The 127,909-nt window shown below is 30.9% G+C and overlaps 12 protein-coding genes and 1 long non-coding RNA gene across 26 annotated transcripts; 5 read left to right on the plus strand and 8 right to left on the minus strand.

The window, feature by feature from the left end:
* Positions 1–8,647: 8,647 nt before the first annotated feature.
* On the minus strand, positions 8,648–12,072 carry LOC113864439 (malate dehydrogenase, mitochondrial). Its single transcript, XM_027498140.1, has 7 exons — positions 11,674–12,072; positions 10,736–10,909; positions 10,108–10,276; positions 9,739–9,800; positions 9,512–9,633; positions 9,241–9,358; positions 8,648–9,059 (listed from the first exon to the last, which is right to left on the minus strand). Exons 1-7 carry the CDS (start codon positions 11,926–11,928, stop codon positions 8,922–8,924), a joined length of 1,038 nt encoding a protein of 345 aa, XP_027353941.1. The 5' UTR covers positions 11,929–12,072; the 3' UTR covers positions 8,648–8,921.
* Positions 12,073–14,545: 2,473 nt separating this feature from the next.
* Positions 14,546–17,693, plus strand: LOC113865134 (protein trichome birefringence-like 31). The gene is made up of 5 exons (XM_027499513.1): positions 14,546–14,928; positions 15,473–15,644; positions 15,957–16,156; positions 16,252–16,398; positions 17,042–17,693. Exons 1-5 carry the CDS (start codon positions 14,546–14,548, stop codon positions 17,394–17,396), a joined length of 1,257 nt encoding a protein of 418 aa, XP_027355314.1. The 3' UTR covers positions 17,397–17,693.
* LOC113865409 lies at positions 17,658–22,112 on the minus strand. 2 transcript variants are annotated; one of them, XM_027499927.1, is made up of 5 exons: positions 21,922–22,112; positions 20,890–21,061; positions 19,412–20,435; positions 18,332–18,477; positions 17,658–18,010 (listed from the first exon to the last, which is right to left on the minus strand). In XM_027499927.1, exons 2-5 carry the CDS (start codon positions 20,980–20,982, stop codon positions 17,810–17,812), a joined length of 1,464 nt encoding a protein of 487 aa, XP_027355728.1. In that variant the 5' UTR covers positions 20,983–21,061; positions 21,922–22,112; the 3' UTR covers positions 17,658–17,809. The 2 variants fall into 2 exon arrangements, with proteins under 2 accessions (XP_027355728.1, XP_027355727.1); XM_027499926.1 differs by having other exon boundaries at positions 21,859–22,112.
* A 4,527-nt stretch (positions 22,113–26,639) lies between these two features.
* LOC113865359 (UBP1-associated protein 2C-like) lies at positions 26,640–31,878 on the minus strand. Of its 2 annotated transcripts, XR_003504983.1 has the most exons (3): positions 30,425–31,878; positions 28,398–28,482; positions 26,640–27,370 (listed from the first exon to the last, which is right to left on the minus strand). XR_003504983.1 is itself a non-coding variant. In XM_027499846.1 (2 exons), the coding sequence occupies exon 1, from the start codon at positions 31,757–31,759 to the stop codon at positions 30,428–30,430; it is 1,332 nt and encodes a 443-aa protein (XP_027355647.1). In that variant the 5' UTR covers positions 31,760–31,878; the 3' UTR covers positions 26,640–27,370; positions 30,425–30,427. The 2 variants fall into 2 exon arrangements, 1 of the variants encoding a protein (XP_027355647.1); XM_027499846.1 differs by lacking the exon at positions 28,398–28,482.
* A 4,054-nt stretch (positions 31,879–35,932) lies between these two features.
* On the plus strand, positions 35,933–40,452 carry LOC113865286. The gene is made up of 6 exons (XM_027499743.1): positions 35,933–36,086; positions 36,166–36,497; positions 36,998–37,050; positions 37,299–37,336; positions 38,308–38,917; positions 39,990–40,452. The coding sequence occupies exons 1-6, from the start codon at positions 36,010–36,012 to the stop codon at positions 40,167–40,169; spliced, it is 1,290 nt and encodes a 429-aa protein (XP_027355544.1). The 5' UTR covers positions 35,933–36,009; the 3' UTR covers positions 40,170–40,452.
* Positions 40,453–41,873: 1,421 nt separating this feature from the next.
* On the minus strand, positions 41,874–43,575 carry LOC113865136 (cytochrome P450 703A2). Its single transcript, XM_027499516.1, has 2 exons — positions 42,646–43,575; positions 41,874–42,518 (listed from the first exon to the last, which is right to left on the minus strand). Exons 1-2 carry the CDS (start codon positions 43,573–43,575, stop codon positions 41,874–41,876), a joined length of 1,575 nt encoding a protein of 524 aa, XP_027355317.1.
* Positions 43,576–44,512: 937 nt separating this feature from the next.
* LOC113864890 (cold-responsive protein kinase 1-like) lies at positions 44,513–47,471 on the minus strand. Of its 2 annotated transcripts, none has more exons than XM_027499102.1 (8): positions 47,324–47,471; positions 47,067–47,145; positions 46,838–46,948; positions 46,412–46,527; positions 46,104–46,314; positions 45,801–46,038; positions 45,523–45,673; positions 44,513–45,245 (listed from the first exon to the last, which is right to left on the minus strand). In XM_027499102.1, the coding sequence occupies exons 3-8, from the start codon at positions 46,908–46,910 to the stop codon at positions 44,862–44,864; spliced, it is 1,173 nt and encodes a 390-aa protein (XP_027354903.1). In that variant the 5' UTR covers positions 46,911–46,948; positions 47,067–47,145; positions 47,324–47,471; the 3' UTR covers positions 44,513–44,861. The 2 variants fall into 2 exon arrangements, with proteins under 2 accessions (XP_027354903.1, XP_027354904.1); XM_027499103.1 differs by having other exon boundaries at positions 47,067–47,142; positions 47,324–47,462.
* A 907-nt stretch (positions 47,472–48,378) lies between these two features.
* Positions 48,379–51,878, plus strand: LOC113864891 (probable beta-1,3-galactosyltransferase 14). 2 transcript variants are annotated; one of them, XR_003504930.1, is made up of 8 exons: positions 48,438–48,842; positions 49,309–49,461; positions 49,537–49,619; positions 49,737–49,836; positions 50,155–50,268; positions 50,766–50,908; positions 51,404–51,556; positions 51,704–51,878. XR_003504930.1 is itself a non-coding variant. In XM_027499104.1 (7 exons), the coding sequence occupies exons 1-7, from the start codon at positions 48,517–48,519 to the stop codon at positions 51,490–51,492; spliced, it is 1,008 nt and encodes a 335-aa protein (XP_027354905.1). In that variant the 5' UTR covers positions 48,379–48,516; the 3' UTR covers positions 51,493–51,878. The 2 variants fall into 2 exon arrangements, 1 of the variants encoding a protein (XP_027354905.1); XM_027499104.1 differs by having other exon boundaries at positions 48,379–48,842; positions 51,404–51,878.
* A 3,857-nt stretch (positions 51,879–55,735) lies between these two features.
* LOC113864892 lies at positions 55,736–59,100 on the minus strand. Its single transcript, XR_003504931.1, has 4 exons — positions 58,966–59,100; positions 58,689–58,730; positions 58,213–58,343; positions 55,736–55,821 (listed from the first exon to the last, which is right to left on the minus strand). It is a non-coding gene; the product is annotated as an uncharacterized LOC113864892 (long non-coding RNA).
* Positions 59,101–68,318: 9,218 nt separating this feature from the next.
* Positions 68,319–72,081, plus strand: LOC113864309 (TPR repeat-containing thioredoxin TTL1-like). Its single transcript, XM_027497891.1, has 7 exons — positions 68,319–69,523; positions 69,795–69,990; positions 70,098–70,282; positions 70,373–70,706; positions 70,789–70,993; positions 71,084–71,190; positions 71,304–72,081. The coding sequence occupies exons 1-7, from the start codon at positions 68,691–68,693 to the stop codon at positions 71,454–71,456; spliced, it is 2,013 nt and encodes a 670-aa protein (XP_027353692.1). The 5' UTR covers positions 68,319–68,690; the 3' UTR covers positions 71,457–72,081.
* On the minus strand, positions 70,021–81,668 carry LOC113864310 (ubiquitin-conjugating enzyme E2 35). 4 transcript variants are annotated; one of them, XM_027497896.1, is made up of 8 exons: positions 81,465–81,668; positions 81,050–81,077; positions 80,689–80,775; positions 78,283–78,341; positions 76,067–76,108; positions 75,911–75,984; positions 75,343–75,440; positions 70,021–71,582 (listed from the first exon to the last, which is right to left on the minus strand). In XM_027497896.1, exons 1-8 carry the CDS (start codon positions 81,498–81,500, stop codon positions 71,563–71,565), a joined length of 444 nt encoding a protein of 147 aa, XP_027353697.1. In that variant the 5' UTR covers positions 81,501–81,668; the 3' UTR covers positions 70,021–71,562. The 4 variants fall into 4 exon arrangements, with proteins under 4 accessions (XP_027353697.1, XP_027353695.1, XP_027353694.1 ...); XM_027497894.1 differs by lacking the exon at positions 70,021–71,582 and adding an exon at positions 74,234–75,240 and having other exon boundaries at positions 81,465–81,667; XM_027497893.1 differs by lacking the exon at positions 70,021–71,582 and adding an exon at positions 74,793–75,240 and having other exon boundaries at positions 80,689–80,789; positions 81,037–81,077.
* Positions 81,669–82,683: 1,015 nt separating this feature from the next.
* LOC113865560 (phosphoenolpyruvate carboxylase, housekeeping isozyme) lies at positions 82,684–90,609 on the minus strand. Of its 7 annotated transcripts, none has more exons than XM_027500208.1 (11): positions 89,499–89,750; positions 88,998–89,193; positions 87,869–88,260; positions 87,686–87,770; positions 86,949–87,171; positions 86,057–86,160; positions 85,879–85,972; positions 85,578–85,732; positions 84,155–85,153; positions 83,599–83,985; positions 82,684–83,290 (listed from the first exon to the last, which is right to left on the minus strand). In XM_027500208.1, the coding sequence occupies exons 2-11, from the start codon at positions 89,163–89,165 to the stop codon at positions 82,994–82,996; spliced, it is 2,904 nt and encodes a 967-aa protein (XP_027356009.1). In that variant the 5' UTR covers positions 89,166–89,193; positions 89,499–89,750; the 3' UTR covers positions 82,684–82,993. The 7 variants fall into 7 exon arrangements, with proteins under 7 accessions (XP_027356009.1, XP_027356013.1, XP_027356010.1 ...); XM_027500212.1 differs by lacking the exon at positions 89,499–89,750 and adding an exon at positions 90,499–90,609 and having other exon boundaries at positions 82,784–83,290; XM_027500209.1 differs by having other exon boundaries at positions 82,784–83,290; positions 89,729–89,821.
* A 16,902-nt stretch (positions 90,610–107,511) lies between these two features.
* LOC113865657 (protein LIGHT-DEPENDENT SHORT HYPOCOTYLS 7-like) lies at positions 107,512–108,075 on the plus strand. Its single transcript, XM_027500363.1, has one exon. It carries the CDS (start codon positions 107,512–107,514, stop codon positions 108,073–108,075), a length of 564 nt encoding a protein of 187 aa, XP_027356164.1.
* Positions 108,076–127,909: the final 19,834 nt, after the last annotated feature.

A 127,909-nucleotide genomic window follows, 5' to 3' on the forward strand; every position in this document is an offset into this window, starting at 1 on the left:
ACTTTCATTCTCTCCGGGCAGAATTTGGTCTAGCCATCGTCCAGCAAAATCTCAGTCATTGCATTGATTATTGTACGACAATTGAAAAGGACAGAGAATGTAATGAATGGTCAAGATTTGGGTTGTAGAGAGCACCTTGCTAGAGAGGATTTAATTTCATATAAGTGACTCAGTTGTAAGAGAAAGAGAAAGAGCTTATGTATATATATACTACATCAACATTCGATAAAGCTATATTCTTAGAAGGATATATTCATATGATATGCAATTTAATTATTCAAATTATTATAGTTTTTTGAATCTTTGTATAGATTATACTTAATTCTTACACGAAATTCCTACTTATATGAATAAATAAGAGTCAATGTAGTTATAAATGTTTTCTATGTAATGTATTTTTCTTTAACATCTTGTTATGTTTTCTTCTTCCTTTCCAATAATGCATTTCTTTTCGTATAGTTATAGAAATGATACTGTACTGCATATGTATATTTTGATCAACTAGTGAAATTAAATTTTATCTAACAAGTAATTATTTATCCATATTTGACAATCGTTGGAGAAGTAATATCTCTGAACTCGTATTCGAAGAACAATGAGGGGAGAACTCAAGTTACATGGTTTTAGTCTTTAAGAACAGGACTGCCACAAGCCAATATTCCTAACAATACATGCTGATCACATTCGTCCATTTCTAATTTGAAACATTGTGGACAAAAATGATGTGATAAATAGAGAAAAGAGAAATAATAGAGATGCCTTATTCACTATTTACAGAACCTCTTGCTACGTTATGAATTACTTTAAAATGCTCAATGATAATAAATCAACATTAGTTTAGGAGGAATATGAGTGACACATTTTTTTCTTAACATACTGATTAAATTTTATAAAAAATCATGAAATTATTATTAAAATTCGTTAAATAAAGAGTGAGATGGCATGATTTTATAATTACATAAATTTTAGTTAATTATGAAGAGTGTCTAGTAATGCATTGCTAGTATTTTTCATAATTTATAAAAGACTTGCTTTATTAGTTTAAAGTTAAAATTCATAATAAAAAATATAAAATATATATTACAAATAAACAAATACATAGACGAGTAATCTAGTACGACAAAGACGAAATGGGTGATATTATTGTGGAGAAAGCATAAAAGCTTTTTCATGGGATACTACATTTGTATGATACAAAAAATGGCTTTTAAATGGTGGAGTAAAAGTCTAAAGGATCCTTTGTCGTTACAAACTTTTCCCAATCGATCTTAGAACAAGACAATCTAAGATGAATAGGATAAGTTGGCATATATGACAAGAATAAGCACCCAAAATTGCATTATCCAATTAGGACTATATCGTTCCACATTTGGAATATAAAACAACAATTAGACCTTCATACATAGGACACAACAAACCCAATAAGATATATGACAGGGATTAATTGCGTGGATGCTAGTTATCTGCTTACAAGAACTTCCAATAAAATGCAACTCCTCAAATTCTTCATCGCCTCTATGTGTGTGTATATATATAGGTTGCCCTTGTTATCCTCTGAGCAACTTCAACAATAATAAGCATTTTAGCTATAGCTTCTTGCTTTAATTTTCTTGTCACTTGTGTTCTTGTATTAAGACTATGGCTACTTCAATTAAGTCCAGACAATTTGTTATCTTCCTAATTGTTCTGACATTTCTTGTTGTGAGCTCAGCTGAGGCAAGACTTATCCCTCAGTTCTCAACAATGGACAAAGGGATTAATAGTAAATTTGGGTTACGTGAACTAATCAACAGTATAAGGAAGAGATCAATGCTTGGTGGAAGGGTGCAGAGAGTGTCACCTGCCGGGCCTGATCCTCAGCATCACTAGCCATCTCAGTCAAATCAGTGTTTGTTTGAAGGCATATATATCACTGTTTCACTACTAAACAATATCAATAAAACAATGAGTCAATGCAGTGATAGAAGTTTTGCTTATGAAATGATTAGACCTTAATGTATTTTTAATTTCTCTTCACTTAATAATAATGTTGTTGTTACCTTGAAATGCAAGTCTCAGTGATGGTTATAGTTATACACCATTTTATTAGAAACCAACTATCCACGTAAGACTTGATGAGTTTCAGTAACTAGTACTTTCACGAGTCAAACTATACTGAGCAATATCAATCAAAAGAAAACATATCCTAGTCAATAAATCAGGATTGAAGGGTTATCTTTATTACTAACCGCATAATGCAGCATCCGAGAGGTCCATTATTCTAATCCATAGTAACAGAATTGATATTATAATGCATATATTTTTTTATCCATCCATATAATTTGATTTGATTTCATAAGTAATCATTTTGCCCATGTTTGACAACCATGAAAAGGTCTTGCCTCTGAGCTCATTACAAGTAGTCATAGAACACGTATGTGAGAACTATTCACTGCATTTATTTGGTCCTTGAGATCAGTGCTGAGGAATAGCATAGCATAGAGAACTTGAGAAATATATAAGTGACAAAAACCTGATCTACAATCTCAAAGTTGAGTTAGACGTGATATGTAGTCTCTTCGTATAATTATGGTGCTAATATGAACAGAGGTGGACTATCAATACAGAGAGGCAAGCTCTGTAGCAGCAGATCAGATATCAAATGTGGCAATCCCCTTAAGCAGTTTGTTTGGACGAAACTACAATCTCAAAAACTTGTATGTTTATTTGTTGCATTTGATATGCGTAAGTTTTAAATCTCTTTATGTTGATATGAAATTCAACGCTCCACTTAGGGGGACGAAAAAATTACCACAGTGACTTGATCAGGCCAAACTATAGACAGAGTATCCATATATACATGCAAAGTTAGACACGATCAGAATATCATTAAAAGAATATAATCTTTTTAAGAATTTTACTTTGACCAAATTTAATAGCTTCATGTGATCCATGATTTAAGAACTTATTCACTTGGTATTTGTTTTCCCACTATACTCCACTGAAATTTAAGTTAAATTAGCTATTTTTCTAACTACAATTAACTTACCTATTTGAATGTAGCCGATAATAGCGGTACCCGCAAATTGATGTGTATTTGAATCCTAGGAGCTAGTAATAGCCAATATACTTATATTGATGACATTGTTGTTGTAATCAAGGAAGTAGTACCAAATATGACCTTAGAAAGATCATAACTGACATTAAAACTTCTATTGTTTAGCAGGATGAAATTAGTCTAACTCAAACTTAGGAATGACAATGAATAGAGTATGGGTAGGGTACTATAGTACCATTTTCATACCTGCGTTTTAAAAAAATACCCGTATCTAACTCTATACTCACGTGGGTATGAACATTAATCCTCATATTCGTACCTTCTGACTACCAGCATAATCATCTTGTACCCATTACCTACGTTTGTTTGAGAAAAAAATATTTATAAAAAAAAATATTTATATAACTTCACATCAGTAACATAATAATACAAAAATTTAATATATAATTGTCGTACAAATATAGATAAAAAAATAAATATTCAAAGATCACAAGTGCTAAATATATCTTAATGTAATAATTTTCTAAACTAAAATTCTTAGAAATAAAAAGCGTAACTAAACACACAAGTTATTTGTCCGCGATGACCCTATCTTGTGTGAGATTCAATTAATTGACAACATTAGAGCGACAACGAAATAGATTTACACAATGAGTGGCCCTTCCGATGAGATCACCTATTATGGTGGCATTGACAATTAACTCTAATGAATAATATTTTATAATTGTTAGATTTTAATGAGACAAACATTGATAATGAGAGTAGAGTTAAGACAAAGAAGTTCGATAACAACGAAAAATGAATACATAAAATATTTTTTTTAATTTTTAAATTTGAAATTATAAGAAAAATAATAAATTTAATTAAAATAATATAATATATATATATATATATATATATATATATATAAAAGAAAGAATTTGAATAAAAGATAAATGGCCACAATAAAATTTTATAATCAAGAAATATGTGTATGTCAAAAAATTATACTTTTTTATCTGAAAAAATTATCAAATAAGAATGAACAATATTATTTTATATTTTATATCTTTTCAAAAAATTTTCTAAACGTAAATAAATAGTAATAATAATAATATTTAAATTCAACAGATTATAATTGTGCTTATAATGCATATGTTGCATAAAAAAATATTATTTTAAATTGAAATATAAAAAATAAAATTTAAATATTATCAATAAATAATAAGCGTATAGTAATATTAGATAATTATAAAATTTATGAAATATTTATAATATTTTTATTATTTATCATTCACTTTATGATTTAAATATCAATATAATTTTATTAATAAAAATATTTGTGTGAAAAATATTTTATATATGTGTCATATGTAAATAATATTTTTTTAAAAAATCAATCTCATATCAACTATGTAATAATTAAATTGTATTAGTATAATTAAATGATATAAATTAGTAAATAAATTTTTTATTAAAAATATAAATTAAAATAAATTATTTGGCTTACTTTATTATTAAATATGTTTTTATATTAATTTTATATAACTTCACATAAGTAGTATAATACAAAAAATGAATACATAATTATAGAACAAAGTTCAAGCTATATATATATATAGATGCGGGTATGGGGTGGGGTGGGTACTTAAAGACTCATACACGAATTCATCCTCATTAAAATTTACAGGTATTTTTACCCATATCCATACTCATATTCATATAGTGAGTAAATATCCTATCTATTATAAATAAATTTTGCGGGTGTTCATTAAGTATTCTATTTGTCGTCATCCCTACTTAAACTCTGTGAAAACCATGATAACTGCATATCATTACCGTTGTTCTGCGTGCATGATTGCATGATAATGACTTTAGAAACATTTTACAATAGTCCGTGAAGCTCAAATATAAGTTTTTAAAACAGCTAATTTGATGTTATAAATATTTGAATAATCAAATTGGACGTCACTTTCAGAACGAGTTTTTAATTTAAAAGAAAAAGTAGTTATTGATGAAAAATTCAACTGTTGATATACATTACCTAATATGTATAATAAATTATGAATTGATTTATCAAAATTTATCTTCAATTTGTTAAATAACGGTTGAGATGTTTTATCTTTAAAGTGAATTGCTCATTTAAAGAAGATAAATCTAAACTAATTAACGTTAATCAATATTTGTATTCTTTTTTGTCCTAATGTTAATTGTATTTTAGGGGTCGACAAAATAGTAGTTTAGTAAAAGGTCAATTTCCTAGCTTTATCGTTGTAGGCGTCAACCAAAGGTTTCTGGAGCAACCTTTTATAAATCAAACACTTAGAAATGAGGCAAGCAACTACATATCCTATGCATTCCAAAAATGCAAAGACGGCATGCATTTACGCCAAATAGACATCGCATATGATATGGAGAAAGCACAAAAGCTTTTCGTGGCATATATGCATTGATATGATATAATACAAAGGCGTTATCAAAAGGTGTCCTAAAGTGTCTTTTGTCGTTATTGCTTTCTTAGTCAATCTTTTCAGCAGGGTGAACAAGACAATCAAAGGTGAATAATATGTTTAGTCAGCTTGGAGATTATTCATAAATTAATGAGAGGAAGAACCTGCAAAAGTTGCAAAATCCATAAAGTACCATAACATTCCACTGTGTTTTGTAGCAACAAGTTGAAATTCATATATAGAGTAAAAGGAAGACCCAAAAGAGACATAAGACAAGGGTTGCTTGGATGGTAGTTACATTCTTACACAACATTCCAGTAGGACTCTTGTAATGTAACTCCTCAAGATCTTCCCCTTTTATTGCTTCCAAGAATTGGGGTGTGTATATAAGTTTCCCTTCTTAACAACTTCTTACTCTCACCTACTTTGATATTTCCCTACATACAAGTATTTGAGCTGGCTACTTGTTTTTCTTTTCTATTTTTTAAGGATCATGCCTGGTTCAATGAAGTCAATACAATTTGTTACCCTCCTAATTGTTCTGACATTACTTGTAGTGAGTTCAGAGGCAAGATTTTTCCCTGAATTCTCAACAACGGAAAAAAGGGTGGATAGTAAACTTGGTATACATGAGTTAATCAACAATGTAGGGAATATCAAGTGGCATCAAAAGAGGTCAATGCTAGGTGGAAAGTTCGAGAGAGTGTCACCTGAAGGGCCAGATCCTCAGCATCACTAGCGTCAAATTGAAAGACATATTGCTGTTTTACTACCAGATGATCAATATCCTAACAAAATCAGTAAAACAATGTGTTGCTCCTTTTGTAATGAATAAGTTAAACTCGTTTTGACATGCTCTGCTTTTGAGTTGCTCTAAGGATATGTCTAAAAGAAGTAAGAATCTCATGGTCAATCTTGTACTCTATTTTCATGTCTAAAACCACATTTCTGGTTTTGATGCTTAGAAATCTGAATAAATTACTGTTATTGGGGTTTAGCTTATATGATTATATTAAACCGTATGCATTTTAATTTCCTTACTAAAACTTTCTTATTTTTCTCTTCCTCATTCTTAATAATATTGAAATCGGACTTTTCACTAACAAAATGAAGTATACAAATAAAACTGACATTATAGTGTCAATGATTGAGAAGTGTTAACACTTACCCATTCTGGCATAGTCATCTCTATTGACTAAAAATGGAGAGGAATGGTCTGATGCAGTTTGCTTATAATTAAGTTGTTCTCATTTTCACCCTGCACCATTTTCATCACTACAAGATACATTCTGATTGTTAATTATATTATCAGTGAATATATTGATCAAAATTATTTTTTGATGCAATGATTAGACCTTAATATAGTTTAATTTCTATTCCCTTATCATGATATGTTTTATCCTTCTGCTATCTAATAATAGTGTTTGCCAGATATCAATCTTGGGATGCACATTTACTTGTGATGACCTAATAAGTTAGTCAACCAGCACAGCACTAGCATGAATAAAATGTAGAAAGTAATAAACAAGAACTCAGATTGTTAGAATTGACTCTTTCTTCATATTTTTGAAAGTCAAATCAATTCGATATGCTATTTTTATACTTTCTGGTTTGGAACTTGTTTAGTCATGTTGAACGGAAAAAATTGAGTGATAACTCGTGTTTTAAGAAGTGGGTCTACAGAATCAATGATACCCATTCTACTTTACTTGAAATGTTGTATTTGTTTTCTTATAAGAGGACTATTTATGTATGCAGCAAAAAGCTGAATGTGAATGACAATCCATATCCACCACTCAAAAGTTGTGTGGTATCAATAGCTTCATGAGTTTGAGGGAAAAAAACCAACATGAAAACCAATTCACAAAAAAATACACGTCAGAATGGCATCCAGCAGCAGCTTCTTGTCTCCACCTCCAGAATTTACAAGAGAAAACTATTATTTGTGGTCTGCAAAAATGAAAACTTATTTGAGGGCTCAAAATTGTGAGATATGGTGCAATAAGGTTAGTTGCTTAAGCTTTGAATCTTATTCTAACTAGTTAGATAGAGTGAAAATTTTAAAATAATACTTGATTAAATTTTTAAATCTGCATGGCATAAAACTACAATTTTATTGTATAATATAAAATTCAAACTATAATCTTTGAATGTAATAAATTACTTTTCCATGAAAGACCACATCACCTTGCATGACACCAACCTAAGTTATTATATCCACTTAATTTCCTAAAACTATAATCAAAACACATCAAATCTTATATTTTCTTCACGGTACAATCTAAATTTATATCAAATCAAGTGTGAAAAATAATTTTAAGCAAAAAGTCATAAAAAATGAACCCATGACAAGAAATTTATGAAATTTAGACAAAATAAGAGGCTCGAATATCTTGTATTAAAAATTAAGTATTTGATTAAGCATAATATTTCAACATACACAAATTTTTATACTTACGGATTATTAGTTCAATAAAATATCCCTTGAAAAAATGATTATAGTTTAAAAAAAATATATTAACAAAAAGGCACGTATTATTCTTTAGGTAGTCTTTAAATGTTATTTTAACAAAATATTTTTATTTAATGTTGTTATCTTTGGTTAATAAAATAAAACTCAAATTATGAATGGTAAAAAATACTTAAGAACTTCACTTAAGTTTTGTTTAAAAAAAAAAAAAAGAATACACAATCATAAGCTTGCAATCAAAAGCTGTGACTTTTCGTGAACTTAGGTGTACTAATACACCTCAGATAAATTATTATAGCAAGTGTCTCCAGTTGCATATTTATAATTATATTTTAGTTCTTCAATTAATTTTGTTTTTTCGTAAAACTGGATGATAGTCTTTTTCGTTCTTGAAATCCTCTATTTGTGTTAGGTGATTTTTGTCCTTTTATCAAGGGTCCTGCACGGTGATTGACGACGTCCTGAACCTCGCATTTGGTCCAAACGAGAAGTATAACACATGTAAGTCTAATTTATCTAACTTAAAAAATTTCTTTAGCCTCACTATTGCCTCATTTTAGAAGATAAACTAAAATCGTGTGAAGAAAAATTTTAGCCTCATCCCATTTCTTCTTCCAAAATGTTAAACCAAACATGAAATATAATATAAAACTCCCTCAACCTTTCGTAAGGTTAACAAAAAACCAGGGTAACCAGCGAGGAAAAAAGGTTAAACAGCCAGCAATTGCATTAAGTGAAACCATAGAATTAAAAGGGAGCATTATTAAAACTGGTTTGAAGATCAATGAATCCTTTGGGCAACAAACTGCTCAACAGACGAATTATTATTAAATGATGGCGTATACCTAATCTAATAATTAAAACAACAAAGCCGCCACCACTGCCGAAAAACAATACAATAATGGTTCTGAGATTGCAAAATTTGATTTGGTTCTTAATGGGAATGGAATACCCACTAACATGTATCTGTGACGTATTTGTTCAATTACTGGTTGGCAAATTTGATACCCTTCTCAATAGAGGATTTCAGTTCAGCCTTGAGGCTTTCAAGGCCTTGTTTCTCAAAATCTGAGAGAGGCCCCAAGCCCAAAACTTCCTCCACACCATTCTTCCCAAGCCTCACCTGCATAACATTTCACCATTAAGTCAATACCAAGTATAGATCAACATCAATCACCACATAAACAAGGGTTCAACCATAAAGGCCTATGCATGGATAAATGAAGAGAGAGCAAAACGTGAGCATTGTGAGGTGAGAGCGGTGAAATTAGAAACACAAGATGAAACTTTTCCAGTTCAATGACCTTGGAAGCAAAGAAGGGAAGTTCAGTCACAGTGGATTGCACAAATGAGCACTCAACAACATCTGGGACGCCATTGAGGCCCTTGAGGCAAGCATCAGCAAAAAGGGCTCCAGCATAACTGCAACAAACATGAGAATGTATGATTCAATTTTACATCAAATAATTTGCAGAACTTCATCAATGAACCACTATACTTCATTAGGATAAATAACTTGTCATCAAACAAATTATGTCTATCGAGAATAACATATTCAATTAATCCCAGACTTACGCCATTGACAAAGTTGCAGAGCCCTTTCCAGCCTTGGCTTCAACAACTTCTGTTCCTCCATCTTGCGTCCTCTTTGTAAGAGCCTTAATTTCATCATCACCCAGATTGGCTTTTGGAATGGCCTATATAAGTGAACAGTTAAGAAACATAGTACATACATATCAAACCAAGCTACCAAACTACACATCAAAGGGTGTAAAATGTTGAGTTAAAGAGCAGAAAGGTACTTGAGAAAATAAGGGCAGAATAGTAATGCCTGCATGGCCACCTACAACAGGTACATTGACCTCTGCAGAAACATGCACAATTCCAAATCAAATGTTATGTAACACTGGAAACAAATAGAAGAAATGCAGAATCATGAATCATTTTCAACCCTTCCCAAGTCACCAAAAAATTTTCCTCACACTTAAGGGGGTAAAAAAGTTAAGAATTTGATTTTTGAAATTGGTTGGACTTTCATTGCATTCACTTGACACTTAAATCTGACCCCCAAACACACATCCCCATTTGTTCCATCTTTATGTCACAAAATAAACAACAGTTACACACCAAGCAAGACTAGAGTAATTGTAAGTTTGTCAAACTTCACATACCAGCGACTGGAACTTTGGCTTTCCCAGCATAGAAAGTTTTGGCCCTAACAACATCAAGGGTGGTAACACCAAACAATCTCTTCTCATCATATGTCCCAGCCTTCTTGAAAACCTCAGAAGCAATAGGAACAGTAGAGTTCACAGGATTGCTTATCATGTTAACAAGAGCCTGATTCCACAGATAAAAGTATTCAGTATCAAATATAAATCATAGAATCATAGAAAAGCTCACCACACAATATATGGACCAGGACATGAACACAGTTACATGTTCAGATTTGTTAAACACTCTTTGGTTTCCAGATTTCCAACTTACAACAACAACAATAAAGCCTTTATCCCACTTGGTAAGATCAGCTGGCTACATGGATCATACGATCCCACCCACATTTCCATCTTATTAACCTCACATCCTATACTTTCGAACCATCAAACCACACTCTTAAAAATCCAAACAATCCTGTATTATTTTGATTTATACAATCTAAACAATCAGACTTGAAAATGTGTTCAGAGTAGCTAAAAGAAAATGAATTGATCACCCAAAACTAATAACAATGAAATTCTCATTTCATCCATGGCCAAGAACCATGACTGCATCAAGCAACTCAAGGAAACAGACACTCACATGGGGACAATACTTAGCGATAGCAGTACACAGTGTCTTGACAATGCCAGCATTAATATTAAAAAGATCATCACGAGTCATTCCAGGCTTTCTGGGCACACCAGCAGGAATTATAACAACATCTGCACCCTCCAAAGCTTTTCCAAGCTGTTCTTCACCTTGATATCCAACTACCTGCAATCCCATTAAACCAAGAGCAGTTCAATCAATCGAACAACAACTTTAAAATACAGTAAAACTTGCACATCACTGCCAAAGAATAATTTAGTTACCCTCAGCAGAAGAGTTCATTAACATCAAACTAACAATAAAGCTTGCATCGTTGCAAAAAAACAAAAAAACTAACAAAAAACTAGATTAATGCATCTCACACAGAAAACAGTTCAATTCATTGTGCTACGTTAAACTACAGTAAAAATTAACTAAATTCACTGTGCATCATCACACGACAGTAAACACTGCATCATTTCAAACACCCCACCCCAAAAAAAAAGGTAGATTGGGACACCTCAGCAAAACAGATCAATAATCTATATCACCAAAACATTAAACTATAATAAAGTCATTACCTTGGCAAATAAAACACTTCGGAAAAAACTAGATCACTATATGCCACAGAAAAGAAACAGAGATCCTCAACGGTTGTAAAAAGCCGGCACACAAAAAAGACATTTCATTACATGATAAAAGAAAAAATTATAAACAAAAATTTAGTAAAAACACACGGCGTCCCCTCTGTAAACAAACAAAACCCCGATCTCTCACAAAAATGGTATAAAAATACAGTAAACCTAATACATTCATAAAACCCCAAACAAAAATGGTAGATTAGTTTACATCAAACAACAAAGTTTCAATTTTTACAAGACGATACTTGAAAAAAAATACACATTTGAAGAAAAAAAAAATTTGGGGTTAAGGGGGTGGAAAAGGGGTACCTCAGATCTGGTGTTGATGTGGCTAACATCAGCAGCGACACCGGGGGTGCCGGCGATATCGTAAAGGGAGAGGCTTGAAACGAGGGGGTTGAGCTTCATTAGGAGGGAGAGGGGTTGGCCGATCCCGCCGGCGGCGCCGAGAACAGCGACTTTGCGCTCCGGCACTGGCTCAGTGGCGTAGCCGCGGCGAGAGAGGTGAGAGGAGCCGCGGCTAACTGCTGAGTGCAGGGATCTGAGCATCGATGGCTTCATCATTTTTGGTTTCTTTTTTTTTTTGGAAGTCTGAGAACTTTCGAGAATTACGAGAGAGAAAGGGAATAATGAAAGGCTTTGGCGGAGTGAGCAGCGTCACAATTTATGCTGAGACTGTAGATCAGTGAGTGAACCCACACCACCAACACCAACATGGCTCCACCCGAAAATTATTTAAATCCATAGATCTTCAAAGTAAATTTTTAATAAAGTTATTCTCTTTAATAGTTATTTTTAAAATCAAAATTGATTTATAAACTACACTTTCTTTTATTATTTTAATTTTTATTAATTTTATCATTTAAATTTTATAATATTACATACAATTTTAAATTTTTATAAATATTACATTTATAAAAAATTATTATCTTATATTTTGTGATTTAAAATTACATTAAAGTAAATTTTATAAAAAATATTTTTAAAAACAATTTTATTGTATATATAAATATATAATCATTTAAAAAATTATAAATTTTTATTTTTTAATCATTAAAATTATATTTGTTTTAAAATAAAATATCCAAGAAAAAAATTTGAAGTGAAAAAGACTCGAAGTTGTGTATAAAGTTGCCAAAAATTTATATCATGCCAACATTAGATAAGTCGAGCTTCACTGTATTTAGTAAATCTTCAAAAGTTGCACTAATTTGGTGAAGTACCTTTACTCTTATCACGTTGTCACTTTGATATACTTATCATCCCCTTTTCTCATAGAGCAAATGCATAACAAACTAAATAAATATTATTTAATCCCTCGTTGTTTAGTTTTTTTTTCTAATTATTTAATCCCTCATTGTTTACTTCAAATTAATTATTTAATAATGTTTTATTTTAAAAGCAATTATTTAATTCTCTCTAGTGTATAAAAATACTCCATACATATTTTACTATATTAATATATGAACAATGCTTCGTGCGTATCAAGAGCGTTTTAAAAAATTATTTTATATTACTGTTTTTATCAAATATAAATAATAGCATTGTATTAATATCATTACATTTTGTGAATAAATAAAAACACAATTTGGTAATTTACAAGTTATCAACTGGTTTATTTGACCAAAAATAAGTTATTATAGGCATTATGTCAGAGACTTTTTTAAAATACTACAAACTTAAAATCTCATATTTGAAAAGTTTCTTTTTTTTAAGGCCCGATTTGACAAGTTAATAGAAGTAGTTCATAGCTTATAAACAAGAAAATGCATATGTATATATTCTTTTATTTTGTTGTTATTAATTTTAAAAAACAACTTCTAACTCTTCCTTAATTAACACCCTTAATAATAATTAGTTAGATATATGTGCATACATAGTTATATTCTTAACATTTTATGAAATATATTTTGTTGAATAACAATTATTATAATAAACTCCCTTATTGTTGAAGATTCTAGTGTCTTTGTGATTCTAGGTATAACCTGGAATTGTGATTTCTTGTAATGAGTATGTATACAAATACTCAGAGTATGTGATGGTGGTAGGCCTAATTAAGTTATGTAGATTATATATAACAAAATGAATTTAGGTATTGATATAATTGATTGTCCAAGCACGTAAACCCATTAGTAGCTTCGGCCTTTTGTTTAAAATAGCAGCAGAACACCCTCTTTAAAAAATAAAGTCACTTTGAATGATTTTTATATTTATATTTTGATCAAAAGCCAGTATTACAATGCTTTCACATTAAAAGTTTAGATTTGAAATTGAAGATAGTGCTTCTTAATCTGTTCGTCACCTCCATTAGATCTCTTCCTTTTTAATAACACAAATCAATCGCCTTTGTTTAACCCATTTTCACTATCCTATGTTTAGATCAGTGGTTTCTTTTTTGTAATATATAAATAAATACAATTTTTTTTTTGAGATAACAAATAAAAAGTAACGGAGTAAAATTTCGTTAGAGATCCATTACGTGTTAATCTGTATGGACAAGAAAAGTATCACGAGCTTTCAGATTATCATTCGATGGCATTGTTGCATCACTATTCAAAGGCATCAAATCATTGCAGAACATGGTTTAGTTTTTATTCTGAAACAGAAAATAGTTGATTTCTTAATCTTGATAAGTGAAACTGAAACCAAAAAATTTACCATTGAAACTTCCTTACAAAAGAAGCATCTAATTGAATTAATCACTAAATTGAACTATGCAATATTATTAATAAAATGTAATAGACAAACTAAAACTTTCTAATTGACCCTCTAGATCACAATTCCCAGAAGCGAATGCTAACATGAAGAAAAGGAAATCACATCTAAATACCGGATCCACTTTTATCTTCCAATTGATGAGTTGGTGAAAGAAAATAATAACGAAATAAAAATTTCTGTAATTTTATTATATGGGTGATTACAATTAGAACTCAATTATTCTCACTGATTCTCTGAAAATTTACGTTTTTTAATAGGAAATGGACCTTCTTTGACAGAGATTTGACATTTGAAAATGCCTAGGTATGTTTCTTCAATCTTAAACTTTGGTCCTACCAACCGTTTGTTGCAAAGGGTGTTTTATAAAATGCTTTAAACCAAAGCAAGCTACAAAACCATGCACTGGAAAATGTCTATAACAAAAATTAGAAGACTAACATTTTTCAATTTCTTCAACCAACCCATGTCAATGCAGGTTTTCAAGTCTTTGATTGATCGCAGGATCCAATCCCTCTTCCCAATTGTGTTGTATTCAATTCTAATCTTAGGAAGTGCAAGGTTAGTCCTAGACAGTTTGAAAATCAACCATAGCTGTGTTTCCAGGCTCTATAGCAGGCCACATGGTGGAAGGAATGGATTGCCTATTGTAGTTTTGCCAAAGGATCGAATTGAGGAAGATTGCAATGTATTTGAAGGGACATGGTTGTGGGACAATATGTCATATCCCCTTTATGAAGAAGAGAGTTGCCCTTACCTGGTAAAGCAAACCACTTGCAAGAAAAATGGGAGACCTGATTCTTTCTACAAGAATTGGAGGTGGCAGCCTAATGGATGCAACCTTCCAAGGTAATCAATCCTTTTATATAACTTAATTTTCTACACGTTTTTTTCAACACTTTCTAAACTTGCTTAAGGACATTGAAATTCAAAGTTCAAGCACTTTCAAGTTAGTTTAGTTTTAGAAAATAAAAGATTTTCTGTATTTAATTTTTGTTTTCCTACATAAATACAAAAATATCACCTCTTTTCTTATTTATTTTTTTTAAAGGTTTGTCTAAAAAAAGTAGAGCAATGAGACGTTGTTGTAATTACTTGTGAAAATATTAAAAAAAAATAAAAAAATCTCAAATCAAACAAACCAACAAGTTTTATTTGGGCAGCATTTTTTCAAATTAGTTTTCTTTTCCCCTAGCTATTCAAAGCATAAAGATAAAAGCTAGTGCATCTGTGCATGTTTCTGGTGTAATCAAATAAGCAGTGCATTTTCAATGTTAAAATATTTTCATTCATTTAGTTGGAATCTTCATGGACTTGAAATCTTTCCTTGACAAGTGACAAATATTTGGAATTGTGTGAGCATCACAAGATTGTTCTGTGCTTCTGACATCAGCTTTGACGCTTTGAAGTTGTTGCACATGTTGAGGGACAAGAGAATGATGTTTATTGGAGACTCATTACAAAGAGGTCAATTTGAGTCTATGGTCTGTTTGGTACAATCCATAATTCCTGAAGGAAAGAAATCCCTCCATAGAATTCCACCAATGAAGATCTTCAAACTTGAGGTATATCACTACGTGCCTCTCAGCTATCTAAACTTTCCAAGCTTATGCATGCTGCTTTTATCACAGGGAAAAATATATTGACCTCTTTCAAAGCTATTGTTTATTATATTTATACTTTTATTACATTTTAACTAACTTCATTGTTCGTTTAACGTATTTTTTTAACAAGTGTTTAATAAGAAATATATAAATAATAAATTTTATTAAAATTTATAACATTTACTTATATCAATATATTAAATTTTATATTTTAACGATAAAATAGTCAATAAACCCGACTTTCTAAGATTTTGTGTAGCTTTATTTTCATAGGAATTCAATGCATCGATTGAGTACTATTGGGCTCCATTCATTGTGGAATCCATTTCAGATCATGCCACAAACCATACAGTACACAAACGAATGGTGAGGCTAGACTCCATTGCTAATCATGGCAAACATTGGCAAGGAGTGGACATTTTGGTGTTTGAGAGTTATGTTTGGTGGATGCACAAGCCTTTGATCAATGCTACGTGAGTATCTAACCATCATGTAGTTCATTGTTCATAACACTAATTTCTTTCTTCCTTTTCGTTGAATTTGTTTGGTACATTTTCTTTTATTTCAGATATGGATCACCAGATGATGTCAAAGAATATAATGTCACCACAGCATACAAGTTGACTTTGGAAACATGGGCAAATTGGTTAGAATCTAACATCAATCCACTGACACAAAAGGTTTTCTTCATGAGTATGTCTCCAACACATTTGTGGTGAGTTGTTACGTTTTTTCTCTGCATAATTTATCACTAAATCCATTTCTGATATTTTTAGTACCAAACCCAGTCTTTGTTCTTGTTTTTTTTTTTGGTCTAGTTTGTTCTTGTGCTTCAAACAATGGAAAAAGACTTGCAACTCTACAAGTCTAGTCATGATTGGCATAAAGAAAGTTATCTGACTTAAATATTTTTTAATCATTATATTTTTATAAAATTTTTATTTTAATCCTAAAAAAGAAACAATTGATTTTGGTTTCAATTTTTTTTATAAATTCAACATATTTAATCTCTCTCACCAATGTGACACAGTGAAAAAAGTTAACATATCACAACTTCTTTATTAGTCACAAGCAACCAAAAGCGTTGAATCTAAAAACAAAAAGGTTAAGGGACTAAAATTAAAATCTTACAAAAATATAACAACAAAAAGCATACCTGATTTTTGTTTTCATTTCTTATTTTTACAAGTAATTTATTAAACAAAGAATTTCACAATATTTTTGGTCAAACTAAATAGCCCTTAAAGGTTTTTTTCGGAATGAAAAATTGAACAGCAAATATAGTTAGCTCAAGCTCAGTTTCCTTTAATTGTTGTATGTAGATCACTCCCAAAATGAAAACTGTTTTCATTCTTCAGGAGCTGGGAATGGAAGCCAGGAAGTAATGAAAACTGCTTCAAGGAGTCATACCCAATCCAAGGTCCATATTGGGGCACTGGCTCAAATCTTGAGATCATGAAGATAATACATGATGCACTACAAGTACTGAAAATAGATGTCACCCTCTTGAACATTACCCAATTATCAGAGTACAGAAAAGATGCTCACACGTCAGTTTATGGGGAGAGAAAGGGCAAGCTCTTGACCAAAGAACAAAGAGCCAACCCAAAAGATTTTGCTGATTGCATTCACTGGTGCTTACCTGGAGTCCCTGACGCATGGAATGAAATCCTATATGCATATCTGTTGAAGAATTATGAAAACTTTTCTTGACAAAGATACCATTAGAGAAGGCACAAGCATCTCTCAAATGAGGGGCACACTCAAAAGTTTTCATTAATTCATCATTCTATTTCTCATTTACAAAGTTCAGCAAAATTTGGAGCTCAAATAGAAATAGATTAATTAGCTGTTAATATGAAGTCGATATCTATATATACCAAGGAAAACACTTTCTATGTATGCAATTTGAGAAATAAAAATTAGAACAAAAAACAGCTTTGCATAGAACCAATGCAGCATTGAAAATTGTGACCACAAATAATTTATTATTTATTAGCATATTCGTCATGGAAACCTAAACAATGTTATTTTCAGCAAGTACTGCCACCTTCAACATGTACATTTTCAAAATAAGAGCGCCAAAGTAATTGGTCCATCATTATTGACGTGCAACCTAATTACATTTACAGCAGCTCCCAGTCACCTTCAGAAGCATGCTGCACTTGCAAATCCTTAGAGTTCGCATTTGTTCTGGAGCAAAATGGCAAGAGATTTTGTGAAGAACCTTGACCAGGATCAATATCGGCATCTCCATACCATATCGCTAGCTGTTCATACTCCTTTGCTAACCTCTTCTTCGAAGTAAATGCATCCTGGATTCTTTTCTGTCTCAAGAAAGAAGATAATAATGGTACATATAATATTTCTTGATTTTCCTAAAAGCATAACTCATTTCATAAAATAAACTTCATTTCCTCCTACCCATTTTATTTATAAAAGAAGGAATAAGGGAAATATATCAAAGCCACTGCATTTTCTTTTATAGCACAAAATAACTCGCTTTTACAGAGTAGTTAATAGTGGTGTTAGTTGGCAAGTTCCAAAATTGCTCTATACATAAAACTCATAAAAATACAATATATAGATATACTTCTGTAAATACTTTACCCATTGAAACACATTATTCAAGAGGACAAGGAGAGTACCTTGTATGATCTAAGCTTTTGAGCTCTGCATGAGACTGCATAGAGTTCACTATCATCCACAAATACACAGCTTTCCTCAAGCTTTGGATCATCATTCAATTGAATGTCTACCAAGCTGGATTCAGTAGAACTGACTAGTGGTTCGTCTAATCAAGCAAAAGCCATATTAGATAGGTGATAATACAGTCAAATGAAGCAAGTAAATGTCATCAATTATAAGATTCCTCATTAAAATTTCTGTTCCGATTGTTATTTTTCTTTCATCTTGTACAGGATCGATTTCTTACCTTACCTTCAATAAAATATTGACAAAATTCTAGAATGAGACAGTGAAGAACAAAAAACAAGTGTTGATACACATGATGTACTTAGGATAGACATGATCCCCAAAGTACAAAAAGGGAAAGACCGTTGAAAAAACATCAGGGAGAAAAAACCAACTTCAATTTCAAGTAAACATACTCTTGAAAACATTTCACTTATCAAAAAGTAAGAGTCAATAACCTCCCATTTCATAAAGTGATTTTGTGTCTGCATTGCAGAAATACCATACTTAGTAATGCAAATGTTGGCAATTGACAAACACAAACCTTTGAACCTAAAACCAAACCAACATTACTCATGAGAATCCAAATGTGAGAAAATCAACTCCAAAAAAATATGGGTCACTGGACATTAACAAAACACAATTATATGTTTCTCTGTTCTCCACCATCAGACTTGCTAAAACAGGAAGTTCCCACAGTTGATACAGCACATTTGGCTTTGACTGTGGATACTAAAAATCAAAACAACCATATAGCGAAGTAAGATATTTCAATATTGTTATTTTAATATTTTATCAAGAGTTAAATTTCTTTTAATAAATATAATATTTTACATGCTCATTTGATTTAACTATATCTGAAAAGGATAGCCCTGTCTCGAACAGAACATATCTGCTATGCCTTATTCTAGATTAATTATCCAAAGACATTATTTTTCATCAACCTTGGAAGTATCATCTTATTAAACCCAGTTACAGTTTATAAGATGAGTGAAAGAAAAAGTTCTCATAAATGAAAATTTGAGGATACCAACCATTGGATTCCATCAATTGACAGCAGCCACAGAAAACAAGTCCATCCCGTGATTCCATGATCTGACCAGTTATAAGGGCACATGATTCACAACATACTCGTACCATGGAACAATCTGAAATACGCCAGGCAGCATCACCTGAATTGATTTTGCAAGATTCAATTTCAAAGGAGTAGCTCCCCCGTGATTTTGAACATGGACTGACAGAAGATAAAGAACTTTTGAGGCATATAGGTTCCATCTTTGTGATGGGCCATTCGCAGGACACAGCAGAATCTGTAAGTGAAACTTCAGCTAGTATACCATGTGTATCCTCATCAATAACATCAGACGATTGATTGAACAAGAAGACTTTAATTGATTCTTCCTCATCTAGAGATGGGGAATTCAACACTTGTGAGGGCGACGAGTTCATAGCATTTTCTTTAACAACCAAACACAAGTTCTGTTCTACATTCTCATCTGTATTATCCTTTGTTCTGATCAAAACCCCACATCCGCTGTGGGAAGAACCAGAATAGGATTCACTATGTATTGAGAATTCAAGGGATTCGTCCTCTTTAGGCACAGACTCAATGGCAATTTCTTCAAAGCTTTTGTGCAAGTTTTCTTTCTTAGACCCAGAAGTTTCTCTCGAGTCATCAGCAACCTCATCCTGAGTTATGTAAGAATCTTCCACCTCAAGGGAATCTGAGCAAGTTTCATCATATACTTGATTTACAAGATTGTGTTGGATAGGAGCACCAGCTTCCTGATTATTATCAATATCAGTTCCAATAGAATCGTGCAATGACTCAACAAAATTATTGATCAGACTTTCCTCATCCTGTTTTTTATTATCTTTATTATCAACAACTGACCCAACTGAAGAGCCCATGTTATTTGTTAAAGCTACTGAATGAGCTTCATATTGTGAATCAACCGAGGTAGGAAAAGGAAGTAGCTCATGCACGACTCCAGAATAGAACTTTTTCACACTGTCTCCAACATTCTGGACCTGATTCTCAAGATATTTAACTGCATCCTGAATACAACCAATAAAGAAAAAATAACAATGGAACTTAAAGATTGTAATGTAACCAACCTCAAACATGCAACATACTAGCAAAAGAAACAGAGCAAAGATCAAAGTAACAAGTGGAATACTGGAATGAAAAGTTCCAGTAAATGGAGGTTCTTTCTTTAAACTACCCCTGGTTTGGAATGATTTAATTATAGAATGATTGAAAAGAAATCATTTGAAAACTTATCAGAATTGAGATATTATTATGTTTTACAAATCCTCAATATGACCACAAAATTATTTGTAAATGAATTGAATTATTAAACTAATATTGTTCCAAATAAGGTTTATAAAAGAACAGGGTGAATGAAATTAAACAATTAATTCTATTTTTGAGATTCCAAATACAAAGAAATGAAAAAGTGAGAAGGGAAGCAAAATAAAATAAAATGAAAAAGAAATAATGAAATAGCACCTGGCCTACTATATCATCCACCTCCTGGCACACTGCTTCAAACTTCTGGTAAATGTTCCCCACCCAGTTTAGATGCTTAACCTTCAAATCCATTACGGGCTTGTAAAACTCTGCAGGACTAGAACTCTGAATCCTCAAGTTTACAATAATGGCATTTTAATCTTAGAAAAAGCTGCAACAAGCCAACAACAGTGAAAGGAGGATATCATACTTAATACAGTCATACACAACAAATGTATATGCCAAACAGAACTGTCTTCCACTCTTCATGAGATAATATATCTACCAGATGGTATGCCTTAAATTTTAATACAATCATAAAAAATGTAATCAATCTCACACTTCTGAAATTCAGTGATGATAAGTTCATAACTGGTAAGTTTATCCTAAAAATTCAATTCCCTCGGCTTACATCGTAGTTCTTCTAAAAGCCAATTAAGCATGTGCAAACCCAATTCATCCCACTTTCAAATTTTCATACAAATTTTACAGCCTATTCTATCATTTAGACATATCATATCGCTTGAATAAAGCTTAAAAATTTGATTTTGAAGTCACTAATTGACTACAATCCTCATTACTTCTATCCACACACCTTCCTCAGATTCCACTATACATCATTTAATTTAACGATAGAAAAACAAGACTGGTTACAATGGCATAATACAAAATACATAATTTAACACTAGCATTTGTCTTTCTTCTCCATGGTATTTACAACAACAATAAATCATGCAATTCAGGAAAATACCCAATTCCCTCTATTTCTCTATGGTGATGATGCCACCAGAGCCAACATAATTTATATATATAAAAAAAAAAGTTATAGAATCTTCAGAACATGCATGATGCATATATTATCATACAGCACAAACCACAAAGGTGACCAAAATATGCATATGTGAGTGCAGAACTTTCAGTGTCAATAAAAACGAAAAGGGTAAGTAAAAGATGAAAATTTTGACGCACCCAGGAATCGCGTGATCAATATTACTGAGAAACCATATATGGGTGGTGATCATAGAAGCATACCCAGAATCCAACTGAGGTGAATTATGGGATAAGGAGCAAACAAAGGGATAACAAAGAAGCGGTGATCGGAGACGGCAACGTAACTAACCGGTGAACGGCCAAGCACAGCTGAGTTGAGAGACAGAGGAAAGTGAGAGGGTTTTGAATTTGAGGCTGAGGAGAGCAGAATCACAGGGTTTTAACAAATAAACAAAGGCTTATGAAGTTACGATGGCAATTATGATAATAATAATAATAATAATTTACCTGGTTTTTATATGAGCACGTATTGTTTAGAGTTTACTAGTTATGATATTAATTAGATTGATATTATTTAAGTTGTTATATATTTAAAAAACTATGTATTATAATTTTTTAATAAATGGATTATAATTTTATCTAAAAAACAATGATTTTAACACATTTTATTCTGTTTTGAATTCGTTAATATTTTGCTCTTGAAGGATATTTTATTAAGTAATACGAGAGTATTTCAGCAAAAAAATAAAAAATACGAGTATCGATTTTTGTTATTATTTTTAAAAATTATAATTATTTTATTCAAGTATTAATAATTAATATTTAAATTATTAAGTATTTATATAATATTAAATTAGCTGAAAATAAAATAATAATAACACTTCTGTGTAATAATTTTCTAATAAAAAGAATTATAAATTTTTCATATGAAAAAATTTAAAAGATTTTAAATCTTAGCTGCGTAAATATTAAAATAATTAGAAATAAATTGTGTGAATAAAGTATTTCATCGTATTGTAGTAAAAAAAATTAATTTATAATTATAAGATAATTTATAATATCATGTTATTATAATTATTTTCTGACGGTTTGCTTTCAAACAAATTTTATTAATAATTATATGAATAGAATGAGGCATAACTTATAACATTTTAATCAATTAGTTCAATTAATAAAATAACAACTAAACCAAAAATTAAATGAAAACTCATTGATGTATAACTACTTTATTTTCATACAGGACTCACAAGAATATAATAAAAGCAAATCGTTAATGTTGAGTAATTTCTCGGATATATTACATTCATTATTTTTTATTCTTTTTTAAACAACTGTTAAGTTTTATCCATCTCTTTATTTCTATCTCATTATTCATTAAATTTATTATTTTCCTTTGCATCATATTTTAAATATTATTAAATTTATTATCTTCATTATATTTATTAATTTTTTCCTCTCAAGATCCTTTATACTTTTAAAGTAGTTATTAAATTATGTTTTCATTACATATGTATTTCAAATATATGAAAAAATATTTTTAAAAAAAATTCATTTAGAGTTAAATTGTTTCAAAAATTCATGATTGATAATTATTCATATAAGTCAAATAAAAATTTCTAAAAAATAATTAAATAAAAAATATATGCACATTTGGAAAATGTTAAAATAATACAATAATATTTTATTAATTAATATAATTTTTTATTGTAATACAATAACTTTTAAGTTTTATCATCTTGATCTTTTATATATACAGTAAGGCATATAAATGAGTAAATGAACGTAATTTGCGACTATTTACCTACGGTCAAACCTAACCTATTTAACAGTATTTATTCTATCCACAGGTATTTAGTGTGAATATTTAATGGGTATGAAAGAATTGTCATCCTTAATATAATATTACTTTGTCTTAGTAAAAATATATATGCAAAATTTCCAAGAAAATATATAAATGACACTAGTGTAGGGTATGGATAAGATACTATAGTACCTATCTCCGTATTTGTATTTTAAAAAAATACATGTACCCAATTCTATATTTGCATGGGTATAAACATTAATTCTTGTACCCGTACTCTTTGTATACCTGCATACCCATCTTTTTGTCATTATCCGCACTTGTTTGAGAAAGAAATATTTATAAAAAAAATATGTTTATATAATTTCACATAAGTAAAATAATAATATAAAAATTCAATAAATAGTTGCCGAACAAGGTACGAACATAAATAAAAAATAAATATTCAAATATCACAAGTACTAAATGTATCTTAATATAGTAAATTTTTAAACTAAAATTCTTAGAAATAATAAACAAAACTAAACACACAAGTTATTTGTCGGCGATAATCCTATCTTGTGTAAGATTCAATCGAGCAACAATATTAGAACGACAATAAAAAAGATCTACACAATGAGTGGTCCTTAGTGTGGAATCACTTGGTGACCTTTTATGACGGCATTGACAACTAACTCTAATAAATAACGTTTCATAGTTGTTAGATTTTAATGAGACAGACATTGAAATGAAAATAGAATTAAAGTAGAAAAGTTCAAATACTAATAACAAAAAGTAGATAAATAAAATATTTTTTTAACTTTTGAATTTGAAATTGTAAAAAAAAATTATTATAATAATATATATATATATATATATATATATAAATACTAATATTTTTAACTTATATACAATACGAAAGTATTTTGTCAAAAATATAAATTTTTAAAAAATTATTTCAATGAATTAAATATTTATAATGTATATAAATTTTAAAAGAAAGAATTTGAATAAAAAATAAATAATCACAATAAAATTTTATAATAAAGAAATATATGTGTATATAAAAAATTATACTTTTTTATCTGAAGAAAAAATTTACAAATAAAAATTGACAATAATTTTTTATATTTTATATCTTTTTTAAAATTTATTTAAACGTAAATAAATAGTAAAAATAATATTATTTAGATTCAATACATTATAATTTTACATAAAAAATAAAATTTACATATTATTAATAAATAATAAGTTTACGGTAATAGTAGGTGATTGTAAAATTTATAAAATATTTACAATATATTTATTATTTATCATTTACTTTATAATTTAAATATTAATATAATTTTATTAACAAAAATATGTATTTAAAAAATATTTTATATATGTCATATATAAATAATATTTTAAAAAAAAATCAATCTGATATCAACTATGCAATAATTAAATTATATTAGTTTAATTAAATGATATAAAATAGTAAATAATTTTTTTTATTAAAAATATAAAAAAATAAATTTTTTGATTTATTTTATTATTAAATATATTTTTATATTAATCTTATATAACTTCACATATATAATGTATAGTTGTAGAATAAAGTTTAAGCGTCCACGCGCGCATGCACACACACATACCTATATATATATATATATATATATATGCAATTATAAGATGAGACAAATACTTAAATATTCATACAAATATTCATACCCGCACTCATTTCTATTAAAGTTTGCAAGTTTTTATCCATTGTGAATAAATTTTGCAAGCACACATTAAATACTTTACTCTTTATCATCACTCTCAATTTATAATTTTCTTATAATTTTATAAATTTCAATATATTTGAACTTATAATTAAAAATGTTAAAAAAAACATATTTCCAACGCTCCTCTTACAATAATAATATATATAGTTCATACAATATTTTCTAATAATGCTTTCTTTAACGCTACATTTTCTATATCTCAATCATATAACTCATCTTGTGACACGCTTTTCTATGAACATGTATTTAATTCACCTCAATATGTTATATCACTCAACTTTTCCCTTCAAATCGTTTGAATGTTATCGAATAAAGGAAACATGAAGTCCTAGTCATCTATGATATTCATTTTCTTAATACCTCTAAAAAAAACAATATCTTAACATAAATAACTTTCTCATGTACTAAAAAAACAAAAAAAAAACCTATTTCAAGAGGATGCAAAATTAGTCATTTAAAAATTAATGAATGTCACTAGGAGTCCGCATTTTACCATTTAAAGCCCTCCCATACTTTCTGAAGTGTTGTTTGTTTTCGATTTCCGATATCAAATTGCCGTCAATAAGTTATCAAACCAAATTAACAAAGCAGCTATAACCAAACCCATCTAAGATGAAAGCATTCATTTTATTTTATTATTTGGTCAAGAAGAATTCAGTTTTCTCAACTTAATCACAATTGACTGAACAGTTACAAGTGAACACAATCATAGGCATCAAATGACCCCTACAGAGAATAAATTTACGACGCACGTCCCGGGCATCAGGTCCGTCATGTTTTGAAGAACCACAAGTCAACACTCATTTCATGAATGATGTACCACTCAGCTACCAACCAACTGTTTCTTACTTCAACCGAAGTCCTGCTTCAGCACATCTTTGGGCTCACGTTCAATTATTGATGAACACGACCAACACGGAGTGTAGGAACATTTTACCAGAAATACAGCCAATGACAGTGATTAGGATAATACCACTTCCCGATTTAGGTTTGGTCTGAATTAATAAGATAATATAGTCTATTGCTAAATTAAACTAAAACAAAATCTGCATTAATCATGGGAGGATTAAGACGGTACTGAGACCTTAGTCGATTCAACCTCAACAAAGATGTTTTGCGATAAGGGTATTGCAGAAAACCATGCATCAGTACCCTTGCTTAACATGCATATACTTGAAAATCTCATGGCGCACAAGTTACAACAAACATGGTTTTTCAAATACATTCAACCGAATGGCAGTCAGCAACTACCTAGGGCAAAGAAACTACAGAGAACATGAAATTTGACCAAAGTAAACCCTGGTTGTTATTAACATGGTCAATAATATTCTCAGGCAGGATTAACAAATAGTTCAATTTCAGATAAAGTATCAGTCTCAGAAGCACAACGAACACAAGAAGATCCGATGAAGTGTAACATCACCCAACAGGGTGAAATATCTGGAGTAGACCATCAAAGTCCTACTAGAATACACCCATAATTAAAAATAATAGATAAAGCAGTTATCAAACACATTCCACAAGCATGTAATTGTGCTACAGATGGGAGATGGAAGGGAAAAGAAGCGGACAGATAACAGAAAGCCAGGTAATAAATTGTGGGGCCATTCCAGGTTTAGCTACAGAGAATACAAGCACAAAGACCGAATAATTGAGATCCAAGATCAAACTGCTACTATAAAATTGTGTAAATATCATTTCCTAGATTTAGAAGGAAAACCTCGGCACAATATTAGAGTTCCTTGTGACTAGGAGATTAAAGGTTCAACTCATGAAATAAGCCTCTCTCAAATGCAAGGCAAGGCTGCCTAAAATAGACCCCATAATGAATTGAATCTGTCCCTTCCTTACACCCCCTTACACCCCCACCATGTTGAGAGCTTTGTAGCACCAGGTTGCCCTTAATCGTCTCATCAGAATTCAGAATGTATTATTTTCTAAACACTACAAAGGATTTGGATGCAAAAAGAAATGGAACAAAAAGGAAGCAAAACATTCTTCAATCTACAAGCGCTTTTATCAATATAAACAGAATGCCTGCCATATGTAACACACGGTATGTTTCTCAACCAGTCTCCACGTTAACAATCAACAATATCATGCCAAAACACCAAAGATGCAAAGGCCTCCGTCATCAACCAGCAAAACAAACTAAATCCTATCATATGGGAAAAAATGGCATCAATTCATTGAAATTTACGATTTCATAGCTCTCTCTCTCACAAAAAACAGCCCTACATCCAGATGTTTACCATGAGGATAATATCATACAAGATAGTTTGACAGTCATACTCAATGTGGTACAGTAAAAAAGGCAATATTGCAGTGCTCAAAGAGCAGAAGATAGTTCAAGAGTATGAACAATCTATGCCAGTGAATACCCATCTAGTGCAACAACTTGCCACCCAGAGTGTTGAAAATAAATTCATATAACACATGCTGATACAATTAAGCAAAGGTACAAGTCAATGGAGGCAGCTCGTGAATGAGAGAAACAGAAAGTAGGAATCAATCCAAGGTCTAATTAAGTAATTTTAAAAAAAGCTGTATGTGATTTTAAAGAATAACAGATGAACAGGCATCACCAATTCCCAACATCAGAAATCTTTTGCGTAGAGATCTGATGACTTATCCAAAGCAAAGTTAAATAGTACAATGGCCAAATCAATAAATTACTTTCATGATATTTACAACATGCCACAATACAAATGATATCAATCCCCAACGTAAAAAATCATTGTTAAGTTAGAATGCTCGTTGGATGAGAAAAAGTTAACTTGCCACTAGAAATGGTTGGACCCCCCCCTCCCAAAAAAAAATTATAGTTTCATCACTACTTACATTGTACAAAGGAAATTATTAGATAGTCACAACACCAAACCAACAGGCTACTAACACCACATTAGAAAATATTGATACAGTAAACAAAATGAGACAACCGCAACATCGAACAGCTTTAATCGAAACTAAGTAAAAGAAAATGTAACTAAATACAAGCTCAGCTAATAAAAATCACCAGGATCCATAACTATATAATTAAAACAGAGGTTGTAACAGCCCAGATGATCCAACTAAAAGTACAAAACTAGTCTATCTCAGTGGCTTAAACTAACAGCATTCATAAGAATCAAGGCTTAAAAAGGGAGCAGATGAAGTCAAGAGGCTGTAAAAGGACAGGCTAACACATTCATTAGACCAGAGCACATAGTCTGCAATCACGCAATCACCAGAAGCACACAAAGCATCTGCGCCCAATAAGCGATGATACACCTGAATCAAACATCCATTCAACTCAATTCATCATTTCACAACCATCATTCAAAGAACATTATATTGTAAAAACACAGGCTTACTGGCAAATAATAATAAACAAATCAATGCTCACCCTTCCTTAGGAACCACATGAACAAATAGCCTGTGTCAAGGTACTGATACGTCCAACTCAAAATACAATATCCAAGATCATTTCAAGCAAAAGCATATATATAACATGCACAACCATGAAATTATGAAGCCAACAAAAACACAAAACCAAACCATATACAACAGGCAAGCAAAGGAAGAAAAACAAACAATGCAAAGAATGAACAAACAACTGAGCAAGCAAGAAAATTGAGCAACACACAAAAACAGGTTCATCACAAGATAAAGACAAAATCACAGAGATACTATCACGTCAGAATAAATTTAAAATCAGGCACAAGACACATTCCATAGTGGAAAATCACCTTACAAGAGTTCGCATAAGGAGTTTATGCCATAAATTTGACCATGAAACTTATTGACATAACTTGAAAATTCTTACTTTAATAAGCTATATGAAGAAAATCATTTCAACAAAGCTGAAAAGAGTTTATAAGAGTCAAACAAAAGCTACTTATATTTGCCAAAGTCAGAAAACACCAAAACACCCACGGAAACTTTAGATTTTATGGCACACAATTCACAATGAGAGTTGACAAAAGAAGTAAGAATCGAGGAAAAAGAAAGAACTGTACCCAAATCCCGGCTGGCCTTCTTCATAGCCTCAAATAAGATAAATGAAAAAAGAAACTTTATTATCTACAGGGCTACGCTTTTATGGTACTATACACCAAGGCAATGCCAAATCTTAACCTTCTCATCGATATTATAACAGTTTTTCTTATATGTGATCAAAGACATGCAATAAGAAATCAATAAATAATAATATTTTATTAGAAATTGTAACATTTATTGTTATTGTGTGATTTTCAATGCATTGGATATATTATCATAAAAAATTACTAGATATAGGTTCTTATTGCTTATCCTTGGACACATTAAAAAAATCTACAGTTAAAAAAGTCTTTGATGTTTATCTGCTAATGCACTTCACCTCATACCTCTCAATGAAAAGACAAACATGCACTTTTTAAGAGCCCAGTAATAACATATAACCATCAATGGTTGCCAAGATGATAAGAATCTTGTTTCAATAGAATGAATGGGTATTGAAATCATAGTTATCAAATAGCAGGCAATTGCGGCACTATAGCAACAGAGGAGTGGCCATAGGCCGCTACAAAATTTGAACAGCAGAGAATTTTTAAATAACGGTTGTGGCAACTGCACTAGCCGCCAGAGAGCACTAGAGTGAAACTTTTCCAAAAAAAAGGCACTGCTTTGGAGGGCTTTTTACTTTTATTGTTATTTACTCACATGTATTACTGAAAAGTTATGATGCTTTTTTTTAAAAAAAATTATGAATAAGTCATGGATTTTGTGTTATCGCATTTATATATATAGTTCATAAACAGTATAAATTATTAATTTGTATATAAAAATTCTAAATTGCGGTCATTCTGCTATGTGCTATTCCACTACAGCAATTTTGGTGACAGCCACTATGCACCGCTATCCAAGATTGATAACTAAGATTGAAATTATGAAATGCCGTGCATGTAATTACTAAATAACCTACCTTGTAGTTTAGGTAAAAAATTCCAATCTGCATCAGAGAATCCAACTATCCAAGTTGATCGGTAAAAATTAAAGCAAGAATCCACTATCAACACACAGTCCAACTAAACCAATGCAAAGTGACAATTTAACCAGAGAAAATCAAGCAACACGTAGCAAGGAAAAAAACAAGCACGAACAACCAACAAAGGCACAAAAAGCAAGAGAGAAAACATGCACAATCTGCACACAACCTACAAAGAATTTCAAGAACAAAAACACTCAAAATTACCTCTCAGTAGTAAGGGGGAACGTTCGGATACATCGAACCAGGTGGAACCCTAGGGACAGGCGAAGCCCCAGAAGGGGGGTGATGCTGATTCTGGTACCCAGAAGAAGTTGATAAACTATAGTGTCCACTCTCAGGATATCCTCCACCACCAGCAGGCATTCCCCTATACAAAAAACCAGCGCCACCACCCAAACCAGCACCACCACCCCCAAGTCCCCCACCAGCACCAGCACCACCACTGCCTCCTCCCAAACCTCCAGCACCACCACCCAGGCCTCCAAAACCGGTCGACCCAGGCCCGCCATACCCACCATAAGGCCCACCCATCCCAGCCCCATACCCACCTGCACCGCCAATCGTCCCCGGCGCTGGATTAGACAGCCCACCAACTGACGAATTCAAAGGATGATTACCCAACGGAGGCTGACCCTGAAGCCCACCATAAGAACCCAGCCCAACAGGGCCTCCATACTGGCCTGACAGCGAGCCTGGTCCAGAAGCCGCAGCAGGAGGCATCCCCATCGCGTCTCCATGACCATGATGACCATGCTGAACATTCCCATGGGCCTGGGGCCCCTCCGGCCCAGCCCGCTTCCCTTGCTTCCCATCCGTTATCGCAAGCTTGCAACTCAATTGTCTCCCCTCCACTGTCTTCACAGGATCCAACAGCGCAGCTTGCGCCCCCTCAGGGGTTTTATAAACAAAGAGCGCAAAACCCTTCGATTTCCCTGTCTGCTTGTCAAACCCTAACGGCCCTTCCTCGATCTCGCCATAGACTGAAAAGTGTGCGAGAAGCTTATCGGCGGGAAGGTCCGGCGGCACGTTAGCAACGTAAATCTTGCGAAGCGCAATGTCAGCGGCGTTGGCGTTGGAGGCGGAATTCCCCGCTGCGGCGAGCTGCGTGACTGTCACGCGCCCATCAATGCGCTTGCTTGGCTCACGGAGCGCAAGGAGGGCACCGTCGACGTGGCGAAAGGTGACGAAGCCGTAGCCCTTGGATTTCCCGGTGGCCTTGTCGAGGATGACGACGGCTTCTTCAAGGTCCCCATAAGCGGAGAAGAGGGAGCGGAGGCCGTCAGTGGTGGTGTCCCAGCCGAGGCCGCGGATGAATAGCTTGCGCTGGGAGACGTCGGGGTCGGCGACGGTGCGCACTGCGGAGAGGACGTCGGCGTGGCGGACTACGGCGTCTTGCAGGATGTCGAGGAGCTGGTCAGGGGTGAAGCGCTCAATGATTTTGCGGGCTTCAGAGGGAGAGAGCTTTAAAGGGTCGGAATCGCTGCCGGCGCCGAAGCCGTTTTCGTCGAGCTTGCGCTTCTTGGTCGGATCCATCGCCATGAAGGTTGGAATTTTGAAGAGGTTGATGGTGAAGGAACGGTAAAACCCTAACCCTAAATCCCTATTTTGATGCTCTCTCAGAAACTAGAGCCTCCAAACTGAGTGAGAGTGAAGAGAGAAACAAAATTGATATTTGGGAAATAAATAGACCGATTATAGATTTTGGGTTTGGATTGCTCAAATGTAATGTTCTGGGCCTCTCTTGCTGTCACTTTAATCTCATCTTGTAATTTGATCCAAACAGAAAACTAATAATAATTTCCTTTTCTCCAATAAAAGTTGTCTCTGTTGTAGCAAAATTATGATAGAAAACATTTATATTATTTTTATATTATAGGTAAATATTTATAATTATTATTTTCATAATGAATATTTAATTTATTAAATTATTTTAAAATTTTATATACTATTCCTCATTATTATATCCCTAATTTAAAAAATTAAATTTAGCTCAATTTGCTAAAATTAAATATTTATTATTATGTATGAGTAACTATAATTTGAACCCGTTTAATTGCATAGGATCGAAAGGAAAGTATTAGTAATACATTGTTTATCACGCAATATAAATAATAATTTCTATTTTGTATTGAAATTAAAAATTATATAATTTTAAGAATTAAAAAAAATTCACAGTGTAATACCCTATTTTCTTGAATAGATGAAAAAAAGTAGTATTTTAAACAAAATAAAAAGGCACCTCATAATATAACCAGGTTTAATACTATTAATATATCTTACATAATTTTTTTTATATTAGAGATACAGATTAAGTTTTTACTTGTAGGTTAAATTTTAACAATATATTTTAGAAACTAGTTTTAAATTTTACAATTTTTAAAAAAATCAAATGTTTAGTTAGGTTTATATTTTAAAATATTTTTAACGTTATTATTTACTTGTTAGAAAATTTGTCTATCATGTGTTTGATATATCATAATATTGACACAGAATTTTGTTAATTGATTTAACACCTAAATGAAAAAAATAACTTTTTTTACTTAATCTAATACAAATTAAATTCTTTAAAAAAAAAGGAGTAAAGACTAATTGGAGTTAGTCCTTTAGATTGTGTTGATAAGATATTTCAAAAAGTTTACAATTTATATATTTCAATAGTAAAAAAATAATTTTAAAATACTATAAAATTTTAATTAAATCATTTTTATATCAAATAAGAAGAATTTAAATGACTTGTTTTTAGAAAAAAAAGATTATTATACTTATATTTATTATTTATAAGTCTTATTATAATTGACTCTTACTTTAAGGTTATTTATTATTGCTTTTATATTTTACAAGATATTAAAATTCTCCATCCAAACACAACCTTAGCATATAGGATGAGGAATTTAAAAATTCTAAAGATATTCTATTTGGGGTAAAGAGGATAATCATAAATATTGTCATTTGATTAGTTAAAGTAATTTGACAATTGACAATAAGTTTGGAGGGTTAAGAGTTGGTAATCTTACATGTATTAATAATAAGAGATCAATGAAGTTAGGTTAACAACTCTACAAGGGTGTTGATTAGTGTGTATGAGAAGGGTTGTATCGATGAAGAAATCATCAAAGTGTGTGGTAATAATCGCTTTTGTTGGAAGGGGTTAGTTAAGATAGAGCCTTCCTTTTGCTGATTTTAAGATTTGGATAATAGGGATGAATCAAGTGTTAGTGTATAGGTTAATAGATGAATGGAGAGTAAAATTAGAATCTTGAGGATTGATGGGAGTTGGGATTTAGGCAAATGGGATTTCAAATCTATTATACAATTGTTGTTCATGTTAAACATATATTTAGGGAACCCTTGCGTAGGTGGACAATTATCTTTAAATAAAAAAATCTTTATTGTCCTTCAACTCATTCAAGATTTAAATTATTGATATCATCCATATAAAATCAATTATAAGAAACAACTCTTAAATTTATTCAAAATTAAATTGATGATAATTTATGTTATGTTTTCTTTATAGTTAACTAAATTTATTTGCTAAAAATAGTTTTATTTGATACAATAGGTAAACTGATCGGTTACTATTTTTTTTTTAAAGATAACAACTAAGAACACATTCTTTAATGTAAATATTTTGTAATACGATGTTAGTTATTTTATAATTTATTGAAAATAAAAATTATGAAAAAAAATATTAAATTAAGAATAAGAATAGTATTCACATAACTTTTATTATTTTTAATAAATTTCAGTTAATAATTAAAAATGTGTTAAAATTATTAATAAATTTTTAGAAATGTTGCTCCAGTTAGTATTTCTAAGTTTCCGCTGTTAGTTAAACGTATTGTTCTCATTTTTATTCATAATATTTGTTGTAATATTTTTTTTTTCCCATTCGATTTTAAAAACATAATATCTCTTTATATATCTGGATTTTTCCACCAAGGATTAATATAAAATTATAAAAAAATTGATTTACATTATCTCATTCCATTTAATAAAAATATTTATAAATACAAATGAAATTTAAAAAATTGTTATCCTAATTTTTAAGACAATAAATAGTTTTAAATAAAATATATAAATTAGAATTATTAAAAAATATATAATTATCAAATTTCAAATTTTAATATCGTAACGAGTTACATCCTTAAGAACACCTTAAAATTAGAAAACTTGATGAGGAACATATAAAATTACATATAAACTGACTCGATACAAGACAATTACTTAACCTTGTTGTTTGCCTTTTGTGAGTTGAACAGTAGAGAAGCATAAAAGGAAGCAAGACTTGTTCGTCATGACTTTGTCTGGTACAGTAGTCTGAACATTTGAAAACAAGATCTTATCTTTGACCTTCTTTTCCTCCTTCTTCATCATCTCATTCATCATACTGGACTCAACCGCAATATCAGAACAACAAATCCAGAATGACTTTTTGGAGAAAAGCTTACCCTTTTTCTTCTTCCTCCCTTTCTCAACTGTCGTGGCTGTGCCTGTGCCCGTGGCTGCATATTCAACCTCTATTGCCTCCTCTGAAGGAACGAGGCCATACTCATATAAACCTTTGTTATTTGATTCCATGAGTTCCACAAATCAAATTAAACTCTTCACTTCACTGCATCCAATTAGTTTCTTTAAATACTTGTGAATTTCTTCTTGCATAAGAAATTACTCTGCCAATTTACGCGTATTGTGTCTAAATCGTAAGTGTCGTTTGACATTTTGCTTAACAATATTTATATTTTTATACCAATTTTATCTTATTATACCATTTATTATTTTTTTTCCCTATCTTTTTTTTTTTTTTTTCTCGTTTCACATCCCATTGGAGAGTTGAACTTAAAATATATAACAAGTTATCGTGTTTGAATAGAAGAGAAACGCATATGTAACTACGGGAGTGATTTCGTGAACAAATGCTAGTTCCTTTCTCCTTTAATATAATATAAAATATTAGAAACCATGGGAGAAGGAAACCTATATACTCTGATCAATTCAATTGGAAGTGTTAGCTATATTTTAAACAATTAATTTTTTAAATACTTTGATTTATTGAGTTTACATAGACTTGTTAAAGAATATTAAAAAAATGATATAATTTGTATCAGTTTAAGATACTTTATAATTAAATTCTTAACAATTTATCAAAGACTAGAGTCTTAAGTCTGTGAAGATAAATGAGTGTAATTATATGTTATTTTTTTTATTTTTTTGAGTAAATCGATATTTATAAAATGTATTATCAATCGCATCCATTAAAAATTATTTAATAAAAATAATTGATGTATTTGAAAACTTAAAAAAAAAGCTCAATTTGACATTTTTCCCTTGAATTTTTTTCACTTATAATTAATTAAAAATAGAAATAAATAATAATTTGATTGTAAACAACATTAGATCTTCTTTTTTAAAAAATTACTAATGCTTGTTAACTTAAATGATAAATATTTTATTTTTTCACATAAAAATTTATATTCAAGTAAAATAGTTAGCAGCGCCGGTCAATAATAACATTGCCGAGAAGAAAAGACTCAACGATAAATTCACCTGAGCTAATATTGTAATTAATTTCAATATCATATTTTTATCTTGTAATGGTTGATATAAAATTATTAATTAAAATGTACGTTTAAATTAATTTTAATTGAAAAAATATATTTTGTATGATAAGGCATAAAAATTAAATTTTGATGTCTAAATAAGCAGAAGAAAAAGATGGGAGAATGTAGAGCGTGGCCTTAATATTGTGAAGAAGATAGGATTGAAGCTCTTATTGAAGCTCTTCCTCTTACATGTTCAGATGTTCCATTTCATCTAACTCTTCCCAAAGCTTCAACGAACCAACCAACATGCTCCACTTCAACTCTCTGTAAGCTCTCTCTCTCTCACACACACACACACACACACACTTCCATAATAAAAATTCTAACTTGAGTTTCTTGTGTCAGTGTGAGAGGCATGTCGGTTTCACCTTCTCCCTTAACTTACATTTCCAACACGGTGGATTGCACTTGTGCATTTTCCCCTCCAACCACAACACTGCAAGTGCTTCCTCTGATGAAGACTGCAATCCCCAAATCGCCCTTTGTTTGTTGCTCCCAAAGGGTTCTCCCCATTGAGGACCTTCAAATGACTGGTTATTTGAACGATGGGAATGAAGGTGTTGCCCTTGGTGACTCTTTCAGTGAAAAGGTTCTGAAGGAGAGGATTAGAAGAATGAGAATTGGACTCGCAAACAAAGGAAAAGTGCCTTGGAACAAAGGAAGGAAACACACTGCAGGTAGTTATTTTATTGCATTTTAGGTTTAATGATAGGTTTGAAGGTTAGGGTTTGCAAAAAAATAAGAGGGGTAATTTTTTTAAAATAGATGACTTATATTATTGAAAATGAAAATATTTAAGATCGTAAAATGGATTCCACACATACTTTTTTGAAAACGAAAAATCGCTCATAAAAATTGCAGCATTTAATGTCAATATATTAATTTTGCTGGTTCTTTAGAAACTGTATTCGAAAGTTCTTATTGTGAATCTTTGGGCACTCGATAGAAAAATTGATATTTACAAGAGTAAATAAAATATTATTACGATAATTTTATATTAGCTATTATTTTATTTTTTCATTTTAGAAAATTATAAAACTATAAATGTTTATTAAAAATGAAAAATTCGTCCTCTCTTTTTTTTCTTTTAAACTTAACTCTCTAATGTACCCTTAATGGATATTGATGTATTCCTTGTAATTGGTTAATTTTGTGAGTGACTCTGGACACAATGCAGAGACTCGGGAGCTAATCAAGCAAAGAACATTAGAGGCTTTGAGGGACCCCAAGGTGAAGTCAAGTAAGAGTCATTGAGTTTTTGGAGTGTTTTTTTCTCCTCCTATATGTGTTCACAACATGACCTGCCTTATTATTGCTGTAGTTTTATTTGGTCCTTAGCTCCTTTGTTTCCTTATTATAAGTATTTAAATGCTGCTTGCCTTACAGCAGAATAATTTTGTGTTGCTAGGCATTTCCTTTCTTTTGATTCACCCAATAATTTATATTCACTTTTTCTCCTATCCTTGAAAAAATTTCAGGTGAGGAAAAAGATGGCTGAACACCCCCATTCTCATAGGTAACATATCTGTTATGTTGTTTTTCTGTATGCTTCCTCAAAACAGAATGTAATCTAATAGTTAAATCATAGGTAATTATAGTTTATAGATTGAAAACTATGTATCAAGGATCCATAGATGAGAAGAGGATGTCAGGTCTTGTATACTTGGGTGTCCATAATCTAGAAATCTTTTACTAAAAAGGGTTATTACCACTCTGTTGTTAATACTGAGGGGGATATGGAAAAAAAAAGTGCAATTGGAATAAAGACTTGGGATTAAACTTTAGTTTAATCATACATTTGGAAGTTGCAACTGTAGATAATTATGGAGGGATAACTTAGGAAATAAGGTTGTAAAAGCCATTTTACATTTTTACTCTAATTGCTGACTGTTAGGAGTTAGATATAAGAGAAGGGCAAATTAGATACAATTAGTTAGAATTGAGTTAGAGGGTTTGATATAAATAGGAGGAAGAAGAATGGAAGGATTCATTCTTGTTAGCAATGGTGAATTGGGCATCGGCTCAGTTGTAGAAAGGGGAAACCCTTGGAGAAGAATTATCTAATTTTCTTTATTGTGATTCAATATTTTGTAATAAAAGCATTCTATTCTCATATTCTGTTTCTGGGATTCTAACACAGTATCTAGGTACTTCAATAACTACTAAGTAATGCCTGGAAATTACTAAGTTGTTTGATGTTTTCTCTGGTGCCACTTTATTAATAAATTGTATAATTTAAAATTGTTCTGCTATTATATTGGAGGCAAGATATTGATCATTCTGTTGTTCTCAATGCACCTGAAAGCTTCTCTAATGTATAATTTTTAATGGTGCGTACATACTCTAAGGTGAATTCATTCATTTCTAATTAGTGATAAAAAAAAGATTTTATTGTCTTGAATTATGTATGTCCTTGGCATGAATGTTAAATGAATAACCATTGGCTGTGCATTCTTGAATTGTCATCGAGTATCAACCTTCCTGCAGTGATCAAATCAAGGCTAAAATAAGTCATTCGATTAGACGTGTATGGCATGAGCGGCTGAAGTCAAAGCGGTTGAGGGAGCAATTTTTCCTTTCATGGGAACAAAGCATAGCAAATGCAGCCAAGAAAGGAGGTAGTGGTCAGGAAGAACTAGATTGGGATAGCTACAATAAGATAAACCAACAGTTAGAGCTTGACCAACTTCTACAGGCTGAGGAAAAGGAAAAAGAAAAGCTGATGGTAGTTGCTGGAGCACAGAAATTTATTCAGACATGGAGGGAAAGCGTAGCCAATGCAGCTAAGAAAGGAGGTAGTGGGGAACAAGAACTTGACTGGGATAGCTATGAAAAGATACAAGAAGAAATGGTTATCCTCCGGCAGCTTCAGCGCACTACAGAGAAGGCAAAGGCAAAAGAGATGGCAAGGGTAAGAGCAGAGAAAGCAGCTAGGATAAAAGCAATTAAAAAGGTAATGGTCACTCAAAAGAGAAAAGATCGTCAAGAGAAGACTAAAGCAAGAGGGAATATCAAGAGTCAACCATGCAAAAATGCAGAGGAAGGCAAAGGTGCCTTGGACAGTCAAGAGTTCAAACTTTGCACTAAATTAAAAAAGGTAGGTTTTTTTTTTATTGTTTCTTTATTTATTAGCTGCTGATAAATGCAACATGACGAAGCAATTAAGAAGGAGAGTAGGGTGCCTACTGAGATAATTGAATATAAAAGCTGCCTAAACTGTACAATCCTAGTTCATTTGAGAGAGTAGAATCTTGCACAAGTTGCTTTTGTTGGAGTATAGAAAAAGGAAATTCTATTGTTAAACCCAGTAATTAATTGATTGCTTGGTCAATTGAAAAAACTTACTGGTTGGAGAGTTGAGGCAAGGGGAGGGAAAGTAAGGGCTTGTTTGTTTTGTGTTTTTAAAATTCAAAAGTTAAAAAAAAAAAACGTGTTTGTTAAGATGAGTTCTTAAAAATTATTTTTAAAAATAAATTTTCATTTTCAATTTTTAAAACTAAAAAACTATAATAACTTTAAGGTGTTTTTTTTCTCATCTTAAAAAAGAGTTTTGAAAACTAAACTGACAAACAAGTTTTATTTTTATTTTCTTTCTAAAAACCATTTTTTAAAATTATTTTAAAATGTAATTTTTAAAAATTAAAAACAAAAACATACAAGTCCTAAGATGGCCAATTTTTTTTCTCTCCCATTTTTGCATCCTCTCCAGTATTGAAGGGATTCAGACGGAAGAGAAAATGCTAAAAGTTTGTGGATTGTATTGACTAAATAAATCATCATTAGCTTGAATCTACTGTGAAGGTATAATAGTGGATTACTTAATTATCCTTCCTCCCTTCTTGTAAACCTAACAATGAACCAAACAGACCATTATAGTCTTGTTTATATCAAAACTTAAAATATGTCCTGTGATTGATAGTTTGTCTTTGGACTAGAGAGAGAATTGAGTCAAAAGACATTTTTCCAAAATTATGCCATTCTGAAATTAAAGTAGTACTAAAATCGTTATTTTTAAGAGTGATGTATAGGTCATAAAAGCATCTTTCCAGTGCAAGTGTTCAATATGATCTTAATTCTTACATTCATTCCAATATGATAAGCTGAAGCTATTTTGTTATATTTTTATTTACACCGCTTTGCTTCTAATGGTGTTATATTTATTGTCTTAGATTCACATAAGTAAGAACATCAACGGTGAAGGAGCTGGAGAAGGAGACATTTTTAATTCCATTTTTCCAATTTACAATAAATTGAATTTAGAGCTCATCAAGAGAGAAAAAATGCAGAAAGAGGTATCACTTGCGGATCAGATCCAAGCTGCCAGAGACAAAAAGGGCAAACTCCACTAATAAGGAATCTTCATATTCTGATTACTCATTTACTTGGATGTTTGTATCCGTATTATAGTTTCTATGTTGTAACAAATAGCTAATGAGGTGTATGTAGAACAACGTAAGCACTACTAGTAGTTTGTTGGTAGTAGAACAGGAAATGGTCGGATTAATTTGAACTCGTGCTTTTACTTGGCTTCGGATTCCAGCTCATTTTCTCTTATTCCTGTTTCTCTATTTCTTTGTAAAGAAATCTTGATCTCCCTTTCTCCCTCTATTGTTATGAAGATAATTTTATATTTCCATCATGTGTAGTTATGATACAACAGCCTTGATGAGTAATAAACTAAAGGCAAAAGGAAATTAGCTGCATTTCAACTGGGAGTTGATGATAATTTGAACATGGAATTGACATTTTGGCTGCTGGAGGAACTACCCCATTGCATCACTCGTAAGGAAATTGTTCGGTTGCAAATGAATATAAGTCGACAACATCTTAATAATGCCTGTTCCTGTTTGTGTATGCATCTCGTGTTCATTTTCATGCCTGTGAATGGTACTGCTTCTGATAGGGTTGGGAAGTATCCCTACCAAAAAAAGGTGGTGGAGAATTTGACGGGTGGTCACAACCCTACGTGAGGTCTTATTTCTCGCAATTGCTATTAACATACATATTTAAAAGTAATAATAAATGATAATTTAATATTATTTATTTATTTTAAAATAATTGAATAGATTGATTATAAAATGCGTTTGTCCACATAAGAAATGTATTATTACCCACCCAAATATAAACGTATCGTAGAATTTGTCAAATTTAACTTATAAGAAAAGTAAAAGAAAATACTTATTTAACATCTCTTGCCTTTACATAATCATAATTTTTTTTTACATGATAATGAAAATAATAATTTTTAATTATTAAATTTTATTATAAATAATTAAAATATAAAACTTGTGATATTTTTAAAAATAAATATAAATTATAAATATAAATTATAAATATAAATTATGTAGTCATACATTAATAATTAAAATCAAAACAATTAAACTTAAAAGTTAGTAATTAAATATATGGTTATTTTAAAAATTTCTGTGCACATCTTTTAAATTTAACATTTAAAATAAGATTTAATAATTTATTAATCTTATTTTTACAATAATTAAATATTTTTAATTAATTTATTCCACACACACATATATATATGTGTTTTAAAATGTGAAAATATGAATTATGTGCTTATTTTCCTTGTTCCACATATATCCAATAATGGAATAATCATCACTATCACATATAAATACGACAAAAATTTCCTTATTTGCAAGTATCAAAGTATAGTTAAAAATTAGCTATGATAGTACTAGATTATTCAAATTTGACTGGCAAAATGTTTAAACAAATAACATTAAATTTAAAGTTAATGTTAATATTTTAAACGAGTTAAATTTGAATTGTATAAACTTGACATTAATAATTATAATGTTCAATTTTCACTTTCTTCACATCTAACTAATCATCAAAATTATTTTTTTATCCTCTGAATCTCTCCATTTTCCTCCCTACAGTTCTAAAGCACACGAGCGACACACCAATGCACTCGTGACTCACTTATAAACTATTTGAGTCCCATTCTAAGAGAACATGGCTTCTTCTTCCCCTCTCTTACGTTCTCAGTTCGGAGGTGCCAACTGGAGCTGCTCGTGCATGGCCCCTTCTATGCCTTAAAGTCCATTGTACACATGCTTTGGCAATCGTGGTCTAGCAATAGCAATCAAGGGCTGAGCCCTGGGCATAGTCATTCCATAAACTTCTCTCGTGTCTATATCTTGAGGATTCAAACCCCTTGGTGGAGTCCAATCAAAGCAATGAAAGAGTCTGGCCAAAGCCATCAAAACCAAAGTCACTCCAAGGGGAGCACCAGGACACTTACGCTTTCCAGCACTAAAAGGTAGAATCTTGAAGTCAACCCCATGACTAATCTCAACCCTACTTCCATTAGTTGTCCAATGCCTCTCAGGTCTAAACTCCTCCACGTTGTCCCAAATCTTGGTGTTGCGACCCAAACCATGAGTGTTAATGAAGACACGTGTCTTCGCAGGTATATGGTACCCATTTATGGTAGTCGCACGAAGTGATTCGTGTGGAATAAGGAATGGTCCTGCTGGGTGCATGCGAAATGTTTCACGTACAACACATCGTAAGTAATTTAGATGGGGCAGATCAGATTCTACCACCATTCTATTTGGACCAACTACGCTGTCAAGTTCTTGTTGGATTTTCTGGAGAACATGTGGATGTTTGATTACCTCTGCCATTGCCCATTCGTTGGTAACGGCTGAAGTGTCTGTTGCGGCAGCTATCATGTCCTACACAACATTGTTCATCATTGTTTTCACAATTGAAAATATATATAAAAAATATTTAATCTTATTCATTTGTCTTATGTGTTTATAAATAAACGATAAAAAAGAACACTAAAAAAAAAGTCAGTACCTGAATCAAAGCTTTGATTTCTACATCATCCATATGGTCTTTTCCATCTTCACCTGGCAAAGATAGTAAAATGTCCACAAAGTCCATATCTCCATCGCTTTCCTCTCTTATCCCCTTCCTATCTTTCCTAGCCTTTCTATGCTCTTCAATTATTTTGGAATGAAAATCATCCACTCGTTTTTCCACTTCCCTCATTTTCTTTTCACACCCATAGGGATCCACCCACCTCCACATTGGTAAGTAGTCACCTAAATATATCACACCCAACAACCAAAACAACTCATGGGTTATGTGCATGAACTCCACAGCCTCTTGTGGGCCGGCAGATTCAGACCCAAAATATTGTTTTCCCAACAACATTCTAGTCACATTGTTCATTGAGAAAGCACCCAAAACCTCCCTTAAGTTAATGGGCTTTTCTGCTTGGGCCCAACCCAATACATCCTTGACAAGGTGTTGGGCTTCATCTTCACGATGTTTTGAAAAGGATTCAAGCCTCTTTGTTGTTAACAAGTGTTCCATGCAAATTCTTCTCATACGCTTCCAATGAGGGCCTAGAGGGGCTAAGGCAACATCACCACATCCATATGCTAAATGAACAGCGGCAAGAGTATGTGGGCGAGAGGCAAAAACATCATCTTGGCACAGAAGTATTTCACGTATGATATCAGGATCATTAGTAGTGATGGCATCTATGTTGCCCAATTTTAGATAAACTAAGGGTCCATATTTGTCACATAAAGATGCCAAGTCTCTATGTGGAAGCTGCCCTAATTGAAGGAGGTTACCAACAATTGGCCACCTTGGCGGGCCAGGAGGAAGCTCCTTGTTCTTGTGCGAAGAAAGAAACCTTCCTTTGAGCCAATGTTGAATGATTTTAGAAGCTAGTGCTGCAAAGAATAAGGTTGAAATAAATGTTGCCAAAACCATTTTCTAATATCAATTGCTTGATCTAAACCAAGCAAACTCGGAGTTTTTCAAGCTCACCTGTGGTTTGCAATGGTCTTAATATGCATTTTGCAACCATTAGGTAGAATGCTTGACATGTTTTCAAATTTGATTTGAATCCTTTTTATATCATATTCAAGACTAAATGGATGAAACTGATTTTTTTTAATCTTTTGTATAGTTTAATAATTCATAATCTTTATGTTTCCTACACTCTTTCTTTGTTATTTTATTTTATTTCTTTTTCTTGTTGAAAATATCAATTTTATATTGATGCACAGAGAAAGGGGTAGTACATCGTCATACGCATGATGATTGTTTACAAGTTTTTCTTATTACAGACACAGATTTTGCATTTCTCCTACCTCGATTTTTGCATATAATTACGATGTGCGTGATCTCTTAATTAGGTAATGAAATCATATATTTTGATAACTTTAGGTGATAAACTCTGTTAAAACCATGCTGGCAACAATCAAGAACCGACCAACCATATATACCAGTTGTGGTTTAATGCGTGGACAATTTGAACTCTAAATCACAATTTCAGAATTTGAATGAGAATGACTTTTGTGGCCTGCTTGTTAACTCTTTTACAAAGTAGTTATCAATTTTTAAAAGCAATACAATAAAAGTTGTTTGATACGTTCAGATTTTGAATTTTTTTAAATAATATATTTTTTTTGTTTTACATCTAAGATTTGTGAATAAGTAAAAGTTGGTTTAATTTTCTATTCTCGATCTCGCATTTTGGACTTGTTGAACAGCCACTCCACCTGACCTCCACAATATGTTGCTAATGCAAAATATTTGTATAATACAGATTTTATTTAAGCCATTATGTAATGCATTCCGACACATCCTAAGTTATACATTTTTTTTCGGTTACATGATGATAATAAAGTAAAAGAGAGAGCTATAATCTCAAATAAGATACACTCACTATATCTGTTAATCACAAGAGACACCGCTTCAGGAGAATCACTCTGACAACTGTCATTTTTAATGTTGTCAGAAACAAAGAGCAGCATAACAGCCACAAACAACCAAGCAAAACATGAACAACTAACTGGTTCAAAATACTATGATAGGGTGATATACTGCCTACACCATTGACACTTCCCAAAATTGAATTCAATCTCATTGATTAACATAGTATGAGAAGACGATATTAAACAAAAATTCGCACTCTGGTTTGTAGCCAAAATAGGCAACTTCGGATAGAAGCGAGAGTGAAGAAAAACAAGGGCATGCAAGTGAGAGTGAAACTAGTTGCTTCGATCATAAATCGCTGTGAAGGTCATGGTAGCATAAGAGCTCACAGTTCCGGATGATGATGACTCGTCTGGCTTCCCTGAACCAACCAACAAAGATGTTCTATCCACTTCAGCCTTGCCTTTTTGTTTCCCTTCATTTGTGGCTTCCACAAATTCAAATATCATCCCTGGTTTTGTCATATTCTCCTCGCTCACATCTTTTTCACCTAAAAGCATGTCAAGAACAGTGGACATAGAAGGCCGGAACTGAGGAGAATCCTGTGTGCAAAGGAGACCAATCTTACAAAACCTTACTGCCTCCTCAATATTGAAGTCCCCATCTAGAAAAGCATCCACTAATCTTTCGAGTTCTCTTCCCTCATACAAATCCCATGCCTGCAAGACACATTAACTTATCATTTGTTTGTTAATTGTTTGAGGTCATTCACTTAACCATCATGAACAATAGTATCCTAATTTCATTTTGCAATTCAAATCCAAGATATATGAGAAGGGATCTATTTGCAGTTTGCGGGAATAGGACTTTGCTCTTTGATACTCAAATCGTTCTCAGGGAAAGTGTGTCTGACGCTCTACAAATTTTACACTACAAGAGCTCATTTTCTTTGGATGACATAGCAATATTTGCAAAAGAAAGGTCCTTACTGCTTACCCTTGTAAGAAGGTAATGTTCTTCAACAGGTAAACGTCTGTTTGTGTTGGGCCTCCCACTAACAATTTCTAATAGCAGAACTCCAAAACTATAGACATCGGATTTTCTTGTCACTTGATTTCTTATTGCATACTCAGGTGCCAAATAACCACTACAAAGCCAAACAGGGAGCATGGTAGGAAGGAAAATAAAAGAAAAGCTAACTTGAAAATTCCAAAATCAGAAATTCCCTGATATGAACAAATTATAAACAATTGAAGACAGGGTGGTTAACTTACGCTGTTCCAGCAACACGTGTACTAATATGGGTAAGATTTGGTGGAATAAGCTTTGCAAGGCCAAAATCTGAAATTTTGGGATGGAGGTGTTGGTCTAATAGTACATTGCTTGCTTTTATGTCTCTGTGAATAATTTGTGGCTGAACCTCCTCATGAAGGAATGCAAGGCCCCGGGCAACACCTATGCAAATGTTCCTCCTTACATGCCAGCTGAATTGGATGCTACTATTGCCTGCACCTATAAACTCATCATTAGGATCGTTTGAACACATTCATACCTCACGATAAAAATAATTTACTTACCAAGAAGTGTTTGTGCTAGGCTGTTATTCTCAAGATATCCATACACCAAAATCCTGTGGTTGTCTTCCACACAGCACCCATACAACTTAACTAGATTCTCATGCTCTATACTAGTGATCACCTTGATTTCTGTCAAGAACTCGCGAACCCCTTGTCTCGATTCTGCTGATAAAACCTTTATAGCTGCCAGAGAACCATCTCTCAGCTTTCCCTGTAAATATTTATCATTAACTAAAAGAAGACAATAGAAAGAAACACAACCAGATCTTTCAAAGGGCTAAGAATTCTTTGCAAATTCTAAATGATACCTTATAGACAGATCCAAAACCTCCCTGCCCTATCTTGTTTGCGAGACTAAAACCTTCAGTGGCAATTCGCAATTCCTTGTAAGTGTAAATATTTACATTCTGAATTTCTGAAATATCTGTTGCAGCATAGCCATATACATATTAACATATCATACGAAGATACGAAGATTGGACCCATGCTTCCTTTGAAAACTAAAAGTAATAGATTAGTGTAACAGCCTCACCGAACCAACCCTCCTTTCAAAAAGAAAAGTTCAATTAATAACAATAACAGAATCATGAGAATGATTCTAGTACACAATCAAAAGGAGTGATTAGATTAAGCTCGTTGTTTATGGAAATACAAACCAGAACAATTCAATTGAGTAATAATTTCACAAAGCAAAAAATCATTCATGCCACACTGACTTCAATATCAAAGTATACCTATATCAACTCCCGTCAAGCGTGTGGCTGAGGAAGACCCTTTCTTTCTGAAAAGATGAAAGCAACAAGTCATCAGAGTAACCTTGCAGCTCCTATTGATCAAACCCAGTGCTGTAAAATAGATAATTCAGAATCAACTTGAAATCATCACAAAACATAACTCTCAACAGCTTGCAAACCCATTCTCACAATTACAACTCACGTGGTTAGCAAAACTAAAAAACTATACCTTCGAGAAAACGAAACTCTGGTTCAATTTTTCAACTACTCGAGAGCCACAGTCGTAGCAGGGGCTAGAAGAACTTCTGCTGTTGATAATATACAATTACACAAACATTTCCATACAAATATTAAGGTTTTGTTTAGAAAGACATATAAATATGAACTAAAGTAAAAACTATAATTAATAGCGTTAAATAATAGGTAGTTTTAGTATTGAATAACGTTCAACTGAAAAAGTAATATTTGAATATTAGATATTCTTACGGGCACGCAAATGAAAGTCAAACTTTATGTTTCTTTTTTCATGAAAAGTCAATCCTGGCTTATTTCTTTGCTAAACAGTCTAAAATAGAATTTCACAGCCTTCACTTTATTCATCTGAAAGGGCGAAAGAATTGTGAAAGAAAATAGTACTTGAAATGACCAAAAGAGCACAATGGTAAGGTCCAAATATCTGCATTTCTGGAATAAGGGAAAGAAGAAGAGATAAAATGAAGAACAAGTTCACTTTCCTGAAGTCAAGTCTCCCCTTTTGTCATTTCAGAGAGAGAAACGGCCCTTGTTTCTTTTGTTAGACTTATGAATTTTTACAACACTTTTATTTCATTATAATTTTAGTGTTGATTTCATTTGTTAATCTATTTTATAGTAGGTCTAATTTCAAAATAAATAGAATATGATAGTATAATATATTTTAGTTTATAATTTTCATATACATTAAAGATATGACAGTTTATCATTTTCTTATTATATCTTAATTTATCTAATTTGTGTTTCTATCATTTTTTTTTATTTTTTTTATAAAATATTTAGTTTATTGCCCGTGAAATGCATAGATATATAATAGTTGATAATAATAATAATAATAATCAAAGCACAGATTGATGATAAAGGACAAGTAAGATTTATAAAATAATATGAAAAACAAAATGCATCTAAAAATATAAATTAAAATATAATTGATGTCAAGCTTCATATTTAGAATGCCTTCACTTCACCTCCGCCAGGCAGATGCTGCGGGTGTTCTGTTTCAGCATTTTTTTTTTAACCGTTATATAACCTTTAAAATTTGAAAAAAAAAAGTATATTTTAAATTTAAAAATGATTAAACAACTGTCGTTATAGATTTTAATATGATAAAGAAGGAGTTATTTAAAAATTGAAAATTGATAAATAATTATTAAAATAAGAACCGCTTAATAATTAAAAATCATTAAAATGATGGATTTGTAACAGGAGAAATTAAGAACGTAAAAAGAGTGCAATTAAGGAAGTGGGAAGCAATAACACATAGTATTGATAGGTTAATTTTCATTTTTGAGATTCAGTTTAAGTTGGACGCATGCTCATTGCTCAGTCACCCTCTCCCTAACAACTCCGTGTACGCGCGTGCCATGAACGAAGCCTCCACCATCACCATAGACCCCAACCTTGCGGGGTGTTCCATTCCATGAACCATGCCTTCTTCCCCGAAATCCTACTCATCCTACGCGCGCCAAGCCACGCCCTTCTCTTCACGCAGATCCACGCTCTTCATCGTTCTCTCCGCGCTTTTCCTCTTCGGAATCGTCGCGTTGCTGAGGCCGTTTGGAGGTTACCGGTGCGAGAGTCCTCGCCCACGATCGGTTCGGGTGGTGTGGGAGCACGCGCGTGGAAGCAATGAGGTTGGCGATAGGCACAAGGTGATGGGGTTTGTGGGTATTCAAACGGGGTTCGGATCCGTTGGGAGGAGAGAAGCGTTGAGAAAGACTTGGTTTCCCTCCGATCGCCAAGGCCTTCAACGGTATTCTTTCTCCACTCTCCCCCAATTATTATTATTATTATTAGGTATCCATAGTAAATGATCTTAGGAGGCGTTCAGAAAGAGCTTATGCAAATCGCTTGCTTTTATTTAGAGTTAAATTTCAAATTTTTTTTTTCTGGAGAAATTATTTAGCGAACGCAAATGTTAGTCTGTGATAGTACATGATCTTAGAGTGGTCATTAAAATTCATAAATGTAGAGAAATATGAGTCGGGTTTGTAATTGGAATATTTGTATTAGGGCGAGTACTTTACTTGATACTTTAATCCATGAGTCATGCTAAGTACTGCTCTGTATTTATCTATATCTGAATTTAGGTTGCAGTGAGTGAAGTTATTTCAAAGTGAGTTGTGTTTTGTTGGAGGGTTGGATATTTTGAGGGAAACTGGGTTTGAAAATGGTGCAAGTTAGTATTGTCATCTTTGATTATTTTCTGCTGCTTGCAGCTTGGAAGAAGCTACTGGGTTGGCTTTTAGGTTTATCATTGGTAGAACAAGTGATAAAGCAAAGATGTCTGCGCTTCAGAAGGAAGTAGCAGAGTATGATGATTTCATTAAGTTGGATATCCAAGAGGAGTACAGTAAGCTCCCATACAAAACGTGTGTGCTGAGAATGACTAAGTTTCTGCATTTCATCTGTAGCATGATGCTAAATTGAATATTCATTTAATACAGGTTAGCTTTCTTCAAGGCTGCTTATGCCCTTTTTGATGCTGAGTTTTATGTCAAAGCTGATGATGACATATATTTAAGGCCAGGTGACTAGATCTTTTATTGCTTCTATTGTGATGAAATACGTTGAAGGACTTTTTTTATGAGATTAAACTTTACACCTCTAATTAAAATTCATGCTTATATTTTCAATTTATTGTCAGATCGTCTATCATTACTATTGGCAAAAGAGCGATCTCACCCTCAAACTTACATAGGATGTATGAAAAAGGGACCTGTTTTCACTGATCCAAAACTCAAATGGTTAGTTCTGTTTTGATGAGTTTAGTGTATCTATGAGATTTTGGTTTGACTGTAGGATTAATTTCCCTACTCCACATTGTCAGCATGCCACATTTAATGTAGCACTCTTTTACCTTTTATTGTGACACTTCATTGCCACTTTTGTTTTAGGCCTTAAGTTATACCCTTTTCTTTTTTGGGTTGAAAATGCTAATGTAGTGTGCTATCTAGCCTCAATAGTCACCACTTTTGTTACATTCTAAGGCTTCAATTTATAACCAGCATGTCGATTAATTTGCTTATGGAATATGGAGTACTTAGTCCAATAAAATCTTGTAGGTATGAGCCACTGTCATTTTTACTTGGAAAGGAGTATTTTCTTCATGCTTATGGTCCGATATATGCTCTTTCTGCTGATGTCGTCTCAAGCTTGGTTGCTCTTAGAAATGACAGGCAAGTTTTCTTTCCTCCAGAGCTTGCATGGCCACATGACCTTCTGTAGACAGTAGGATATTTGTTGATGTTTATATATAGGACTTTTGTTCTTATGGGGGTATCCATGTTTAATGGTGTTTTGTTTTCTGTGTATTGCAGATCTGCTTTTTCTGTCTCATTTATTGGATTTTGTATATTTGTGTGCTTGGGTTGGATAGTATCTGTTCTTATCTCAATTAAGAAATAAAATAGTACTTGAGATATTGCCCTAAACTGTGCTTAGTCGTGTTCAATTGTCATTGTCATTGTCACTGGAGCTAATGGATTGAGAGCTATGCACTGATTGTTATACATACAATATAATACTTTATAGGTCATAAGATTTTAAAATTTATTTCACACTTCCCTCTTAATGGAAAGGGCCAAATTTTAAAATGGATTAATATGACAATACGAACCTTGTTCTACACCTACCCTCTTTCCCACTTCAATTTAGTGTTTGCATTGTTATACAGTTTCCGGATGTTCAGCAATGAAGATGTTACTATTGGAGCTTGGGTGCTTGCGATGAATGTCAATCATGAGAATAATCATGAACTGTGCGCTACAGACTGTACAGCCACATCTATTGCTGTGTGGGATATTCCGAAGTGTTCAGGTTGGTGTATCTCTTTGCACAGATATGTTATGGTATCAGTATAAGGGATGTTTAGTCAAAATGAAAGTTTTGTCATCCCTCCCCTTTCTCTCCAAAATTCTCCATCCAAAAGCATCCCCTAAAGGACATGTTTTTGTTAAACATCATTTTATTTGAAAGTAGAACAGATTGGGCTGCAAAAGCTTGCTGCATCAAAATAAACGGTCAAATGTGTATATCTGGCATCAGCTGTGTCGGTACAAAAGATTTAAGAATGATTTTACCCATGTCCGATGCTTTAATATGATCCATAAAATGGAAATCTGCCGTTGACGAGATTCTTTTATATGTAGACTTCAGTATGATTGAATCTTCAGCCAGCATGTAATTTCTTGTTAAAAGCATGTGTGTCCACACACACACACACACACACATACAGACTAAAGAAATTTTTTTTATCATTTTTGTTGGTCCAGAAAAAGATTTCATCTTAATGATCTGGTTGTCTATTTATAGGCCTATGTAATCCAGAAAAGAAAATGTTGGAACTCCATCAAAAGGAGACCTGCACTAAAAGCCCAACTCTGGAATCGGATGACGAATAGAATTTGTGGGTATATTATAAAGCAAAGTAAGCTCACAAGGTAGTAGAGGAATTGCTTGTTCATGTTATTTCTTACTGCCACGATATGCTGCCACTACCATTCTACTTTTGATTTTTCTATTTTTCCTTTCATCCTGTTAGACGACAGGTTGCTGTGTTTTATTTCTTTTTTTTTTCTCTCTCTGTCATATTCTTCCCTTTGTATACTAGGAGAGAGTAGCATTGAGCGATATGAAGGAGCTTCTTCAGGGAAGATATTTTATATAGATGAAAAAATAGATACACGTTACGGATGATGAGATCACGATATCATTGTTAATTGACTAATTTCCTGATTTTAATGTCATTCTTTATTGGGATTATACATATTCGGATTCATTTTGTACTTTTGAAAAATCGGAGTTTTGAATGAGTGTGCACCCTGTCGACCTAAAAAAACAAAAAATGAGTGTACACCCCTGCATGTGTTATACTCTATTACAATGTTAACGAATTCATCGTATATATTTATTCTTCTCTCTTCAGTTCAAGGATAAAAATCATATTAAACTTGAAAAAAAACAAGCGATAATTTTTTGGGAAGAAAAAAAATAGTATTGGAGCGACAAGACTTCTGATAAATTTAGAGCGTATTCTTGAGGCATCTAACAAAAATACGAACATTTTAGACAATTATATATGCTAGAGAATTGTATGAACTGTAAGATTGTAAACAGATGCCCGCCTTTTGATCCCTTTTTTTTTTTTTTTTGTTACGAGTTTTTTGATACTTAGAATTCGCAACATTGCTTTCTTCAAGTATTGCAATATCTAGTCACCCGTTGAATGAATCCAGGCAACGTATCAGTATTCAATTAGCTCCTATATAAATTTGATTTCGCATTGCCTTTTTCTTGTTTGGTTGTCTCATTTGCTTTCTTTTGCTAATCATTTTCTGCACTGAAAATTATCATTGGCTTCATTTGTTTATTTTAAAAGCTCTCTGCCCACTTGTCTAAAATAGAAGATAAACGTAGAGTGGAAAACTATTGGATTATGGAAGTCCAGGTAATCGCAAGTAAGAGTTTAATTATGGAAAGCCCAGGATATTTGGTTTTACCTATGCGATTACTAAATTTCTTTGTAATTTGTGTTTTCTCCCAATTGTCAATCACTTTTTTAATCTATTAGCACTCAATGAGAATGTAATTTCAACATTATTTTTCCAAATTATTACCTTCAGGTAACAACTAGGTAAAGCGTAGTCCAAATAAACTTATTAATTTAACAGCTAATTGAGAGTAACTAATTATGATTGATCTTCTAAAATTCCTGAACCTGGTTTATTTTATAGTTTTATTGAGGCAGTTGATTCCTAACACATTCATGAACAAATCCAATAAGAAAAGTAAACAAAAAATAATATTAAAATCCATCATACTTCTTAGTTATGAATTTAGCTACTGATAAACATGAATAAACCCACAATCATGACAAATACTCAACAAAGTTTCATAATTAAGAACTATATATTAGTTTTTAGTAAGATAGATTTGTGACTAAGGTAGAGGGGCTCTAAAGGAGAGAAAAGGATTGACTCTCAGAAGGCGTGTCCTTTCTGAGAAGCTCCGCATGTTTGTAGAACTTTATCGCTTCGGTGCAATATAGTTTGTTGGAATGTTGATGAGATTGAGCATGCTGATCTTGATTCCTCGTTTGGTTCGTATTGAGCACGGGCATGCTCATAGCTGCAAGGATGTGCAGATTTTCTACGTTGGTATGTCAAAAGTTGAACCACGCTCGGGTGTGCTCTACTCTTGAGCAAGTTAGAAGGTTAAAATTCCTAATTGTTTATGTACTTGTCCTCTTTTTTCTTTATCATTGTTCTTTTGGTCAAGATGGACTTTCTTGGTGTTAATTTTTTCAATTTAAGCTACTTTTTGTACCAAAAGTCATCCTTGGCTCTATTTCTCCAATTCTACAAGATTTAAGGCGAAATGGATAAAAACAAAATATATACTTAATAAATAAACAGAAACTTTACTCTATTTCTCATAGAAATGATTATTGATTAGGTTCAATTCGATTTTTAGTACCTATGTAAGAATAAGAATACAACTAGATTAGAGGTGGATAAGCAAACTAGCCCACATCGTACCACACTGCTTAGCCTGTAGGTTAAGAAGCTTATCTATTAAAGCACACATTTTAAATGAGCTGAAGTATGTCATAACCTGCGAGCTAATTTTCTTATATAAACTTGACATTTTCATTCGATACCAGATGTCAAATGTAGTAACATGATACTTATAATAATTTTTTATAAAAAATAAAGTTTATCAGTATAACTATTCAGTTTAAAGTTGTTATAGCCATTGACAAAGCAAGAAAACAAGGTTCATAACAAGACAAACCTGTCATGGCATAACCTTATCTTTGCTTCGTTGATTTGCATGCTTTTGAGCCCTCCAAGCTTGAATGCTGCAAAATCAAACAAGAAGAAAACGAACACAGGATAAAGATGAAGAATTGAATAGAGATATCATTGATGAAAGAAATGTTTGTGGCTAAGTCAATGACCCAGATTTTATTTTTCAATCAAATAAAAGAGGGGAAAATTTTGGGTTGTGATTGATTCAAGTAATCAGTTGATGTTCATCCAATGCAATTGAATGGTGCTAATTGTTAACGGGTCTCTAATGATGGACCCATTATTGGGTTATGATAAGTCAACCATATTGGCCCATCGTCCTTTTAGAAGAATCACGCTCGAGGGACCCACACGTGACGTGACACGAAGCCTCTTTTCCTATTATATTAAGTTAATGAAAACTTATATATGTCGAGTTTCATTCTTACAATGTAAATATTTAGGTTGTGATCTAAATGTTATAATAAATTTATATACAAATTTTAAAACGCTTGTAATATAAATATTTACATTTGTACGATAATTGTTAAAATGATTAAGAAAAGTAAAAAATATATAAATGTTGAAGTACAATATTAAATTTAATCCATATACAATAAATATTTATATGAATTTAATCATTTTAATTTTATTTTCAAAAGATAAAAAAAAAAACTCCACAATATCTTCACACATCTTTATGAAGAAAAGATAGTAAGGCTAGAATTAGATTTATAAAAAAACTTGTAACTCTTATTTAATATTTGTCTTTTTCTTTCGCTTTTGTCATTATAAAGTAATGTCTGCATTGTCTATTTCATAAAAATGGAAAAGAAAGAATAAAAATTTCATTTGATCCTTCACTAAATATGAAAATTTAACATTTTTAATAATAAAATAGTATATTAATTCTTTTTAATAATACATTAAAACTTTTAAAAACCAAGTGAGCTTCTACATATTGATTTAAACTATGATATGAATCATCATTTATTTTCGGTTTATTTATATAAATTTTGTTATGTAGATGGTATAAAGAGTATTACATTATTAATGAGATGTGATTTTTATTTATTCGTCTTACCTAAATTAAACTAAAGTATTTATATATGACTGAATGAATAATAAATTGGCATTTACCCAAAACAAATATTTGTGACAAACTTTTATATGCTAAGTATACGTTTAACCAAGCACGTTGTAGTCTTTGGATAAAATTTATCATTTAAAATATTCTTATACTTTGCCATTTAAATACCATGTAAAACAATAATATATAGATATCTTTAAACTAATTAATACATTTTAATAGAAGTTGTTTATTTTTTAAAAACAAAATCAAAGGTCATTGTTTGATTACGAACTTGATGAAAATATATAAAATAGAAAAGAAAAAACTCTTAATTTATATTTTAAAAGATGAATATATCGTTTAGTAGATTTTCTAAAAATACTTTATATCAAATTGATTGATATCGTAATAATTTTTTAAAAATTAATTTAGATAGTAATATTAACTTATATATTTAGAAGACTAATTTAATGATAAATTAAATTTTTTAAAAATTAATTTAAGATAATTTTTTTTGAATATTTAATACAATAATGATTTAAATCTTAATAAAAGATTAATTAGATGATTTAAATTTTTAGAAAATTATTTAATAATACTATCATCTTTAGAATATTAGTTTTATGTTTTTTGAATAAAAAAAAAATGTTAACATAGGGAAAAGAATCTTGAGAAATGACATTAATGGAGATGAATTTTCTTGTTTTCAAGTGGTGTTGATAGAATAATTGGAGTCATAAGATGTCCTTTTCACACATTTATTTTTCTTCTTTCTGGTCTAAGTATGCTGCATTTTCCAGTACCAATGATCACTTCTCTTCATTCCTAATGGGCATCACGTGCCATTGCAGTTCCTCAATTCCATCAACCTTCAGTTCAAAAACAAAAGGGTTGAGAGGTAAGAGAGAGAAAAAGTAGGTTATCCCAATTTCATATACAAGAATTAATGATAGCTGTACCCTGACACATTTTGCTCATTGATCTACCACTTTTCAATCTTTATTATATTTATATATGCCAAACCCAAAACAACTACAGAAGTAGATAGCATCTCTATGAAAATCATAATAACGACATAAATTCAAAGCATGCAAATAAATCTAGTCAGGGATAAAAACAATGACTAATGACTGAACACAGGGATCACAACAGGACAAAAGAGACCTTCTATTGAAGAAAACTGATCAACCCCATTCTTTGCTAGTCCAAGAATCCTATGTAGAATGCCCTCATTTTAAGTTTAGCATAAAAGGAAAGACACCCACTTCTTCATAATTACATTGACAAGTGTCATATACATGTTTTGACACAAAATCAGTGCCCCCCCAAAACCAAGTAGATTCCCCAAACATCTCATGACTGAACTCTTATCCACAGTTTTTCCCCTTATTTTAAATGTTAACCAGTTCATTTGTCCCAAAAGCAAATATTAAAAAATATTGTATTTATATTTTTAGTAAATATAAGTGTTCATTATGATGTATTAATTAATAGACCCTGAATTATTTTTATGATGAACAGAACAAAATTAAATAAGTGGAGTTGCTGAGGAATTTACGCAGGTTAATAAACAAGTAACGATACATTGTTCTTATAGTAGTGCAATGTAAGGGTTAGGATTGTGGTAGATGATATATTCATCCTTAGTGCCAAGAGACATCAGACAAGGGACCAAAAGAACAAGACATGAAATCCTAAATGTCTATGTCTATCGATTGTCTGTTGCAATCATCATCGTTCTGGGCAACCCCGTTTCCAGTTCAATTAGTTAACAACATACAAGGTTCAAGGTTTCTAGTTAACTACATATTGCTCGATTATCAAACTAACACTCTATTAAGAAAGAGCAAGGAATGTTCACGATTAAATTTTTATTAAAAATCACAATAATTATGTATTTAATAATATATATCTTCTCTTTTAATTTTTTAACCAATGCTTTTCTCATCCTGATTAACATTTACTGTATTTTTTTTATAAAAATATTTATAATATATGCTCAAGAGACATAATAAAAATTTTATTAGTAATATTTTTTATTAATATATGTAGTATTTAGTATTATTAATATATTATATTTTATAATATGTAGCAGTTAATGCATGTTAAAATACTCATAGTCCTAATGTAAAACACTGTAATGAGAATGGTAAACAATTGTACTCAAGATTTTAGTGTCCAGATTTTTTTAAAATAATTTATTCCGTACTATAAATATAATAATTCATAGTTTCTTCAAAGAAAACATTCCAAGTTCCGGTGTGTACTCACATGGCCTTTTATCCTCTTGGAAATCACTGAGTTTCAATACAAAATGCTCAAAATTTCTAATGCCATCGGTGGTTTCTAATTAATCATGTTGATTTGGTTAATACATAAACTAGAATAATAATAATAAAATATTAAAAATAGGTCACATACAACGTAAAATTTTCATTATAATTTAAAAAATTAAATATATCTAAATATTTTTTATGAATAAAATATATCAATTAATAAAAAATACTATAAAAATAAAAAATAAAAAATATATCAAATCTCAAATATAGTAAATATTTTATTTTTTTTATAAAAATTGATATATCATATAAAAATATCTTATGCATAAATTAAGATAGTTATATATATTAAAATATAATAAAATATTAATATTAATATTAATAAAAATATAATATATTTTTTATTAGTAAAAATAAGTGTGTTATAAAAATAAAATTGAGTTATAATATGATTTTTTTCTCAACTAAACTTGATGTTGTATATTCTTTTAAAAATTATAATCGATTAAATTACATATTTAGTTCATATAACTTAAACATTTATAAATTAGTTTTATAATAGCAAAATTATATTTTAATGCTTATATAAGTATTTTGTTATATTTTAATTTATGTTATTATTTAATCTCTTTTATGTTGATGATATCATAATAACAATAATTAAAATAAAATAAAACACTTGTTTATGAACTAAAATATATATTTTTTTAAATATATAATATAATTTGTAAATAAATATTAACGATAAAAATTAAGTATATATTTTAAATAAGTTTGTGTCAATGCAAGGATAAAATAATAAAAACCCTTTAATTGAACTATCTTTTTTGGCATGATTTCTACGAAAATGACGATAGGAGAAAGAAATATGTGTGCTTAGATATAAGAATTGAGGAGGATAAGAAATGCTTGAAATGGTGCCTTTATTAAGAGAGAAAAAACACTTGAGAAAAGGATTTTACAATGTCAAAGCTGACTCACCTAAGGATTTTTGACTTCCCTTCAACTTTCACATGCCCTATCACATGTTCCTACATCTCCATGACAAATTCCTCTTATCCACTAACATTTTTTGAGTCTTGGTGAGAGGAGTGAGGGTTTGGGATCATCACCTGTATATACAGAAATAATCCTGTTAGAGAAAATATAATATATATATTCTTTCCTTCAGCATGATGTATCTTATTTAAGAATAAATTTGGCTATGTTTTTCCACAAATTTATTGAATAATTATTTTACTACTTAATAAAGTAACTACTACTTTAATTAAAAAATAATAATAATTAGAAAATATTTTAAATTATTCTTTAAAGAAAGAGAGGATTCAAAACTGAGAAAAGGTACTATAAACTGATAAAATCTCCTTCATAACACTACATCACTAGTTTTCCCTACAATAGATCTCATTCATTCATGTCATGACCCATAATTTGTGAGCGCAACAAAAAGTTCGAACCTTTAGGAGTTTTTGGGACTGAGGAAAGTAATATCACTGCCTCTGTGACAAATAAGAACAAAAGATTAAAACTAAATTAATGCAAGCACCACTGATTCATGCACAAGCACAACTGGGGACAAAAATTATGCATCAAAGTTATGATGAAATTTCAAACCCTTCTTTCTTTGTCACAAAGCCCAATATTTCCTCTCTCTCATGAGATATAAATGCTGGATCTGACACCCATGATTGTTGGGTATGCAATATAACCCTCAAAAGCTCAAATTGACCGTACCTTAAGCAGAGAGGTTTCAAAATCCTAGACATTCTAAATTTGCATAAACTTCTCTAATTCATTTCTCTCACGTGCAGGGACGAGCAGTTGAAGGAGGATTATCAAACTCTTTCTCTTCCTCTTCCTAATCTGTGGGCAAAACCCAAAAAGCAAGGTAGAAAGAGGATTAGCTTCTCTAAATCCAACTTGGTTTTTGGACAATTCTAAAAGAATCTGTTAAAATATTTATTTTATAAATTAATTAATTATTTTAACTTTTCAAAACATCAACAAATTACAAACTACTGTAGACTAGGTTTGGATGTCATGGAATGTGGTGATAATCACCGATGAAATGAGATATTCTATTGATAATGTTTTAGATTATTGTTTTCTTTTCTTTTAATTAAAATATTTCTGAAAAGTAAAATCTTTTTGCAATATTTTATTAACAAATTACTATGCTCTAATCAGTGCATTATGACAACTGACAGGTTTTTGGAGACAAGGCTACAAATAGCTTTTTTTAAGGTTGCAACAAAGACGTTTACAATTTATGTTGTTTTCTATGTTTGGGAGCTGGGCACTGTGATCAATGAAAAGGAGCCTTTGAATGGCAAAAGCGCAAAAGTTTACCATTGCATCATCATTGAACTGCTTTTCTTAAAAAGGGACTCGTGAGATTTTGAAGGACACCGGCAATGAATGAATTCCACCACCATTTTTAAATTACAAAACTTTGTATCATTAAAATTCTTTCATTCTAATGTTGGGCTCCTAAATACAGGAGTAACTGATCAATTTTAAATCAGTAAGACCAATTTATATAAAACTACTAAAGGAGAGCATACTATTTTTTTTTCTGACATGCTATCTCTTCATGATGTTCTCTACATGCCAATTTTTTTTGCAATTTAATTTATGTTAATAAGCTTGTAAATTCTTTGAATTGTATTCTCACCATTGATAAGTGTTCCTATGTAATTCAGTAAAAAAATACCTCTATAAATTAAAATTAATAATTTAATTGTGAAAATATGAAAACTGAGAAACACAAACTCCGTGAGTCTCAAATATTTATCCTGATTTCTCATTAATCTAAGAGATGACAGTTTAGTTGTCCTTTCATGTCTCTGTAAAAGTGATTAGCTTTAACTAAATGCCATCAATTTGAAGTTTTGAACAGTGACATCGAATACATAAAGTAAGACAGATTATCCAGGAATTCAAGTTTTATTAACTCACCGAAAGTTATGTATTTGACAAGGTTCGTGCAAGGTTTTGACCATTGCTCGTCAATTTAGGACAAAGTAAGATCTATACCGAATCATATCCATCTTCACTGGAGTGCCAAGACAATTTCTTGGTTTTGTCATTTTGGTCCATGGAAAAAGGCCTTTTATTGTGATCCCTTCCACCTCTTTATATCCATTGTCAAAGCTAGTGGTTATAAAAATAAATTTTGTATATATCTTATATGTTTGGTTATACATCAAAATATATAAACAAGAGCACGAATAAGAGCAAAAGAAACATTAAAAACAGCATCAATACAAAAGAGCATGAATATTTACGGTTGAGTGGGGGTTGTGAGTGTCCATTTGTGAAGTAATCTTAAAATTAATAATTTAATAGCATAAATGAATACTTTTGGTGCTTTTATATATAAACATGAGATTAAGGAAGGAGGTGGGTGGGGTCTAATGAGTTGTGGAATTCTTATAACGGTGCCAAATGTCATAAATTGCTTCTAGCGATGCGCAATGATCCATACACAAATTTGAGTCCACGGACCCCATCATAATCATACCATCAAATTTTGGAGTAGGTCAACCTGTAGTGGTGCTGTCTTGATGTCCTTATCCTAATATTATTAGTATGATAAATATATCATTGAGAAACGAAACAACACGTGTAAGCAATAACTTTGGCTGAACTTTTTATATATTAACAATTAATGGTTATTTATTATGAGTAAGAGCAAGATAATAATATATTATTATCATTCTTATCACAATGCCCCAAGTAGATGCTTTCTCAGGGTCTAGTTCAATGAACCTTCCCTGGCTAGCTAGCAAGATCACTTAATGAAGAAGAACAGAAACACCGAGTCAAGTTACAGCATGTGTTAATTTGTGTAGCCCCTTAATCACAATGTATTATTGCTCTCTAATAACCTCCTAATTCTACTCAATAATTTGGAATCAAATGGTATACTTGGTGGTTAATAAGAGACCAAATGCTTTAACCATATTTCTACAAGTAATGAAATTCTAAGATTCAATCGTCCCTGGCTAAGCTTTAATGTGATCAAAACTAACAATATCATTTTTTTAGATAATTAGATCTTGGAAAGTGACTTTAATTACATATTAAATTATTCAATAATCAATTACGCTAGTATTCCTCTTATAAATTATTATATTATTAAAAAAAACTATAACTTTTTTAACCATTCTTTCAAAATCTAAAGTGTACTTTAATTAATTAATAATATAAAAATTTCACATTAAAAATTTATTAAAACCAATCACGTAGATTATTTTTGTTTATTTTTCATAAATTTATTTAATTCATCTTTCTAATTTATATGATTATAAAAAATATGACTTCAATATACAAATAAAGTTTAAATTTACAAAAATATAATTATAAAGGGCTTTTACGTAAAAATTAAAACAAAAATTGATATTTAAGTATAGGAATGAAAATTTTCATTGATAAGAATATTAAATTATTCTAAGAATAGCTTTGATAAAAAAAAATTTAAATAATTTTTTATAAATATTAAATTTTATTAATTCAACCATTATATTAAAAAATATTTTTAAATAGAGTAAGTTTATAAAAAATATTAATAATTTTATTTTAATATTTAATATATATTTTTAAAATATAAATAATTATTGATTGTAAAATGTTATATATATATATATATATATATATATATATATTTGATAGTTGAATTAATAAAATTTAATATTTACAAAAAGTTATTAAGTAAAGTAACTTTTATCACATTTACTTAAAAGTAACTTTGATCTCAGCTCATTTTTATTTAAATTATTTATAATTTTAGAAAATTTGATTTTAAAATTATTATTATTATTATTATTTTAGAATAACTTTTACACATCATATTAAAATTTTATGGCTCAATTAAAGCCCTAAGCACATGTATTTAAGAGTAAATAATGAAAATAATAATAACATTATTTTTCTTGTATAAATCACACTTTTATAAAATCAAATCTCACATAAATCACTCAAAAGTTTGGCCTACTCTAACTTCACCTGCAAGTCTATTATATTATACAAACATTTTTGCTTTTTTACATTATCGTGTATATTCAACGTGCAAATTGTAATAAGTTCAAGATTTTAAATGAATAAACAAATATATAATTCTAAAATAATAATATTTATTAATCATATTTACTTAAATATTCCTGTTAACTTGTTTAGTAAGTACAATAATTTATATTAATAATTAAGTAAACTTATTTATACTAAGCGCTATAAAATTAAACATTTGCAAATGTTATTTTAATAATGTGTTTCAACATCTATATTTATATTTATATTTATATGTAAAATTGACTGCTACTATTTTTTACTATATATATTTATATCAAATTTTATTATTATAAAGATTTAAAATATTTAGAATAAGTTATATTATCAATGATATAAATATTATATTATTAAAAGTAAAATATTACTTTCACTTACTTATTATTATATATATTTATAATAAAAATTATAATTATTAAAATTTAAAATATTTAAATTTATTTATATGATTAATAATATAGATAGTTAAAACAAATGTTGTAATGTCAAGAACGAAAATAACATATTGACTATGAATTATATTTAATAATCATTTATTAAAATTAATTATAATATTTTACATAACGTAAAAATTAAAATTATTATTGATTTATAATTATTATCTTTAAATTTTATTTAAAAAAATTCTATTAAAATTAATTTTATATAAAAATTTTATATGAATAATTATACGCTTTTAAAAAAGATAATAATAAATTTGTTATAAGTGATATTTAATAAAAAAATTATTTAAATTTATTAAATATTAAAAATGAAATAAATTTTATTATTAAATATTAAAAAAATAAAATAAATATTAATTAAATTACTTTAAAAAAAACACATATCACTTGAAAAATGAAATTGAATCTTATATTCAAACTTGAATGTACTAATTTAAATAATTATTTTATATTATATATTATTAAATTATTATTTTATTTTATAAATTATTAAATTATATTTATGATAAAAAGATAAATAAATTATAATATAAATAATTTTTTTATTACACATAACTTTTAAACTTTTTAAAAGTTCTTTCTATTAATTTACTTTGTTTTTGTATTTTATAATTATATTAATGTTAAAAGTTATCTATTTAATTAAACACATATATTATTAATATTAATATTTTGATTTTCTTTTTATTAAATTATATTCATATATTTTATTTTAATTTATTGAATAAGTATAAAACTGCATTATTTTTAAGTGATATCATGTATGAAATTTTATTTTTAATTTATTAAATTATATCAAATCCATCAATATTTTTTTAACTAAATTAATTTACAATAGTATAAATTTATATTATCTAAAATTATATATAGAGTTGACATATCATATATGTCATCTTTTAAAATTTATAAATAAAAATATTTATAAATAATTATAAAAAATAATATAATCTCATGTAATAAATATATTTTTTTAAAAAATTTTAAACATACTAATAATAAATAAAATATAAAATTGTTAAATTTTGATTAATTTTATAGCACTCATAAAATATTTTTATAATTAAATTTAATTAAAATATATAAATCAATGTATATAAAATTAACTACACCTACTTATTACTTTATACATTTAGAACAAAATTTATACTTATTAAACTTTAGAATACTCAAAATTACATAGAATATTTGTAATACTAATAATCAGTATGGATAATTAGACATGTTAAAAATAGAACAACAAATTAATCATAAATTGCATTTAACAAAAATTTATTGAAAACTTTAGAATACTTAAAGTCACGTACAATTCTAGTCACACATATTATCAATATGGATGTTGGTGTATATTAAAAAAAAAAATAACAAATTAACTATAAATTATATTTAATAAAAAATTATTAACATTAATTATAATGTTTCACATATCTTAGAAATTTAAATTATAATTAATTTATAATTATTATATTTGAATTATATTTAAAAAATATTAAAATTAATTATATATAAAAAATTTACATTGATAGTTATATAATGAAAATAACAAATTAACAATAAATTGTATTTAATAAAAAAATATTAAATTTAATTATATAAAAAAGTGAAAAAGCTCACCATAAAAGTTGAAGATGAAAAAAAATACTTAAAATCATACAAAATAATTTCAGGATAAATTAATGAACTTCTTAAGTTACTATTTTATTAAAAATAAAATTATATAAATTATTTTAGGTCTTATTCAAATTTAAATGGTATTGACTTAAATAAATTTGTTAATTATTTTAATATATTTAGCATTTAAAAGTGTGAATTCAAAATTAAAATATATTTGAAATAAAAAAATTATATACTCACAAAATTATAGTTTTGTATTGTATATTATTAAATTATTTTTATGATAAAAAGATAATATTTATTAAATTAATTTTTCATCTTGTGATATATTACTAAATATATCTTTGTCTTTACCTATATAACAAGTAATTATTATATAACTCTTTAAAACTTGCTAACAATTTTTTATATCATGTTACTTTGTATTTGTGTATTACAATAATATAAATTTTCAAGAGTCATTTATTCAAACAAGTATATACATATACACACACATATATATATATATATATATATATATATATATTCATATATTTTATTTTGTTACAGTGAATTATAAAAAAATATTTTTTATTTATTGAGTAAACATAAAATTACATTATTTTAAAGTGATATCATATATTATATTTTATTTTTATCTAATTAAATTTATGTCAAGTATGTATTATAGGTGATTTTTTAATTTTTATATCTAGATCAACAAAAATTTATGTAAATGTTGAAATATCAATCATTACTCATTTGATATTCATTTAGGTATAGAAATTATATTAATTTTTTCTATTATGGTAAATATTGATAATATTTTTAATTTTCTTTTTTTAATTAAATTTTTAATTGTTCATTGTTATTTTAACATTGAAATTTAAATTATATATATATGATATTTTGATTATGACAAAATGAAATAGTGATATGATAAGTTATTATTATTTTTCTTATTCATCCTTTAACTAAAATTATTTATTAATTAAATTTTAAGAGTGTTGTTGTTTGTTTATAAGTGTTACATTAGTAGTTATAACTTTAAATTTTAGATTAAAAGTAATTAATTATAATAACTAAAATAAATTAAATAATATTAAATATCATTATAATAAAAAGGTAATATACAAATTTGTTATTAAAATGTTTTTGTAATTGTTAGATTTTTATATTTAATATTTTTATACTATAATAAATGAATAAATACATATATTATAGTATTTTAAATATAAATTAAGTTTGAATGTTATATTTATATTATATTTATATAATTTATTTTATTAGTGAATCAGATTGCTTCAACTTTTTAATATTTCTTTCACATTTTAAATATTTATTTTACAATAATGGAAAAAATTTACAATCAAATTTACATTTTATATTTATTTATTAATATTTTATATTCTAATTATGTAATTATTAAAAAATTTTGAGATTAAAATTGAATTTGAAATGCTTTTAATTTTTTTTAGAGTATTCAATCATGTAATGGACTTACAATTTATTCTCTAATTATAAATTAAATTATACATAAAATATAAAGTAAGATAAATAAATATTTTTGTATTGATATAATTATTTACGATATCATATTCTTAAAATTAATATTAATTAAAAAGTTAAAAAAATATTTTAAATTAAAATAATTAGTCATTAGAATATATTTATTTATTATAAGTCAAATTTAAATATGTTATTTTAAAGTCATAAATTAATAATTGTATACATAATTTATCAAATAAATTTATGTTAATATTTATTTAAATTTTTGAAAAATAAAAATTAAATTTCATACAAATGAATCTTACTTGAGTATAATACTAAACTCCATTTTTTATTAAAAAATATTTTTTTTTATATTTCTACTCATTGTTATATATTTTTTCTTCATGTATTTTAATTTTTATTTCTTTTTACTTTATTTTTAAAAAATTTACTTCTTATGTTTACATCAACTAAAAAATTTAATTTTGATTATTTTTTATTATTAAAGAGGATAAAAAAATATAAAAAAGTTTATATATAAAAATTTATTTATCATATTTTTCAATATAATTATATTTAATATTACTTAATATAATAAAATTTTATTATTAGATATTTTTATATTTAAATTATAATTTTTAGTTTATTTTAAAATAAAATAATTTAATAAAAATATAAATAAATTTATATAACACACAAATATATTTTCTAATTTATAATTAAATTATTATTAAAATTTAGAATGTTTAAAATTACATATAAATTAAATTTAACTATTAAATTTATTTTTTATATATAATTTATCTACAAAATAATCAAAATTTTTATTTTATATTTTTCAGTCACATTAAAAATTATAATTATTTTAAAACTAAATTAACTAATAAAAATTATAAATATATTTGTACAAATCTGTACAACGCAGAGTATATTTTTTAGTTTAATATTATTTTTTATTACAAAAAATTACTGTGATACAAATTTAATTTAAATTAAAACTAATATTCAAAATACTTATACATTGTACATAAATTTTATTTTTTACATTATTGTTTAGATTCAACGGTCAATCAAGAACGTACTGCTTTGTGCTAACTTTGATCACATGCTCTCGAGAAATATTTGGATTTTTTAATCCCTCACTATAATATAAACTTTTAAACATTTGATAAATTTTTTTATTAACGGCTTATTTAATGAAATTTTATACTAATAATTTTGAGCGATGTCCAATTTATTAAACTTAAGAGTCTCTACTATTGACAAATTGATGAAATTAAAGTTAAAAAAAATTGTGTGAGACTTATTAAAAAAAATGATACAAAATTATAGTTTTAGGGCAAAACTTGTTTGCGCGTTTGAGCATTAGCAGATTGAATGCAAATAATCTTTATACTACTCAGTCTAACAAAAAAGCAAGAAGGACAAAAAATTATGTTCTTTATTTAACTATATATACAAATGATTAACTATATAAATCATAATAATATAATACTTAGTTATATCTATTTATTTAACTAAGATATTAATAACTGAAAATATTATTAAAAATTGAATAACATTATTTAAAATAATAATAAATATTTAAAAATGAAGTGAAACATTAAAATAAGATACAACAGAAGATGGAAAGAGTAATTAACAAGTACAAGTGTAAAGTGAAAGGTAAAAGTGACATATGAATGTGAAACTTTGGCTTTGGCTCCAACCGCAAGCGCGAAAGAGAGTTGCAGAATGCATATTGATTCTCACTTATCTCAATTGACAGTAGGTTATTTGTTTTTTTCTCACCATCAAAACCCAAAAACAAGTAAAGCAAATTACCAAGGTAAAAAGTTTAACAGAAAGGAAATAACTTTTATTTTCTATATTTAATAATTTTAGTTTATTCTTTTTTTCTATATTTCATTTTTATCTTTATTTTTTTAGTTTCATCCATATTAAGCTAGTAATAACTATTTTTAATTAAAAATTTAAGTAGTTTTTATTAAAGGTGACATTTTTTGTGAAATATACTGATTCTTTACTAAATGCTGTTTATTTTAATTTTTTTATAATTTTAAGATTAGAATGACCATTATTTAGTATTAAAAATTAGGTTCAACAAAGTTAAAAGTGTAATTTTCAATTTTAGAAAATAAGTTTAAATAATCATTAATAATAAAATTTATTAAAATTATACTTTTAAAATGTGTTTGTAAATGTTCTTAATTCTTAAATAAAGAAATTATTAAATGAATTACATATTTTTAAAATAAAAAAATCATGTATTTTTTGTATAATATAATGTAATGTTTGAATCTAATTAGCTTTTAACAATTAAAGTTTTAAAATTAGAACCTTTTATTTTAATTTATTAAATAGCTAAAGAAATTTAATAAATCATAAATAATAAATAAAGTAAAAAGCTAGTGTTGTGAAAATCCGTGTTAATTAATGAGATTGTAATTTTGCAGAAGTGATTATAGATACGAGAGAGGAGTTAATAGAAAAAAAGAAAAAAGAGTGATAATTGAGAAAGAGAAAGAGAAAGAAGATAGGAGAGAGAGAAAAGAAGCTGTCTCGTGAAGAGCAGGTGAAGCTGAACCAAAAGAAAATAAAAGCTTTGCTCTTTTTCTTTCTTTCTTCTTTCTCTCTCTAAGAAATCTCTTCTAAGAGCACTCACATTCATTCCTTGCTTCCTCCTTTTATATCACGAGATCCCCATCACTTTCTTTCTTCTTCTTCTTCCAAGTTCATATTTGTGGCATTGACGCTGATAGAGTGAGAGGGAGAAAATAAATTAAATTAAAACACAGAGAGAGTCCCAAAATAGAAAGAGAGAGTTTTTAAGATACTCTTTTCTGTTTGTTTTGGCTATCAGCAAAAATGTCACGTTCTGATAAACCCATTCCCGAGTTAGGGCTCAGCGATCGCTTCCGTGACTCACTGAGTTGTTCTGAAGCGAACAAACCCGATTTCCGAGAACTCGATCTGGGTTCACCTGTTTCTCCATTGCGTGCTCGTCACCATAGTGCAGCCACTACCAGTAGTAGCAGCAGCAGTAGCGGTTCATCCGGGTCGGGTCGAGCCGGTAACAACCCGGTTTCTAAGAGATCCGATTCCGGCGAGCTCTCCGGCTCCAGTGATACTAACAGTCCCACCCGGACATCCAAACCGGGTCATCGGAGATCCGATTCGGGTCAGAGCCAGAGATCCCCTTCCTCCGCCGCTGTGAACTCGCCGCCGCTGAATGTTCTTCCTGCCGGGAACATTTGCCCTTCCGGCAGGGTTCTCAAGGCAGTGCCGGTAGCGGCTGTGTCAAGCCGGAGCTCCAGGACCGACATTTTGGGCTCCGGCACAGGGAATTACGGCCACGGAAGCATAATGCGGGGCGGCAGAGGTGGCGGGAGCAACACCAGTGAGGCAGCGAGGGTGAGGGTTAGCGGGGGTTGCGGCGATTTGATGAAGCGTGTGGATCCGGAAGAGGTGAAGAGAGCAGGAAATGAAGAGTATAAGAGAGGGCACTTTGCGGAGGCGCTGTGCCTTTATGATCGGGCAATTGCGCTGTCTCCGGGCAATGCTGCGTACCGCAGTAACCGTGCTGCCGCATTGATCGGTTTGGGACGGCTGCCGGAGGCGGTGAGGGCGTGTGAGGAGGCGGTAGAGTTGGATCGTACCTATGGAAGGGCGCATCAGCGTTTGGCGACTCTCTTTCTCAGGTGAATTAGCGTGCTTGGAGGAGGGTTTGCGAACTTGAGTTTAAATGATTTTGAATTAAGAATGAATTTGATGTGGTAAAGCAAGTTTGGCAACTTTTTGTCTTAGGTGAATTTAATAATTAAGAGTTAATTTGGAGTTAAATTAGTGAGTTACAGCAATGTTAGATTAGATACCATTTTGTTATTTCTTTTGGATTTGTTGCTTCATACTGTATATGGTATGTTATTGATATGAAAATTGTGTTGTGAATAAAATCTGGAATGTGGACAGGTTAGGAGTAGTTGAGAATGCTAGGAAGCACCTTTGTTATTCTGGGCTGAAGCCAGATCCTTGTGAGTTGCACAAGTTACAAATAGTGGAAAAGCATATTAGCAAATGTGTGGATGTACGGAGGATAAGAGATTGGAAGAGTGTACTTAGGGAAGCTGATGCTGCTGTTGCTACGGGAGTGGATTCTTGTGTTCAGGTATTTATTTATTTATTTTAATTTTTTGATCATATGTGAGTTGAATATGTTATTGTGGTGCGAAATGTGTGAAAAATGTCTGAACTGGTTGGAAATTGAATTTACAGCTCTTTATGTGTAGAGCAGAAGCCCTTCTCAGGCTCCACCAGATGGATGATGCCGAATCAAGTTTATTACATATTCCCAAATGTGAGCCGCATCCTGTTTCCTTATCGCAGGCCAGATTTTTTGGGATGCTTTCTGAAGCTTATTGCTACTTTGTTAAAGCTCAGATTGAGATGGCTTTTGGAAGGTGAGTTCAGAAATTGTAAGCTTGATCAGAAATCTAAGCTGGCAAAAGGTATCTGTTGGAGAGTGAGAATGGATGATGGATGTGTTGCAGGTTTGAGAATGCAGTTACAGCTGCTGAGCAAGCTAGTCAGATTGACCCCCGAAACATTGAAGTTGCTGTTTTGCTCAACAATGTAAGGATGGTGGCTAGAGCTCGATTGCGTGGCAATGATCTCTTTAAATCAGAAAGGTTCACTGAAGCGTGCTTGGCATATGGAGAAGGTTTGAGGCTAGACCCTTCAAACTCTGTTCTCTATTGCAATAGAGCAGCATGTTTTTTTAAGCTTGGGCAATGGGAAAAATCAATTGAAGACTGCAATCAAGCTTTACTCATCCAACCAAACTACACAAAAGCCATTCTTCGGAAGGCTGCTTCAAATAGCAAGGTAAATTGCCATTTTATTTTCTTTGATACTGTACATTGTCATACTCAAGGTAAGTGGTGTCATCTCTTACCTTATTATGCAGCTAGAAAGGTGGGCAGAAGCAGTAAACGATTACGAGCTCTTGCGGAGAGAACTACCAGATGACAATGAAGTTGCTGAAGCACTGTTTCATGCGCAAGTAGCATTAAAGAAGTCTCGTGGGGAAGAAGTACATAATTTAAAGTTTGGTGGTGAAGTGGAGGACATATCAGGTCTTGAGCAGTTTAGAGCTGCAATATCTTTACCAGGTAATCATAATGGATAAGGAAAGGTTGCTGCTACTCATTTTACAACCCGGTTATTTTGCAAATCTTCTAATATTATCTGTAATTTTACAGGTGTTTCTGTTGTTCATTTTGAAACCGCATCCAACTTGCAATGCAAGCAAATATCACCCTTTGTGGATACGCTGTGTAGTCGCCATCCATCTATAAATTTCCTCAAGGTAGCTCACTTCACACATTGTGTTTTCAACTTGCCTTGATATTTTCAATTTAGAGGTAAAAGAAACCATCGTGGTAGTTTTCTTATGCATTAGAATTTTGTGTTTGATTAAAGGTGGATATTCAACAAAGCCCAACAGTCGCTACTGCTGAGAATGTGAGCATTGTACCGACATTCAAGATCTACAAAAATGGCTGTCGAGTGAAGGAAATTGTATGTCCTAGTCGTGAAATGTTGGAACACTCCGTTAGGCATTACAGCTTGTAGAACTCATGACCTTGTACTGCTTCTCCATTCTATATACTGCATTTCCATCCTGCCACTTGACATGCAGTGAGACTCTTCACAGTTCATCCAGTCTTGTGCTCCCACCTTAAAATGATCTCCTGATACCTGTTGTCATATTCACATCAACCACATAATAATCTTGTTAGCAGCCAGTTCCAACGGAACCCAGGACATAAACTAGTTCCTTTTGCTGTTGTTATTTATTCATTCATTCCTAATTTCTTTCTGGTTCCATGTTCCTCCAACTTTCCCTTTGTCATTTTTCTTTTCTCTTATTTTTCACTTCATGTAGACCAGCTGTTATTGTATCCCCAGTTTCTTTATGGGTGAAAAAAAAAGAGATTTTTGTGTCTGTAATTGACTAAATTGTCACTTTATATTACCTTTTGGACAGACAAGGGAGAGGAGGTTGGTCTGCTGTTAGAGGAGGATCCTGTACATGTATATATGTGTTGATTACGTACCAAACACTGGAAGCCTTAAAGGGGGATAGGATGACTGTTGGGTACCTAATGGGTTGGTGAAATGAGGGTGAATTTGTTGTTATTGTTATTATTTTTCTATCTTAGCCATTTGATCAATAAAATTTCCCATTTTTTCTGCCGTTCTCAGATTATCATAACCTTTCTGATTTCTATGTACTTTGAATTAATGTACAGTGATAACTGTCTTGAGAATGAATTGTCATTTATGCAATTGGGCAGAGTCATGAAAAGATGACTTGGTCTTGAGATTGGGAAGCAAGCTGTTATGGCATTTAAGTTCATAGCTGGCTTTTTATGTCAATTTTGACACTAAAAGGCAAAGTACTTGTGTTTTAAGTCAAGGCTGGTTTTGTTATGGAGTAGGGTGGACATGGGTGGTTGATACAATTCAGAACTCTTATATTTTTATCACTCCCCTTTATAATGGAAATGGAAGGTGGACCACCAAATCATATTTAACACCTCAATCTTGATAGAATATACTTACTAAGATGAAACTTCGGAAGCACAAGAGTAAAACTTTTGAGAGAGAGACTTAGAAGAAGGTGGGGGGTTATGTCCACGTGGGCATTTAAGATGATGCTCACAAACGGAGCACTCAACCTTCCCAAAAGACTCCAAAAAAGTCGCTTGGTATGCTGCTCTGTATGTTAACTGTAGTATAGGAGGTGATGACTAGTCTCCCCACATTGGTGGGCCTTACACAAGGAACAGTCTTCAATTCTCCCATAACCCTAACTTAAAGGGTGCATGAATGCTCCTAGTCTTGCAAGGCGTTAATTCGTGGCCCTTCAGAAAGATCATGACATCCAAAATGAGAATTGTAGGGCTAAGTGACCAATGTATATAATTAACTTGTGTTGAAGGTAGGGTGCTTTTAACCTACCTTACCATCAATTTCAAAGTTCAATATGCGTGTCAAGGTAAGCCATGGGACTAGTAACAAGTATAATAAAATAAAGGTTTCATCACACTCCATCACCAATCGGTGGTAATAGCAATTCAACCCCAGGTTGAAATGTGTTAGTTAGTATGTCAAACAAATACTTTTTAATTTTTAAGACACTTTCTATTATTTACTGAAATTAATGAAAAAATGAACTTATGCGCCTTCCACTCTTATGCAATGACTTCTAAACACGATTCCATGAATTTCAATAGAATTCAATAAATAATGAAGAATAAATTGAAAACTATATTGCTAGCTTAGGTGAAAGAGATTGGGAAAATATTTAGTGTGAAAACAAAACTTGAATTCCAATCCCAATAAGAGGGGGAAATCAGGGTGAATTGTTGTGGTAACTGATTAGTGATTGAGAAAGGACTTAGCAGTGTTACGCAATATGTGGACAATTGTCTCTCAAGTCAGAAAGCGCGTGTAGGAGTGTCCAACCGTCAAAACCACCGGCATTCACATATGAAATGGCCCACAATGTGCGTTGTGAAGGAAAATCATGAAAGAGAAACAACGGGAAGAGAAAAGTGAGTCCCAAGTCTATGCTGTGTTTATTTCCATTGAATGAATGGCACAGTACGATGGTACTTTCTAGATTGTACAATAGCATCATGAAATGGCATACTCAAGGTTATTACACAATAAAAATATAGCCGTTGAGACTGTGACCCAATTTGCATTCGGTAGCAGGCTTTCAAGAGGGAGTTGCTCCTGTCGTTTAGTTATTATAGTTTGAACTATGGACGTCATGTTTTTGAGTCTTTCTCTTGGCATGCATATGTCTTTCGTCTTCCAAAAATAAAAATGCTAATGGTTTGTTCATGTAAATTCTGTAGCTTGTTGGACTTTTGCCTAAAACATGACGTCATGTTAGGGAAATATATAATTTGTTTTTGGCAGAACCATGGGAAGAAGTAATGATAACGACCAGGCCCAATGATAAATACATGGAAGTACAAGTTATCAATTCGTAGACCGAAAGAAAAATGTTTAGATTTACCTCTACTGTTTAACATTATTTTTTCTAAGTTAATAAACTCTTAAGACTAAATTTAAGCATTAAAAAAAATTTATTGACAAATAACATTTATTATATTAAAGTTATGAAAAATATAATAAATATTTCACTTCTCAATAAAAATTTTAACCAGAGTTAACATTTTTCTTATTTTGCAATTCATTACTTGTATTTTCTAACTGTACCATTACTTCACTTTCTCCTAACCTTCAGGAAGAAAATAAAGGATTCAATGTCAGTGCCCTTACTAAGTCAGGATAACAGCTTTAAACAACTATTAATGCCGTATTGATTTACAGGAAGAATACAAAATTTCATACTTTAGTAAAATAAATAATTGTGACATCTTAATTACATACTACAATTCAAAATCAATTCTATCAAAATCAACTTTATTGAATTTTAAAACAACGAAGCTTGGTAAAACGTTTGCTACCCTCATACCATATTGGAAGAAACAAATATCTCCACTGCCTGAATTGGATGGAATTTGCTCGACAATGGAATACAACTCTTGCTCAAAGCCGTGGCTTTCTAAAAATAAAATGGAATCCGTGTAATAAGCACAACCGATGTGGACCATCTAAAGTTCTGCTACTTGTAACGTTTTGAACCACAATTATCGTCTGCTAAAGCCCGTATATTACTTTTTAACTTCTCATTGACAAGACGTAAGAAACAAAATAAGAGAGATATTTATAACGGTAGCAGTACGTAGGTGTAGACGCTTAGACTCTCGTAAAAAATTAAAACTCCTCTTAAATAAGAAAAGCCTAAAAAATGCACTAGTGCAAATACACACCCCATCGCTGATTTAATTAAAATAGCTTGTAGACTTGACCTACTTTAATGGAAAGATAAATACAATACCAGCTGTGCGAGTCCACAGCTTATTCAGAAGAGGCTTTGTTGAGAGACTAGAGTTTTTAGGAAATATAGGACCTAAGACCAATGCTATTTTGGTTTCATAACCAAACATGTCTCAGAACGGCTCATTGAAATGAAGAGAACAGACTTTTTCACAAATTTTGGCCTTTGATGTTGAAAATCAAAATTACTTAGCAGTTTAAGATTGAAGCACATTCTAAATTGTTAGAAAGATATGATCAACGCATATTCATACAAGTTTCAAGATAAGGCAGCTTCCAAGAGAAGAAATTAACAGGTAACTGGAAGCTACGAGGGATATTGACTCCAATAGTTCAGATTTCCAATATAAATTGACGGCTACCATTGTTATTTGGATCCATAAGTTTGAACCCAATCATCAGGCACCACTAGCATATAATCGGGTCCATTCCTTAGCTGCAGTGTTCAACGCCACATTTTAATAAGAGAATATGTAGTATGTTTGATGCCATTATTATTAACTTTTTTTAATGTACAAATCATACACAGAAAAACTACCTGTCTCAACAGCCTCGGCTTCGTTAGATTTCCAATGCTTGGCAATGTTCTCAGAAAGTGGATCATCTGGGTTTGGTGCACTCAAAAGAGCTTGGATGCTGGAAAATGCCAACAAGTCCACATTATTAGTACGCAATACTCTTTTCAATTACGAGCAGGTTAATTGAAGTTCTCATTGAATTCCACCCCCACCCTCCCCCACATGATTTAAAAAAAAAAAAAAAACAATGATTCAGGCAAACATAAAAATGAGCCAGAAGTACAAAGACCACAAATAATTCTTCATCTATTTTCCGAAGGAAATTTTACCGAACAATATGAAAAAATTTTCCACACTAGCAGGGTGATTAAAATAATTTAAAACATGTTTGTTTTCCAGACTTGCAGCTTTCTTACATGCATAACCGTGATTTTCTATATATGTATCACCACGTTTTAGACAAGCTCAACAATAATAATCTCAAGACGGTTGTAAAGCCAAGAACTATTAGCCCATCCCACTTCTTCAGGATAAACAGGTCCAAGAAAATATGAACATCCAATAGCAAAAGATAACAAGTAAAGATACCTCAATAGAACAGTGCGTATCTGAAGGGCAGGACTCCACTTATCTTTCAGAATATCAAGACATATCCTGCCAAGCTAAATCAAACAAGAACTTATCAATGTCAGAGAAAAATAACTACTGGAGAACAAATGAGAATTTAGTGGAAGAAAAATGCACCTTATCAATGTTTGGATGATATATTTTTGTTAGAAACCTAACCTGCAAAAAGCAATGCACATTTGAAACCATTGAAAAGGTATCAAAGCCAATAAAATAGGAGGAAACTGAACATTTCACACATGATTTTGAGGTAGTGTTAAACTCAAGAGTAAGCACACTAAATTATGTATTTAATTATTTATCACTGGAAACAATCCGCTTTAGGCCAGAATTACAGACTAAAGTGCAGAGCATAAACAACACATGGTTCCCCACTGACAAGGAGTCTCCTGTATTCAGCACACAACAAAACTATCCAATGAATAACCACTCCCAAGCCCCATAAATATAAAGCATAATGCACTACCTGTCACACCATTCTATAACTGCATATAAGACACAAATAATATTCAAAAATATTAATTCAGATCCATGGCTACCTAAACAACAACCTAAAGACACAATTTCTACACAAACAATAATAATTCAGGCCTATTGAGTCTCGGTTTGCTTCTTATTTCTTCTCACATAACTTTCCAAGGTCATAGCTCCATCGGGTAGAGATACGTAATAAAAGATTCCTCAAAAGGTAAGGAGGAGACTCAAGTGAGCCACCTTGGACGATTCAAATCCCAACTAGATACACAGAAAAGATGTAAGATACACACCACCATTTCCTAGACTATGAAATTAGTTGTGGCCTCAATATGCTAATGGAGGTGCATGCCACCCATAATTTAATATGCTAAGTAGCCAGTTCTATATTCTCAAGGAATCATGCAACTAACAACAGTACCTCAGACCAGTGTAGTTAGTATCGCAAGAATTGAGATGCGATTCAACAACTTAGCAATATGGAGTTTCGGTTGGGTGCTTGAATCGCACCATGTATCGCTGAATCCATTATCAAATCACATGAATCTCAGTTCTGATAAGAATCGGACAATTCTGCAGCAAACCGGGTCATGACAGAAACAGGTTGGGTCAAATGGACCTGATTTTGAAAACCATGAAAAAAAATTTCATTTTTTTTTTTCGAAAAAAGCCTGTACCAATGACAGAAGATGTCGATACTTTCCCTCCAATTTTACGCAGTATGTTAAACATGATATTAAGAGCAAAAAAGCTCTATTTCAGTTTCTTCTCTTCTTCCCTGAGGGCCCTAACAATACATGTCTGTGTGTTGGCCTGTTGGGTGTTTTCTCTCTACTCTTCTATTGCTTTTGTTTTGTTCTTATTTCCTCACTACACTAGCTGATATCCTACGGTTAGTGGTCCTTTACCCTATTTCTTATTCTGTGCTGTGTGTGCAGGTTTGTGGTTCACTCTGTTTTGCTGCTCTGTTTTCCAGTGGTCCCCCTCTCTCTGCTCTGTTTGGCTGGTCTAGTCCCTTTTTTCTTGTATTGGCTGCTCTAAAGAGGAAGAACTTTTGATTTTGGAAGATGAAGATGATGAACTAAGTGACATAGATCTTGGAGATGATGAATGATCATACATTATCCATTTGAACTTTTGCTATAATGACTTGCTGCCTTTTTTGTTTATCTTTTTAAAAGGCTATAGGTTGAATTTGACCAGTCACTGTTTTTTCCTTGTTAATACGACTGACTGTTATGATTTGAATCCTAGCTTGCTTATAAGTGTATGTCACATTTTTAGTTATACATTATTTGACTTCAAAATGTTAATATATAGATGTTTTGTTGTTTCTTTATGTTACAATGCTCTTATATTTGTGTTTTAAATTATTAATCTTGATCTTTGATTCAACATACAATTCGATTCACGATTCAAAAAATAGGTCTTATGATTCACAATTCAAATCCCTATTTAACTACCTTGCCTCAGACCAAAGGAAATAGAACATCATAACACCACAACTTATGGAGGTACGATTTCTATTGAAAGGAAATAAAAACGATGTTAAATTATTCATAACAGTTCCAATTTCTTACTGTACCAGTTTCAATAAGGAAATGGGTGGAGGAAAAGACAGTATAGAGCAGAAACCCATTGAATTACTTGCATAGAGATATTACCCTATTTAATATAAAATACCAAAAACTACTGAATAAAAACAGTTGTTGAACATCTTATACTATGACTATAACCATTTATACTGCTAACACTGTTTTATTATTTAGTTTCATTTCTTTTTGGTGTACACGAATTCAGCAGAAACTTTACACTAAAAGAATACCAGTGCCATTGGAAAGAATAATATAAATAAGTACCTTTGGAGCAGCCATTGGATATTCTTCAGGCAAGAATAGTTCTAACTTGAAAACTCCTCCTAGTAATACCAACAACAAAATATGTAAATTAGAAAGAAAGCATGAAGGAAGAGCAAATTTGAAAAAAAAAAAATGGAATTACAAATATCACCACCATCACCATATTATAAGACAATAACAGTATATTCCTGCACTCTCAAACACAGAATCAAGAAGGACCTAACATCTGATCTAAGAAAGCATTTCCATCTGATATAAGAAAAAACTTAATGCTTTCCTTCAATGTTGCAAATGTAACTACCATACTCAGAATCAAGGCAATTCAAAGAAAACAACCCATCCTCAACAGGTAACCCACAATTCCAAAATCCTTTCACTTTTATATTATTTTGACAGGGAAAATAATTCAGAAATTCAAGATCCTGTAAATATAATCCAGCATAGTAACACATATTGAATAGGCAGGAAAAAGTTCTACTAAACCTTGCATTCTATTATGTTTAAACCTCTAACAAATTCAAAAGAAATGCAAGATTTCAAATGGAGCAAAATCACCATGAGCATATAAGAATAACTAATTATTACGATGTACAGGAGAGACCCTTTCTGAAAAACCAAGCTTGTAAGTTGAGAGTCTCGACTACAAATTTGAGTGTTCTTCACCTCACCCAGTCAATTGAGGAGACGTGCTCCTGCATCATATACCAGCTGCATGTTGCATTTCTTCTTTATACCCAGTTAGTAAACCCCTGACCACTTTGGAGCTTAAAACCTACTTTAGAGTTGAAGTTAAAATAAAAGCTTTAATTTGAAGTTAAATCTGTTTGGTAATGCATTTTTAACAGATTTTGGATGCTTTTCTAAAAAATCCTTTTCTCAATTCTATTTGACCCAGTTTCTTCTGTTAAGAAGAAAAGCACAAAATAAGATGGGGGCAAACACTACCTCATAATACAGTGACTACTTTAATAAGACAAGCCGTCAAAAGAGTATAAGTCAGTTTCATAATTCTAACCATGCCTTTAAGGTATAGTGCATGACTAAAACCTGGTCTCAATTCTCCAAAGTGGAAATCAACCAGAATACAGTTTTCAATGACATACAAAACATAAGAGTACACCCACTAATCCTTTTACATTATATTTATATCTTTTATCTTGTTTCCTTCTAACCAAGTATTATAATCTTTAACCTACAAAGTAAAGCACCGAGTGCAAAACAAACGATTTAAATCCAAAGGCAAGAACAAATTGAAACTAAATATTATATTTACATATTTTATTTTGTTTCTTTCTAACCAAGTATTGTAATCTACAACCTCTAAAGGCAAGCACTGGGTGCAAAAAGAACAATTTAGTTAAAGAAATCATGAAGAAATAAGCTTGCCATATTATTTGGTTAAAACTGTTTCGCTAAATTGATAACACGAACACTGTATATAAGCATGAATGATATTGAATCTAGTTTGGTAATTCGTGAAAAAGTGTACCACAGAACAGTTTCTTCAAGCATGAGAAAAGCACCCTATTGAAATTGACCATCTAGGTGGTAAGAAGAATAATATAAACAGTCAGAAGAATTATTAGGTCATTGCTAAAGAAAATTAAATAACGTCCCATCAAGACATTCAACTTCATAGACAACAGGAAGACTCAGATGTAACCTGCGGGAGGGGGTTTAAACACAAGGAAATACGACAATATACTGTTCAAAGAACTGGCAATTATAAACTAATACACCATCTAAACTCTAACGTCACAAAGAGTATGCCCAGAAATTAGAAAACTACCAGAAACCTTCTGTATTAGTAGGCCACAAGTAGAAAAATATCTTGCTTGATCTGGCACTTTCCAAACCCAAACCCAAACCCACATCCAAATATGATTTGATGTTTCAAATCTTGCTTGACTACGTTTTTATTTGAATCAAGTTTGACCATGAAGTGGGTTTGATGAGAAGTAACATTTACCAAATTCGCATTGGGGGTTTGGAGTATTAAAGAGAACAACATTACTTTTCTATTTTACATTCACTTTTCTATAAAGGTATCCAAAAATAAACCACTTCCCTCCACATTCTTTTCAACCAAATCAACTTTACAAAATCAAGATCATCTAAAATCAAGCTTGCAAATGCTCATCCAAACAAATACTAAGACAATCATCATACAATTATTCAATAAAATGTAAGAGAACAGAATTTTCGTGGCAAATGAGCATTCCCAAAGTACATTTGACTGTGGAACATCATTGTTTACGTGAATTCTTCATGTAGTTCCAAGCTACTAAAATACCCAAATCAAAAGGAAATTTATTCTACATTTATTGTTAAGTATAATTTAAACAGAGACAATATATTTCTGTGTATCTGAAGGCAGCATAATTATGCTATTAAACTCAATACTACCTTCATATGGTGACTGTGTCGGCCCAAGGATCATCACGTTGAAATATCGCATATTGTCTTCTGAAGGGGAGGCACTAATTCCAGGCGCTGCATCAGCAGATCATCATAATATCAGAGACTGAGACAATCAAGTAATAACCGAAATAAAAACACAAGGATAAAAGATTATAAACTTAGAATCATAATTTGGAATTTAAATCATCAAGGAAATGCTATTCAACATATCTAAACAAAGTTTTCAAAAATGGACATGCACTACCAGTTCAACTAAGAGCGGCTTCTAAATCACTAAAATCCATAGAGAGCAAATTTTCAAGTATCAAGTACAGCAACAGAAGAGAGAGTTCAAATAAGAAGTTACCTGGCTCACTGAGCAAACGCTGCGTTTCCTGTTGATTAAAAAAATGATCAAAACATTCCCAAAGGCCAAAATTCAAATACAAAATTTAGAAAAAACCAAAAGCATAGTTCATTTCCAATGAAGATCAAAAGCAAAAGGGTTGCTGAATCCCCAATTTTTAACACCTAAGACTCTTCAATTTTGTTTTCTTTTCCCTCTCTTATCGCAACTGAATTTAAGCAAGGGAAGAATGAAAGGGGAAATTTTGGAATTCAGCAAAAATTGATGGCACAGTTCGCTGAAAGCACGGTGTTCGGGCACGTAAAAGTGGCGAAGTAGGAAGAAGCAGAAAAAACATGAGTGGATTTGGAGTTTCCTTGGTTTCTTCAGAAATCAAACAAATGGATCAGAGAGATTAAATTGGGAGAAAACGGACCTTGATGATTCTTCGAGGGAGGTTGCTGTTGGCCATGATCGGTGTCGATTGCAAAGCGCGCAATAGGGTTTCTAGAGAGAGAGAGAGAGAGAGAGAGAGAGAGAGAGAGAGAGAGAGAGATTCTCTCACTGACAGAATGAACAATGCTGAGAGAGAAAGCTTCTAAAACTTCTTTATTTTCAATCTAATTTTATTTATTTGTAATAAAAGGAAAGAAATATATATAGGTAATTTTTTATTTTTTTTTTGCTATTATATAGGTAATTTCTTTAACACTCATTCTTCTACCTTTTTTATTATTCAATTTTCAAAATATTTTATAAAAAAATTAAGATCGTGGTATGCATTATATCACGTTAATTTAAATTTTTTTAAAAGTAAAATCACTTTTAAAAATTTATAATTTATTTCAACATTTATTCAATAATTTTTTAAATAATAATTTATATAACATAAATTTAATAATAAAAAATATTAAAATAAAATTAAAATAATTTATATAATAAAGTATATAAAAACTTATTAAAATAAATTTAAATAACTTATAGAAATCATACGTTATTTATAAATTTTTTTAAGCACGTTTATAAAATTATCAAATATGTTAACATAAATTATAAATTCTGCCATAATTTAGATAAATTTTTATTTATAAAAAAGAAAATAAATATAACAAATAATTTTTTTTTTCATAAATTAACGCAACTTATAAATATTTAATTTATACGAAGAAAAATTTAAAAAACGAGCTGCGTAAATAAAATTCAAGCTTGCTTATTTTAAGTGAGTCAAGTTACCGAATTTTAAATTTGGATGTTAAATTCAAGTTTGAGTAAAACGAGTAAAATAAACGACCTTTTACAAAGCTATTTTTATTAATAAAAAAAAACTAAAATATCTAACTCATATATTGTCAAAAAATTATCTTAAAAGTTACTTATTTCACAATAATTAACTTTGGAGATTTAGCGGCTTGTGTCCAAGATTAAGATGTTTCAAGAGATTAATATGTAAACTAAAGATCATTGCATGTTCTTCATGCAAGAGGGCTAAAAATATTGATATATTAAAACTATATTCATCGATATTTCTCAAATTGATTTTAGATTATTAGAACTCTTTCACATTCCTTTTCCAAAATTTATTTCTCAAATCGATAAAAAGATGTTTTTAACTTTATAAAAACAAGTATTAAACTGAGGACACCTACAATTTTAACAACTATGATTTGTTAACATGTGCAAACTGTGGGCCCATAGTGTAAAGCGTTGGTGCATGGGAGAGTTGTGGCTGGAAGCGACACAAATAACAAAAAGGTGATTCAAAGAAGTGATCAAATTAAATTTGCAATCACTAATGTAATCAGCATAATTTCGTATTGGAACATTACAATCTATTGCATAATTATCAAAACAATCTCTTTGGAATTTCTAGCTCAGCCATCGATACACACCCTTTTGGTGTGTGCAACTAAACTCATTATTTCTGACAAGGAAACAGAAAATAAATGAGAAGACAGAACCTCAAAATTAACCAGTGTTTTGCATCCCAGCAGCAATACCCTTCATGGTGAGAATGAGGGTGTCTTCCAAACCAGGGGCATATTCACTTGTTGGGTTCAGTGTTATAAGTTCATCAGCAGGTTTACTTATATCTCTAGACTCCTTAGAGATGTGAGGGCGCAGCTTCACATTATAATTTGGATCACGGATACGTTTCAAAGTGTAAACTTGGCACACATTAAGGGTAGTGATGTATGAATCACGCAGGCGAAGTCTTTGCTTCAAGTATGGATCTCCTTCAAGAAGATCCTTATGGCCAGCCACCTACCAGAACACAAGATAAAGGGAAAATCAGCTTCTGTAATAACTAATTAGTCTCTCATTCATAGGATATAGTTCAATCTTTATGAAAGAATTAACAGCTATTACATATACTACATCTACTATTTTTTCTAGGAACCATTTGGGAAGTTTACTTTAGTCCTTTTTATAAAACTCTCTACAATTGTCTATTGCATTAATTTTATTTTTACAAACAATCCTTAATTTAATGCGGTAGTAAATTGGTTTAGTTTACTTGACAATATAAATTGTTCTAAAAATAAAATGTGACATGGTAAAAGTAAATTTACCTGAAGGAGGAGTTTCTTAGTTTCTTCATACTTGGTCCTCAACTGCTCCCCAAATGGCCACAAATCTTTTGAAACAAGGAGTCTATCATAGAGAGCAGCTATCCCTGGGTCTCCTTTGGCAAACACCATTTCAACTAAATCAAGAGTGACTCTAAAGAAAGGCCATTGATTGTACATCTCTTGAAGCACATGAATATTCCTAACATCCTTCCCAATAACATGTTTGAATGCTGCTCCAAAGCCTAGCCACACTGGGAGATGAAACCTTGTTTGTGTCCATGCAAAGATCCAAGGTATAGCACGCAGTGTCTCTATGCCTCCACTTGGCTTTCTCTTTGCTGGTCGACTTCCAATGTTCATCCTTCCATACTCCAACTCTGGCGTAGCCTGCATTTGCATTTCACAGTGATTTTTAAATTTAAATGTCACCAGTTAAGAGACAAAATAAAAAGAAAAATAAGGGGGTGTTTAGTTCATCAAATCATTTTGTGAGTTCACTTTTCGTTTCTGAAACCGAACAAGCATAAGTATTTGATCTATATTGTAGGTAACTTACCAAGCGGAAGTACTCAACAAAACGTGGTTCTTTGAATACAATAGAACGGTACTCCTGAGTGGCAATGACAGCCATCTCATCCATCAGAGCACGCCATTCCGGTTTAGGGGAAATTGGGGGATGCATTCCATGTTCAAGAGTAGCTGCAGTGAAACGCTGAAGGGTCCTAAAACACAAGTGTTGCTCCCCAAATGACTGCTCAATGACTTCACCTTGCACGGTCACACGGAGTGATCCATGGATAGTGTCTGGAGGCTGAGACAAGATAGCAAGGTGAGTAGGACCGCCGCCTCTTCCAACGGTCCCTCCACGGCCATGAAACATTGTTAGCTTAACACCATATTGTTTGGCTACCTTTATAAGCTCTTCTTGAGCCTTGTATAGCTGCCACGCCGCAGAAAACCTTCCTGCATCTTTGCCTGAATCAGAATAGCCTATCATGACTTCTTGCTTCCCATTGATCCGGTTTCTATACCAATCTATTGAGAACAACCGTGCCAAAGCAGCAGGAGCAGACTCTAGATCAGCAAGCTTTTCAAACAATGGGACAACTCTTAATGGATGCTTAACGTGGCATTCGCGCTGTAGAAGTTCAACTGCAAGCACATCAGAAGGAGCTGTTGCCATTGATATAATGTATGCTCCAAAGTTGTCTGGTGGCAGTTCTGCTATCACATGAAATGTGTCCAAAACATCTCTGATTTCTTCAGTTTGTGGAAGATCAGGTCCAAAGAGGGGGCGCTTGCCGCTCAATTCAGCCAGAAGCCATTGCTGCCGCTTTTCCTCTGACCATTCCTGGTAAGATCCAATTTCCAAATGTTTGGTAATGGCATCTAACACGTCCGTGTGACGGTCTGACTCTTGCCTTATGTCAAGCCTCACTAATGACAGTCCAAAAGTGGAGACTTGCCTCAAGAAATCTAGAAGGCTGCCATCAGCAATTGCGCGATCCCCACAAGCACAGAGTGATCTATAGCAGAGTTCAAGAGGTTCCAAGAACTGGAAATTTTTTTAACTTTAGTTAGTATCTGTAAAGTAATCATATCTGTCGCAAAATTATTTTTAACATTTATTGTTTCCATTTACTACACTAAACTTGGAATAAATTAGTGTCTGTCAGCCTAAAGTTAACATGAAATGGAACTACTTTTCATACAGCATATCCCTGTTCTGTCTGTTTTATACTTTTTCACTGGCAACCAAATTTAGAACAAATTAACTAGTAATTAGTAATAGTTTAAATATTGATGAAATTTCAACAATGTAGACAAAAAAACTTTAAGAACAAAAAGTTGTAATACCATAGCTGGCCTTGAGATTTTCATAAACTACATAGTCTAACTTTGGAGGCAATAATTGCATAACATTGATGATTTGTAAACTGCTAAAGTCAGAAACTGTTAAAGTTAAACAAAGAATATACCTCTTCAACATTGGTGAAAGTTTCTTCCTCTGGAATGTCAGAGTACCCATGGGCGAGCAAATGACGCGATCGCTCACGAGTCTGGTAGAGCCTATCCCTTACTTCGCCAAGTACCACACGGTATGGTTCGTTTGGAGGAATGATTTTCCAAAATTCTGTATCATAAATTAAGTAGAGTATCAAAAGAGTGAATTGATCAACCTATTAATGATACAACCTTAAGTATATATAATAACTTCATTTTTACTAACTAAACTACAACACCTATACCGAGAATTTAAAGAAAGATTTTAGTAAACACCTATGTAGTGTTTTGCAACTGCATCTTTCTTGGAAGACCTGTTAAGTTCATCAGCGCGGACACGTAGCTCATCGTTGCAGCGCCACATTGACAGCTACAGAATCAATAAGGGAAATCAGTGCCAAAGCAATAAACCATCCACACTGATTATTTAAAAGATTGGGATATCTTTACTTACTTCAAACATAAGATCCTCTATCTGGGAATAATACAAATTAGCAGCCATCATTCTAGCCAATAAACAAACATCCCTGGTCACTTCAGGAGTTACTCTAGGATTGCCTGCATCATATTGAACACAGTTAGGCGCATATCATCTTCACTTTCAGAGAAGCTTAATAGATTCATGACATGGTTTATAAACTAAGTGAATTAGACACATATACTTGTCAAGGTTATTGAACCGCAATTCAAATTGTAAATCATGAATCCTATCAAATTGTAACTCAGACACAGGAAAAATAGTTTGATAAATATATAAATTATGTACAGTAGTTGACGGAATTATTTTAAACTAGAAAATGACTCTCAGTCCCATGAAACAAAATAGAGCAATGAAATAGCCAAATACAGTGCATAGAATGAGTGACAGTGTAAAACTCTTGTTTCAGAAGAATGAAAACAAAGCATTTGAATAGTCAAATATGGTGTTCAGTAGTGCTCCTTCAGTTCCTTTTCTTTAAATCATTAAAACTTACCAAACTTTTTAATATCTTTGATAGCAAATGGTGAAAGTAGAAAATGAAAAATAAGGAATTATTGAATCGTACAATTTGTATCGGTGACACAGAACCATCACCCCATTCATGTATCATAAGATTCGAAGCCATCTATGATTCATTAAATGATACAAATCATTGGCAATTTAAATTGTATCAAAACATGTGATTTGATTCATGAATCATAAGATTTTAATAACTACGATGATTGGCCTCCCTTATTTTTCATTAAACAATTACTTTGTTTGGAAATCAAATAGGATTTCATTGTAGCATTTTGAAGATAATTAGTGTATCCTTCCATATCCTTTTATACTGAGAAACATTATTGGTAAAAACTAAGAACCATACCATCACGATCTCCACCCATCCATGAAGAAAATTGAATGAGTGGAGCATTATAAGGGACACGTTCATTAATCCCTATGTTTTTCAAAGCTGTGTCAACACGACGCAGAAATGTGGGTACACCCTTCCAAATTGTTTCATGGAAGTAGCTCATCCCTGCTCTCATTTCATCTTGTGGAGTTGGAGGGGTCCTCCTGATTTCATCAGTACGGAAAGCAGCTTGGATCTACATAAACAGAAGCAACAAAAGATTTTTTTAAAAAACAAAGGCATTGATGTGATAGAAAACCATATTATGGATTAAGAAACATCTTAGCTTACAACTTGCAAGGTAGTGAAAATAATTTTAATAATATTTATCCTGTATGTGCACCTTCTATAATTAAATTATGGAAGAAATAATTCCCTCATTATTCTGAGATATTGAATAGATCAAATAGCATATAAAGTTTCAGTTGTGTGAAATTTGTATTCCTATATTTCCATCTATGGATTACACCAAGATACAGATAAGACCATGGAATAATTAAACTGAATTCAGGAGAAAAGTGGATACTTGTATACAGGTCTATGATGGCTTGGTAAAATAGATGTTCAAATTTTCCTCAGCATCTATTTTAATATGTGGTATTTGTTCAAAGAACTGAACACAAGAAAACACAATTGGCGGAAAAAAAAATGATATAATTATCATGGTTTAGAAACACATTAAACCAAGACCTAAGAGTTTTGATATTCACCTCCCTCTGTAGAGCTTCATCAAGTTCCTGCTTATCATCAGGAGTGATGTCTTTGGCATACAACTGAGTTAAACAATTTCTTATCCTATAAAGCAGAGGAACACATAAAAACATAAATTTCTTCACTTTAAAGTAAATCTATTCTTAAAGCAGCAGCAGCAGCAACAAAAAAATGATACATACCTTCCATGCTTTTGAAGCAAAGATCTACGAACTGATTGAGTAGGATGAGCAGTGAGAACCAGATCAACAGTCTGGTTTTTCAGTGCATCAAAAACTTCCTGAGGAGACTTCTTCATATCCACAACAAGTTTCTTAAGGGTTTCTTCAATGTCTGATTCAGTGGTAGCATTGTTCTCGTCCGCAAAATCCCCTTTCTTCAACTTGTTCCTTCGGCGGTGAGCGATTTGGACCTCTTCAGCTAAGTTGGCCAAGTTAAGCATATGGGAAAAGGACTTGGCCACAACAATTGAATCTCCAGCATCCAAACTAGTTATCAGATTTCCAAGTTCCTCCAGTTTCTTTGGATCATGCTTTCCTTCATACTCAGCAGAAAGCTCATATACCTCTTGAACCTGTGCAAGAACAAATTAATCATCACCACAAAACACGCAAACAGTTTTCCAGTTCATAATGCCTAAGAGAAAAATGCAAAGGCACATATAATCTGGTATATATAAATTTAAGCCAACTATAAAAGAATCAGCAGATCAAATTTTGGCCATCTATATTTCTTACTGCTGTTTTCATCTCACCAATTTTCTGTCTCCTGCTGAACCTTCTAGCACCAAGAGACATAAGGGTCATGTTTTTTTTTCCTTATGGGTAAGCAAAAACACGCACTCAAAAGTATTTAAAATAAAATAAACAAAGGTTGAAATTGAAATCAAACTGCTTAAACATGACATACAGCACATAATCCTTGTATTTGATTCACAAAATTGAAACCAGAGTCCACTGTCAAAGTTGAAGGGAGCAATTGGCATTTTAACAGAAAATAAAAGTCAACACTAGAACACCCAAAGAATATTTCTCCTCAACGTTTACACAAAGGCTTCAGTTTCACATACAAGAGCATACCAAAAGTTGTTTCCTTAACAATTAACAATTTACAAACCATTTGACTCAACCCAGTACCCAAAATACTTTAATGTGGGTAGAGTTCTATGCTTTTTCACACCAAACTGATCACATCAACTGTCAGAACAAAATAGAGACACTTGGGACTAAAGGGTGAGTAACCAAATCCAATTTTGGGCCACAAGAAAAGACCAAAGGAAATTCTGAAGGCTTAAAATTAGCGAAAACTCACCGTTTCCTTCAGATCCTCCCCATGTAAATCCTGGAGAATATCAAGGAACCGATCCAGAAGTAAAGCATCATACTCAACAAGTTTATCATCCTCACTCACTTTGGCTGGAACCAAAAGCCGAAGCTGAGCATCAATGGATGCCATCTTTTCCAAGTTCCTGTTCGCCATTGCAACCTTTCAACCCCTCCACCACCAGCTAACATCAAAACAAAACCAATCACCAAAATGGTCACACCAAAAAGATCGAAACAAACCAAAAGCCACATAAAAAAAATGAAAAACTTGAATATATAAGCAAGGGCAAATCAAAACAACTTTTTTTTTTCTATAATACATTTACAAAGAAAACTTGATGGTTGGAAAACACAAAAGTAGAGAGAGATCATGCTGTTTAATACTGCTACGGCAATATAAACATGTGCCTATGAAGAATTAAGGAGAAAAAATTGTAACTTTTTAATGACCCCATGATGAATCAATGATTAGGATCTAATGTAGTACCAGTGTTGAGGGCCAATTAGATAAGAGGAAGATGACGATGATAACAACCAACGAAAAACAAATGAGAGAGAGAGAGAGAGAGAGAGAGGGAGGAGAGAGAGAAGAAAGAGTCCCAGATCCAAAGTGGTGCAGAGGGTGTCATTATATAGCAAATCAGAAAAAATAAAAACCAGACATTTATGAATCTCTCTCTCTCTCTGGAAGACAAGTAGTAAAGTCATACACAAAACCTTTTGTGAGTCCTTGTTTCGGACAGTGAATCTGTTATTGCGTGTTTGTAACAGCTCCAAATTTCCATGAGATAGAGAATATGCCTTTTTTTTCAAAGATTCTTTATTGCAGGTTAGTTTGTATAGCTTTAATTTTTCACTGTTCCGTTCTCACCCTCAAACTTAAACAAGGTTTTAGACTGCATTGCATTGCCATGAAAATCTATCATATATATATTTTGGTTTAATGTAAATATATTATGAATATAAAGATTTTTTATACCATTAATCAAATAATAAAAAATCATTCTAAGACCACATGTTTGAACCATTTGAAATGCTTCTGTTCAAATCAACGTATGTTGATTTTGTATTAATTTTGCTTTTCTTAATATTTTATCTTTTTAGTTTTTGAAGATTTGAACATAAAGAATGTGAGATTTGCAAAATTATATTTTAAATTAAGTCAATCATATTATTTTATGAATTATTAGTCAATAATAATGAGATTTTTTTTAATTTTATGTAATATATTGAATAAAAATTAACGTATTCATAAGTTTTTAGTCGGGACTATATACATGTTTGGGTACCGGGGTACGTATATATCATTTAAATGAGTTGGTAAATGTTCAAATATGTATATTATGACTCTTAAATGTTTACTACCACTCTTTTTACTACTTTTGTATAAAATACTCTATTTTCACTCTTAAAATGTAATAAAAATATTTTACATAAACTTTTTAAACTGGAATGACAATAAATATAGTGTAATAGTGGACACTTACATGTTTACAGGTTACAGAAGCACCGTGCTCCCCCCTTCTCTTTCTGTACCATACAGAATCTTTCCTCTCTAAAACCACAGTGATTAATTAAACTGAAAAATAATGAATTATAAGTCTTTGTCAACATACGAGTTTAATTTAGAGGAGATAGAAACCGAAGGAAGATTTTTTAGAATTTATTTTTATTTGAGTTATTAAAAATAAAAGATAAAGATTAAAGAAATTTAAGAATTTTTTAAAATATCTTTTACATTTAATTTGCAAATTCTTTTAATTTAATTTTATGTAAACAAATTAATAATAAATAAGGAAAGGGTTTTTTTTTTTTTAAATTATCCTTCAAACTCTATTTTTTCTTCTTTAAACTTCCAATATTCTATTCCAACACGGTACTAGACATCTATTGTTCATTCGTTATGCTTTTTTTGGTGTCCACACGTTACAATATCTGAAAGTCACTTTTGAGTTAGGTAGATGTTGTGCTTAAATTTTATTTATAGATTTATAATAGGTCTTATAAGAAAAAAAATGTTGAATGTATAGTAGAAATTTAAATTGACATAGAAATTAATATCATGCAGCTTAAACTAAGTTAACTATAGAAGTTTAATATCATATTATTATTATTATTATTATTATTTCCTTCTCTGAACAAAATAGATGGTAAAGACAAGGAAACTCATTGTTTGTACTATTTGTTTTATTTTAATTTTTTAAAATCCTAACAATATATGATTATATATAGGAATAGGAACGCACTTCATCGAGAAAGAAAGGAAATAATAGGATGGTGAAAACGGCAAGTCAAATGAACAACACGTCTCTGGTGTTAGTTTTGTATATAATACAGCCATATCGATGGTGCACGATGACTCAACAAGCAATAGCCATAGAACCTGCTAATCATATATTGAAAAGTAGTTAAGGTAAACATCAAACTAAAAAAATATTAACAAAATTGACAGGGTTGACAAATAATTGCGTCTCCAAAATATGTTAAATAAAATTTAATTCTTATAATGTCTACTATAAATACTTTATTTTACGAAAGATAAACTTAACTTTAATAATGTATACGTCATAAAATGATTAGTATGTGGTTAAAGTTATGTTTCATAAAATGAACTCAAATCTCCCTTTAAGCTGTAGAATTGATTATAAATTTGTAACTGAAAGTTTATAATTATATAAGTAATTTGTAAAATTAAAATTGTCTAGTAAAATAGTTATGTAACTGATTTGTATTAAATGACTTGAACACATTATATTATATTAATATAATATTAAAATTAAATATTTCTTATTTATTTAATTACTACCAATCAATTAAATAATTATGTAAAAAATAAAAATTTTCTATGTTTGAATATGAAATATTTTAAGAAATTTTTTAAATATAAAATATATTTAATAGTTAGTTATTGAAAGTTAAACACTCCTTTAAATAATTTTAAAACTTTATAATTGTTTTTATTTTTTATATAACTAAACATTTCTACAAATTTATTAAATAAGTTAACAAACTATAAATTTTTAAATAAGTTATAAAATATTTATACTAAATATAGCCATAGTCTAAAATATATGTGTTTGAGATAAGGAAAATTTTCTAAGTTAAAAATCATCTTAAGGGAAACTACATTTCAACAAGTTTTGAAGGTTAAGAAGGAGAAAAAAATAAGCCTAAACATAAGAGAATATTGAAAGATCATCCAAGACCTTTAGTTTTATTAAAAGAGACATATTTCGAGCTATTTTAGGAAATTTTTGTCACATTATTGATTTTTCTCTAAACTGCTTGAAAGACAAGAAAATATTCTAAGTTCACAAAACTAAAGGCTTTTTCGAGTAGTTTTGAGAAGTTTCCAAGTCACTGACACCCAAAACTGCTCGAAAAGCAGGACTGACAAGAAAAAATTCTAAATCCACAAAACTAAGGGTTTTTTCAAGGAGTTTTGAGAAGTTTCCAAGTCACTAACACCTAAAACTGCTTGAAAAACAGGACTGACAAGAAAATATTCTAAGTCCACAAAAACTGATGGCTTTTCAAGGCGTTTTGAGGAGTTTCCAAGTTCTTAATACCAAAAACTGCTCGAAAAACAGGAAATAGTCAGAAAATATTCTAAGTCCACAAACTTGGTTGAGCTCCAAAGTCTCTCCAGAATTGCTCGAAAAACAGGAAGTAGTCAGAAAATATTCTAAGTCCACAAACATGGTTGAGCTCCAGTCCCTCCAGAAATGCTCGAGAAACAGAAATGAGCAAAAAAAATATTTTAAGTCTACAAGACCAAGATAAGCTCTCAAAACTCCAGAATTGCTCGAAAAGAGAAGTTAAGAAGAAATTATTCTAAGGCCATAACACTAAATAAGTCTCTTAGGTTTCTCCCAGAAATACTCGAAAGATAGAAAAACAAGAGTCTTGATAGGTCAAATCATTGCAAAATCTAATAGCAGTTACCAGCAGTTATCAACATTCACCACTACGCAAAGGAGATCGTGGGCGATAGCAGTTACGAAAGAAACCCCAACTAACAACACTATCACAAGCAATCGTGGATAATGAACATCAACAGTTGAAGGAAGTTACTAAGAAGTGCCCGCAAAAGGAGGAGAACGTTGGTGGTCTTCATGTCTATAAATACTCCAAAGCGCCATTTTACAAAGGACGACTTTTTGCACCCATACATCGCATCTAAACTCTTTGAGACGCTGAAACCCTGCACCGCGTCAGACACCAACTACAAGGAGACATTACAGTTGTTGCTGTTCATTGCTAGGAGTCGTATGTTTACATTCACACACCTTTACATTCCTGCACATTTACCTTCCTGCAATTTAATTCTAACTTGTTGCTTATTTCGTTTCTGCAATTTGTTTCTTATTTAGCACTTTTTCTGTAAAGAACCTCTACGTTTGATTCAATTCTGCACGTTTACTATTCTCTATTATTGCTTAATACTCTTTTTACGCCGTTAATTTGGGTGTCATGTTAACAATACACTTAAAAGAACCCAAAGAGGATCTAATCCAGTCCCCAAATTAATCTTTAGATTATTTGTTTACAAATTGTCATTTTTTCATCGTAAACAATATGTCTTCAATTCTCAAAACATTGGTGTGTTAGGATAAGATTACATATACATGAAATTATATATTAAATAAGAGGACCTGTTATATATAAGAATAAAAAAAATAAATATTAATTATTAACTTTTAGGATTAACGTTCAAAATTATAATACACAATATTAGAAAATACCATGCTGCATCCATACAGTAAATACTAAATAGTAAATTCTTTGTTTTTGATAAAGTGAGAGTAAAAAAAAATATTATTTTTAAAGAAATTTGATTTCTTATTTTATTCTCTCAATAAGTAATAATATGATTTTTATATATTTTTATTTATATTTTAAATTTAATTTTTCTAATTATTAGTGTATTTATTTATTTTCAATTTGAAGTATCTTGTCTATTTTAGTTTATTTTTAATTTTAAACATGACTTGAAAAGATTCATTAATTTTACAAAATACGAGTTAATTATTAATTAAATTGGGATAATTTGATTGAATTATTTAATTTTTTTTTTCAATATAACATCTTCAAGAATATTATCAAAATTTTTATGGTTTTTGAAAAATTATATACAGGCTAATTTTTTAAAATACTTTTAAGAAGTGAATTTAATTAGTTAAGTAGTTAAAGTGAGTTTGAAAAAAAAGCAATTTGTGTTTGAAAATTTTTATGTTAAATATAAATTTATGAACAAAAAATCATTATAATTTTTATATAAATATTTATAGAAATTTGTATAAGCTAGACTATTGTGATGGAAGCAGGATCTTCCCGCAGCATGGTGATGAGAGTAGGGCATGGCATCACCAAACATGGGATGCTGCCCAAAATCAACTATATATCCACCAATTCATATACTTTAAAAAGCATCACAACCACAAATTTAGATTCTTGTGTTCTGAGCTGTACCTCTGATAACTTAAATATCGACAATTTTTATGAAACTTATCTAACTTTGCATGAACAATAGTAAGATTTGTGTACATGTAATTCAATAATATCACTATACCTTGACCACAACCTTGGTATTCTTATGACCCCACAGTTTCCCATTTATGCAAAGCATATTGAAAACAATTGTACACTTGACATAATCCGGTACCTTTTCAGAAGGAAAATGATAATAGGAAGTAACCATATGCACAGATTGTTCAATATAATAAAATTAGAATTGGTAAATTAAATATAAAAAGATATTAACCCACGTGTCTTTCGTTTATATCATGTATCAAATTTAGATATTTATATATTAAATAATTTTTTGTAGAATATAAAATTTATTTATTTATTGAATTATTTTATATTATCTTTAATATCAAATTTTACATAATTTAAAATTTGTAAATATATTATCCAAATTTTAATATTTATTTATATTTTAAAAATATAATATCTATTAAAATAAAGTAATACAGTAAAATACTTATTAATTTTATTTTTTAATAAAATTTTATAAAGTTGATCTACTTAATAAAAATATTTAAACCAATAATCGGATCATTTAATATCACAATTTATAAAAAAATATTTAGTATAAGTGTCTAAATTTAATATTTCATATCAACAAATTCAAACTAAAAAAAAATATATAATTATAAAATAATATAAAGTGAGGAAAAGATTGAATAATATAACTTTGAAATCATTCGTGTTTTAACCTAAATTTTAAGTTTTTAATTGGTATGATTATAATAAAAATGAACTCTATCCGATATAAAATAATACTGCTAGTCATGTAAGACTTAGGTGCAAGTAAGGTACAGAAATGGGTCACATGATACACTATCATGATATATTAGTCATAGAAAGTTTTAAGTGTTATATCAATGTATTCAAATTTTTTTGTAATTTTAACATGAACAAGATCATTCAGTCTTGATTTACTTAAACAAATTTAAAACGTGTTTAGTAAATTTAATAAAACTCGCTTAAGTAAGGCATCCATTTGCTTAACCGATCCTTTAATTTGCTTCAAAAGAATTGAAGCTTGAGCTTGTCAAGTAAAAAGAGGATGCCATCATCTTTAATAGCTTATGATAAATTAGAGTTGCTTAAACTATATAATGTTAAATTTTGATTTAATTTAATACCATCATCAATTTTGATTCATTTAAGCAAATCCATCTCTTTAATGTTTTGAAAGTTAAAATTTACTCAAGCTATATTTTTTTGGCAAGCAGCTTAAGCTATTCATTTGGCTTAAACAAATTATGAGGTTGCAACTTCACAATAATATTTTACAGGTATCTTCTCCGTATATATGTCTTTGCTTCACTCATTAAATATGATTGAATTTTAAGAAACAATGTCTTTCCCCATATGTTTGTTCCTTTTCTCTGAATTATCTTGTTTTGTTGTCTTCATCATCCAATAGATACTTGATAAATCATTATTTTGTTGTTAAATAAAAAAACTCTTATTCTTGTTTGGCTAAGAAAATTTTAGATGTTGGAGCCTTAGTAAATGTTTCTCCTATCTTTGGATTACATGTGACATCTAACATTCTAGCATGGGAAATGACCTGTGCGATTGGTCCAATAATTACAAGAAGTGTATTCTTTGAAGCTACAATAAGTGGAAAGGAAGGTCATGCAATTATTCCTTAACATTCTATGGACCTCATTTTGGTAGCTTCTAATGTGACTATTAGCTTACAGCATGTTCCTAGCAAAATTGATACTCTGGACTTTTAAGTGATTTTGGTTTAAGACTTACAGCATATTTGATTTCTATTTTAAAAAACAGAAAATTATTTTTTAAATAAAAATCAAACATCTCCTTATTTGTTTCTTTTCTTTATAACTTACTCGATTATATATATTTTATTCTCAAAATCAAGAAATTTTTACAGTATTCCAAATTTATAATTATGCTAAAATTGCTAATTGCTAAGCATTCAACCTTTCTTTAGCATGTTTACTTAAATTATACGTTAAACGTAGGAAGAACAAAAAAAAGTGAAAGAAAATTATAAGTAATTATATATACAAAAAAAATATAATATATTATAAAGTTGCATGTCCTTTAATTTGCTTAAGTTAAATAATTTGTTTAAACAAATTTTAACTTTTAAAATATTAATAAAATAAATTTACTTAAACAAATTGAAACTAGACTGTCTTGTTCGCATGAAAATTTAAAAAAATATTAACATTCAAGACATAATCTCGTATTCAAAAGTAAGTTTAATTAATTTCTTACTTCTTTTGTTAGAGTGAAATATGGTACCTGCAAGTGAGGTAATTATTTTTTTATATAAACAAGTTTGGGCTCTTAAATCGTGCCCTGTTCCAGTTTGTGCAATTAAGCTGCGTTTTCGTTACCGCTTTTTATCAATTCATAATATAAATATCTATGTCAAATTAATTAACACGTTTTTTTTTAAAATATCATAGTTCCCATTTTGAATAATACATTCCAAAATAAATGTAAAATGCAATTTTCACAAACTAATTTAACTTAAGCAAAATATTATCAGCATAATTTGCAGATTTCTGATTATATCAAATTATGTCTAAGTGCAATTTTAACCTGCAATATGGAAACACTAAATAACACAAGTGGTCACAAGGCTGTTATGTTATTAATATTATGTTATCGTACATAGCTATCATAACTTGAAAATTTTCATTTCTCACTAATTGATTAGAATTGCAAAATACTCATATTATTGAATAGATATGCTCTCCTCCGCTGACAATAAATGTCTGAGAATAATAAAAATCAGATATTAAGATGACAAGTAATTAAACAACCTGGCAGAGCAATTTCAACAATGTACTAATAGAAACCCAGCAAAACCAAAAATAAATAAATAAAGATAATAATTTTCTAAATAAAAAAATATATGATATGATAATCACTGAAAAACGCCAACTAAAATAAGATGGAGAAAGAATCATGTATATAAAAAAGCAACAGTATGTCATATCGTAAGTTCTTACTTAAATATTTTTCAAGTCATATAATACAGGACCATCTTTTCCTTTGATAACAACATTTTGACACGACATATGTACTGGTTGGAAGATAAATATAATTGATATACCCATCATATAAGGATAGTTACTAAGTACAACTGTAATAGAATATTTACCTTTTTTCAGTAGTGTTATATAAATAATTGAAATTTTGTGTAGGTAGGCAGACATTCGCATAACTTTGTTTCCTTGATTTCTTTTATACTTTTGGTTGACTAATAAATTATAGTTTTTACATTCTCTTGTAACTTTTACATTTAACGGTGGATTCTGGCAATTTTTTTATAAATTAAAATTTTAATAATTTTAATAATTTTTCTCATAAATTCATATAAGATAGAGTTCCGTTCAGCTTTACAAATTTCTTTTTCTTTATTTTCTTTATTTCTCTATATTAATAAAGTTAATACTTTTCATAATTATAATTATTTTTTTATCGTTTATCTTTCTCTCTATTAATAATAAAATTTTATATTATTTTAATTTTTTGAACAAGTGTTTTATTTATTTAGATGTGTATTATTTGACTAATATAATATACAAACTCAAATTTTAATGAGATAAAGAATCGATTTTAGTTTGTAATAAAAAATTCATAAATAAAAAAAAATTTAAATTTTAAACATATAAATTTATGAGAAAAGAAATTTAAATATAATAATAAATTAATTTTAGTTTGTAATAAAAAAATTAATTTTTTTAATTTCAAATTTACAATTCATATATTTAAAAATTGTTATAAAAATTGCTCTCTAAATGACACTTAGAGAGTTGTTATATGAACCATTATTCAAGTACATCTAATTTGGATAGAAGTTTTTGTTAAAACATTTTAACCTACTCTTTAAAATGATGCAGAATCACTTTCTTATATATTTTTTTGTTGTAGTAAAACTTACATAAAAATAAATATTCACATGCATATATAAATATTGTTTAGTTATGAAATTAAAAAATTTAGGTGTATTGAACATAATAATGAAAGGGAATGTTTATTATGTAATTGTAAATTTCATTGGGCATGCAACTGTAGTATTGAACAGAGGAGCTATGTTACATATAGATCTCGTATGTGTGATGTGTAGTATTGATGATGAAAGCACTCCACATTTATTTTAATATATAGAACATAAGAGCTATGTTACATACAGATCTCATATCTGTGATGTGTAGTATTGATGATGAAAGCACTGCACATCACATTTAGTTTTTTGAATATAAGTTCTTCCTGAAGTTTTGAAAAGAAAGATAAGTTTGTAATTAGACCATCTTTTACAGCTCATTGACCTTTATTTTATTTTGGTTTTACACTGATTTATTTGTATATTATGCAGTTTAGCATAAAAAGGCCACAACTAGGTTTAAGACGTGTTTTAGACTTAAATTGGTTGTAAAATAGAGCTTTGCAGCAGTTAGCAAGCCCAAACCCTATCATCAAGTATGAGAGTGCTTTGAGCCCATGCACAACCGTGCTTATGACCTTGCACGACCATGCTCATCTATGGCAAGTCCAATTAATGAAGAACCTTTAGGGTTTTCAAACCCTATTAAAGAGAGACCTCAGATATCTTGTTCTACATCTTGTCTTTTACTCTTCGATACACCTTTCATCTTGTCTCTTGCATAAAATCGTTGATATACCCTTGGTTGGACTTTGAGCTTCGAGGGACCGTACTTGAAGACCGAGAAATCATCTCTTTTTAGTTTGTTTTTTTCTATGGCTTTGTTTATGATTGTTTTAGTTCTTCTCTTTAGCATGAGTAATTAAGTCCATAGCTAAGGTTATAGGAACTATTGTTCATGAATTTATGAAATTTTAAAGTTTAAATTTATATTTAGTTTCCGTTCGTGATTAGCTTTTATCTTATTGCGCATAACTATAATTTTAATTAATTATATTGTCAGAGGATTGTACCTCGATTAGTTAATGGATATATAGGATAAAATGAGACAAAGGATTAGATGGACCAAACCAATCTTTCTCTTCCAATTGTTATTAAATTAACAAGTTCATAGGTGCTTTCTTTAATTGATGTCTTGCATGATCATTAAGGATATTAGTTTAGAGAAAAGAATATTAATATTGTATGATTATTGGGTATTAACAATATTTGTATGAATGAATAGTGATCATAAAAAAATTAAATTTAGAGTTAAATGAAAAAATAACATAAATGATTAAATGAGAAAACCTATATGCCCTAGGTTCCTCTCCTATAAGTTGAACCAAGACATGTGTTGTGTTATTTGCTTTTATTCATAATTAATTTTATAATAAAATTTTGGTTCTTACTTAATTTCATATCTTTTAGGCTTAAACAATTGAATTAAGAAATTCTTAAAAATTAGAAATCAATATTTGTGGGACAATATTTCATAAACTTATTTTATAACTCTTTATTACTTCTCGATGGGTACACTTACTATAAAACCTTGAATTTTGTGATAATAATAATATCTTGATTTATTAATATGAATGTGTGAATTAATGTTTGAATGTGCATTCGATTGTGTAATGATTTGAATGTAAATATGGTTGTGAAGATGTATGTATATGTGGTTGAAATGTGATGTGGACTTGTGCTTAAGCATGATTGTTGATGGTTGACTTGTAATTAGGTTGGAATTGGATTGAAAATAGGCTAAGTGTGAATTGTAAAGGGATTCTTGCTGTAGCAAGAGTGTCCTGGGCAAAAGGGGTGCGTCTATTGCGTTATCGCTGTAGCGAGAAGGCAATATAGAGAGGGGTATATTTTTTGGTGCAGTCTCACTGTAGTGAGAGAATTTCGTTGTAACGAGATTCTGCAGAAACCAAAATGCAATTTTTTCTGAGATTGAAGGTTGTAATCACGTTTGAAGCATTTGGAGGTAAGTGTGAGGATTAGGGTTTATGTTTTTCTATCCTTTCTCGGTTCTTTCCAGTTTCTTATGGATTCCCTCCATGTATTTAGGCTGAGATATTGCGTGGGAGACATTTTCTACTATTAAATTGTATTGGGTCTTCGATTTAAGGTAAGGGAGGACTCTACCCTATCTTCTTGTGTCTTTAATCCGTTTATATTGATAAATAATGTAATGTGGTTGAGATAGAATGTAGGAATAGACATATTTTGATAGAGGACTCTTGATTGAGCATGATGAAATGAATATTGTTCATGCGTGTGATGAAATGACTTGACTATGGTAGGGTTTCTATGAAAATTGGATGTTGAGTGTGATGTAATTGAATGTGGACCTACGTACCCTGTGTGAAAGTGAATATTGTAATGTGATTGAGATTTTGGGTGAAACTATGTGTTAGCATGCCATCGCTTGATACGAAATAATTATATGGTTGGAAATATGCATGAATGACATGTTGATGTTGATTGTGATTGTGTTTGAATATGTTGGAAAGTTAGGAATGATTCAACGATATATTGGGGGTGTGAAAGATGGGGCAGTAGAAATACCTTAGGGAAGAGAGGGTGGTGGTGACACCAACAGTGAGCTTGGGTGCACCATGGGTCACACGCTCTCCTCCTGACTCGGGAGTTATCCGGCGACCATTTATGGTATTAACTGAGTAGGTCTTCGAGGTTTAGGGCATCAGAAATCTGTAATCATAGTGCCACAGTGAGCATGACTACGTGCAGTAAGCGGTGTGTGTGAAATATTTGTTGGTGTAGTGAACGCACCTATCTGTGAATTAAAATAGAATATTTGAAAAATGTTACTTGTTTATTGATGCTTGATTTGAGTTGTGCTAGAAAATATGCGGAATGTGTAAGGTGAGTCTCTATGCTTATGTGTGTTAGATAGTGTAGAGTACTCACTCTTACATTTATTTTTTCAAGTGATCAAAATGATCAGCACCAGGTTCAGTGAAAGGATGGATGAAACTGGTATAGGACTTAGAAGTCTATTTTGAAAATTTTGATATATTTCAATTGGTTCTGTAGCATTGATTTGATATAAATTATAATCCACCCTTATTTTGAAAGACCTTACTGGACTTATGCATTGGAAACTATTTGAAATGAAATTATATTATTTTCTCTTATTGTGAAATTAATTTATTTAAAAATTTAAATTAAGGTGTTACATTTGCCCTCCAAACAATTGCCCCTAATACCTATGCTTTAAGTGATACTAGTTTGAGACTTATATCAGATATTCAATTCAATTTTCACATTAGCAGTGAGCATGCAAGTGCATTTGGCTTTAGTCAAATCTGGAGCCAATTCAAAAAATGAATGATCCAATTTTATTTTTGCTTAAGCAAGTATTAAATTGTTTTGCAAAAATTATAAGGGATGAGAAGGGAAGTAGGTGAGAGTGTGTGTGGCTGGAGGAAGGGAAACTAGGTGGAGGAGGAAAATGGTTGACGAGAGGAGAAAAAGAGGGTTGGGTAGAGGGGAAAAGAGGGGGGTTGGCAGGAAGGAGAGTAAGGAGGGTGAAGGAGGTGATAGGAGGGAGAATGAGAGGGCAGGGTGGAAGAAAGGGGGAAAGGGAGTGAGGTTGGGTGCAGGGGAGGGGAAAGAGAGCTGGAAGTGAATGTGTGGGTGGAGAAGAGGGGCTTGGTGGAGGAGAAGGGTGCAGCCCAAAGAGAGAAAGAAGTTGCAAAAAGAAAAATAAAGAAAGAAGCTAAGCAAGAGAGAAATAAGCTCTAAAACTGAATAGTCTATTTCTTGCATAAATTGAACTAATTCATTTCCTTTTCCTTTTAGTTATGGTGATTATTTTTTAATTGGTTAAACACTTTTTTGAATTTGTACTTTTCTTGTAATTGAATCTTTTTATCTCATATTTATCAATAATATTTCTTTTAACTTATAAAAAAAAGAGCATGTAACTTATAATTTAATAAATAATTTCAATAATTTTTTGTTATACGTTTAAGTTCAGTAATAATTTTTATATTAAATCTATATTTGAAGTCTTTCGATGCACACTTTTATTATAAAACATGTCATTAATCTTAATTAAAATTAAAAAAATACTAAATTTTTTTTATGAAGTTTGAATTGAAAATCTGACACTTATCTCAAAGTTTAACTCTTCAGTCAACGTGAATTAAAAGCTATTTTTAAAATTAAAAATAAAATTATGATACAAGTTTTATATGAAATAGATTGTTTTAATTACGTAAAAACTGACTTAAAATGTTCATACAAACAACCCATATATTTTGAGTCATTATCAAAATCTTTATTTTTTATTCTTTTACTAAAGCTTTCCTTTTGAGTTAACTTTTAAACTTATTTTTCCTTTAATGACCAATATTAAAAATTACACAAAGTTTTTATTTTTTATCTGATTTTTCTAATAGTATTCTATTAACTTAATCTATTATTTACCATAGCATTTTAATTAGCTCATATAATTTGATTAAAATATAATATAAATGAGATGTGTTATTAATATCATATTTTTCATGTTTCTAAATAGATTTTTTTATATTATTTAATTTTTTTAAATTAATATTTAAAATTATAGAGAAAATGAATAAATATCACGTTATTGGTCATATAACTCTATTATATTATATAAGTTAAGTCAAATGTTACGTAAAGAGGTAGAAAAAAAAAGGAAATAATTTAGATTTTGTCTAGGAGTTTGGAGCAGGATGTAAAAAAAAAGTTTGAAGGGGGAAATAGGAGAGACGAAAGGAAGAAAAAATAGGTTAAACATTTCCCTTATATAAATGTTTAATATTAAAAGAGGAAGGTGATTGAGAGTTTAATTATAAAAATGATATTATTATATTTTATATCTTTTATTTATATTTTTTATTTTTACAAAAAAAATATTTTTCTTTCTTAAAAATTCATAATTTTAAAATTAATATTTTTATTTTTATAAATTATTTTAAAAAATTCTCACTTAAAAATCTAATATTAAAAAAAAAGTTAAGATCTTAACTGTGAAAGAGTATAAGAAAGTAAGAAAAAAAAAAATTCCTAAAAAACCTAGGAACTAGAAGAATTCAAAAAACTAGCCGTTAAGACTTTGAAAGATTTTAAAAAAATATCATAACCTTTTTCTTTTAATTAAATAACTCATGAATAAGATTAACTCCTCCTAACTCTTCCCCTTTCCTCTTCTCCCCTCCTAAACTCAATTCCGCCTATAGAAACAAGTTGTAAAAGTGTATTTCCATTTCCAAATTTTTATGGTAGGTGTACGTACACGTTTCAATGTAAAGTCCAAGTGGTCGGAAAGATACGAGAAGCCTGAAGAAAACAACACGAGCACCACCCCACATCAATACAATCGAACAGATATCATTTAGAACTGGAGGAGATTTGTTAGACCGGTGAATTGGCAATTTTGGGTGATAGTGCCAGCGAAAATGTGACGAATCATACCATGAGATTTCCATTGTAGAGGGGCCATCCATACGAAACATGAAGGGACAATTTGGTAAATAAATTTGGAAGAAAGATGCGTAATTTGGGGTTGCCTTTTGGACTAGTCTTAGGCAGTGGGAATCAAGAATTCTTAAATTTCACTAATTAAGCTTTTAGTTAATCATTACCGACTTATTATAATGTATTATATGGAGGGAAGCTAGGTAATTTAAAATAGGTATATGTGAAATGTGTGTCCATTTCCTCTCTCATCAAGAGTCAAAATCACATTATTCAAGTTAGTGGAGTCTAGTAACTAGTAATTAACGGTACTCATCCTTTCTACGATCTCAGTCACATTAATTTTAAATTAGGCTAATTTAATTTATTAAATAGTTGCATAAAGATATTTTAAACTTATCTTGACTATAGTAGATAAAGTTGAAAAAAAAAAGTAGTATTTTTATCTTTTACTTTTAAAAAAGTTTCAATTTTGTCTTTTAATTTTTTAGCTTTTATAAATGTTTTAGATATATTATTTTCTATTAAAAATGTTAATTTTGTTATAAATTTTTATTTTTTCTGTCACTTACACTACGTCAAAAATGAGTTTTTAGAGTGTTAACATTTAGAGAGTGACAGTTAGAGTTGAACCACTGTCAAATCTATATTTTTAAAAGTAGTTCTTTGTTAACTGCTCAACTCATGAATCTCTTTGTCTTACTAACAAAGTTAATCTCTTTTACCTTTGTACGTTCTTTTCGTCTCTTTTATGTATGTAGGATCTCTTCGTCTTCTATGTTCTCTTCATCTCCTCTACGCTAATAAATTGTTCTTTTTTCACATCTACATGTACTTTTTTCACAGTTCTCTCCATTTATTTTTTCTCTTTATTAATTATGAATCATCCATTCTCTCTTTCTTTCTTTTTCTCTTTATTAATGGTGAATCATCTTACTAATTTATTCTCTTTGTCTTTGCTCACTTGTGATTAGTTCATGCAAATATGGACTGTTTGGTTAATACATCGTATAAACCCAAGATTCAATTTTAGTTTGCGATAAAAATGAAGAAATTTTGAATGTTAGACCTATAAATTAAATTAAAATATAATAATAAATTAATTTTAGTTTGCAACAGATTTAGAAGACTCAAAGAAATAAATTTCAAATTTCAAATTTTAAATTCGCAGTTTACACTCATACTTTAGAGAACAGTTCTGCATGTAATCACTCTCTAATCTTAACATTTGAAAGCGGGTTAAACAATCGCTTTCTTAAATGCAACACATTGGATAACGTAAGATTTTAGAACAGTTCTAAATGCTTTCTAATTTAAGACGGAACTCCTCTCATTATTCTTTTTTGGCATAGTGTTATATTGTTTGTATATTGTTTATTGTTTGACTCTCCTCTCCTCCATTTTTATCTTTATATTTTTTTTCTTCTTCCTTTTCAAAATTATTCCTTAGATATTTAATTTGTGTTTCCTCCCCTTTTTCCTCGTCAAGAATCTTTCCTTTCTACTCGATTAACTTGCCTAATCTTTTTCATTTTAAATTTGTCTTAAATGCTTATAAGATTTTCAGCACCACTTACTACACCTTTTTTGTGAAGCCTTATTTTAAGGCATCAGTAACGTTTTTCTTTGAGTGGTGATAACATCACCCTCTACCACGCGATGTTTGAAAGACAAAGAATAAAGAAGAAAAAAGAAGCAGAAAAAAATAGATAAAAAGATAAAAATAAAGAGAAGTAGATGTAGATTAAAGATTAGAAAAAGATGACCAATAATGTATGAAGAGTACATGTTATAAAAAAAAGAATGTAAGATATTAAATTTAAATGATTATACTACTCAATAATTTTTATATAATGCAAGATTAATAAATTTATATTATCTTCATGATCATATACATTAATTTTTTTTATAATTTAGACATTTGTAAGTAAATTATTTAAAATTTAATATTTTTTTATAATTTTAAAATATATTACTCATTAAAATAAAATAAAATAATAAAATATTTATTTATTTTTATATAAAATTTTATATGTGAGTGTCTAAGTTCAACACTAAGTGTCAACAGAACTTAACTCTCTCTCTCTCTCTATGTACACATAAGTTATGTATGAATGTTTATAAATATATTAATCATAATTTAACATTTATTTATATTTTTAAAATATATTACTCGTTAAAATAAAGTAATATAGTGAATTATTTATTAATTTATAAAATTTAATTTATTTGATAATAACATTTAAATCAATGGTTCTATTCATTAATTTTTTATTTTATAAAATGTTATTAAACATGATAAATATTTAATTTCACATCTAATATTAATAAATTTGACTTTTTTTTCAACTCTTTGGATATACCTTGGATCAAAGTAAATTAACCTATATAGCAGACCACGAAAATTAAGTGTAGGAATTCAAGTCGAAAACGAAAGTTATCTTGATTAGTAAATATAGTTGGGAAAAAATAATGAAAAAGTTACTTCTAATCATAAAACATATTTCATAAACGAAAAATCAGGAACAAAAATTAAATTTGCTGGTCACCTGCGTTTTCATGTAATTAGACCGATGATTATAGATATCATGATTAGGTCAGAAATTAGGTGTTGAAATGGTGCGGTACGGACCCTCAACCATATATATAATATTTTATATCATAATATTTTTTATTAAGATACTTTGATCAATTATGCAGGTAACAACCCTTTTTCCACTTAAAATCATTGTTCACTTTTTTTTTCCCCCTTCAAAAGGGTGGGAGAAACGCAGAAATTTATTCTTTTAAGAAACACACAATAAAAGATTTTTTTTTTTTAAAGTTGGACATATGGTAAGAAGAAAAATATTAAAAAAATGCTAAAAAAATTATATTACAAATATAAATTTGAAACTTATTTTTTAATAATTTAAAGCATTTAGTAAGATATATATTAAATTTTTTCATACCATGTGCCGAATGACCTACTAGAAAACACTCTTTTTTTTTTTTTTTAATTATTCATCCTTTACTTTTTATTTAAATTTTGGTTCGACTTCCTTTTATAGTAAAAGGTACAAGGTAATATAATTTAAAAAACTTTGTGCTTCATGACCATGTGAAAGAGATATAACACCATACTTCTCTGCCTTTACATTGAGTTATAGAATAGGTGACGGAAGCCATTAAGTTTAACTTCTAACCCCAAAATTTGCTATTACGTGGCCAACAAGCCCCTAAATGCTAGAAGAACTAGACTGATATTAAGTGGTCATCAGGAATAACCATAGTGCTAATTACGCTAAGTTACTCAATAACGACACCTTTGATGATGGAAGCACAATAATTAAAAAAATTAAGGGGAAACAAAATTATAAAGTATGGTTAATGCTAATAGTACCATTAAAGTAAGATAATGTAGGGAAGGGAAAAAGAAGAAGGGCTAAAGCACTTTCATTGGTCCCATACCATGTCTCCTCACTGATCTCCAAAATTTTTTTGTCATTTTCTTCCACAGCCATTCTATTGTCTTCTTCTCCCTTCCCAAAAAAAACCTTCCCTTTCTTTCTTACTTCACAAAAAGAAAATAAACTATATGAATTATCCTCAGTAAAATATAGTCATGTCCAGCAAAGGAAAAGACATAGCAGAGGGATCATCAAGATCGTCTTTAGTTGCTGCTGCATCTGATCATCGTCATCATCATCAACAACAGCAACAACAGCAACAACAACCTCTGAGCAGGTATGAATCTCAAAAGAGGAGGGATTGGAACACTTTTGGACAGTACTTGAGGAACCAAAGGCCTCCTGTGGCACTTTCACAGTGCAGTTCCAACCAGGTGCTTGATTTCCTAAGGTACTTGGACCAATTTGGGAAAACAAAAGTGCATGTGCAAGGTTGTCTCTTCTTTGGTCAAGTTGAGCCCCTTGGTCCTTGCACTTGCCCCCTTAAACAAGCTTGGGGAAGTCTTGATGCTCTCATTGGAAGGCTAAGAGCTGCATATGAAGAAAATGGAGGCTTACCTGAGACTAACCCATTTGCTAGTGGTGCCATAAGAGTTTATCTTCATGAGGTTCGAGATTCTCAAGCAAAGGCAAGAGGGATCCCTTATAAGAAGAAAAAGAAGAAGAGGAATCTCATCAAGGCCAACGGGGATAGCTCAAACTTACCTTTTCACCAGTAAAATTTAAAAGTCTCTCTTTGTCTTTGGCTTCTTCTTCAGCCTAATAGTAATTATGGTAAATCGTTTTTCTTACTTACTACTGTTATAGATTTGCTGCTATTTTCAGAAGTTGACATGGAAAAGACTTGGTGCTGTTTGAGCCATTGACATTATTGTGTGCATCATAAAAGCATAATCGAACAATTAACAAGATCATTAATATGGACAACAACTTCTTTAGTTGAGTGTTTACAACCTGTTGAATTTTCTAAACCAAGATTTCTCTTGTAAAGGAAATTTCATCAAACCCATAAAGGTTCATTTAAAGGTGTTATAGGATCATTTTTTATCTCACCCTATAGTGCATGTTGTATTTCATTCATTGGAAACCCTAGTACATGAGCTTCTAAAACCCTAAATCTCGTATATATCTTTGGTAAATGGCATAATAACAGTGCGTAATTATTTTACCTTGGTTTTATTTTGTTTTTACGTACGTACATTTGACTTAATGAGCTTATTATAGGGACTGTGGAATGCTTTCCCACCCATTCACTATTTGTCCTTTCTCACATCACATGCAAGAGGACGATGTTATTGTGGTTTCTGAATTTCCTAACATTTCTATCGTGCTTATATAATATAAATTTTATACGTGTATGTACAAGTTTGCTTTTACTGATTTCCACTTTCTTCCAGAAATTGATAATTTACTCCTTTGATAATATAATATTTATGAATTGAAAATTTAATTGATATATATATTTTACTGTAAGTATATTCCAAAATTTATTGTAAAACAAATTCAATTCAAGATCTAAGGGAATTGGAAATTACATGGTGTTTGGAGAGTTTCTTGTTTGAGACTGCAGGTTTCCTAACCCCAGGTCTCTAGTTTTCATAAAGCTTTGTCTTATTCTAATGATTTCGTTTCTTCTCTTCATATTCGTATTGCACATTTTTATATATAAAATTCCTTTTTTTTCTGTGCTGCTAAATGTATATCTGACCTCCGTACATGAATTACACTGAACTCTTCCCCGCCACCAAACACCAGTGCAAAGGCATCATGACGGTGCTATATCTTCAATCTTGCTTTTTTTTTTTTTTTTCAAATCTTTTATCTTCTATGATTTATTGTAACTGAAAATTATCATGTTAGATGTTTTATCCCATAAATGGTTTATAAGCAACCATACTGTGGAGCTTATCTTTATTAGTAATATTTACTTGATTTATTGGCAAAATAATCTCTAAATGCATTTGATTTTTATTCTGCTTTGATTGATTTCAGGTCTTCCAACAATTTCAAAGTCCTGATCTGTTACTAGACCTTGTATATGTATTATAACCTTACCTGCAGTCCTGAAATTGTCATTATATTTGACTCTATCAATATCCTTGGGTCAAGTTAAACCTTTCTCCCTCGTCTCTTTATTTGTCAAGGAGTATGTTTGGTTATTTGAATGAGGATTTAGACTGAAGTTCAGGAAGAAATTGAGTTAATATTGGGTAAGTTCTTCTACTGTATTCACCTTTTATGAGGTTGCATCAGTAAAGTATCAAGCATGCTGGTGAAAATAACTTTGAAATTTCTTCCAAGCAGTGTATTTGATGCACGGTATTCTTCAGCTTTCGTAATTTCTGTACTTACTGCTGGTATTCCAAAGATTTAGTCATTAAATAATTGCTTTATCTAATAAAGTAAATGATTGTATTAAAGACTAAAATATGAATGGTAATTAAATGATTGTTTTATCTAATAATTATTTTTCTTGACCATGTATATATCATACATGTATATATATTTATATGTACGTACATACATGGCGACCATATAACATTTTGAATATATAGCATAAGCATAATAATTTCTGCATACACATACATATAAATACATATATGTATACAAGTATGTATGAATGTACGCGTATATGTATACAATCATGAATGAATAAGTGAGATAGGCCTCCAATAAGTTAGGACTTGAGTGACTGAAATGGGAAAAGAAAATCAAGTTGGTCGAGAGACTAAAAACTTTTCCACAATCAATGCAATATATCACCAACAAATATGTAAAATGATGTCCCACATTTATAGGTGCATAATGCAAGTCGATTAACTTATAAATCATCGGATACTCTGCTGTCTCCTCAATTTTAAATCAATATCTTTGAGCTTATCTGTTCCATGATTAATTCAACGATCTAGACCATACTTTCGCTTTTTAACACGAGTTTGATACTAAATTTTGTCATTTCAAGTATTGAGCTTCTGTTTTCTTTTTCCTTTTTGGGGAGAGGGTTTTCGATCGTTTGATCAATTGCTATCACATTGGTCTAAAACTTGTCACTTTGGTCTCACGAAAAATCTATTAGGCAAATTTGCCAAAGATGGAAACAATCAATCCAATTATGTGCACTTTAAAGTAACTTTTAGATTTAAGCACTCGAGTGTTAGGAGGAAACATATGTCCATTAGGATCATTCTGGGCTCCTATGTATACTTAGAAGGTGCTTTCAAGTCTCTCTCTGGTTACCGTATTTGTTTTTGGTCAACAAGTACCATATTTTTTGCTATTAACAAGTACCATATTTAATACCTATATGTACATCCTTGACACATTAAATATAAATACGTCTATAATTTTATTTTTTATAGCAGTTTCATAAATTTTAGATCTTTGAAAATAATTCCATGTTAGAGGTAACATTGTGATACGACTGTAATTGTTTAGTTTGTCATTAGTTTGGTTTTATGGTCTCAAGTTATTAATTTGTATTCTCTGCGAGTCAGTTGCTATTTGAAGTAGGTAGAGGTTTTATGCTACAAATGCACGTATTAACACAAAATACATAGTCCCAAATCAAATAAAATGACTTGATTCTCGAGAACCCAATACTTATGAAGCTATTTTGGTTTCAAACATTCAATTTTTGTAGTTCAATTGGATTTATTTTCTTTTTTTGTAGACCATGGATAACAGTACAAAAGGAAAAGTAATGAGTTTATGGAGGTATATTTTGGTAATTGGTACTAGTTAATTAGTTATTAAGCAGCCACAGTTTGGGAGTTATCAGAAGCTATAGTTCATTAATTGTTAAACTAGTTCCAATTGGAATTGTAGGATTCTGGTGCGGTAATGATTACAAATTTAGTAGCAGTTCTGGAAACACTATTACGATTGCAATATATTGAAGTTGCAAAATGTAAATCTTCCATTTGAAAGCTTTGTTAGTAATTAATTATATTTAGATTCATACACATAATACTTGAACATATATATGTATATTTTCTTTACAGATGGAATATAATGATTAGTTCTGATCACTAGGTTCTGATCAAAGTTGTGCTGAATTTGTCTTATAATCGATGTTACAATATCAATTCTGTTTGTGGAAGAGTAGAAATTTGGCAATGTCGACCCCGAGGAGAGCTTTAATCCATCCATATATAGGTTGTTGAGACAATTAGATGATATATGCATCATGAAATATATGTCGTCAACTAAAAAGTTTAGGTACCCACAAGTTAGTTTACAAGGCCTACGAGCCTACAATATAAACTCCCAATGATTATACCTATGTATTTAGCGCGTTAGTTAAAACCTATATAAATAGTTATAAGGTATTAATTAAATGTAACCAGTTTAGAAAAATAGTAAGACGAATAATACTGTTGACAAGTAGCGATGTTTAACTACTTTAGAATAACAGTAAGACGAATAATACCGTTGAGAAGTAGCAATAAAACTCAAGCTTTATCTTGGTGATTAGTCAACCTGCCTGAAGGCAGAAGGAATTCAAGATTGCATTCTCTCAGATTTGTTTCCTATGTAAGTTACTCGTTTTTTCAATGCTGGGATTTCATTAATAGGCATGTTCAAATTTTCTCTTCTTATTTCCTTAACGCTTGAATATGTGTATAAATGTATAATTCATTTAAAAATTGGCAATTTTTCTCTTAGCCTTCTTTAACTTGAATTTAAATTTTGGTCCCTCGCATTAATTAATTAGAAGTAGACGCATTTAACTTATTAAGTGATAATAATAATAACAATAATAATAAATTTTAAAATCAAAAGTCGTAAAAAATTATTAAATAACAACATTATTACACCTTTTTTTATGATTTGTAGTGCATTCTAATTAATAATAAAAAATTACCTTTAATTTATCAATCAATATCCTAAACTACATCGTCAAGGTCACCAAAACTCATTAGATCCAGTGGCAATAAGGATCAAATTAATTATTAAGAGTCAAGTGCAAAATTGAATGGTGCGGTCTACAATGACGATGACGATGTATATTGAAGGCATGAAGCAAGGTGTCCAAGGTAGGCTTTCTCGTGGTAGCGTTGAATTTGCAATTCTGGGTCATAGCATGTTGGGATTAAATGCGATGTTTTGATTTTGTTTTGTGCTAGACGGCTAGTAAGGGGGATTCATGTTCAGAGTTCAGGCAATGACAAGGGGAACTTGGCTTATGGAGCTTTCGGACATGGTGGATATATGATGGCTTAAAAGGAAAAGGGTGGAACTTGATCTATGCAATCCCTTTATGCAAAGTTCAAGCTCTTCATCATGTGTACTAATAACGTGTTTGATTGTGTATTAAGTCGCCATGAAGACAATAATCTCTACTGCTGAATGCTGAAGCAGCCAAAACTAGTGTATTGGTTGCCATAGATAGTCGATAACAACTAGGCTTCTTTCACCAAAATGTTTTAGGATTTAAATATAAAATATAAAAGGACACTAATATTCAATAAATAACATTTTAGTCAACACAACATTTATACAATATGCTGTAACGATGATATAACTTTTTGTTTATCACATCGTGGTTTAACAAAATCTATTTAGTGCTAGTAATAAATGTTGAGTAATTTTAAAAAGAATTAGAATTTAACAAAATCTATTTAGTACTAGTAATAAAATCTATTTATTATACTAAAAACTAAAAGAGAAGTACAAACTCATATTCAAAATTTTGTTATAGACTAAACTCTTGTTTTGGTCCTTAAGAGAGTTTGTGTCTAACATTTTAATTTTTAAATAATTAAAAATGTCACATTAGTCATTGACTTCTATTTCTGTATTCATTTTAGTCCATAAACATAGATTTCGTTAATAAATTATAACAGAAAGCTGACATGTCATGTTAAGTGCCATGTCAAAAGCTCAATTGACAGAAATAATGTTGTTTTGAAGGGTTGGGAAAGTGAATGTGGCAAAACGGTTTTGAAGCCTTCCATTGTTAGGGTTTAGTTGGGGTTTCTACATACCCACTAAACCCTAAATGTGGATTCCACCAAAGAAATAGAGCCATAGTTGCTTTAGTAAACTGCTTTCCAACAATCATAATTTCTAGGATAAATGGAAGAAATTTAATATTCTCCATCAAAGATAGAAACCTCTAGTCCTGTTGAGACTTAACAATATCAACATATAGTTGAGAACCCTTATATCGAGCAGAGAAAAGGCTTCCATATGCAAGGAGTGAGATTGATTCAACTTGAAAAACTGTTTCAAGAGTCTTAAACACATCTTTCCTTCTCCTAATTAGCTCAATCACATAATCTCAAACCAAAATTTGAATACCCTTTAGATCTAGAACCCTAAACTTTGGGCAACTACCTAGGGCAACAATATGCTGATCAAGAATAGGAGGAACCACCAAAGTTCGATTGAGAATTCTAACTATTAAAAGAGCATTTTTAAACTCAGATAGTTGGTTACTGGAACTGTTGTGAAATGTGTACCACATGAATTTCTCCTCTATGGCTAGGGCTTGGTGTGAGCATTGAGAATCTTCTGATGATGAAGTTTTGGGAAATACAAAATGAGGTTTTGTATAGAAAAAAAAAAAAGAGAATGAAAAAGAAGAGGAAGATTATAAGAAGAAAGACAGAGGAATGAGTGAGAATCTGTGAATGGTTTTTGTTTTAGATAAAGTTTTGGTTGAACTTATCACTGTACTTTCTAATAACAAATAAATTCCTTTGCATCAATCAAAAAAATAAAAGAAAGTAAACTCTTGAACTTAATTGTAATTGTATATGAATCAATGAATGAATTCAAAGATTTGTATTGGGACAATGGTAACGCATTTCAGAGATAGGGAAATGAAGAGAGAGATGGATAACGTGACATGACACTTAATGTGATATGTTAGCTTTGTATTACTATTTGTTAACAGAGTCTGCGTTTAGGGACTAAAATAAACAAGAAAGATAGAAATTAGAGACTAATGTGACATTTATAATTTTTCAGGGATTAAAATGCTGGACGCAAACTCTCTTGGGAACAAAATGAGAGTTTAGTCTTTTGTTAAAATGGTAAATGTTCAATTTAATGCTTATGTTTAGATGGTTTGTATTGACAACGGTCCAAAGTTAATGGATCTATAGGATAAAATGAGATAAAGGATTAGGTGGATCAAGCTAATCTTTCTCTTCTAATCGTTATTAAATTAACAAGTTTACAAGTTCCTTAAGCTTTCTTAAGTTGATATCTTGCATGACCATTAGAGATGTTAATTTAGAGAAAAGAATATTAATATTGCATGACTATTGTGTATTAATAGTATTTGTATGAATGATTAATAATCACAAGAAAATCAAATTTTGAGTTAAACAAAAAAATAACATAAAGGATTGAATGAGAAAATCTATACGCCCTAAGTTCCTCTCCTATATATTCAACCAAGACGTGCATTGTGTTCTTCGTTCTTAATTTCATAATTGATTTTATAAATTTTTGTTTTAATTAATCTCATATCTTTGAAGCTTAAACAATTGAATTAAGAAATTCTTAGTAATTGGAAACAATCTTTGTGGGACAATATTTCGTGAACTTAATTAAGAACCCTTTATTATTTCTCGACGAGGACACTTGCCCTCTAAACAAAAGCCTTGAACTTGGGGGTGAAGGGGCTGTTTCAGTTTCTTTTACTCCTTGTATTTGGAGAATTATAATTGCTTGGGGTTAGAAATTTACAATTCTTGCAAGTATTTCATTGTAGTAGGTTGAACTTTCCTTTTTAAAAGGATATTGGACTTTGGTTTTAAGTAGTTATAGGGTAATTTGCGCATAGGTCTAAGTTTAAATTTTGCACACGACTAGTATATGCTAGTTTAGGCTTGTGTGATTGATTTTAAGCTTTGCGATTAGGGTCATTGCATATTCGGGTGTTAGACCAAGATTCCAATCCTTTCCTCGCTCTATTATTTTCATTTCATGTTAGGATATCTCAAGATGTGAAGGAAGAGGTCACACCTTTTCTCCCTAATTCTAATTTTTTTTTCTAGTTTTCTTGAGTTTAGTCATGACTAGTTTTGATAGCCTTTTATTGCTTTCATACTTTATTCAGTGCTAATTTTAGTGTATGGTCTTGGTTAACCACTAGTGTCTACTTATAGTGTTGTAATTGCGTAAAAGTGAACAACAAAAAACAAAGAATGACTAGTAATGATAGTTTTAGTGACGATCATAGAAGTATAAGTAGCACTTCTCCCCGTATATTGCTAACCTAATAGTCCAAATAGAAGCCATGAGGAGAGAAATAGAAAATCTTCAAAATGGAAGGAATAGGGAAGAAAGAAGGCAAGAAAAGAATAAGGCTAGTGAGTATAGTGAGAATAGTGAGAGAAATCCTACACAGAAAATGCATGATAGAAGAAGAAGGGAAGGTGAATGAGATAGAGATGGTGATAGAGATAGACATAGAGAAAAGATAGAAATAAAGTTAGAGATGAAGATAGGTTTAGGAAAGAACAAAATAAAAATACTAGACATAAAAGAGATAACAGGTTGAAAGAAGTAGAATTGGAAGTACCTCACTTTTATGAAAAAGATGATGTAAAGGGCTACATGGAGTGGGAAATGAAGGTTAAACAACTCTTCATTTGCCACAGCATTGAGAAAGAAAAAGAGAGAGGTGAAGATAGCTATCCTTGGGCTCTAAAATTATGCCATATTTTGGTAGACAAACCAAACCCGCGATAGATAAGATATAGGGTTGCCACCCATAAAAAATTGGGAAGACTTTAAGGCCATTCTTAGGAAGAGGCATGTGTCCTTATATTATGGCTGTAAGTTTTTTAGCAAGCTCCAAAGGCATACCCAAGGCTTCAAAAGTGTAGATGAATATAGAAAAGAGATGAAAATTTACCTTATGAAAGCTAACATTCATGAGGAGGAGACAACCACCATAGCTCGATTTTTAGGTGGGCTTAATAGAGAAATTGGAGATGTTGTAGAGCTACTACCTTATATGGATTTCGATGATGTAGTATAACAAGCAATAAAGGTAGATCAACAACTAAAAAGTAAAGGCTCTTATAAGAAGTATAATTATCCAAGCACCTTTAAATGAAAAAATGAGAAGGGTAATAGTAATGAGGATAATAAAAAAAATAAAATAAAGAAGTTAAATCCACCTCACACTTTAGGAAAAATGAAAAGAAATATCCTAAATGCCAAGTTAGCAAGCCTAACTCAAATGAAGGTAGTTTAAAGATCTCCTCCATTAAGTGTTTCAAGTGCCTAGGTAGAGGGCATTTAGCTTTTCAATGCCTAACTAAGAAAACCATGATATGTAGGAGCAAGGATCACTACTCTAGTCAAGAAGAAAGAACTAGTTCTTCTTCTTCTTCTTCTAGTGAGGGTAGGAATACACTGTAACACCCTAAATTTTGTCAACTTAGCTAGTAACTCTTAGGTCTTGTTTAATTGCAGCTTCCGGCTTGTTATTGTCAGAATGAGTAGTTAGGTGTTGAATTTTCTGTTTATTCTTTGAGGAAAGTACTAACTTAGGCCTTTAGATTCTACATTTTAGAGTAACTGCATGCATTTTACTTGACGTCGATATCATCCAATTTTTTTTGATTATTTTCAGTTATGATTGCCACAAAATCCCTTTAAGAAGCTTGTTCAAAAAGCCAAATTTTGTCTTATTTAAATTATTGAAATCATAATTATTTGCCTCAAAAAAGGTGAGCTTTTGTAATCATTGTAAAGATTTTGTAATCATTGCCTTTGATTCTTAACCATTACTTAGCCACCGTAATTATTACACAAAATCTAGTAATCATTACTTTAAATATTTCCAAATCTAGTATCGGCTATTAGATTTTCATGCAAGACATTCTTGTTCTCTAAATTGTAAACATCATGATTACCTTAATTTTTTCCAAATCTAGTATCGGGCACTAGATTTTCATGCAAGACATTTTTGTTTCCTGAATTGCAAATATCATCATGAATGGAACATTCTTTCCTTGTCTTTAAAATAGCTGACATCATGATTGTCTCAATCAATTGTATTTTTAGAAGTTTGCACCATGTAAAATATCTTGTCTAAATGTCAACCTAGTCTTGTCAAATTCTTTGTCGACCAATCACGATCCATGCATGTATGCCACAAAATCTATTCTTTGGATTTTTGTAAAAACCTTGGAACTTGCAATGCTAAAAATTGTGTGCATGCAATTTTCAAACTTCTCCAATCTCTTCACTTTGCTTACTGAAAATGTGTGTGCTTTGTTTGCAAGTTTTTCCAAAACTACTATTCTAGAGTAAGAAACTGTGACCACCCTTTCTTGTAAGATTTTTACCCTTTTCACTTCCTTTTTACGTTTTGGAACCATGTACATTTTTGGAACTTGCAAATCTTGTCCAACAAGCCAAAACCATGAGTGTCTTTTGGTATTTGGCACCCTAACCTTCATATAAATTGGAACACTTAGTTCATTTGCTCATTTTGTTCTCATAAAATCGAGTCCTCTTCTTATATTTCTCTTTCTTTCATTCCCTAAGAACCATGAAACCTCCAAACCATTTCTTTCTCCCAAATTTCTCATTTTTCTCTAGCTTCTCTCAAGTAAATTGAAAGGTTTCCAGCCTAAGACCTTACCATTTTCTCATCCAAACCTTGCAAACTTTTCACCAAACACATTCCTCCATCTTCTCTTCAAGGTCTTGTACTGCAACGGTTTGCTTTGGAGGAAGAACTCAAGCCCTCTTGGTGCAGGTTTTCTCGGTTCAACCAAGTTCCTTTAGAGACCAAGTGTTCCAGCCCCTTTCTTCTTCATTTCATGTCTCAAACTCAAAGGTGAGGTGGAGTTGTCACTTGTCTTTTACATGTTTTTCCTTGGTTGTACTTTGTGAAAATCCTTGAAAAGTTTATATCTTTCTCTTGAATAATCTATGGTATTGTGAAATCTTTCCTTGCATGCTAAATTTCTTGTGAATATTATTTTCTTACTCCATCATTCTCGGTTTTGCTTTGAATAAGATGAACTCCTTTAGTACTTGAAACTTTGATGCTAGCATATTGATTTTCCTTTGTGCATGTCTCAGATTTTCTCTTCTTTATTTGATTCCTATGTTTGGATGACTTTCTACCTTTGAAATAATTAAACTGTTATGTTGCATGTCTAGTTTCTTTCCTTGCATGTTAATTCTATGCCTTGTATGTTTTAGTTTTCCCTTTCTTCAAACTTGATCTTCACTTTTGACCAAAATCCTGCACTTGGATGATAAAGCAATATGTTTGCATGTTGGTTTTTCTATCTTACATGTTACAGATTTTAATGAAAATGAAGCATAGTACTGGACAAATTTGATTCTTACTAAAAAGACTAGTGTTTTCTTATGGTAATGTCTTGAGATGCTTGGAAAAAGCTTACATGAACTAGGAAAAGGAATTACACAAAGAGGAATGCTAATTTTTGCTTGGACTGCCTCAATTTTGACCATTAAGAAATAATAAAAATTTGAACTTTACGTTGCATGTCTTGTTTTGGGTAATAAAGTTAAATGAACATGAAAAATATCACCCTTGGCCTTGATTTGATTGAATCCATGTTGGACTATTTGTGATTGAATGGTTGCTAGTTTCTTGCAAGTTTGGTTAATTGACCTTGTATGAATTTTGATGCATGATTTGATTTTTACCTTGCCATGGTGTTGGAAAATTCTGAAATTTACTTGTGTGAAAAATGCTTGAAAAGCATGAATGATGTGAAACTAGAATACTATTCATCCCCAGTTTTTGCTACTAGAAAGTTGTGAGGAAACATGCTAGAATTCTATGTTGATGATGTTGAAATTGGATATGATGCATGGCTGGAAAATTTTGTGCTACTTGCTGTTTGCTATGGAGGTGCTGTGAAATCACTATATAACTAGAATCTCATGCATTGTTTGCATTCTACTATGAAAAACTTGATAATCTATACTAATGTGCAGCTACTTTGATTCTAAGACCCTATGAACTTGATGATCTAGTGCCCTTAGGATTGTTTGAACTAAAATAGACTATGGTTATGTGTGGATTTGATGGAAACACTATGATTTATCTAAAGGATGAGAATGTGAGTGAGTGGACATAGAAATCAACATCTGTTTCATGGGAAAAAGAGAGAAAAATTAAGAGGTAAGAACCATGTGTACTTGTGAACTAATTCAATTATTTGATGGTTTAGAAAGAGTCTAAGTTTGATTGAATTTTCCTAATGGAGAGTGAAAAATTGAGAGGTAAGAATCATGTGTACTTGTGAACTAATTCAATTATTTGATGGTTTAGAATGAATCTAAGTTTGATTGAATTTCCCTAATAGAGAGTGAAAAATCAAGAGGTAAAAATCATGTAAGTTTGGGAACTAATTCATGTACTTGATGGTTTAGAACGAGCTAGAGATTAATGCAAAGGGTAGAATGATTAAGACAAATTTGAGGCAGTAGGATCATGTGAATTGAGTAATGAAATTGGCTGAGTGAAAGGACTAGGCTTGCAATATGAAAGAAAGACAGTGAATCTAAAAGGAGGATATAAACAATGGAGAGTTGAATTTCTCAAAGGGATGATGATGTGGTATGATTTGACTAAGCTATGATCTAGACTACTAAAATGCTGCACTAAAATATCCATGACTATAAAATTATGAGACTATGAAACTATGAAGCTACAAATTTCTAATGAGGATTGCTCTGGTCCATGAAGTGATGGAGAATAAGAATTCTAATCTAAGTTATGAACTCTTGAAACTATTCTACTATGAAACTACTATGAAACTCATGGAATCTATCCATGCTGCTAACCCTATGATGACTTCTATTCTTACTATGCTATAGCCTCTAAGCGGCTAAACGAAACTAGAAAACTATCAAAGAAAACTAAAAAATGCTACTTCATGCATTATTACATTTCTTGAACAACTTGATGGCATTACGAAGGCACAACTGTAAGTATTGGAGGTTCAGTCTCGAGTAGACCTCCTGGGGGTGGCAAACGGGAAACAATCAACCTAAGTAGCATAGCCAGCTAAGCTCCTTATAGCCGGGTCGTGACCCACTTGCAAGGCCTTAGCCAAATCTAACAAGGACTCCACATCGTAGGGTCGTAGAGGTCCATTCCTGAACACGTGCCAATGGCACCTCGCATCAAATGATGTGCTACTAATACTATTTCTATTTCTATTCTTACTGTGCAATGTGTAAGGAATGAAGTTCTCCGATCGCCATGCGACTTGAATCTATCTATCTATGAAACTCTATGCTAAGGTTGAGCAAGTCGCCAGTCATAGAGTAATGGGATCCCTATGCATCATTTGCATATTATTGAAACATGAGAGACTATATGAGTGAGGTTGAAACTTGTATTCATGCATCATCTGCATTACTATTAGGAATGGTTAATTGATTATGATTGTAATGATGAATATGAATGTTGTTTATTGCTCTATTACACTACTAAGTACTAGATGATAATATGCATTGACGATTGTAAATGACCATGGCTATGATGGTTGGAAATGCTTGTGTTTGTGATGTCTCCTTCCTTAGGATATGACTAATTGATTGTTGTTTGTGTGTGGAGAACTTACCCTTTTGAATTGTGTTGTATTATGTTATTTCCTTTTTCTATATATATAGATGGACGGGAACAAGGTGAAGGTGAAGGTATGGATCATTCCTTCTGAGGAGGATATATGGGTATTTGATGTCAAGGCCTAGCGGAGTATCTTCTGCGGACTAGCTCGTATGATTCATGGTCAGGAGAGTGGAGGCCCATGGATCACCTAGTTTGTTGCTGATACCCCTATAAAGATAGTCTTTTCTGTTCCTCCTGGAGACACTCAGCTACCCTACCCTACCTTGTCTGCTACCCCATCTCCATTATTTGTTGATCCTTGTACTCTTATTTCTAGGCTAGCTCTTGCACCCGTGCCATTTTTTTTTGTACATCCTGTTTCACCACTTGTACCAACTGAGAGAGATATCCATGTGGTAGAATCCGCTATTAGGTATAAGACTATGCCATCCTATATGCACCATGCTTACCCATCTATCGAATCACCCTTTATTGCTACTCGTTTACCTCCTCGCACTGTTGAATGGATTGAGGAAAGTGATAGAGATCCCATTGCTGCTTCTACTTCTGCTTCCTTTACTTTTGAGGAGTCTGATCCTATAGAAGATTATTTTCCTTATGAATGACATGATAGTTTTATTTGTTTATGTATTAGAGGAATTGCTCTTAGGGAGTCCAGTTATATCATATTATGTATTTGGATAATGTTATTTCTATTCCAAGTTATATTTAAATATTATGATGACTAATGGGAGTATTTTCAGATTATGGAATTATGATTGATTCTACTCTACTATACTATTGATTATCAAATCTTGAGATGATGACTTATTTGTGGAATGTTGAGATGTTGGATATAGATTTAATATCCATGTTAACTCACTTCTAAAAAGAATTTTATACTTATGCTTATACTTATAATTGTACAAAAAAAATATATTTGAAAAAAAATAGTCTCAAATTTTGGTGTTTTCTGAATTGTCATAGAAAAGTGGTGTCAGAGCTTTAGGATTACTAGAATGGTGTGTTATATACACTAGTGGAGAGAAAGCATGTGAAAGTGAGGGGGATCTCTTAATCATTAGGAGGCTTTTGGGAAGCCATGTAAGATACTTGGATGAGTCTCAAAGAGAGAACATCTTCCACCCAAGGTGTTACATTAAGGAAAAATTGTGTGCACTCATTATGGATGGGAAAAGTTGTACCAATTGCGCTAGTGTGAGGCTAGTGGAGAAACTAAGATTAGAGACTACCCCACACCCTAAGCAAACTTCAATGACTAAATGAAGAGGGTGAGATGTTGGTAGATAAGTAAGCCAAAATAAGATTCTTCATAGGTAATTATAAAGATGAAGTGTTATGTGATATAGTTCCTATGGAGGCCGACCATATTTTGTTAGAAAGAGCATAGCAATTTGACAAGAATGCCACCTATAATAGGACCTCTAACAAAATAACCTTTATCCATGAGTCTAAGAGGATCACTTTGATTCCTCTAAGTCCTAAACAAGTAATGAAAGAACAATTAAAAATGAAATTCAAAAAGGGACAAAAAGAGGAGGCCATGGGCTTGCCAGGATGCCAAAGGCCTAATAAAAAGGAAAAAGGTAAAAAGAGAGTTAGAGGAGATGAGGGAAACTATGAGCTTGTCTCAATAAGGAGAGATTTTTTACCAAGATACAAGATTTGAAAAGAATCCATTATAGTGGTCAACCATTGTACCTAGAATGCCATATGAGTCCTTTGACTCTTGCCACTACTCCTTCTTCTTTGGATATAAGAGTCAAGGCTCTTCTATAGAATTTTAAGGTTGTGTTCCCTAAGGAAATTTCTAAGGAACTACCACCTAATTGAGAGATAACACAAGAAGTAGATTAGACACCAAGTGTCTTTTGCCCGCTTAAGATTTCATATATCTTATTCCTTGTACATATAGGACTTTGTAGAATTATGGTTTTCACATATTCTTTTAAGTTGTGGTACGATAGACATAATTCTTTTGTTATAGTTTTTGAGTCTAGGCATTTAGGAACACATATATTGTATATAAACTTGATCCTATTTCCATTTAGTAATGACATGCTATATTTGAGGTCCAATTCATTAAGCATGATAAGCAATAGGTCAAGTGGTTTCTCATTAGGTAATAATGCAATCATATCAACACATGACCTTGTGCATAATGATGAGTTTATACCATAAAGTAGAATGCATGTATCTCACATTTCTTATAGTTCAACTATGTTAGGACGTTACACTTCATTTACTAATAAACATGTCTTTCATAGTTTTGTATGTGCTTTTTTATAGGCATATCTCAATTTTTGTATGAACTTTTGTAATAAAATGCTAAGGGTCAAGAGGCTAATCCTTGATTCAAGCGAGTTCTTTCCATAACTAAGTATCCTTCACATTTCTTTAGGTTTATTTTGTATCCTTTGCTTTATAGGAAAACTTTATGGCTTGCATAAGAAGCTTAAGGACGCTTCAAATTTGTGGCCGAATTCTTCCCGAGAAGGAGGGGATGATGTGATCGTAGGAGTCATAGGAAAACACATGTATACACTTTTGTACTTGCTTTGTTCATGTTTAAAATATTTTGTTTTGAGCATTGTATTTTTGCCATAGGCCCGGAAAGCCCATTGGGCTTTGGGGTGAAGTCTTTTGTATTTTTGTTTGGACTTGTATTAGGCCATGATTTAGGGCATGTATTCAGCCCAAATCCCCATTCCCTTTCTTTTTTTTTTTTTGAGGCCTATTAAAAGCTATTTTGTACTTTGAGTTAGCTTGCCTATATATATGTTCAACTTCTTTATGATTTTCAGATTTTATATTCATTTTAATGCATTTTCAACATTGTCTCCTCTTGAGTGAGTGAGTTTTCTCTGAATTTTCTCATTGAAAATTTTAGAGCCACACTCTTATCTGGGATTCTTCCGTGTGGTGAATGCATTAGTGCTTATCTCCAATGCTATGGAGTGGTGTGCTGCCTTTTACTTTCATTTTCTTGCTTTTCATTTGTGTATTCTTCTCTTTTTGGTACTAAAACCAAGAGCTCTTCACTTCGATTATTCAATCCATAGTGGCAAAATCTCTCGGATGATCCTTCCTTTTCAGTCATTCTTAAAAAAAAACTTCAAGGATCACATAAGCACTCCACTCCAAAAATTTTGAATGGTTGTGTTTTTAAGAATTATTTTCTTTTACATTGAGTTACATAACTTTTTAAAAAAATTGATGCATTTATTATTTGGATTTGGATATTGACTTATTTAATTATTTATTAACAAGATGTTATTAGATTTGAAGTATTTTTTATTTGATTCTTGATATAAAAATGTGACATGTATTTTCTTTATTTATTTCATCAATTATTAAAAAGATTTAGGGTTTATAGTTATACAAGATTTTGCACATTTATCACTCATTTATCTCAGTATTTTTATTTCTTTCATTTTTTTGTGTTGTTCTTTTAAAGTTTAACGGTCATTACTATATATAAGATACCGATTTTATGGCAATATGAAAACTTCCTTTTCAGTTTGATAAGTAATTTACAATGACCGATGTCTATAATTGCATTTGCTGTAATGTTTTCAAAATATGGAGCTTTGATATGTGTCCTCTTTTTTGGCAATTTTTCCTAGAAATTTTTTTGCTTTGCCGTTTGCAATATTCATAGTTTCCTCCTCTTGTCTGCCTTTTTGTCATCATGCTTACTTCCCTATTTATACTGCTTTTTGTGATCATCAAACTTAGACATTCCTTGACTTCATTTAATGAAATAAGGTTTGATTGTTGTTATAGTGACTTTGAAAACCTTAAGCCATTCTTGACTTGTCTATATGATCTCTAAACTTTAACATTATATCCAAAAAAAGGTGTGTGACTTCTCATTTGTCAACTATAGAGCATGTGGTTTACTTCAAAAATTGATAGATGGGAGCTTGTTTCCAGAAACATCATCATGTTTCCATTGCATAAATTATAGGAAACTTTGGTTTCAACTTTTTTTTTAATTTTAAATTTGACCACTATTCTGTCAACTACATGCAACCTAACACCTTGCTTTTCATGACAGCTAGATATGATTCAACAAGATATAGATTCTAAATTTTGTGAGCATAGTTTGAGCAATTTTAAAATGGACTTGCCTATTTGTGATAAACAGTTGATTGTTGTTGTAAAGAAGTCAACATTGAAAGATGTGCAGGATGATAATAAAATTATGGTGCCAACTGTTGTTGGAAGCTCTTCATTTTTAAAGGATAAGGATCTTGGTATTGATTCTAATAAAGTTTCTGGCTCTAAGAGACCCTCATTTGACTACCCAATGAATCACCATCTCCAACAATCTCCAAGCAGGGATGCTGCTAATGGACATCTTGTGTGTGTATGTAGAAAATCAGAAGCAAAATTGGGAAAGAGCACTGCTTTTAAAAATCTAGGTATTAATGCTTATTGTTTATAAAAATTGACTCCAATATGGATACAAGGACATGACTAATGTTTAAAATATAAGACACCAAGACACCGCTTATATATATAAATAAATAAAAAAATTTAAATATAATTAACATGAAAAATTTATATTGAAAATTAAGATTTGTTCATTCATCCTCTTTAAGATAAAGTTGTTAGACTTTACAATTTTCATATGATACCCTAACAAAAAATATTAAGCGGCATCATTTCATAATGTAAAAACTTTATCTCTTTACAAAAAGAAAGTCTCAAAATAAGAAGATGAATCAAATCTCTTAGGGATTATGACCTCCTTAATCATCATCATTGAAAAACACAACCTCTAGTTTTGGTTCATCAAGTGACAAACTAGCAACTTCAAACATTTCACTCTCATCTAGTGATCCAAATGCATCTCCCGCTATGTCCCACATTTTTGTTTCCTCTTGATCATTTTGTGGAGAATTTCTTGAAAGAAGACGGAGATTACTATGAACAAATATTAAATCTTCTGCCCTATGTGGTGCCATCTTGTTTCTCTTTATAGAATGAATAAAGAGTAAGTGCTCTAATTTCTTTCACAACATGAAGAAGAACACGGTTGTCCAAGTAGTTTAAGGGCAACCTTTTGAAGTATTGGAGCATGAGCACCATGAACAAACCACCAAGATTTTGCATCCATCTTGCCCCTATCACTTAAAGAATCAATGTCATCAAAACCTTTTCTTCCATCTGAAAAGTTTGCAAACTCTACATTCACTTGTCTTCTCACATCCATATCAACAAAGTATCTTTTAAAACATTTCATTCTTTCACCAGTAAGTTCCATATCTTGATGTGGAGGAACCCTATTAGAATCTTCACTTAGGCATTCGTGACTATAATATCTTCAATATAAAAAATTAGTTATAATAACTTATAGAAATTTAACTAAAAATTTTAGTCATTGAAAATATTATTTAGAAATATAACTTATTACCTTGGATTTAAAGACTGAGCTAAACAATGGAGAGGTGTGCTACTCTTTGTCCAACGTTCAATTAATATGGAGTGCACAACATTATAAAAGCTTGATTCTTCACTTTTCGCCTTTCTTTCATATTGATATATGACTTTCCTTACTTTTTCAATCATTGAGTCGCACTCTAAATGGAGAGATGAAACTTTTGTATCCATTTTTCTAAGAACATCATAGATGAGACTAGTGAAAGATAGTATATAATCAACCTTGTCCCACCAAACATCATCCAATAATGTATTTTTCACAAATTTAGCTTTTCCAACATCATTTTCCTTGTAAGAGGACCATTCATCACTCATAACCATTTCTTGAAGTCCTTTCTTCAATTGCTTAAATCTCTTAAGCATTACTATAGTAGAGGTAAATCTTGTTGGAGCAACCGAAAGCAATTTCAATGAGTTGAAAATGGACAATCTCATAGTGTGACCTATGATAAAGTTTTTTATGAACACAACATCTTCCGCTACTGTAGTGATCCAAGAACATTCTTGATAAGCAACATTGTTTTTTTCTGTATTCTTAGCTGCACATATATTTTTCAAAATAAGATTTAAAGTGTGTACAACACAAGGAGTCCAATAAATAGAAGGAAAATCAGCCTCAATCATCAAGCCTGCTGCCTTACATACAGGTGCATTATCAGTCACAAAGATTTCATTGCCAACCTCCATAATTACATCTCTCATTTGTTTGGCAATGAAATCTTTGTCTTTAATCTCATCTGAGCATTCTATAGCCTTTATAAACATGGGTCCACTCTCTGTTCCAGTCATAAAATTAATGAGAGGCCTTTTTTGGGGATCACTCCATCCATCACTAACAATGCTCAGATCTTTTTGACTCAATGTATTTTTTATTGGCTCCAATAGTCTCTCTACATGGTTTCTTTCATTTTGGAGTAAGCTTGTTCTCAACTTATTATAGCCCGGAAGTTGATATCCACTTATATAACTGTTGGCAGCAAAAGAAAAAGCTCTCTTATAATGAGGATTTCTTGCTAAATGAAAAGGCTATCCCAATGAGTAGAACATCTTAGCAATTTCATAATCTGATGCCTCTCTAGCTTGCATATTGAAAGATTTTTCTAATGGTCCAAATGTTTTCCTCTTTTTGAGATCAACACCATCATTGGTATCCATGAGTGATTCATTAGAAACTGGAGGCAACAGGACAAATTTTGCTTTTGACTTTTCTATCTTCAATGTAGCCTCATTGTCTATCTTTTTTAAATCAACAAGTTTTTGAGGGTGTAACCTTTTGACAACTTCTCACTCCTTTTCCTATAATCTTCAACAAATGTGTCTTCACTCTAGTATAAGATCCATTGAAAGTTAGGTCATAAATATTGCATTTGACTTCATAATTTCTACCACCTACACCCACACTTTTTATCTTTGTAACATAATTCCATAGGGGTTTGATGTCATCTTCTTGTAAGGGTTGACTAGAAGTACTCATTTCTACAAGATTTAGAGAAAATGAGTGACTA

Source organism: Abrus precatorius, unplaced genomic scaffold, assembly GCF_003935025.1.
Source record: "Abrus precatorius isolate BTA unplaced genomic scaffold, Abrus_2018 Scaffold4, whole genome shotgun sequence".
Lineage (NCBI taxonomy): Eukaryota > Viridiplantae > Streptophyta > Magnoliopsida > Fabales > Fabaceae > Abrus > Abrus precatorius.

Bases quoted from the DNA above. Each gene is read 5' to 3' on its own strand.
- LOC113864439 (XM_027498140.1), bottom strand. From the start codon at position 11,928: ATGATGAAGCCATCGATGCTCAGATCCCTGCACTCAGCAGTTAGCCGC. The intron at 10,910-11,673 runs GTACCCCTTTTC...ATGGGATTGCAG, and splicing joins ACATCAACACCAGATCTGAG to GTAGTTGGATATCAAGGTGA. The intron at 9,359-9,511 runs GTAAGTCTGGGA...TGTTTGTTGCAG, and splicing joins TCTGCAACTTTGTCAATGGC to TTATGCTGGAGCCCTTTTTG.
- LOC113864310 (XM_027497893.1), bottom strand. From the start codon at position 81,500: ATGGCCAACAGCAACCTCCCTCGAAGAATCATCAAG. The intron at 81,078-81,464 runs GTCCGTTTTCTC...TTTAATCAACAG, and splicing joins TCCCTCGAAGAATCATCAAG to GAAACGCAGCGTTTGCTCAG. The intron at 75,241-75,342 runs GTAGTTTTTCTG...TGAACACTGCAG, and splicing joins AGCCGAGGCTGTTGAGACAG to CTAAGGAATGGACCCGATTA.
- LOC113865657 (XM_027500363.1), top strand. From the start codon at position 107,512: ATGTCCAGCAAAGGAAAAGACATAGCAGAGGGATCATCAAGATCGTCT.
- LOC113864891 (XM_027499104.1), top strand. From the start codon at position 48,517: ATGCCTTCTTCCCCGAAATCCTACTCATCCTACGCGCGCCAAGCCACG. The intron at 49,462-49,536 runs GTGTGTGCTGAG...CATTTAATACAG, and splicing joins AGTAAGCTCCCATACAAAAC to GTTAGCTTTCTTCAAGGCTG. The intron at 50,909-51,403 runs GTTGGTGTATCT...GTCTATTTATAG, and splicing joins GGATATTCCGAAGTGTTCAG to GCCTATGTAATCCAGAAAAG.
- LOC113865136 (XM_027499516.1), bottom strand. From the start codon at position 43,575: ATGGTTTTGGCAACATTTATTTCAACCTTATTCTTTGCAGCACTAGCT. The intron at 42,519-42,645 runs GTACTGACTTTT...AATGTTGTGTAG, and splicing joins AAATCAAAGCTTTGATTCAG to GACATGATAGCTGCCGCAAC.
- LOC113864309 (XM_027497891.1), top strand. From the start codon at position 68,691: ATGTCACGTTCTGATAAACCCATTCCCGAGTTAGGGCTCAGCGATCGC. The intron at 69,524-69,794 runs GTGAATTAGCGT...GAATGTGGACAG, and splicing joins TTGGCGACTCTCTTTCTCAG to GTTAGGAGTAGTTGAGAATG. The intron at 69,991-70,097 runs GTATTTATTTAT...TTGAATTTACAG, and splicing joins GAGTGGATTCTTGTGTTCAG to CTCTTTATGTGTAGAGCAGA.
- LOC113865134 (XM_027499513.1), top strand. From the start codon at position 14,546: ATGTCAATGCAGGTTTTCAAGTCTTTGATTGATCGCAGGATCCAATCC. The intron at 14,929-15,472 runs GTAATCAATCCT...TTCTGACATCAG, and splicing joins AATGGATGCAACCTTCCAAG to CTTTGACGCTTTGAAGTTGT. The intron at 16,399-17,041 runs GTGAGTTGTTAC...TTCATTCTTCAG, and splicing joins ATGTCTCCAACACATTTGTG to GAGCTGGGAATGGAAGCCAG.
- LOC113865409 (XM_027499927.1), bottom strand. From the start codon at position 20,982: ATGGATTTGAAGGTTAAGCATCTAAACTGGGTGGGGAACATTTACCAG. The intron at 20,436-20,889 runs GTGCTATTTCAT...GGTTGTATTCAG, and splicing joins TGGATGATATAGTAGGCCAG to GATGCAGTTAAATATCTTGA. The intron at 18,478-19,411 runs GTTGGTATCCTC...TTGCTTGATTAG, and splicing joins TCAATTGATGGAATCCAATG to ACGAACCACTAGTCAGTTCT.
- LOC113865359 (XM_027499846.1), bottom strand. From the start codon at position 31,759: ATGGCGATGGATCCGACCAAGAAGCGCAAGCTCGACGAAAACGGCTTC.
- LOC113865286 (XM_027499743.1), top strand. From the start codon at position 36,010: ATGTTCAGATGTTCCATTTCATCTAACTCTTCCCAAAGCTTCAACGAA. The intron at 36,087-36,165 runs GTAAGCTCTCTC...TTCTTGTGTCAG, and splicing joins ATGCTCCACTTCAACTCTCT to TGTGAGAGGCATGTCGGTTT. The intron at 38,918-39,989 runs GTAGGTTTTTTT...TTATTGTCTTAG, and splicing joins TTTGCACTAAATTAAAAAAG to ATTCACATAAGTAAGAACAT.
- LOC113865560 (XM_027500208.1), bottom strand. From the start codon at position 89,165: ATGGCGAACAGGAACTTGGAAAAGATGGCATCCATTGATGCTCAGCTT. The intron at 85,973-86,056 runs GTAAGTAAAGAT...TTGATTCTGTAG, and splicing joins TAGAGGATCTTATGTTTGAA to CTGTCAATGTGGCGCTGCAA. The intron at 83,291-83,598 runs GTAAATTTACTT...GTGTTCTGGTAG, and splicing joins CTAAGAAACTCCTCCTTCAG to GTGGCTGGCCATAAGGATCT.
- LOC113864890 (XM_027499102.1), bottom strand. From the start codon at position 46,910: ATGACTTGTTGCTTTCATCTTTTCAGAAAGAAAGGGTCTTCCTCAGCC. The intron at 46,528-46,837 runs GTATACTTTGAT...ATGCTGCAACAG, and splicing joins CTTGACGGGAGTTGATATAG to ATATTTCAGAAATTCAGAAT. The intron at 45,674-45,800 runs GTAAGTTAACCA...TTGGCTTTGTAG, and splicing joins ACACGTGTTGCTGGAACAGC to TGGTTATTTGGCACCTGAGT.